At 46.4% G+C, this 115104-nt stretch overlaps 3 protein-coding genes and 1 pseudogene across 3 annotated transcripts in view; 2 read left to right on the forward strand and 2 right to left on the reverse strand.

Moving 5' to 3' along the window:
• The window catches only part of LOC146203276 (uncharacterized), a 1789-nt gene extending 1784 nt beyond the window's left edge, over positions 1–5 (forward strand). Inside the window, exon 3 of the mRNA XM_084585475.1 lies at positions 1–5. This exon is cut by the window's left edge and continues 408 nt beyond it. The gene's annotated coding sequence lies outside the window, so the exon portion shown is untranslated.
• Positions 6–22206: 22201 nt separating this feature from the next.
• LOC146203277 (cathepsin D-like) lies at positions 22207–35348 on the reverse strand. Its single transcript, XM_084585484.1, has 7 exons — positions 35281–35348; positions 32763–32856; positions 28859–28979; positions 28302–28743; positions 24550–24691; positions 22576–22674; positions 22207–22439 (listed from the first exon to the last, which is right to left on the reverse strand). Exons 1-7 carry the CDS (start codon positions 35343–35345, stop codon positions 22281–22283), a joined length of 1122 nt encoding a protein of 373 aa, XP_084441610.1. The 5' UTR covers positions 35346–35348; the 3' UTR covers positions 22207–22280.
• An 11626-nt stretch (positions 35349–46974) lies between these two features.
• On the forward strand, positions 46975–87206 carry LOC146203278 (lysosomal aspartic protease-like). Its single transcript, XM_084602988.1, has 7 exons — positions 46975–47632; positions 69776–69942; positions 71897–72020; positions 72841–73282; positions 83289–83430; positions 83511–83609; positions 87029–87206. Exons 1-7 carry the CDS (start codon positions 46975–46977, stop codon positions 87188–87190), a joined length of 1794 nt encoding a protein of 597 aa, XP_084459114.1. The 3' UTR covers positions 87191–87206.
• Positions 87207–89156: 1950 nt separating this feature from the next.
• On the reverse strand, positions 89157–97703 carry LOC146203279 (lysosomal aspartic protease-like; annotated as a pseudogene).
• Positions 97704–115104: the final 17401 nt, after the last annotated feature.

Genomic DNA, 115104 nt, shown 5'->3' on the forward strand with positions numbered 1-115104 from the left:
GCTGTAATGGGGCAAATAATTTCAAATGTTTATTAAACTAGTGAGCTTCACACCACTATTTTCGGATGCATCTCAAGAATGAAGCTACTTTTCCTGGCTTTGACCGATTCTAATGACCCTGCGAACGGGACAATGCAGGGAGTGGCATGACATTACACAGAGAAGACTGTCATGAGGCAAGTATCTTTGCTTCATGTGCCATCCCCTTAATTGTCATGCAAGCAGTCATGAGAACCTGCCAACAGAATTGTCTGGAGGAGGTCCTTGGAAAAAAGTGCTCGCAGCTTATTTGTGTATTCTTGCGCATCGTCGCTCTCAACACAGAGCCTGTCGACAAACAAGCGGACAGAATAAGCGACATTGAGCAACGAATGCAAGTGAACACATTCTGCATCGCCGCTCTCGCCACTGGCAGCTCGTCAAAGTACAGAGGAAGCGATGGGCCTTCATCCTTGATTTTTATCCTAGTATACATTAGAGAGTTTTAGAATAGGGGGCCCCAAGCTTTGGGGCCCCCAAGGAGCTTGGGGCGTCGAAATGCGCATGCGCAGAACGTAAGGCGCGCTTGGGGTCTTGGGTTAACGCTAGGGGCGGCCCCTATTTTTCGGAAATAGCGTTCGCCCCAAGCCGCCGTTGGGTCGCTTGGGTTACGGCAACATGGCGGCGACCGGCCAAACGGCGGCCGCTCGCCTCGGCACACATTCGTCGTCACCGCTCCATGGTGTCACGCGTTCATGGCAAACGAAAGGCCAACGAAGCTTATGCTATGTCTCATGATGCCCGCACCACGAAATTTTAGCAATAAAACGCCCTATATTTTCTGATTGCTTCCGGATTTACCGAGCCGCTAGGCCTAGCGAGTTCGCCTCGTTCGGTTGCTATGGGGACTAGACGGCGGAAAGCGCGGAAGGTTCAAATGAGTTTTCCCGGCCTCGGCCTGGATTGACAATTGGCCGATTTCGTCTTGTATGACAAAAACAGTTTATATAACTGGTAGTTTTAATATAGTTTTGTGTAATAGTAGCACTTTTTGATTAACAAAATAGCGTTGTTGGCTCTTATATATTTAAATGCTTTTTCTTGGTTTACCGTTGTGGCGCTGCAATCGACGAACGCAAGCCCGGCTCCGCTGCGTCGGGAAAACCCCTGTTCTAAAACTCGCCGCTCGGCTAGTACGTTGCGCCGCCGCACGCTATTTCCTTGGGGGCCCCAAGCCTTGGGTCCCCCTATTCTAAAACTCCCTAGTATTGCACATCACTGAAACAACCAATGGTCAGACAATTAAGTTACAGGGGTATTTTGTGCGGACTGTAGAAAAGTGACAAAAACGTGAATGTGCCTTTAGGCAAACCTGTGTATCGCAGAAGCACACATAGGCATCACTGACTACCAGCACGTCAAGTTGTGAACTGCGCTTGCTTCCAGAAAAAGCTGGCCAGACCATCTCGTACCACTTCGCCTTGCACATCACTCACGGTGGCAATGTGAGATGGTTGCCCATTGGCGGCATCATGTCCACTCGCTTCCTGCTTCCACTGCAGCTCAACACTCTCCTTCAATATTTCACAAATGTTGTGAAGCAAGCAGGCAGCCCGGATCTCTTGCTTTGCGTTATGTAGTCTACATTCCATTCTTTTCAGAACAAAACGTGAACGAGCTTTCAACCGTCCAGAAGCATTTTCTACAATTCTAATTTTGGAGAGGTTATATAGTTAAATGCTGCTTCAGGAGTGCCGTTTCATGCATTTGCATAGGGCTTAAGCAAGTTGGCTGTGAGTGGAAATGCCTGGTTACACAAGATTATTGGTTTCACAGGTGTGTTTCCTATCAGCCCCACAGGAGAACGAAACAGCTCCCCTTCAACCACTTTGCTGAACCGCGAGCGGCCGTACGCATGGGCGTCGTGGCACCTGCCCGGACTTCCGACATTTATGTAATGGAAGCGGTAGTGATGGTCAACCAGTGCCAGGAGGATAATACTGTGCCTGCATGGAAATAAAAAAAAAAATAAAATAAGCTTCACCGTGTAGTACACAGACATATTTTCTACAACTAAATCAATAACCATATGTTACAGAAAGAATTCTACATTTTGATGATGATGATGATCATCATCATCATCAGCCTGATTATACCCACTGCAGGGCGAAGGCCTCTCCCATATTTCTCCACTTAACCCAGTTCTGTGCTAGCTGCATCCACTTGACCCCTGCGAACTTCTTAATCTCATCCGCCCACCTAACTTTCTGCCGCCCCCTGCTACGTTTCCCTTCCCTTGCAATCCAGTTTGTTACCCTCAGCGACCATCGGTTATCCTCTCTTCGCACTACATGTCCTGCCCATGTCCATTTCTTCTTCTTAATTTCCACTAGAATGTCCGTAACTTGAGTTATTTCTCTGACCCACTCTGCACGCTTTCTATCTCTTAATGTTACCCCTACCATTTTTTCGTTCCATAGCCCTCTGGGTTGTCCTCAACCTAAGTAGAACTCTCTTGGTTAGCCTCCACGTTTCAGCCCCATAGGTGAGTACAGGTAAGATGCAACTGTTATATACTTTCCTCTTTAGCGATACCGGTAAGCTGCTAGTCATAATCTGTGAGTGCTTATTGCCAAATGCGCTCCATGCCAATCTTATTCTTCTTGTTATTTCCTTTCATGGTCCGGATCTGCGGTTACTACCTGTCCTAAGTAGACATATTCGCCTACTACTTCCAGTATTTCGCTACCTAATGTAAACTGCAGTTCCTTCCCGAGGCTGTTGAACATTACCTTAGTCTTCTGCATATTGATTTTCAAGCCTACCTTTCTACTTTTCCTGTCTAGGTCATCAATCATTATTTGTAGATCATCCCCCGAGTTGCTTAGCAAGGCAATGTCATCAGCAAATCGCAGATTACTGAGGTATTCTCCATCTACCCTTATCCCTAACTGCTCCCATTCCAAGTCTCTGAATACTTCCTCTAAACAAGCTGTGAATAGTACTGGGGAGATTGTGTCTCCTTGCCTAACACCTTTCTTTATGGGAATTTTGTTACTTTCTTTATGCAGAACTATGGTTGCTGTGCAGCCACTATATATACCTTCCAGCACTTTCACGTACGGCTCGTCTACTCCCTGATTTCGCAATGCCTGCATCACCGCCGAGGTTTCAACTGAGTCAAATGCTTTTTCGTAATCAATGAATGCTATGTATAGGGGCTGGTTATATTCCGAGCATTTTTCTATCACCTGATTGATGGTATGGATATGATCGATAGTAGAGTACCGTTTCCGAAACCCTGCTTGATTCTTTGCTTGATTGAAGTCTAAGGTTGTCCTGATTCTATTAGCGATTACCTTAGTAAATACCTTATACGTAACAGACAGTAAGCTGATTGGTCTGTAATTTTTAAGGTCCTTAGAGTCCCCTTTCTTGTGAATGAGGATAATGTTTGCATTCTTCCATGGTTCCGGTACCGTCGATGACACCAGACACTGCGTATACAGGGTGGCCAGTTTTTCTAGCACGATATCCCCCCGTCCTTCAGCAAATCTGTAGTTATCTGATCCTCTGCAGCTGATTTCCCTCTTTTAATAGTTTCTAGTGCTTTCTTGACCTCGTCCTTCGTCACTGGTGGAACGTCTGACTGTTTTTCCCTACCGCCAATCTCATTACGGGTCTGACTACTTTGGCTACTGTAGAGGTCTGTATAGAACTCCTCGGCTACTTTGACTATCTTTTTCATATTAGTGATGACGTTGCCCGCCTTGTCCCTTATCGCATACATCTGGTTTTTGCCTATGCCCAATTTCTTCTTTACCGCTTTAAGGCTTCCCCCGTTCTTTACAGAAATTTCGATAAAATAACTCCAGTTAGGGAATTGACTGCACAGGTAAAATTTCCTTTCAGAAGTTAAGAACCTCACACGAAAAATCATGCAACTGGCTCTTTTGTTATGTTTTTGAGGATCTAAATGGAAATGGTTTTAAATAAGGGATCTTAATTGAAAAAAAAAAAAACAAACTTGCCACCCCTTGTAGTTGAAGTAGTCGGCAGCATGCTCGTTTGGTGGCGATATCGCGAAGTGGCAGCCGTCAAGGGCGCCGACGGCGTGCGGGAAACCGTGGACAGCATGAAACTGTTGCACGTGCTCCGCCATCTCGTCGCGACGTACCAGGCGTAGCCATTTGGCCTCCAGATTCTCGAGGAGGACCTAGAAAAACTCCCTGTAGATCTCGTTTACGGTTGACCGGCCGAGAGCAAATAGATGCGCAATGGTTCTATCTTCTGCGGTTGACCCCAGACGGTACAGTCCTACGGCTACTCGCTTCTCGACTGAGATTGCAGCCCGCATGTTCGTGTCCTGTCGAGACAAGTCGCGCCTGCATGATTCCACCAAGTATTTGAAGGTCCTCTGCGACGCACGAAAGCACTGTTTGAAGTGGAATTCGCCTAAGTTGGGCAATGTTTCCTCGAACCACCTTTCGTTCCTCTCAAATGTCCATCGCTCCCTCCGTATTGTGGACGAGCTGCCAGCGGCGATGCAGAATGTGTTCACTTGCAGTTGTTGATAAATGTCGCTTATTCTGTCCGCTTGTTTGTCGATGGCTAACTGCAATGCTCTGTGTTGAGAGCGACGATGCGCACGAATACACAAATATGCCGCGAGCACTTTTTTTCCAATCAGGTTCTGCCTGTTGCGCAGAAACAGAAACATCGTCGTTGCGTGAAGCCATGATGCTTCAAAATGCCTTGATTTGCTTCTGGCTTGTCCCGTCTTGCGATGCCTTTTTGTAATCCCCAAAATTACACAAGCCTTGTTGATAATCGCAAATAGATAGTGCATATAATTTATAACAAGAAAATTGTATATCAAGGCGTTTAGATGCAGAAACTAATATTTTTTTGTTCCTTGCTTGAAGAGCCGTTGTCATCGCCATCACTTTCGAATGACACTTTATTTTGCCGTGTAGCAGCACGCCCCGAAAGTGACCTTTCATGAGGTTGAGTGCGCTCGCTGAAAGTGACACTAAACTTGCTCGTCTGACCGGGGTACTACTCCGTAAAGTGCTGAGCTATGCTACGTTCCATTATGGCTACAAGTTAGTCGCACTTTAGCGACCTCAGGATAGCCTTGAGGGGGCGTCGATCTCATAAAATCAGAGCAGGGCGGCAACTTGAGCGGCGGCGACACTTGAACCGGAGCTCGAGCAGAGCCAGCGACTTCGTCTTCGGTGCCACGCTGCTGACGGGCGCCGAGGCTCACACAGGACGTTACCCTTCATCATTCATGACTATACATGCCCTTGTACATGCACTAAGTAAGACATCGTACACCGCCTTAGTCACGTCAACTTAATTTCGAGCCAGTAGCGAGATTTATGGTAAGGAGACGCTACAGGTTAAGGGAATAGGGTAATAGCAGAGCGCAAGTGCGCACGCGCAAAATGCCGCGCTGAAAGGAGAGCGGTCTGCCTTTCATTCTGGCCATGCGCATCGTCGCCCCGCAATTTCCTTATTCCCCTAAAATCTCGCTATTGACGGTCAACAATAGTGGGAGGCTTTTGTGCTAATGGGACATGTGTTTTGGAATTAAAACGAATGACTGTTTATTTAAGCACAGGTACAAGGTTTCACAAATAAGCGTATCATCAAAAGCATAATCACTTTTCACAAATAAACGTATCATCAAAAGCATAATCACTAGTACCTGTGCACATAAAAATAAGAAAACTTTTTCCCAGAGTTTGTTAACATATGTTCTCTGCCGTTAGGCAGGTTACCTCGCAAGCCCACTGGAGAAATAAACGGATAACAGTTCTGGTATTACGGTCTTATAATGCGATAAATATTCACTGCAGTGCCCAATAAAAATTCCATGCAGTGAGCTGTGAAGAAAAAGCCGGACCGCCACAAAACACGAGCGCCAACATTATCCTGCATACAGAACGTCCGGTCACGCCAGTTCAACTGGGGTCCAAAATGGCGCCGTTGCCATGACAGCGCCAATTGTCAACACTGGTCTTTAGTGGATGGCATCAAGTGGTTGTGTCAAAGGATGTTAGGTTTGGTTTGATTTGTGGGGTTTAACGTCCCAAAGCGATTCAAGGTTATGAGAGACGCCGTAGTGGAAAGCTGCGGAAAGTTCGACTACCTAGGGTTCTTTAACTTGCACTGTCATCGCACAGCACACGAGCGCCTTACTTTTCGCCTCTCTCGAAAAGTGGCCACCGCGGCCGGGATTAGATTCCGCATCCTTGACCACAGTAGTCGAGTGACCTAACCACCACCACGAAGACTGGCGGTGGTTCGACATATAGGCTCCTGTCGTGACGCTGGGGCTAAGTCGACCCGGCCTTCACTTGGTAGCGTGCAGAGACTCGGGGTTGATGAAGGATTGAATCTTCGAAGTTGGTAAAATATATACAAGCAGGTTTAATGGTACTTTGAGAAAACTTATTTACATGATTATTTACATGAAAAGAAGGGTATATTAACAAAATGGCAAGCGTAAAGAGTTCATAGCGAGAAGCGTCTGGATGAGCCGTTTACCGAGGGCTCAGAGCGTCATTTCGTGCTCTGCAACGTCCTTAAAACCCCCTATGTCCAGCCCCTCTCTGAAGATGCTGACCAACCAGTTCCAGGCCACGCCCCTCAGATATCGGCATCCAATCGAACACATCACTGCACTGATGGTCTGATGCACTGACTGGTCCGGCATTGTTTCGTTGGGCGTGGTCACTTGTTGGCGGGAAGAGCTTGGGAACGGCGAGGAGGTACATTTCTATTCTTCAGCAAAGATTCGATATGCTGGTTCCGGTAAGTGGATTTCCTTCTCAGAAACTCAAGTGCACGTGCGCGCCGCATACTGCTCCCAGCATTGTCCCTTTCCAGCAATTGCAAATCTTTCCTGCATTCCCGGGAAATCCTCTAATGGCCGTAATCACCTTGCTCCTTTCTTGTCCTGTACGTCAGCGGACGTGTAACTCTGTCGTCTCCTCTGGACAGTAGGCATTCCTCACTGGACGATAGCGCTTCTCGACGGGAAGGGTGAACAATTGAACGAAAGCACTTCCGGCTATTTCCCGCAGGGGGACATTTCTTAGTATTTTTCTAGACGTTCCCTTGACAGGGCCAATGGACCCCTTGCAAAAATCGTTAAGTAGGCTTTCCCACGCTGCTTATTTTCCCAAACATGGCGTCACTGGCCGCCAGAAAAATGGCGATATAGACCTGAAATCGCATGTTGCTTCTACACAGATGCATGTAGTGGTAATAGAGCAATTATGCAAATATGTTCTGATGCATAAATGATATGAATTATGACCATAATATAATGTTTCAATACATTGCTGTTCCGCCATTAGAGGGGAATGCAGCATAGAGGTGAAGCTGACTTAACATTTATGAAAGGGGTCTATTTGGCATTTGCAGGGTCTCAACAAAGCAAAACAGGCTTACACAAAAGGATTCATGGAAACAGGCTCATTTAGTGTCCTTGTACCAACACCACATATCCATGCCCACAGGCGAACAATAGAGCGCGCCAGTGCGGACGATGCACGGTCATAACAGCCTCCTCCCCCGCCAGAAGAGTGACGGAGGGCAGCAGTCGCAGCTGCTGCATGAAGAGACGACTTAATCGCCTGCACATGAACGCTTGAAGCTCGCTGTTGCTTGTCGCGTTGTCTTGATTGTCGTAGGCCAAATTGCTCGAGCTGTCTGAAACTCAACCACATGTCTAAGCAAGCACTCGGCTCCCGTCTGAAGAGACCAGGTGAAAAGAAAACTGCCATTGTTGTCCGAGAAAAGCCCACACTCAAGTCGTTCAGGACCCACGTATGCCTAGAAAACCAAAGTGCTGCTTTACATAGTCACACATATACAAGCGCACGAAAAAAAAAAAAACCTGATTATCAATTTGGATACATGGTGAGGAACACCTCGGACCGCTTAGAAACAGCGGCTAAGCGCGTCCGCATTCCCATTTAACTTCCCCTTTTTGTATCTTATTTCAAAATTGTACTGCTGTAAAATCAAGCTCCACCTAAGAAGGCGACTGTTCTTCGATGTCGCAGTTTGCAGCCAAGCCAGGGGACAATGGTCCGTCTCTACGGTGAATTTGGCCCCTCCAAGATAGCACTGCAATTTTTGAATGGCCCATACAATGCAAGCGCACTCTTTCTCTGACGCGCAATAAGCTGTCTCTCTAGAACTCAGTTTTCTGCTCAGGTAGAGCACGGGGTGCTCATTACCGTCGTCATCTCTCTGGCAGAGAACAGCACCTAGCCCTCGATCACTTGCATCACACTGGACCGTGAATTCTCGGTCATAGTTTGGAGCTCGCAATACCGGACGGCTAATCAGCACAGCCTTCAGGTTTACGAAGGAGGCTTCCTTTTGTTCGTCCCAGACTACATTTGTCGGTTCTGTCTTGCGGAGAGCGTTGGTCAGAGGGCTAGCCAAAGCTGAATAGTGAGGGATGTAGTGATTGTAGTATGCAGTCAGACCCAGGAATGCTCGAATTTCCGTCTTCGTGCTCGGCCGCGGGTAGTCTGCTACAGCAGAAATCTTAATCTCGCTGGGTTTCCTGAAACCTTGACCTACATTGTGACCCAAGTAGTCCACGGTCGCCCTTGCCAGGCAACATTTCTCGGCCTTTACGGTTAGTCCAGCTTGACGCAAAAGGCTCAGTACAGCTCTTAGATGTACCATATGGTCCGTCCATGAGTCGGAAATAACCGCAATGTCATCTAAATAAGGCACCGCGAATGTTTCACACCCCTTTAAAACCCTATCCATGAGTCGGGAAAAACAAAATGGAGCATTTTTGAGCCCGAAACTCATCATTGTTGGCTGGTAGCTGCCCGTCGGAGTGACGAAAGCCGCGTATCTGCTGGCGCGTTCAGTGAGCGGTACTTGCCAGTATCCTCGAGTAAGGTCCAGCGTAGTCACATATGCCGCTCTACTGACCTGTTCTACTCTCTCCTCGATATTCGGAATAGGATACACTTGATCCCTGGTGAGAGAATTTAGCCTTCGGTAGTCTACCACAGGCCTAGGGTCTTTACCTGGAGCTTCTACTCAGATCACAGGCGAAGCATAATCGCTTTCCGAGGGTTGTATTACTCCCAATTCCAGCATGCGAGTTACTTCCCTATCCAGAATTTCTCTTTGCCTTGGAGAAAATCGGTAGCACCTTGATCGCACTGGCACGTCTGAAGTCAGCTCAATATCGTGCTCAGCCAAATCAGTCCTGCCTGGCCTGTACACGAAGCAGGCCTCAAACTCTGTTATTAGCTCCCCCAGATTGGACAGCTGAGATTTCTTTAGTTCTCCTATCTGCTCCGTCCTTTTGAGAAGCTCCTGTATCTTAGGATCATTGGCTTGCTCCATAGCCAAGTCCTCTCGGGTTTCACTTAAAAGTCTCGTGAGATTACTAGACACTGGCGGTAAGAGGTTACTCTCAAGAACGTCCTCATTCCGCGTCTCATCAAGCTCCCTTTCAAGTTGACTTATCTGAGATGCCTCGCTCTCAAAGTTTTCTGACCTGCTATCTTCCGCATCGACCACTGTTTTAACTGCCGTTTCCTCCGCTGTGGCTTTTTCTGGAATTAGCAGTGTAGCTAGTTCTCGCGCCTTTGAACGTGTTAAGGCTTGCACAACTCTGTCTCCGAAAAGGATGCCCCTCTTTCGCAGTAGCATGTCCGATTGGTTGGAAAACAAATACGGATAGCACTTAGGAAGCTTTCCTGAAACGGCAGCCTCGGTTGTTAACTCGCCGAAAGGGCCCTCGATGACCACGTTCGTGATTGGCAAGCACACACTCTGTTCCTCCACTACCTGGCGGATCCATGCACACTGTCCTGTATAGTCGGAAGGCGACACATACGCCGGATGGACAACATCCATCGTTGCGGCCGAATCGCGCAGTACCTTGCAAGGCTTCCCGTTGACTACTAGGTCATGCATGTAAGGTTCCAAAAGCTTAATGTTTTCATCGCAGTCACTGACATACGAGAAAGCAATCTTTTCTTTCCGGCAGTTGACGGCAATGTGACCCTGCTCATTACACATAAAGCATGTGAGCGGCTTCCTAGCCCCAAGCTTGTTCTTTGTGTTCTGCGCGTTGGTCACTACCCCACTTTTCTCACTGCCGTCCTTTCTAGGGCGTTTGCCTGAAGAAGCCTTCCTTTCTTCGTCTGCAAATCTAGCAAAGTGCCTTTTCTGACGGTTATTCACACTCAACTTGGGATTGCGGGGCCTATCCACTGCTGGGTTGCTGAATTGTCGGCGCGAAGCATACTCCTCAATGAGTTCGGCAGCTTCAGTTGCCCACTTAATGTCGCCTCGGTCCTGTAACCAATTTCTTTCATTTTCTGGGAGGCAGTTATAAAACTGCTCCAAACGAATTCGCTCGACTACAGCGTCCCTATCACTGTAGGAATCAGTGCTCTTAAGCCACTCGCCCAATTTGACTCTTAAATTGTACAGGAATTCAGGGTAACTCTCATCCCTGGACTTAGTAGCGTTCCGAAAACGTTGTCTGAACGCCTCGGCGCTAAGCCTATACTTTCTCAGAAGGCAAGCTTTGACCTTCTCGTAGTTGTCCGCGTCCTCCTTGCTTAGCCGCGCGACAACCTCCGCTGCCTCGCAGGGCAGAACCGTCAATAATCTCTGAGACCAAGTGTCTCGCTGGAAGGACAGTTTTTCGCAGGTTCGCTCAAAGTTAGCCAGATACAGACCGATATCTCCTGATATCACATATGGCTGCTTGTACTTTGACATCTTGAAATCTGCCTCCTTGTTGAGAAGAGGTACCGCTAGCTGGGGACAATTGCCCGACCTCTTGCTCAACTCTAGTTCTAATTTCCGGAGCTCAATTTCTAGCTCCAGCCTTTTTGCTTCTCTTTCGATTTCACGCTCCTTTTCCTCTTTTTCCCTCTCAAGTTCACGCTCACGCCTCTTTTCCTCTTTTTCCCGCTCTTTCTGCTGTCTGAGCTGCTCCTCCTTTTTTTGTCCGATGAGGTTCCATGCTTCACTGAGCTCCTCATCATCGGTTCCCAAATCAGTGATTGCCTTTATAATCAAGGGTTTTCGTGCCAAACCACTTGTATCAATTCCCAATTCCTCACACAATTGCAACAGTTCCGGTTTCTGCAGCTTTTGTAGGTCCATGATCGCTCCGAGTGTCGGCTACTTCCAAAACAACTGTGCAAACTACCAAACCTAAAGGCGTTTCAACACTCTTTACCAGTTCTAAAAGCTAATCCTGTTCTAGAACCTGGTCCACATAAGAAGAAAAGCCAAGCACTCACCCACACATGCGATCGATGTTCCAAACTGCTCTCTTGTTGGCCGATTGTTGCTACTGCTTGTTGCTTGAGATGCCACCTCCGATCACCAGATGTCGTGGCTTGTAGATTCTGATCCACCTCCAATCACCAGATGTTGTAGCTTGTAGATCCAGATCCTACCGTTGCCCCCAGTTGTCGTGACGCTGGGGCTAAGTCGACCCGGTCTTCACTTGGTAGCGTGCAGAGACTCGGGGTTGATGAAGGATTGAATCTTAGAAGTTGGTAAAATATATACAAGCAGGTTTAATGGCACTTTGAGAAAACTTATTTACATGATTATTTACATGAAAAGAAGGGTATATTAACAAAATGGCAAGCGTAAAGAGTTCATAGTGAGAAGCGTCTGGATGAGCCGTTTACCCAGGGCTCAGAGCGTCATTTCGTGCTCTGCAACGTCCTTAAAACCCCCTATGTCCAGCCCCTCTCTGAAGGTGCTGACCAACCAGTTCCAGGGCACGCCCCTCAGATATCGGCATCCAATCGAACACATCACTGCACTGATGGTCTGATGCACTGACTGGTCCGGCATTGTTTCGTTGGGCGTGGTCACTTGTTGGCGGGAACAGCTTGGGAACGGCGAGGAGGTACATTTCTATTCTTCAGCAAAGATTCGATATGCTGGTTCCGGTAAGTGAATTTCCTTCTCAGAAACTCAAGTGCACGTGCGCGCCGCATACTGCTCCCAGCATTGTCCCTTTCCAGCAATTGCAAATCTTTCCTGCATTCCCGGGAAATCCTCTAATGGCCGTAATCACCTTGCTCCTTTCTTATCCTGTACGTCAGCGGACGTGTCACTCTGTCGTCTCCTTTGGACAGTAGGCATTCCTCACTGGACGATAGCGCTTCTCGACGGGAAGGGTGAACAATTGAACGAAAGCACTTCTGGCTATTTCCCGCAGGGGGACATTTCTTAGTATTTTTCTAGACGTTCCCTTGACAGGGCCAATTTGGCATTTGCAGGGTCTCAACAAAGCAAAACAGGCTTACGCAAAAGGATTCATGGAAACAGGCTCACTTAGTGCCCTTGTACCAACACCACATATCCATGCCCACAGGCGAACAATAGAGCGCGCCAGTGCGGACGATGCACGGTCATAACACTCCGTACTGGATGGATGGATCAATGAATGGATTTGAAACGGGATGGTGGCAGTTTCCACCATGCTGGGCTTTTTTTCATATCCTGAATGTTGCTATAAATCCGTTAAATATTTCACCATTTCATACTAAGTTATTTCTACTTTTTCACCCTTATGCATCTTTCTGCTCTTCAGTCATTGATCTTCCAATCGCTTTTTGCTAACTTGCACTGCACATTGGTTCACCCGACCACTGGTGTCTCTGAAACCCAGCGCCTCATGAAGATTTACTGCGCCTGCATTGACATCCGGATGAATACCATCAGATCTGAGCATAAGATGTTCAATATTTTTCACGGATATATGACAAGCTGTACATGTGTCATCCTTTTGGCTATATTTCTTTTTGTAGCTGCGTGTTCTAAGGCACCCGCATATATCTTCAAAAAGTAGGGTTCTGCCTCTAGAGTTATCAATGAAAGATTCCTTCCTAATCTGCCTTTTCTAGTTATGATATATTTCTATACTCTGCTTCTTTTCCATAGAAGTTCCTCTTTATTTCTCCGTCCTTGTGCCCTGTATACTTACTGGTTAGTTATTAGTTCTTTTCCTTAATTATGAGTCAACGCTTTTTACGTACAGGTATTTAATACTTTAGCTGCCTATTACTGTCCATTTTCCTCAGGCGTTCCTAATATAATATTTTACTCTGAGCTTCACGTGTTTCAGGAGATGCCCAGCCCATATCACCTGTACCTCGATTGTGGTTTTGCCATGAGCACCTAGGGCTAATCGTCAAACTGTTCTCTGATTTATTTTTAATCTCGACTGTACCTCTGCCTTTAGGCCCAAAATCGCATTCCAGAAAGTAAGCCCTGGAACTATAATTCTTTTCCAAATGTCCCTCAGCACGTCATACCTGTTGTATCCCCACAATGTCCTATGTTTCATTATTCCTGCATCATTTTGTCCTTTTGTGATAACATACTTTTCGTGCTTCTTCGTGTATGTCAACTTTCGTTTACCCGTACACCGAGATATTTATATTCTATCACATTAGGAATTTCGTAGCACTTGATCGGTTAAACCATCGAAAATAATCATACCCGAATTAATTGCGTTACAACTGAAGCCTAGAGTGTTCCTTCATCTCCACAAGAATTAGCTAGTACAAGTCTTCCTGGCTATCTGCTAACTGTACAATATCGTCAGCATACATTAAACAGGGGAGGCGCTACTCTACGACGTTTCCGCCTAATCTATACGCCATATTAAAACCCATATTAGTCCCGCCGGGGAGGCGCAGTGGTTACGGCGCCCGACTACTGTGTCCAAGGTAGCGGGATCGAATCCCGGCCTCGGCGGCTGCGTTTTGATGGAGGCGAAACGGAGTAGCGTCCGTGTGCTGTGCGATGTCAGTGCATGTTAAAGAACCCCAGGTGGTCGAAATTTCCAGAGTCCTCCACTACGGCCTCTCTCATAGCCTGAGTCGGTTTAGGACGTTAAACCCCACAAACCAACCAAACTAACCAACCAAAACCCATATATTACACTCTTGCAGCCTTCTTTCCACATTTGCCATATAGAGCATGAGCCATGGACAGTAGTGGGGATAGAGGACAACCTTTTCTTAATACTCTGTATACATCGACAGTTCCCGTACCTCTTACCCATTCCCATGTAATTTCTACTTTATTATCCGTGCATGTTTCTGGCAGGGAATCTGCTACCTGATTACCTGGTACCTTCATCCTTTAGTATGTTCCACATGTTTACGTTGTCGCATGCCCCGTCTATCTCCAAGGAAGCAAAATAAAAAAGTCTGTTTACAGCCTTAACTATTTCTCTGCATTAGATAAGCACGATCTATCTATTATCTAAGCGCTTACCACTTGTAAACCCGTTCTGAACCCGTTTGGAAATTCTTCGAGTATCTTGTTACTTTCTACCCACGACTGTATTTTTAATTTCACCGCTTGTATGGCCAACCTGTATGTAACAGATGTTTTTGTAATCAGCCTGTTGGATTTGATGTGCATCTTATCTCTTTTCCCTTTTTAAATTAAATCCATCTTACTCTCACGTCAGCTCTCCGAAATTCGCTTTTTCGTTATGACGGTTTTCAAAGCTTTTAACAACGCTTCCTTGCCTCTTGGACCTACTTCATTAATGAGCTTGATTGGAATTGCGTCTACCCCTGTGGATGCGCATTTAGAAATATTTGCTTCTACCTTTTTCCAGTTCAGGTTGGTTAGTTTTCAACTGCTCTCTGTACTGCTGTCCCGTGTTTCTCCTTCATATGGGAGAGATTACCTTATCTTTGTTCCTAAATGACTCAGCTATAACTGATATAATGTAGTTCAAAGAGTCATCTCCCTCTACACATTTTGCCGTGGCATCTTGAATTATTTCTTGATTTTTTTATTCTTTTTACTTAGCCAGCCTATATGGTTCCAGAATTTTCTTTGCCTGCCTTCAGGTACATCGCGAATTTCAGCCATCCAGCGATCGGTGGACTGCAAACCAATTTATATTGTCACTGACACACTTAACGAGATTCTGGTTTTCATGCTTGCATTTGTCCCTTGTCTCCAAATAAACTAGCACTAGGCGTGTCGTTTTACCGGTAATTGTTCATGATACCCAAATATATTCTTTGCAAGATGATTTTATTTGTTGCCAATTTGTTCCTCGGAGTGACAACATACCTACACCATCCTTATTCTCTGTTGTTCTGTTAGACCTTTCCCAGGCGTAGCCATTATTTAAAGGTGGATCTTATTGATCCCTGAGATGTGCCTCACATCGAGCATACCCACCTATTGAGTCTTCCTGTATCCTCTGATCAATTTTTAGCCATTTCGATCTCTTTCTAACTCATTTACATGTCATCCTTATGTACTCGATCCTGGTGTCAATTTTTTTTTTTGCGGTTTTAGTTTCTTCCTGAACCTACTCTTTTGCATTTCATTGGGCTCAGCCTCCTTTATTACGCTTTCTTCTGCTTCACTGCAAACTACGCCTGTGCCCAGCGCCCTCGCGGACCCCCTAAAATAGTTACTGCCCGGCCCGCCAGGCGCCACACGATTTTCGCTCTCACCCTTGCGTTGAAGTGGATGCCATCTTGTTGAAAGTTTCTGCCAAAGCCTTCTGCACGCACTTCTTTGTTTATTTCTGCCAAATCGAAGCCTTTCTCCAGGCTTAACGATTTACCATCACCACGTCTTCTTCAACCTTCCCATTCTGTCCTAGAACTTCCGGCACTGTGCACACCACAATCTGTACTTGATGTGTTATCGACCTTTATACAACTTGTGCGGCGTCACCGTTGAGAACGTCGTCAAGTTCTGTTGCTACCATAACTAGATTGCGCACTGCGGAATTTTTCGACAGCCTTTTCTCGTAGTCTCCCGCAGTGCTTCCTAGAGTTACTATACAGGCTTTGCAAAGCCTATATAAAACCTTTAGTGGATGGGATAGATGGGATGAATGTTAAGAGCGTTCCCTTTGAAACGGAGTGGTGATTACATCACCATACTCAACCTTTCTTTTTTATACCCTTAGATAAGTCCAACTTTACCGACTTTACTTTTAGGTATAGATTATCTTCAAATACCCTTGTTTAATTTTGTTTTAGCTTCCCTGCTTCCGGTTTAGCAGCGTCACCTAACGGCCAATCGTAGAAATTTTATGAATAAAAATATAGCGCGCTTCCCACACCTTCCGGTTGAGGAGCGAGAGCTCGCGGCAAATGAGAGAAATCTATGAAAACAAAAGAGCGCACAAATAAACGAGTTGTTTAGCGACGGTTCGATGACGCAACATATTAGCTCTGTGTTTCTGAATGAGAAAAGGGGCTGTTCTGAAGCGCCTGTTCAGTTTTTTCTTCTTTTCTCTTTTCTTTTTTTCGTTACACAACTGGAAAATTTTCCAAAATTGCAACCAAATTTGGGGTACACTTATGCTTTGCCTTTAAGTGTAGGACACGATAGCATTGAGGGGTCCGTCAGTATTCCAACAATCCGATTCACCAGACTGTTCAAGACGTCTGTGTTCCGGATGGCCATGGCGGGAGACGAATAGAATCTTGCACCCCAAGCTATCCAGAGCCAACTGTGCTGGGTGGCCCCTACCTCACATTATAGCTGTAAACTGGCTACGTCGTAGCCAATGGTGACGCCGCGCAAGCCAGAAAGGGGGACTAATTTTCATTTTCACCCCGACACTTGACGTAAGACATAAAAAAATTTCAGCGAAAGGATGGTTATCATTTTGGTTTTACCACATTGCACTATGATTGCTCCACATTCCTGTGGCAACCCTTGTAACGTTTTGTAAAATGTAGTGAAATAGTTGTATCATTATAAAATACTACAAACGCTGGAATATTGTTTGCTTATAGAAATTTCATCGACCATTCAAATCGCTTTGTTTTGTTTTGTCAGTACTAGCCACATTCTGCCAAAATTCACTTTGAGACCCTGTGTTGGCAACCGCAATGACCCAAGTCTTTCTCGTGCTGCGTTTTGTGAGAACTGTTTACTTACACTGCGTAATTCACGTACAAATTTAAAAGCTGAATGACTAGCCTACCAAGATGTAGCGCCCCTCGTACATGCATGACCAGGAGTAAACCATGCATACTTTTTCGTTATAATTGGAATCACGTGCTCCCTAACAAAAATGAAAGAACATTATTTGACAATGAGAAAGCGCACTAGCATCTACAACTGTCCTGTAGATACCATAGCTCGCAATGTCAATAAGGCAAGCGTGAAAAACGTCTGAACCGCCTGCTCAATGTACTTTTATCTTCACCTATATGCCCCATCGAACGCTGTAGTTTGCTTAAAATAAACATTTCGTTAATAGCCAATGATTCGTCGACATAACGAGAACATAAGCTCCGAGCACTTCTTGATAAGCCTCCACTTGCACTTGGTGGATGCATAGGTCGAAATCAGCTTAACGCCCCGCCGCGGTGTCTCAGGGCTAAGCGAACGGCGCCTGCGTACTATGCGATATCAGTACACTCTAAAAAACCCCAGGTGGTCGAGATTTCCAGAGCCCTCCACTACGGCGTCTTTCATAGCTTGAGCTGCTTTGGGACGTTAAACCGTACTAACCAAACCTTTTTACAAACTAAGCTATCTCTCGGTCCCGGGGAACTCTGGCACCCCAAAGCAGGCGGACATTTATCGTGCTTTGGGACCAATTAAGCAGGAGTTCTCGCACTGCGAAAGCTTGTTTGGGAGTTTCGAATGCAGCGTTGCATGGAAAGTATAGTCTCAATAAAAAGCGAGGAGGCCGTTGCACTCGCTACAGGAACAGTGCGCGCCCTCGCACTGAGTGTGGGTCTAGATTTCTTACTTAGGTGTTGAGAAGCGTTGAAATTATTATATTCACGATTGCAGAATTTAAAAAGTTGCAACACGGCGTCATTATTAACCTTTGCTGTTCGAAAAGCAAGCGGTGACACAAGTGCTTCAGTGAAGGTGATAAGTGAAGGAAGCACTGAACGCCAGAAGTAGACTGTATGAGTCGTAGCATCACTAAAATGACGTGGCGATCGACCTCCCTGAACTGCCCGAAAGAACCTTTGATGAGCGTGAGTGCTAGAAGGAGCGTAGCCTGGGGCATCATGGCTGTGGCTAGGCATGTCTCGACCTTCGAGCCAGAAACTGAGTTTGCGAGCAGCGGCGGCGGCCCGCCACACCCGTTTAAGTACGCCGCTTTATCGACGTCCACCACAGCAGTGCAGACATCAGCGGTGTGTGTGCGTTCTCGAGGCGCTCGCTTTCTTGCAGACATTCGGCTCGACGGGACACGATACTGCGCTAGCTGTTGGTTTCGCCCAAACCGGTCCTTTCCCCAACTTATCTTGTTCTTTGTCTTCATTTCCGGTGTCAATATCATTTTTCCAACGTTTTATTTCCAAGAAATAAAAGGCAATGTTAACTATCGTGTGCGTACGTCGATCTTGCCTTTAAATGTGCGCAACAATGACATACATGATATATTTGCTGTCTTAAAGGCAAGGAGTAGGTAACGGTTGTAAGAGAGGCCGTATGATTTGTGTGTGGAGCACCAGAAGACAGTTCGCAGTTTGCGATTTTTTTAGGCAAAAGCGTTATACGCCAAAACCCAGCCTCCGGCGGCATCCATGGCACGGAAATAAGGAGCATGCTCATTAGCAGATGGATTGCAGGCCTAGCGGTGGTCACCTGCTAAGAACTTGCTCGTTAGGAGGAACGTGCAGAGAGACGCACAGGAAGACAGTGGCGTTTCAGAGGAGGTGAACTGCGGCCACCTACCTCAATAAATTGCCATATGCGAAAGCATCAGAAGCGCTGGTACAGGGGAAACCAGGCGCCTTTTGGAAAAGCCTCTCGCACATGGTAGTGGGCAGATGACATGGCCGGTTGTTCGCCGGTTTGTGTGGCGTCATGAGAGATCACATGCCATGGACTAATTTGCAGGAGCTCTCAACTGGGCAGAAAATTTGAGATGAGAATTAAACCGCTTAGGATCCATGGAGAGGTGCAGCGAAAAAAAAAACAAGACCTAGACAAGGACGACAAGATGTGTCTTGTAGTCATTGTTTCCTTTGCGCTGCATTTCTCCGTAAAGTAAAGAGTTTGTGCAAACATGCATAGTCATGACTTTGGTTCATGGTCAAGACGCATGACTCGTAGTCATTATGCGACGTAGCATGGCACAGAATTTCAGAAAGTAACGTAATACAAAGTAGCGGAAGCCTCTCGCCTTCTTAATTTTCTTTGCCGAAGCAACCAAGGCTAGCATACGGATGACACGGGAAAAACGCTCTAGCAGATTTAATTGGAGATGAAGACCTTCAGCACCCTAATTTGAGGCGCAGGGCAAAAGGTAAAAAAGCTACCCGTCCCTTCAATGCCATACGTGTCCTTGTTGCCGTGTTTACGTTCCACTGCCTCATTCCAGAATTCCAGTGATACTCAGTTGGTTGCTGCATTATGCTGCATATGTCTCCGTGGAAGAAAATGGCTTTTGTAAGAAATAAGGATTGTGTTGCCAGATTGCGAAAAATGTTTGCTTCTAGGGACCCCTCTTCATGCTCAAACCAATAATATGGCGTGATGCATACGGCGTGTAGTTATACGCTGCATGCGCTTTGTGTGCTGTGTGACTTAAGTGCGCTCAGGAGTGATACGTTCACGCTTCCAAACATAGCTCTTTCTGGTCATTGCGGAGCCATTGTTAGAACCATCCATGTGTAGTAGATTGAGTAACAATTGCAATGCTGCCGGATGTCTTCAGTTCAGAGAAACCAGCATGCACGCAATATATTCACGAAGGCAAGAACTCGCCATAAGGGCTCGCATAATGCCGTAAATATAGGCGAGTACCCGAAGAGGGACGAGGTCGCGTTAGGTAGGTTTTCCTTATAAGGTTATTATATAAAAACTAATGTTGGTTGACCATGGAAGGTTGGTTACGGGGCAGTATACGATGCCTGCTCTCTGCGAATGCGGCGTCGAGCTTCAGTTGTTTGTTCTTCTCCAAGTCCGCGCTCTATTGCTAACGATCAATCGGATTAGGTGCGTGAGGTTCCCGTAGTGTTTTTGGTAGGGTAAAACGTTCAAGTTTACGTTGTTTTGATGTGAGCTGAATCCACGCATTTTGCTTGAAACCTTCGGTATCTGTTTTCCTGGCAGGATGAGTTGTATCAGGGGATTTTCTTTTGGCAAGGTGTGTTCGATGAAGCATGTGGAGTAAAGGCTTAAATGCTGTAGTGTAGCTTCGTGCAAGTCACGCACTGAGCGTCTACTTTTTCCAGGACGGTTAGTCACGTCCGGCTTGGAGATCTGTTCTCGCACAATAAGGCAATGTATTCGACGTAGACGGTGTGAGGGGTCTGTGGACGCAAGCCTGTATAGTGATGTCATACGCACGCATATTGACGGGGTTTGAGATATCGGTCCTTGAGCTTTTCTTAGGATAAAGTTGACTGACTAATACACAGATGTTCTTGAAGCATGCTGTCCTGAATGTGTGACTTGAGGAATGTTGTGCTAGAAGTTGCTCAAGAATTCGACTTCAAAACTTTCGCAAAACAATGTAGTACATGTACTCAGGGTGGTTCACGTATGTCAGCGAATAATTTCTTCAAAAATAGGAGTTTTGGATTAAAAAGAAGGTTTCTTCGACGCAGTATGGTCGGCAGTGGTGTGCACTGCCATTCTGCTAAGACATGTTAACTACTAGAATGATTATTCGATGTATAATTATTTCTGCTAGACATCATTGTCAATCGTTTGGAGATTTTTAGCTCACCACAAATAATAAACATACCAGATTTTAGACATTTAGAAACGTTAGAAACGCGTTTGTCGTCGACACTACACCGAAAAGAATTTCGTGCCCGCCTACGGGCGAAACCGCAAGTATGCTGTCGTGGTTGCCGCTGAATACGCTCCCAGGCAGCGCAGTTTTGTTAGGCTGTTTTTCCGTTTATATAAAACCACATTGAGAAAAAAGGCTTTTATTTGCATCATCAAGACATAGTTCCTATGGCACAGTTAGCAGGCGGTCTCTTGTCATGGCAATAAATGCTGCCGCGACCGAACGCTGCGACAGGTTGCTGGAAATTTGCTATTAATTGGACGATTTCACAATTTGTCACGATTGACGTGTTAGGGACCCGCCATTTTGACGTCACGCTCACAAACTTGAGATCGAAATTCAGAGCTGTGCGTAATCCAGTCCCACGACTACAGCAACTAAACATGAAGTAATTTAACATGTATTTGCGTTTGCCATTGCCAGTTATTAACTGAAAATTCTGTTCATGCTAAGCGAAACCTCTATTTTTGTAGTGCATTTTCTAACCATAATTAACCAGAAGGCTTTTGGTTGTAGTCAACATGTACTGAACATGAATGTATTTATTAGCTGCCACTAAATAATTTATTTATAATTTTTTATTGTTAGATATCATTTCGATATCTTTTTTCTTGTTTGCGTATAACTCAGGACATCGCTTCGCAGTCCAGAGAGCGGTCGTCCGCATTGATGAAGTGCTATTAGTGGAACATATAGATGGGACTGACGGCGTTTAACCGCCTTGTATTCCAAAATACCGGTACAGTGAACCGCTATTATTGCGGCGCTCATGCTCAACACACGTCATAATCATATACGCTATGCAGCGGTAATGGCCAAAGCACGCCGTGAATACCAAGAACAGCGTGTCGCGTCTCTTCACCACTGGAACATTTGTAATCCCTTTGCATAAACAAAGGCAGAGAGTCAGCTGCTTACTGGTTGAAAGTAATAATGAAAGATTTGAATGGTTTCAGGGAACAGAGTATGCCCTCTGCGGTTTGGATACAGCTTTACTGGCCTATAATTTGGTAAAAATCTAAAATATAGCTACGTAACCAGTGAGTCCAATGCACTATGTAATGGCGTCAGGTTTCGCAACAGCATTGTGCGACGTAACACAAACGCCCATCAAAGCTTCCGCATGTCAAGGTGCATTTGCCGTTCCGTTATGCGTGCTGTACAAAAAGAAGGCCGCGAGGGGGGGGGGGGGGATGCTCCATGACGAACCACACAATTTTTAAACAGATCTCGGATGGTTGTTACACCTGTGGATTTGACAGTGGTGACGCCCACATCCAACCTTTGCAGGCAGAAAAGCATATTGGCAAAAGCTGCGTAACACTTATTGACCGCGTACGACAGAAGCAGGTTATCGCTTATAGAGGCACAGATGTATCACAAGTACAAATGTGCTTGTTGCAGACTTTTATTAGATTGGCCTCTTTACAATGAAGGGCCTTCCTCCATACACGTGAATGGCTTCGGATACTTGACACTACACAGCAGTGGCAAATCCCACACGGTTCTGGCCCCTGTCGAACACGGTGTAGAACTTCTGAATGAATACCGCACCCAGGATCCACGGGGGTGAACCGGAAGCTGCCGACTCGGAGATACGCGTGAAACACTGCTCGCCGCTGGGCTGGGTCGGGATCTGGGAGGAGGCGCCGGAGCATCAGCAAAGTTGTTTGGACGCGAACTTAGCAAGCCCACACCCATTATCTCCATCACTATTTTTTCCTACAAGAGGCCCCATTCTTGAGAATAAAGGAAGTGGGGCTTGTGCTTACCCTAATGGTGTAATAGTCCGATGTCAGAGGGTATGCCTTCCCGTTCAGAGTGAAGGTGATTGGTGGCAGGCTGGGAATGCCATTGCAGTCAACCTCGTACTGCAGGTAAAACGATCAGTGAACATGTTAGGAGCATAGTTTCGAAGAAACATGTTTACAAATCTGAACAGAACAGCTGAGCTCTTGGTTAATGATGGCTTGCCATGCGGCATGCATGGTCAGCTAGATTGGCTTGAAGTAATAGTGCAATGTTAAGGATACAAGCATGGTTTCTAAAGAGAGAGACAGTGGCTTGCCTCATCACAGAGAGTAGATTTAAGAAAACTGCTTTCTCTGTGGGTCCTACTCAGACACACTGGAGGCTGTTACTGTATAGACATCTGCTGTCACTGCGATGTCGCCCGCTGACATGACATCCGATCGGTAAACAACTTACGGTCATATCGGCCAGCCAAATAATTAGTTTAGGATGTGCTGCTATGAATGTTCCTCTCCGTCTCGAACGTGCAAGCACCAGCGCCGATCGAAGCGTATTTACATGCATCGTCACCTCGTTTGTTCTTTTTATGCGAGCGCTTTTCAACAAATGGACCAGTTATCTAACTTACTGTAGCCCTTGCACTAGGCTTTCTTAATCTTCCGCTAACAAGTTTTAAATCATGCAGTGCTGCTTCATGTTGTTATTTGTTCTTTTTTTCCTTTGTACATAGAGGTCCCAGTACATTGTCAAACTTTGGGACCTCTTTCTGCAACCTTCTGTATACTCAAATGATTTATTTATTTCTGAATAAACTTTGAACTTTGAAAGGTTACTTTGTTAAAGCGCCTTGCGCTTGTAGCAGCTTACTCAAAACGGGCGATCGAGCTTAGCAAAACACTTTTAAGCGAGAAGAGCGTAAACGTGAAATGACGTAAAAAGAGAACCGATGTGTGCGCCCCGTCTTCTTTCTTCTACGAATTCGTGTAATATAAACCATGTTACTTATAGTTTAAATAGCACAGCACAATATCTTCAGTGTGATAGCTTGTGCCGCTTATGTCGCGTGCTATGTGTATTGAGATTGTCCTGATGATGCGGTGTCACTAGATTTTCGGAGTACCGGTCTCTTTCCCGGTGGGAGTATAGAGCGAAACTTGCACCACATCTTTCGGATTCGACTGGTTTCCTTGAGGACTCTGACCCCTTGTAGAAATGCACTCTGCAAAAGCTGACTGGATCCTTCCTGATTCAAACACATCCACGACTTTAGAGTGCCAAAGCTGGGGAGTGCCACGGTCAGAAATCGCCTATCACCGTCTGCGAAACTTTAATTTCGCTTCTAGGAAAGACTGCTTCGCGCCAACAGCCCAGCGGTACTGGTTCACTTCTGGAACAAACCTCTTCTGTAATAGCTCACTATGATTCGAAGCAGCATGTCAGAGGTAGGATGGGGGAGGGGGGGGGGGAGGTAAAACAAGGGGCGAAAATATACGCGCCATCAGAGCGCTGAGAATCACATATACAACACAAAACATTTCATCTCTCTAAAGCATAATAGATCGGCTGTTTCACGTATGTAGAATATCCCTAACGAACGAAATAGAGTAGTCGGAGGGGTGCGTTTCCACAGGTATACTTGACGCCAGTATCTTTACACGTTGTTTAACAATGCGGGTGGCTGTACAATTTTTATTGCCTTCAGAGCATACACGTTTCACCGTCGCCTACAGGGCAATGCAGGTCACTTGCTTTATTAATCTTCCACACGAGCATATTACGACTGCTAAGAGATGCTGCCTTGAATTGACAGCTGTTTGGGAGACGAAAGCCAAGGTTAAGCACTCCTAACACTGATGCTCGATCGTTGCTCTGCCCACAACTCTCAGGAAACAAGGGCGCAAAAATAACTTTATACCTTGCAAAAATTCAAGGTGGGACAGTGTTTCATTAAGGTAAGCGAAATAAATAGTGACGAATTTGCTCAGCGTACGTACGTATCCCATGTTCGTGCGTGTTGCACCGATAGCCTTGTGCAGGGTTTCGACTTCTGATTTCGGGCCCGTGAGGAAAGAGTGTCCAGAATCGACGTAGGCGTCACATCCGCCGATGCAGACCTTGGTGCCTTTTACGTCTATGCTGCAAAAAAGGGCATAAAAAAGGAAGACGGTAACCAAATGGGCGTGCAGACAGATGTTCAGAGTTATTTTTCATGCATTACATATCATTAACCAGTAACATCTATTCTTTTGGCGCAAAGATGCTGATTTTGCTTTTGCTGAGCGTAAACATACGCCACTGGAATCGATTGAACCATGCACATAACACTTCAAACGACGTTTTCAGCAGTCAAGAGTGTATGAGAGAAGTTTTTCGTAGCCGTAGAGTGCCAAGGGATCATGTGAAAGCAGCATGTTCATCTACTGGCAAATCAATGCTCCATCAGAGGTCACGTCTTCCGAGTTTGTTGTAATTTTTTATGGAACTAAGCTATGCCTTCAGTGGCCCCCTCAGAGAGCCGGGAAGAGATCAAAAACGAGTTTAACAAGGAGCGCTGCTCTGGAAAAAGGAGAGAGAGTACAGGATTGGGTGGAGAAAGCATACATGAGAAAAAATAGAGGGTTATTTATTTATTTATTTATTTCCAATACTACCAGTCTCTAGTTGAGACCATAGCAGGTGGGCATTACATTCATAATATCGACAAAATGATGATGACAAGAATTAAAGCAGCTCTACAAAAATGCATTATTAGGCAATTCTTAAAGCACAAAAAACTGAAAATGTGTTATCAAATTCGCACACACAGCTCACAAATAAAGAACACATACAAGTTCAAAAACGAAACAATGGGATAACAGGCTGTCGACTGCGTCGAAGCGAACGAAAAAGAAAGCGAAATTTGTAACCGAATAATGTCAGCTCACACCGTGGCCTGTAGTTTGGAACAAAAACTTGAAAATTAATCAGCGTTAGTAACAGATGAGTGCAGACAATTGCATTCGCTTGCTGCCAACGGGAACAAAGAATGTTTAAATGCATCACTGTGACATGAAAATTCGGTTAGCGTGAACGCGTGATGGTTTCTTAACTTTCGCTTATGTGATAATGAAACAAACTGGGATAAGTCGATGTTAAAGGCGTTATGTAGTAGCTGATATAAAAATTTTAATCGCGCCAACTTTGCTCTTGCTGATAGCGTTTCGAGCCCGGATATTACAGCTAGTTCAGTTGGTAAATCTGTTCGCTTGTATTTGTTATAAATGAAACTTAGTGCTTTACGCTGTATCCTTTCAAGCCTCGAAATGTTAGTAAGAGACTGGGGAAACCAAACGGTTTTAGCATATTCTAGTACTGGTCTAATAAAAGTCTTATAAGCTAAAAGTTTAGTTTGTGTAGGGGCTAGGCGAATACATCTTCTAAGAAAAAATAACTTGCACAATGCTGTAGCAGTGATGCTACTAATTGTTCATTCCATCTAAGATCTGAAGTCAGTTTGACACCTAAATATTTGTGCTTGTTAACAAAGGTAAGTGGAATGTCATTCATTTTACACACGAAATTAGAAGGCTGTTTTTTCCTGGCTAATGCCATTGCTACGGATTTCTTTGTGTTGATTGACATCTGCCAGTTATTGCACCATTCAGCAATTTTTTCTAATGACCTGTTAAGAATGACATGATCTTCGTGGCTTTTTATTTCTCTGTATATTATGCAGTCGTCAGCAAAGAGTTTGATCTTACAATTAATATTGGCAGTAATATCGGTAATAAAGATAAGAAATAACAGGGGTCCCAGAACAGTGCCTTGAGGAACTCCGGATGTGACTGCTACCGATCTGGATTGCACGTGGTGGTAGAATACGAACTGTGACCGTTGATGCAAAAAGTACTCTATCCAAGCCAATATTTCGCTATCACCAATGAAGCCTCGCAACTTTGCGATTAGTTTCGAATGACACACGCAGTCAAATGCTTTAGCGAAATCGAGTATTATAATGTCAATTTGGCTGCAGTTATCAATATTTAAAGCGAGGTCGTGAACAACTTCCGTTAATTGAGTAATGGTAGATAGGCCGCGGCGAAACCCATGCTGATGACGTGATAATAAGTTAAAGCGTTCTAAGAACTCAGTTAGGTGTTTAGAAATTATATGTTCCAACAATTTACACGCAGTGCTAGTCAGTGATATTAAATATCTTTAAGCGCTCATGCGATAGGATTGCTGTACGAAAATTAAAGGTTGCTCCAAGTTAGGGCTTTAGTTAACAGCAGCATTTAGTAGCACTACTAGTTTGCAGTGCTCAGTTCTTGGGCTGAGTTAGAGAATAGGGCAAATTAGTGGCTTGAATTAGTAGTGAGATGTAGCAGAGGCAAGGAGTTTTTCTGTTCGTTAGTTCTAATTAGTAGGGTTAAATTCATCTAAGTGTAGCTATAAGTGCTGCAATGTGCAGTTGCTGTACATTTTAAGGTATAAGAGGCAACCACATAACGCCACAGAGCTATCATACTGAACGAACGCTCATCAGAGGGGCAGAGTTACCGCACACGGCTCGCAACCGAAAGGGCAGCAGTTCAATTGATGTCCGACCACTTTTTTTAGGCAGCACCTGGCAACGTTGTTTGAATGGTATCGCGACCTTGGACGTCATCACTCGTCTGCTCTTGATCTCTTTATTATTATTATTTTTTTTTTTCGTTCCGGCGCTAGTTTACCTTGTTTTATTTGCACCGCTCTTTTTCCCTCCATCTCGCGGCACATATGTGTGGAGCGGGAAGTCATCCTCTATCGCACTCACGTACAGTGGTGAGCAGCCTTGTCTAGGGCGCTCCGACGGCGGTCTGCGGAACACACCAGCGACATCTAACGTTAGGCTCTGGGTTTCAGGTAGGCGTCTCGTGCGCATGTGCGACAATTCAGAGGGATGCCTGCTCATCGCTTGCTTGTCCAGCCCCCGCCTTGCGAGTACCTTTCGTACCGCCAAGGCCACACTGCCTGCAATTGTGAGGCTGTGACGGTTGCTAGAGCGTTGCGATGCCACCGCGTTTCTCGAGTGTAACGAGACGGCCAGCAAAGCAAGCGCGAGTGATAGCGGATTAATGCGCGTTCCTGCATGCGCACCACTTGCCACCCCTGTCCTTTATCGTTGAGGAAGTCAAGTTCCTTGATTTGTATGGATGCTAAATGCTGTGTCCCTAATGGCTGATAACCCGGTCCAAAAACACGCCACCAAACAATATGCCTGCAACGCATGGTGCGCGGTCGTATCCTTATACGGACAGGACAAACCAGACACCAAACAATCAACAAAGCCCCATTCTCTCACCTGTCTGATGATTCTTTGAAACACGCGATCATCCGCCATCACATGCAGTCACTTTTCAACCGAGCGATCACCCAGTATCACATTGTACTTGCCTAGCCACTTCGCGATTCGCGCGAAACGCATTGATTTTCCAGCGCTGTTACATATCACTAAGCGCGTACCTGGTGGCATGAAGCGTAAGCACTGGGCGGAAATGAGGCTGAGAACAAACTAGCGGGCACTGCTTTATTTTGGGCGCGCATGCGCATAGGACACATAACTCAAACCCAGAACCTAACGTTAGGCGGCGCTGACTTGCAGCGCGGAGCACCGTCGGCGCGCTCTATAGACAAGGCTGCTCACCACTGTACTGTGTGTTGACCCAATCGAGGAATTTCGTTATTCCCATGGAGTTTTCAGCGAAAATGTGCTTACAGGACTTACTTGTCCATCCTGATCTGCCAGTAACCGGTCTGGGTAACCGGCACGTAACCGATGCTTCCCGTGTAGCGCTGCGAGTTGATGCCACCGAAGTAGATCTCCCCGCCATTCTGATCGCTAGGTACCTTGGTCAGGTATAGCGAGAAGATGGGCTGACGCACGACGCCCTGCTTCGCCATGGAGTCGAACAGCGGCACCTGGCTGTTCTGAGAGATGCTCGGGTAGGCCAAGCCGAAAATGCCATCGAACTTTGCGTCCCTGTACAGCTTGCCATCCGAGTGCGTCATCTCACCAAACTTGTACTGCGTCACAATGCCCGACCCAATGCCCACGTTGTCGATGCTGGTGATTCCACGCACCACTCCGTTACCGTAGCGGATCCTGATGGAGCGCCCGTTGGCGGTGTACGTGCTGGACTTGCTGCTGTCGTACTTTGCGTGATTATCTGCGATCGAAAGGAGCGCCGGTTAGGAGATCATCATGAATGTCCCGAGTTGATGAATCACGTGCTTTCAAGAACAAACAATGTGTGTTGTTCCGCTGCGCATGCGCATACTTACTGCACTGCATTGTGGGATCGCAGTTTATAGACGGCACCCAAAAGTTACTGGAGCCCGTGTCCATGAGAAGCTTGAATGACTGGGGCGGTGTGCCAACGGTCAGGACTCCGTAGTACTGCATCTGTCGGGTGGGGAGTTGAAAGGACAAAATTATGGCCTAACTCGACGATGGAGTAATGCCATGCATGAAATGGCCAGTTTCGGACGAATAACGCGCGGACATTGCATGGTCCGCAGTGAACACCAATGAAGTAGACGTGCTGGTCTCCTTAGTAGCATAAATGCCATGCAGTGTTCGTTTGTGTCGCATATTGACGAACGTCTTGCGTCACTGTCATCATTGTAACTCTACGGTTTATCGCTGCCGCTAATGAAGGTTCCGAGACTGCGCATGAGACTGGAAAGCAGCTTGGGTTTAAAATTGGGGTCTGTTTATAGCGTTTGAACGCACTTAGCAGCATGGCCACAAAGCTATTGCATTATGACAACATTTTGCCCATATCTTTTGTAGATATGAAGGAAGAAATATGAGGGCACTGAATTATCATTATGTTTGACAACGCGACAGTATTGCGCCTCTGTGAGATTTTTAATGGGTGGACGCTTTCCACAGGGCGCGAAGCTTTGGCATCATAGTTAAGCGCCAACGGATAGATTGACACGTGTGCACGCGGCTCAGCGCAGCTTCCGACTGCTGCTCTTCCGCCACGGAACCCAACGAAACCGCCTCCGCGCTCCATCCATCGCACAATGCGTGACCTCAAACCCTGGTCCCTCCATTTAGTGCCTTCAGCTCCCTTGGTGCATCGGCAGCTGCGCACACTCGTCACGCCACTTAGATTGTGACGGCACAATCCAACAAAGGGGCATTCCTTGACTGACAAAGCTGGATGCTGTATTCTTGCTCCAACGCGGATTCTGTGCATTTGAATAAAACGGGGAATTCTTCACTATAAATTCCAGGGGCACTGAAAGCGAGTTCACACGGGGAAGAAAGACTCATGATACCGATAGGCATTGAATCGCCTCTCATCCACCCGGAAACTTTTTGTTTTCGCTCTGCCGTTCATACGCCAGACCGAGCGAGAAGAACAACGATTACAGTCCGGTATCGAGCTCTACTGAGGCAAGCGTCATCTGTTTGCTGCGCTCGGCTTATTTACTTTTTTTTTTTTTTGCCGTTTACACCCTACCCACCCATAGACAACAGAGGGGAGAGTGCCGGTCTCTTGTAGGGCTGGTTGAGCACCCTGCCTTCATTGTTCCGGGACTGGCAAAGCAATGGCAATACTCCCCTGTTGACGTCAAGTGCGCTAAAAGATGACACGTGCCAGGATTCGGGCGAAAGCCCGGCGACCACCATGATTCACGAAAGTTGGACATTTTTAAAAAGGTCCTCGCTTTCGAAGTCTCGTACGCGGCTTGAACGCTCAGTGTCTGTATACAACATAACAAAAGCATTTAGTATCATCCTTGCGAACTGCATTTAGTCACCCTTTCGAGATCCCTGCTTGTTGTCACTATGCCGCGTCCCTATGGCTCTCCAGTGTGAAAAGTCGTGCTTTTTGCCATAGCTTAGTGTATAGGTAACGGATTGAATTTCCTTTCGCACAGTTTGGATTTTGGGTGACCTCCCGTACACTTCAAAGAGACCGGCTTTTATTTTGATAGAGTAGCGCTCAACGATGATAAGAAGAGAGAAACATGCAGAGGGGAGCCGACAGTAATTGACACCATGGAAAGCGTAGTTGAACATTTGGGGAGTGTTGATAAATGTGAACTAATACCGTAATCATGGAGATAAAAATATGAAAAGAGAAGAAAGAGCAACCACATGCTGCCTGTGGAATCAGGTGGTTTAAGAGGGTTGTCACAGAGCTTCCACTCTTCCTGTTACGTCACGTCTTACGCGACAGTCGCGGTAACTCAGGGCATTTCACTTCCGTCGCTGTGGACGAGATTGGCGCTAGCGAACACTCTCAAGGGTAGGTTACACATAACTTAAATACCCCAAAAAAGTGGAAGAATAAACAGCCGCCACCGTAGTTCAGTGTGTGGAGCACCGGACGCGAGCTCGAGGTCCTGGCTTCGGATCCCACCGGCGGCATGTGGTGGTGTTGTGAGATTATGATATAAGTGTAGAATATTACAGAAAAGGAGCACTCGAATACCCAAGAGAACAGTTTTATAATTTTATTTGGGTGAAGAGAATAGCATAAGCAAATGTTTTATTTTAGTTTACGCTTTCTCCAGCCAGCCCTTCACGGAAAAGTAACTCTCCCTTCGCACTCACATGCCGCGCACGCACCGATCGAGGCGGCCGTGATTCAGACGATGTGCTTTTAGGTTTTGTCGTTAGATGACGCCGCACGTTTTTTGCAATTCTTGGGCAATCGGGAACCGTCTGTGATGAATATGCTTCAGTGCTCAAAATAACGGCTTGAGGGGCTAGTTGGTGCTGCATAGAATTCAGAAATGTGGCGCAACAAACACAAACACAAGAGAAGAGTGTGTTGTGTGTCTTCTCTTGTGTTTGTGTTTGTAGCGCCACATTTCTGAATTCTATGCTTCAGTGCCATAACAACTTTGAGGGTGGAAACTGAAACTGATGATACTCTGCGCTAAAGAAAACATGTTTAATTACTAACTGGAGAGTCAGATTTAATATAAGTTTTTGGTTCATCACTCTTGTTGACAGATTTAGTACAGCGTCTAGCGAGTGCATTTCGCTTCGTAAAGTGACACTGTGGCGACGCGGGGCTCCATCTGGAAGAAACTTCAATTGGAAATGTAAGCATGCTCGTTATTGCTTCGTTTTGTGAAGTGAAGACACCGTGTCTGTGGTCCACGAAAGGCGCTGAAATGCTCCGCTATCGTCCTTGAGTGAAGGATTAAGCATCAATTAAGCAACAACGAGGCAGGTTTGTCACAGATGAGGAATGCGTATTGACTCTGGCCAGACGACGCTGACACTTCCAGGAACGTTTTAGCAAAAGAGGGGTCTCGCCGATCACTGTACAGAAAGTTTTGTTTGACAAGCGTATAGCTAGTCGTGTTGACTGAATTTGCTGGAAGCGAAAGTTTTGCAGTTAATCTCGGTGACGAAAATATATACATACATATATATATATAAGCAGATAAATGGAGGGGAAGTGAGGGTGCTCGTTATAATACATGAAGGAAAGAAGCCAACAGTCGGCGAGGCCAAGGAAAGCACTGGGGATTGTACTTTGTCTTATTTTTCTTTTAATTTTTACTTCGATAATCACATATATTAGTAATGTAATCTGTAACAGTAATGTAACAGATTACATTACTAATTTATGTGATTATCGAAGTAAAAATTAAAAAAAAATAAGACAAAGTACAATCCCCAATGCTTTCCTTGGCCTCGCCGACTGTTGGCTTCTTTCCTTCATATATATATATATATATATATATATATATATATATATATATATATATATATATATATATATATATATACATATTTGAGGCTAGCACTCTGATACCCCTCGTAGAACACATCTCGTTCTCGAAACCCAGAATGTTGAAAGGTTAGTGCTCGAAAACATCCCAGTGCGAGTGCAATTTGCTCCTCGCTGCGTCAATGAGCGATCTTGTCATCCTGCTATTCTCATTGTCTCCCATCATATCCTATCTCTCCCACTATTCGCCTCCACCGGGGCAAACTAGCAGGGTAGATAATCATAACAAGGACTCTGTCATAACTGAGGCCAATGTTTTCGTCCTCATATGTGACTAAACGTCAGTATAGTCAGCAAACATCAGCTACACCTTCAAGAGTCGCTAATGACTGACCAAGAACAAAATATTTTTCAGCTGGTCATAAGCATGCCGTAAAAGAGGTATAACGTGCACTGCCTTTGCATCATATGCTTACATTCAGATGGTTGGCGAGAATTATAGGGATAGGGTCGCCAGGAGCACGGGCGAGACTTTCGGTTTCATTCGTTATCTTCCATCCGAGTTGGATACTGAAACGAAAAAGCACGAATCGAAGACGGTAATCCGCTAGGTATTGCTAGGCATTCGTACCGTTAACGTCAATCTGATTTATCGTTAAGTTTCGTAAGACTCCTTGATACTCTTGTCAACAAAAGAAAAGTCTTTGGCAAGGTGGGGACTACAAATGAATAATTTACCCAGAATGGATTGGTTGGAATTATCTTCTTTGGGTTAATCGTATAAAATATTCTCGCAACGAGGGAGGGGGGGGGGGGAGCAGCACGAGGTACTTAATTCGTACGCACTTTACAAGTGCGACGCCTACTCTTAAAGACATCAGCGTTTGCAGCATATCTTTGAAAGCGAAGTTCGAAGCCGCTATGACGTAAGCATGCTATGACGTCAGCTACCCTTGATGACGTTTTAGTTGCCAATGATTGCTCAGAATAAAATAATACTACTTGAACGCACTGCTTCATCCAATGAAGCTTAGCGATTGAATGATGGGACTATAGAAACGCTGACCGTGTGTTTGATAAAACCGGACTGAAGGAAATACGTGTTATGTCTATACGCTCTGAAAAAAAAAAAAAAGAAAAAAAAAAACTTGCTCCAAGAACCAGTTATATATTTTTTTTTTGGCCCAAGTGCATACAGAAATGGTGTGACTAACGGTAATATGCAATAGACTGCGCATAGTTTTGTAACATTTCTAAGATTTACTACAATGCTAGCATTAAAAAAAAAAAAACGTCGCGTTTATAATAATCACTCCCGATGAATTTCGCAACATTATAAGAATCGAAAACACGATAGATTCACATCTGCACATAAATTGTCGCGCTATTCTGTATCATTACTCTTCTGTATCTTTCTGCATTTCAATGCTGTCACTGTCACAGCTGCTTAAGCCGAGCAATGGAGCCTGATGAAAGGAGGGGTAGGAATCCTCTTGCGGGTTTGCGAGTTATAGACCTCAGCAGAAGACTGCTCGACCTTGCGGACAATATGCTATTCCCGTAACCATTTCATGCTTACATCTACTTTCAACGACGAGAGCCCCAATTCTTTAAATCAGGGTTCGTGCCCTAATCAAATCATGTCCGCAGCTACCCTTTAAGATGTCGAGCGAAGGCGATCGGATGAGGGAAATATAATAGATGACATTTTTTTTTTTTTTTTTTTGGGGGGGGGGGGGCAGTAAAAGTAATTTTTCGAACTTTTTTGACTACAAATAAGGTGGATTAGCGTGGGTGAACATTAGAAAATGCTTAATTGGGAAAGAACTTTCCGTACTGGTGTCTCCTGACCCCGAATGGTTTTCCTATCAAATGCGCTAATTCTGAACGAAGACTCAAATGTGCTCATGGAAAAAGCAGTCCTCGGTCTGCTACTTGAGCAAAACATGTTGCGAGGTTAGTTGGCTAATGACTCAGGAAACGAATACCGCGCATTGGAAGAGGACATGTCCCATCGACTACCTTCCGTGTCATCTCTCGCTGAGCTTATTTCTTTCAAATGTTGAACTGCATATCTCTTTTTTTTTTGTAGCGCTTCCTGCATTTCTACCTTCTCTAGAGAGGTGAGAGACGTGCTTTCTAATCACTAGTAAAATAGAAGTGAGCACGAACGAAGCGTTTCGATGCCAATTTCAATGACGCGAAGGGTTTGAAGGAGGCTGCGTCTGACAATGCCTTCATGCTCATCTGTCTTATAACTTGAATAGCTGACAGAGGCGCGTTCATCATTCACACGATGTTTGCTCAATACCAGCAGAAGTTGCCACGTTGCATCCATACCCATCGAAAACCAAAGTGTGACGAAGGCAAAAGTTCTTGCGACGCCACATGCTCCAATGACAATACATAGTCCCGCAGTCTTTCGCGGGCATGCCTGGTCTTTTTGCACTATAGGCTTGCACAGGTACAGTGCTCACGCCGTGCAGCCTATCTTTCTGAAGGGACAATTGAGGGCGCCGCCTGACCCCAGAGTGAGGCGGTAGCAGAGTTTTCATGGCCGCTCGTAGATTTCGCGGTGTACGAGACTGCTGCTGCCCCAATGGCAAGGAGCCCACTTTGGGACAGCCGCAGAAGCCCCGGTGCCAGGTGGCCAGCCAGTAGCTACAAAGAAGTACACGTGGTTCGTGGCAAAGACCAGCAGTGTCCTACGAACACTAAGTCGCTGTGGCATTCGTCACATGGGATAAGCATGCAGGGGCACTTCTCGAATATCTGACAGCGTTTGTCTCGTCCTATAACCACGCATTTAGGTCGCCTCTCGCAGACATATGCAGCCTTCTGTATGTCAGAGAGTCTCAATGATCTCACAATCTCACTCACTTTAAGAAGTTTCTAATTAGTAATAATTGGTTGATCCTAGGTAAATAAATAATCGAACGCAGAGAGTTGCTTTGGCGGCAGGTAACAACCTGACGGGTGTTAAACTTGACCTACCTGAACTGTCCAAGGGAACCGCTGATCAAAGAGATAGCTAGAAAAAGCGAACCCTGGAACGCCATGCTGGTAGCCTGATCAGCTCCGACCTTCCTGTCAGAGCGTCGCCTTCTGCTGCTTGGGCCGCAGCGGCCCTCTGCTAAGTACTCTTGAGAACGCTGCTTATCGGTCAGCGGCGCTTGCTTTCTTGCAGACTTGTAACCTTAGCTAACAGAACATGGAGCGATTCCTTGTTTTCGTCTTTCGTTGCCGTCAGTATCAACAGGTCCGCTTGCACGTTTTGCCCAAGGAAAAAAAAAAAGTTATTGAAGAAGCACGTGTTTCGATATGTCTTTCATAATCATGGGAGAGCGTACACTGTCAGGCAGGAATAGGAATTCGTAAATTTTCTTAAAGATGCATGGTCAGTTGTTGCAGGAGAAGGCAGACCTTTGTGCATAAGACCTCGATTTCCTTGTTGATTTGTATATGCTTCTTGTGCACACCTGGAAAAAAAGCTACCGTTCCATGGTTTTCGCGGTAAACAGAAAGAGTCGAATTTGTGCTCCACTTGAAGGTCGTCGTGTTGTGCTTCGCTGGTCAGCTCAAATTAGGATGTGAGTCTGGATTCCGGTATTTACGCCAGATGCTCGACGACATTCAGTGTTTTTTTTTTTTTTTTTTTATGCGAAAACCATGGGCTAGGAAGTTCCTTTTTTTCGATATTTATTGCCTCGGGGTATAAAAGGAATGTTATGAAGGATGAAGGGTATGGTCAAATAAATGAAAAAAGGTTGGCTGTTGTAATGAAGTCCAGGAGTGAGCGATGATGCGGTACCTGCGTCTAAGAGGCATATGGCGACGGATTAGGGGGGAGAGGCCAGCTGCCACCAGGTGCTGGATCCGCGTTGACTTCAGCGCTGAAAATTTCCACAACAGGTAGTGGATATCGGCTTCAGCACCTCGGAACTTACAGACGGGGCACTCAGGGTGGGGATACAAATCTCGAAACAGAGGCCACTTTCGAGTCACTGTAGGTGTTAGGACCACCCCAAATCGAATCTTCCGAAGTGCCACCACCTCTGCACGGGTTAGATCACGAGGGAGACTTTCCGTACACAGAAGTATGAAATTATGTGCACGGCTGCTCCTTTATTGTTAAAAGGAGGGCAGCATCATCCAATTTTATGAGTTTTTCTTTTAGCTGCAAAAGCGCCATAGCAGCAGCCGCTAAGCTAGAATTCCCGCGGGAGAAAGCTTTTCCAAAAGCTAGAAAGCGTGGTATCCCCAATTCATTTTGTTTTGGATAAGCCTAGTAAATAAGTGGTTCTTGAGGGCAGGAAGTCTAATGTGTCTACTCTATATAGGCACCTCCCTCCCATTTCCTCCAGACTTTCGGCACCTTTTCAACAGTACTGAACGCTATCAGGTTATCAGGGGCCTGCTGCAGTGCAATTCAATCATTCCTTGCAAGAACATCTTTTATGGATACTGACAGGCTAAATCGTTCTCGCTGATAGCAAGGTGCAGTATGCTGCGTCATGGCGCTCATATAAAGCGCGACATTACCACTTACGCCTAGTAACTGCGTTCAGAAAAACTTAATGGGGGAGGTGGTAAGCTTATCCTACGGCTTTAAGAGTAGAACATGATAACGGTTACAGGTTCTGTTCTCTATACAACGTACTCAACGCTCACGTCACAACGACTTGCTTCTCTTCGTACACACGTCTCTTCATTTCACACAACGCCTTGTTTCTCGTTCTATTCCCTTTCCGTTCCGCACTAACCCTTAGGGGCCTCCACGGGCCCTGCAGAGGAAGCCTTTCACTCCTCTCTCAGTGACGAGTGCACAGGTGTCTGAGGGCTCTACCGAGTATTGAGATTGTTACTGTGCCTTTTATTACCTAAAATGTAATTTTAATTTATTTGCAGCGTCTATGGGTGACCATACGGCGGGCTTTGTTGGTCTTAAAAAAGACGATGACATGACAGATCATAGCGCCTTTCGCGTTGTGATCCATGTTTGCCTTTCTCGCGTATTATCTAAATCCTTGTTTGCATACCGTAATTACTCATGAATGCATGAGTGCGCGTTTCTAAAATAATGCTTTAGATCAAAGACCAAATCGCAATTCACTAGGTTCACATTTATCCAGCTAAAACTAACGATAAATTGCGGCCTAGGACCGAGTGCCCGTCTCGCAAATACGAGGTCCTGGGTTCGCGTCCTCCCCAGTTCAACTCAACCTATTTCTTCTAAGGCGAAGGCCTTTCTGGGCTCATGAATCGAAATCCCATGCGCGAAAGTTGTGCGAGAGTTGTGCGCGGGATCTGTGCGTCGGATCTATGCACTGATGTGTCAGTTGTCAATAACCCTGATGACGTCATCAGAAAAATAAATATCCTGTCTCCGCCGCGAATCGAACCTCCATCCCTTGGACCCCCACCGAGCGCTTTGACCAACTGCGCTCCGCCCGGGATCGTTGAGACGCACATCATAATTCTCCTTGTCTACCGTGAGGATGAGAGTAGCGCTGATAATGACGTGACAATTAGTGATAATGACAATGATGGCAGTAGCAATGATAATGACGGTGCATTTAGTTGATAATGAGAGCAAACTTGATGCACAGTGTGCAACAGCAACGCTCCGGCTTTCTCATTCCTGCAGTGTAGATTCCACAGTGCTCTCGGATTTTTTTTTATTTCAGCTGAGCTATACGTTTATTTGTTAGCTATAAATTTTAGCGCTAGTCAGGGCATCATCTGGTCCATTCCTTTTCTCTCAGGGCCATCGGCACTGACACCGACGATGACGACGCCGGGTCTTCTGCGACACGGGGTACTTACCGCCATCTTATTAGTACCTATTGTCTAACGTGTTGTTTTATTGTGTCGCTTCGCGGTTCTTTTCAGTGCTTCATATATGCGACAAATCGAATGTCCATTGTAGTGTTGCAGTGCGCATGTTTGCATTTTTTGTGTGTTTCTGATGTTTTGAATTTTGTATAACGGCCCCATTAGTTCGCCCACTCCTGTAAGAGCCTAGCAAGGCTTGGTATGCTTAAATAAATAAATAAAATAAAAACCTTACACTTCCGCGCAGTAAACAATGTCAAGTTTTCGCTGAATGGGATGGTAATTTAAGCGCTGGACAGATTATCGCAGCCTGTCCCCAAACGTGCGTAGAGTAGGGATCGTGTTATTGTCGTTGAAGCTTTTGAGTAGAGAAAACCTGGCGAGCATACTATCTGTTCACCCTGGAAACCACGAATTTGTTGTCTCGCGTAATAGACAAGCCCGCGGAGTACTCGCAGAACAACCACGTCGCGCAGATGCTCTACCAGAGAGCCTACATTCAGCCCTTCAAACCTCTGACAGATAGTTCGGATTGCTGGCCAGGTTCAGTAAAATGCGCGATTCAGTGAGTTTCGGTGAATACTAACTTAGTGGACACAATTTACACATTAGTGACAAAGTTCATACGCAGTGCAGCCTAATATGATGACTCATCATTTTCCAGTTTGGCCAGGACTATGCCCCCCAAAAAAACTTTTGTTAACTGATCTTTGCTGGATTTTTATAACTGCGTTGACAACGTGTACCACTGCGTCTATCTCTACTGAGTACGGACCTAACCAGGTCACGCATTACGTACAAATAAGAAGTCCATAGAAACGAAAGGGGTGAGCAGTTTGACTGCACCAGCGACAAACTAAACAGCGTTGTACGTGTTACAAAACGTTGACCACAACACTACCATACGAAAAATAAGGGGAAGCGTTAACAGTTTTCGATGTCAGGATTGATTTGATATCTAGAGTGTGAAAGAATAGGAAATACTGAGTGTGAGACCTGAGCTCCTATTCTTCTCTTCGACAATGCAGGAGGTAGGACATGAACGTGAACCAAACACGAGAGAACTGGATTTCGCATGAGTAAGCTACGGTTTATCCACGATTCCTCATCTTTACACTCTATAAGCACCATACACACTCAGGGCAATCAAATGTCTTTTCGGTAAAGCGGGACCATGATTGAAAAGTTTGGCAAAATGGAGTTTAGTTAGGTTTATGCTGTCTTAGGTTCTGGGATCTATGTGTAGTTCGAAGGTTTGGTCTGTCGTGCCTTGCCTGACGATAAGGGCAATATCCTCCTTGCCACACTCAACACATGTGCGATCAATATTTTTCTCGTTTCTACTCACATGAAAATTCGAAATTATCTGGAGCCACCGCGGCAGGGATACTAAACTCTTCGATCCGCCCTGATCGAAAGTTTTATTCTCTGAAGTAGGGAGACTGGACCATTAGCAACTAGAAAATGAATAAAGAAGCCTCCTTTAAGAACAACGATTTACTGAAGCGAAAAACGAAAGTACCGCTTTTGATGGGCCGAGGCCGCTCTGTAGCTCAATACTTGCTTGTCACGCCACGTAGCGCGAAATAATTATTGCAGTTTAGGAGCTTACTGTTCCGTGCAAGTTGAAATCATTCGTTATGCTACGCAATGATTTTTCGGCACCTAATCACCCGTTAGAAACCATTTAAAAAATCACGTAATTGAACTCGGTTGATATTTTTTTTCTTCAATGACGCTGCAGTAAGCGCTTTATGATGCATTTTGCTTAGGCACAGGGTTGGGCTGCGATGTTTACGGCCAGTTTATAAACTCGCTGCATATTCGAGAAGTGGTAGCCTGCTGATAATATGTCGCGAGGTGCAGCTTACATTATGCATTAAAAAAAAATCAAGAATATTGACATGGCGTGGTCATGAATCGTTTGTACCAAAAATTACCCAGTCAATGGGGTTTGTTTTGTGGCCGTGGTGTCGAGCACTTATTGCACCTTTTAAGCTCTACGCGTGTGTAACGCAAATGAGAACACTTAGCCACACCTTTAGACACCTATTGCTGTCTTCAGGGCACCGTAATGAAGCCATACACTACGTGGCTGAGAAGCAAACCACGTTGCTTGGTTATTTTTATCGAAGACGGTACATATTTTTTCCCGCTAACTTGCGATAAGGCATGCTATGAAAGTCATGTAAGAAGCCGTTTTCTGCCTGAAACTGGAGAAGGCTTTCGCTTTTAGTGCTGTCTGTTTCCCACTTGAAGAAATCCTTCTCCCTCGTCACCGACAGTCCCACTTCCTGGAGAATGCGTGTTCTTAACGACCTCGTCCCGGCACAAGTCCACAGAAGGTGTGGAACATCCACCTCTGCAGCCGGTGTTGAATATTTCGAGCAGATGGTCGGTCCTATATCTTGGAAGTCCCACCGACACTTGACTGACAGGGTAAAGGCCACCCCAGCCCTTAGCCCTCTAAGGGATACCTCCTCCAGTCTACTTAAGTTATTCATGGGGCGGGGGGATGGGGGGGGGGTAAGTACACGACGGGATGGGGGCACGTTTACTTTTCTGCAAAGAGGATGTTAGGATGGGGACAATGGAGCGGGCATCAAAAGGTAGCTAGTGGGGGGTGCATTAGTGTTTGGTATGTGGTGTATGAGGTTGTCAACTTTTCTCTGCTCAGCGTTCTCAGCAATATCTTGTGTCCAGTGTATCTGGAAGTGTAATTAAGTGCATGGATTTCCTGGGTTACACATAGTGTCTTTGTCACTCTTTTCAGTTGCTAAGCAGTCTGTATAGATGTGGGCTTCTGTTATGGACTCCATTTTAAGGCGAAAGCCTTTATAGCCTCATTGTTGTCGTCAGCAAGTGTCACGCTTTTGCGGCGGTGGCTCTGTTTGGTCGAGACGAGATGACGTCATGGAGGACTAGACCAATCACAGAGCACCACCACAGTATGCGCGAATGCACGCATTATATCGCCATATGCCAATCAATAATGAATTACTAATTAATAACTAGTTAATTAATAATCACTTATTAGTGGTAGTTGCACAATAAATTTTTTATAATTGCTTAATTACTCAACACTGATTACTAATTAGTTCTTAGTGATTACTTCTTAATTACAAATTAATGTCGCGCACCCCAGACTACAGTATGAAAATATGTGCCTTATAAGGTGAGATGGCAGTCTATGCTTAATTACCAATTAATGACTATAATCAAATAATTACTTACTACTAATTAATAATAATTTGTTCATTTCTAATTAGTAATATATAATTAATGGCTAAATGAATGACTGATATTTGATGACAAATCAATTAACAATTACTAATTTCTGAGTGTTGCGTAATGAATTAATTATTAATTATTGCCGCCTTATGCGGCCATATGGCAAGCAATAAACAATTACTAATTAATGACTAAATAATTAATATCTAATTATATGGCAACTGTGAAATGACAAATTTATTAACACTTACAAATAAGTGACAATTGCGTAAGTAATTATAAATTAACATTTAGTGCCGCGTTAAACGGCCATATGGCTGTCAATAACCACTTACTAATTAATCACTAATGAACCAATGTCGATTTGAATAATTACTCATTAGTTAAATAATAATGACTAATGAGTCGCCGTTGCGCAATGACTAATTAAAGCCAATTAATGCCGCGCACCCGGTAAAATCGCGTAGCAGAATGCAGCACTCAGGCTTTCGCCTTTCATCACTTTAGTTGCCAAAGTGTCCTCGAGTTTTTTATTTATAGCCTTCATTACATTGCGGACTGCATAAAGTTTCATCACAAGTGGGCCCGGATGTTCTGTTTCCTATTCATTATGTACTTTGTTAAAAATAAAACAGCGTGAAACACGAGGACGAAAGAAGAGAATAACATGCACATTCTCTTCTTTCGTCTTCGTGTTTCGTGCCGTTTTATTTTTTAACTATGTGTCACCAACTCGCCCGCTTGGCTATTTTGTTACCTTATGTACCTCTGTCTCCTCGCGAAGGAAAGAAGCCAACAGTCGGCGAGGCCAAGGAAAGCATTGGGGGTGGTACTTTATGTCTTTTTTTATTTTTACTTGGATAATCACAGAAATTAGTAATGTAATCTGTTTAGGGGAAAGATAATTAAACACAAAGTTTCTTCTACTTTGTGTTTAATTATCTTCCCCCTAAACAGATTACATTACTAATTTCTGTGATTATCCAAGTAAAAATAAAAAAAAAAGACATAAAGTACCACCCCCAATGCTTTCCTTGGCCTCGCCGACTGTTGGCTTCTTTCCTTCATGTATTATAACGAGCACCCTCATTTCCCCTTAATTGATCTGTCTCCTCGCGTGAGTCGAGCAGGTAGGTGCTGTTCTGTCGCCATTTTCTATAATCGACGCGTCTGTATATGCAATACAGGTTCCTGGGAGTACATTAACCAGAGGGCGAGACACCGGCTTATCTTTACGACCTAGCTTAGTCGTTTTGTTTGTCGTAATGGTCGTGAACTCCCATGAAGGAGTTTCAGCCGTTGTCTGTGTTTCCTTGTCACCGAATTGGTCAAGGATGCCATAGGGATAACATGTTCGTTTCATATTTCTTGTTGCATCTCTCTGTTCAATGAGCTGTGTCAGTGTGTTGATCTGCGCATATTCCTGAAGAATAGGGATGAGGGCATGTTTCGGTAAGGGCAGTGATTGTGCGCATAGCGTTCCTATTTATCGTTGCTAACTCTGTCCACTGTCGCCTCGTGAGTCTTTGAAACTTGGCCTGCAGTATCCTGGACTGAAGCACCGATTTTACAAGATGTCTTGCCAGCTCCGTTCGGGCTCCTCCTCCCCTTGACGAAATACTTTTTTTGTCAAGTGCAAGGAAGTGGCAGCTGCTTTTTTCCTCCTATGGAGTCATTGTGTTCCTTTGCCGGATTTATGAATATCTAGGCCAAGAACTCTCAGCTCGTCCACCTCTTGTAATGCCGGATTTTCAATCTTTAGCGTAACTCTTTTCGCTGCCAAATGTTTTCGTCCATTATTATTTGCAACATGAATGTAGCTGCACTATTGGGATGACAGCTCCAGACCTACATCTCGTTCGTACTCATCTAGTGTATTTAGGGCCTCTTGCAAATAAGGATTTTGTGTCCCAAGGCGTTTATGAGTAGACCATATTGTGACATCATCTGCGTAAATAATGAACTGCACCTCCGGTATTTCAGCTAATTTCCACGCCAAAGGAATGAATGCGATATTAAAGAACAAAGGCGCTAAAACTGACCCTTGCGGCACGCCTCTGTTCGAGGTGTAGTTGCCTCGTATAAACGGGTCCCTGCTATAGTTTAGCTTGAGCAGTTTACAGACTGTGCTGTGGAGCTTATCGGGCGCTTCTGGCAGACAGAACGTGCAGAATAGAAGCGGAACGGTCCCTCGCATATTTTTGAAACACACAGCAGCAACGACGTCTCTAGAACTCGAATTGAGCGTCCAGACACTTCGTCGCCAGCGGGGAGCTGTATGCATACTTTGTACAAAGGGCAGTGTCTGAGATTTTCTGGGCAGCTCATGCCTTGCGCGCAGTATAAGGAGCCTGCAGAGTTTGACTCCCTTGACGACGCAGTGAGGAGTGTGCAGTGAAAGGCATTGCCTTTCGCTCAGAAAGCCTTTCCATCGGAAGCCGAAGCTCGAAGCAGCGATATGTATTATCGGCAGGAAATGTTTACGGGATGCGTGTTCCCGGGGAAAAAAAGTTTAGTTGGTTTCCCTTGCGATCCAGACTAGTAGAATTGTTACCGGGGGATAGAGCATGCATTTTGCTTCATACCTTTACACATTTCAGGCTACCGAATGGCTTGACTGTAACGGAATTTGCAGTCTTCCAGACATTCCCCGCAAGCATTTTCTGCAATAGTGCACTCGGCCAAGAAACAGTATCACGCAAATATCGAACAAATGGCTGTACAGCGCTCTTACCCGTTTCCCAAACTCGCTTTGTCATATGCCGCTGTAGTGTTGTTCGTCCCATACTCTCATGACTGTTATAGAACGGGCCAGGTTGCGTCGCACAGTCCGTGAAATGGTTTTTTATGCATGAGACTTCGTATCTGTGGCCTTGCAAATATTGGGTTTCCTTTAATATTCGTTGCAGACTGCCGCTGTAGAATGTGTTCGTGCAGATCGCTCCTGCGTGCAGCGGGCTACAAAGATGCATGATCAAACGAATCGTCCAGAAGTGAGGATGCAGACCGCCAATCAGAAGGGGCATGCTGTGCTTGTAGTGCTGAACATCGAAGCCCAATAGTACTTGTCATCATACTTTCTTGTGTGTCTTCTATGTACAACCTTAGCGGTATTCGCGTGGCCGTTTATTGCGTTCCCTACAATAAAATTTAACAACCGACTCCTTTCGCGCTTTGCTGACCTATAGGGCACTCACGTAAATCAGGTGGTAACTGTATTGCCTCGCGGTGATTGTGCGCTATTTTAATACCGTGGCATGCTTGCTGTTCATGTGAAGCTGCACATTTACAGTCCTTTCCTGGACATGCAAAATATTTGACATTAGTTTGAGGTGAAACTGCCCTAAAGGACATGTGCATAGCGCTATATTTAAACAAAAAAAGGGCATCAGTTGTTTTTACAGAACGTAATACGATCAGTATTCTATGCGTTACAACTACCGTCTTCTGCACCAAATAAACCTGTGAAATTACCGCTATCAAAACTACCTCAAAAGTACCGGAAAATAGTTTGGTGCGGCGCTGTCGAACAAATCATACATTTAAGTCATTAATGTACTTGATACCAATGATTTTATATAAACTAGATGAACAAAACCCGAATATGCCATGCTTACACATGCTAAATTCCTCGAACTTGAGCTAAATGCCTGTGGTTGTATGAATTTTCCTGTAATATGCGTCCTTTCGTATGTTCATTACTTATGTAATTTTTTTATTGAGTCGGTGTTATGTGCCGGTATGCGCTGTTCTCAGCTCAGAAAGCGGCTCTCTGGCCTCCTTTAAAGTGTCCTCGAGGAGTTTTGCTTGACGCAGCGCCAAAATTGTGGCAAATGCTGGAGGAAAACGTTTTATTTAATTGCAATTTACATTTACTATAGTTGCAGCGGTGGCGTAGCGTTAGAACATCCGCCTCGAATCCAAGAGGACCGGGGTTCAAATCCCGGTGCCGCGCGATTCTCCACTGGATTTAAAAAAAAAAGAAAAAAATCCGCGGGTCGATGGAATGGCATAAACAGGTTTGGGGTGCGATCTGATGCCGGTGAACACCTCCGGCAACGCATTCCCTCACCAGAACAGGAGTTCGCTACCCTGGTGCAGCAATTGGCCGCACCCTCCCTTGATAAGCTCCATAAAACCTCGGCCCTCAGTCACCAGCGGCTGCGGAACAACTGACCACGGCGGCGGTCAGACCTGTGACGCAGCAGGGGGTGCTAAGAATTCCTGGCTCCGCTGGACAGGCCGCCATTGGAAACTGACCCTGGCAACGTTTAACGCTAGAACCCTAGATAGTGAAGCTGGTTTAGCAGTGCTGTTAGAGGAACTAGAGGGTATGAAATGGGATATCATAGGGCTTAGTGAGGTTAGGAGGCCAAATGAGGCATATACTGCACTGAAGGATGGGCATGTATTGTGTTATCGAGGTTTACCAGAGAGGCGACAACTAGGAGTACGTCTCCTTGTCAATAAGCATATAGCGGGCATAATAGATGAATTCTATAGTATTAATGAGAGGGTGGCAGGCATCGTAATTAGTCTTAATAAGCGATATAAACTGAAAGTTGTACAGGCCTATGCACCTACATGTAGTTATGATGACCAGGCAGTCGAAAGCTTCTACGAAGATGTAGAATCGGCAATGCGAAACGTAAAGTACATGGGCGACTTCAATGCCAAGGTAGGAAAAAAGCAGGCAGGAGATCAGGCAGTAGGTGACTATGGCGTTGGCTCTAGGAATAGCAGGTGGGAGTTACTAGTTGAGTTTGCAGAGCGCAATAACTTACGAATCATGAATACCTTCTTCAGCAAACGGAAGAACTGGAAATGGACATGGAAAAGTGTTAACGGGGAAACTAAAAATGAAATTGGCTTCATAATGTGTTCAACCCCCGCCATTATGTAAGATGGAAAGGTAATCGGGAAAGTGCGATGCAGCGACCACAGGAGGGTGAGGTTCCGAATTGGCCTAAATCTGAAGAAGGAACGCAACAGATTAGTAAGTGTGATAACGTGATAACATGCCGAGGCCGATGTTCCGTGTTGCTGCCAAGTGCCGATAAGATCACCCAGTGTTATCACGTGATGTTCGACGCCCTTCCTACGTGACTAAATATGTGCCGTGTCTTGTACGCTTGTGGAAAATAAATGTTTGCCTCCGGATGCGACGCAGCCTGCTCGATCATTACAGTGGCGACGAGGATGGGATAACCCTGCGGGGGAAGGACGGACGTGGTTGGCGAGATGGCTTTCGGCAGTCGCGTGGGCGAGTTCAATCTCAACGGAAATTCTTCATGGGAAGAATACGTGGAGCGCATCGAGTTGTGCAGCGCAGCGAACAAGCTGAAGAGTGACGCCGACAAGAAGGCAGCTTTACTCAGCTGTTGTGGGGAGACAACGTACTCCTTGATAGCAACCCTCGTGAAACCTCAACGACGGCCAAATGTCGAGTACCAAGTCATCGTCGACGCCGTGAAGGACCACGTCAACCCGAAGCTGACGTGGAAACATTTTATTTGTGGAAAATAAATGTTTGCCTCCGGATGCGACGCAGCCTGCTCGATCATTACAGTGGCGACGAGGATGGGATAACCCTGCGGGGGAAGGACGGACGTGGTTGGCGAGATGGCTTTCGGCAGTCGCGTGGGCGAGTTCAATCTCAACGGAAATTCTTCATGGGAAGAATACGTGGAGCGCATCGAGTTGTGCTGCGCAGCGAACAAGCTGACGAGTGACGCCGACAAGAAGGCAGCTTTACTCAGCTGTTGTGGGGAGACAACGTACTCCTTGATAGCAACCCTCGTGAAACCTCAACGACGGCCAAATGTCGAGTACCAAGTCATCGTCGACGCCGTGAAGGACCACGTCAACCCGAAGCCTTCAGAGTTATATTCAAGGTACGGTTTTTCGAAGCGAGACCAGCACTACGATGAATCTGTAGCTGACTACGTTACATCCTTACGCAAGCTAGCTGAGAACTGCGGCTTTGGCGACAAACAGCTGCCCTTTGATGTAATGCTGCGTGACCGCCTGGTGTTCGGTTTGAGGGACAGCGTTGTGCAGCAGCGACTGTTGATAGAAAAAAACTTGACGTTCAAGAGTGCTTACGATCTTGCAGTGACCGCGCAAATAGCCACTAAAGAGCAACGCGTAATGAACCAGCATAAGCAGGAAGCTGTAGACGTGACAGCAAAAGTGAGCACGCCCCCTAAAAACGAGCAGGAGGAAGAGAACCGCGTCGGAGCGTCGAGTCATGTTCCGGACGAAAGGTGTTTCCGATATGGTGGGAAGCACAAAGCTTATCGCTGCAAGTTCAAAAACGCTATGTGTTTCAACTGCTCTAAAAAAGGGCATCTAGCCAAGGCGTGTCGAGGAAAAAAAATGCAAGTGCAGCATCAGCTGGAGGCTGCATCCACGCTGGCGCATACTGAGTACGACGCTTTACTGAGCATCAGTCAGGTAACGAACTGTCCCAAATTTGTTGTCACCGTCAGCATTGGTGGGCAGGACGTACAGATGGAAGTCGACTCCGGAGCAGCTAGGTCAATCATGAGCCGCAAGGAATACAAAAAACTGCAAGTCGCTAAAAATATCGACCCGGAAGTATCAGATGCTCAACTCGTCACCTGGACGGACATTGTCGGAAAAGCCAGGGTTCCCGTAGAATTCAAAGGGCTAATTTGCGAGCTGCCGCTACTGGTAGTGAGAAATGAGGGCAACACACTTCTAGGTCGTGACTGGTTCAAGGCTTTAAACATAGAGCTAACCGGTCTTCACACCTTGAGCAGCAGGCAAGAAGCTATCCTGTCGAGGTATGCAGATATTTTTAGCGAGTAATTTGCAGGCGCTACACTGCCGCCGATTCACATTGAGCTAAAGCAGGATGCCCAGCCAAAGTTCCTGAAATGTCGCAGCATTCCGTTCGCGTTTAAGGACGATGTGATAGCCGAGTTATACAGATTGGAGAGACAAGGAATTCTACAAGCAACGCAGTATTCAGAATGGGCTACCCCTGTAGTCGTTGTTCGAAAAAAGAAGGGTCGCTCCGAATCTGCGGTGACTACCGAAGCACAGTCAACCAAGCGTTGAGGAGCAACGGTTATCCTTTGCCTACGAGCAAAGAATTATTCGCAAAGTTGGGCAAAGGCCGTGTCTTTTCGAAGTTGGACTTGACGCAGGCGTACTAACAACTGGTAGTTGATGACTCTACAGCGCAGGTTCTCACGATAAACACCGTAAAAGGATTGTACAACGCGCGACGTTTGCCGTACGGCGTGTCGGTAGCTCCCGGTTTGTTCCAACGCGTAATGGACACAGTACTCGCGGGTCTACCGCAAGTAGCTGTATACCTGGACGACATTCTGGTGGCCAGCGAAACAGCCGAAGAGCACAGCCAAATGCTCGCCGAGGTCTGCGAACGAATTGCAAGAACGGGACTGCGGGTCCAGTCGGCAAAGTGCGAATTTTTCAAAGAGAGCCTGCAATTATTGGGCCACCGGATAGACTCGCGTGGTGTCTACCCATCGAAAGCTAAGGTAGAAGCCATTCATCACGTGCCTGTACCGAAAACCAAGAAAGAGCTGCAAGCATTTCTTGGTATGGTGAACTTTTATAATCGTTTCTTGAAAGGCCGCTCCGAGGCCGCAGAAGTTTTGTATCGTCTACTGGAGACTAACGTCGCGTGGGTGTGACGAGCAGAACACCAGGAAGCGTTCGAAAGCCTGAAGCAGCTTCTAACGTCCGATTCGCTGCTGGTGCCTTTTGATCCCAGCGCGCCTCTAGTTCTGTCATGCAATGCTTCACCGGTGGGAGTAGGAGCAGTCCTAGCGCACCAAGACCCTGAAGGACGAGATTCATCGCGTATGCGTCAAGAACGTTAACAAAGATCGAGCGGAATTATGCCCAGATAGATCGAGAGGCTTTAGCCATCGTTTTTGGCGTCCGGCATTTCCATCAGTATCTTTGTGGAAGGAAATTCTTTATTCTCACTGATCACAAACCGCTGCTCGGCATATTTCGACAAAAGAAGCAAATTCCAGTTGTATTGTCACCACGCATACTCCGTTGGACGTTGATGCTGTCGTCTTATGAATACCACCTTGACTATAGGAAAACGCAAGATCATGCCAATGCTGACTGATTAAGCAGATTACCAGCAAAGGAGGCGCGAGGTGAAACCAAGCCGCCGGGCGACGTTCTTCTGTTAGAAGCAATGTATCCCCCAGTGACTGCACAAGTGGCACTACCAGGGATGACCCTCAACTACTTCAAGTAAAGTCTTGGATTATCGACGGCTGGCCTGAGCACAAGGTGCCACCAGAATATTGTGCCTACCATGACAGGCGATATGAGCTATCGGTCGATCGCGACTGCATCCTTTTGGGAAACCGAGTAGTGCTGCCGGAACGACTGCGAAAGCGAATTCTTGGCATGCTACATGCAAATCATCCAGGCATTACGGTTATGAAAGCTCTCGCGGGGTCCTATGTTTGGTGGCCCAGAATTGACGCGCAAATCGAAGATTTCGTTCGGCACTGCAAACCTTGTCACGAGAACAGACAGTGATCCCAAGACACCTACACATTTCTGGACGAAACCCGAATGACCTTGGGGCAGGGTTCACATCGATTTTGCGGGGCCAGTCGAAGGCGTTTGTTTTCTTGTGGCAGTGGATGCGTTTTCGAACTGGGCTGAGATCGAGATAATGCCGTCTCTTCAATGCTCTTCAGTGATGGAAAAGTTGCGTAGAATTTTCGCATCGTACAGTCTACCAGATCTTATCGTGTCTGATAATGGGACTGCTTTCTCAAGCAAGGAATTTCGGGAATTTCTAAAGCTAAACGGCATCCAGGTTATGTACACAGCGCCGTATCATCCTTCGAGCAATGGAAAAGCAGAAAGGATGGTTCGCGAGCTCAAGTGTGCACTCAGGAAGCAGAGACAAGGCACAGTGGCCTGTAAAGTTTCTCGCTTCTTGTTCAAGCAGCACTCTACCCCTCATGCTGAGACCGGAAAGGCACCAGCAGAGCTCATGTTGGGACGGAATTTCCGCTCTGCCCTGTCAAGACTTCACGCCGACATGGAAAGCGCGGACTTGTGTCAACGTGTGCCGTCAAAGGTTTTCGAGTGTGGGGATGCTGTGCACGTGAGAAATTTCAGCCGAGGGCCTACATGGCTGGCCGCTCGGGTGTTATGCCGTCTGGGCCACGTCATCTACGAAGTTCAGACGTCTGAACGAAATTTGCATAGACGGCATCGGGACCATCTGCGAAAGGCATGGGTGTCGGAACCGGCAACACCAGCTAATGCAACCGGTGATTTCTTCAGATTCCTACCGCCTCCAAGCACAGAACCCGAACTACCCAAGGATGAGGCACCAGTGGTTCTTAGACGGTCTACTCGTGAACGGCGACCTGTGCAGCGCTACGGCATTAGCTGAGGGGGAAGGGGTGTGATAACGTGATAACATGCCGAAGCCGATGTTCCGTGTTGCTGCCAAGTGCCGATAAGATCACCCAGTGTTATCACGTGATGTTCGACGCCTTTCCTACGTGACTATATATGTGCCTTGTCTTGTACGCTTGTGGAAAATAAATGTTTGCCTCCGGATGCGACGCAGCCTGCTCGATCATTACAGTAAGAATTAGCGGTGAGAGGGAGGGCAGAAGAGTTCAGGATCTCGCTACAGAATAGATATTCAGCTCTAAACGAGGATGGCGACATTACCCTAGAAGCAATGAACAATAATTTCAGAGATATCATTGCTGAATGTGCGGTAGAAGTAGGCGGTAGGATAGTTAGAGAGGATACCGGTAAGCTGTTTAAGGAGACGAAAGCTTTGATCAAGAAACGCCAGAGTATGAAAGCTTCCAATCCAACAGACCAGATTGAATTGGCCAAGATATCAAAACAAGGTGGCTAATATAAGGAAGTATAACATGGAGAAAATTGAGCATGCTGTAAAGAACGGGGGAAGCCTTAAAGCGGTAAAGAAGAAATTGGGCATAGGCAAAAACCAGATGTATGCGATAAGGGACAAGGCGGGAAACGTCATCACGAATATGGACAAGCTAGTCAAAGTAGCCGAGCAGTTCTATACAGATCTCTACAGTAGCCAAAGAAGTCAGGACCGTAACGAGATTGGTGGTAGAGAAAAACAGTCAGAACGTCCACCAGTGACAAAGGATGAGGTCAAGAAAGCATTAGAAACTATGAAATGGGGGAAATCAGCTGGAGAGGATCAGATAACTACAGATTTGCGGAAGGACGGGGAAGATATCGTGTTAGAAAAACTGGCCACCCTGTATACGCAGTGCCTGGTGTCATCACGGTACCGGAACCATGGAATAATGCAAACATTATCCTCATTTATAAGAAAGGGGACTCTAAGGACATTAAAAATTACAGACCAATCAGCTTACTGTCTGTTACGTATAAGGTATTTACTAAGGTAATCGCTAATAGAATCAGGACAACCTTAGACTGCAATCAAGCAAAGGATCAAGCAGGTTTTCGGAAACGGTATTCTACTATCGATCATATCCATACCATCAATCAGGTGATAGAAAAATGCTCGGAATATAACCAGCCCTTATACATAGCATTCATTGATTATGAAAAAGCATTTGAGTTGAAACATCGGCGGTGATGCAGGCATTGCGAAGTCAGAGGGTAGACGAGCCGTACGTGAAAGTGCTGGAAGATATATATAGTGGCTGCACAGCAACCATAGTTCTGCATAAAAAAAGTAACAAAATTCCCATAAAGAAAGGTGTTAGGTGAGGAGACACAATCTCCCCAGTACTATTCACAGCTTGCTTAGAGGAAGTATTCAGAGACTTGAAATGGGAGCAGTTAGGGATAAGGGTAGATGGGGAATACCTCAGTAATCTGCGATTTGTTGATGACATTGCCTTGCTAAGCAGCTCGGGGGATGAACTAAAAATAATGATTGGTGACCTAGACAGGCAAAGTAGAAAGGTAGGCTTGAAAATCAATGTGCAGAAGACTAAGGTAATGTTCAACAGCCTCAGGAAGGAACAGCAGTTTACATTAGGTAGCGAAGTACTGGAAGTAGTCGGCGAATATGTCTACTTAGGACAGGTAGTAACCGCAGATCCGGACCATGAAAAGGAAATAACAAGAAGAATAAGATTGGCATGGAGCGCATTTGGCAAGCACTCGCAGATTATGACTAGCAGCTTACCGGTATCGCTAAAGAGGAAAGTATATAACAGTTGCATCTTACCTGTACTCACCTATGGGGCTGAAACGTGGAGGCTAACCAAGAGAGTTCTACTTAGGTTGAGGACAACTCAGAGGGCTATGGAACGAAAAATGGTAGGGGTAACATTAAGAGATAGGAAGCGTGCAGAGTGGGTCAGAGAAATAACTGATGTTACTGACATTCTAGTGGAAATTAAGAAGAGGAAATTAGCATGGGCAGGACATGTAGGGCGAAGAGAGGATAACCGATGGTCGCTTATAGGGTAACAAACTGGATTCCAAGGGAAGGAAAGCGTAGCAGGAGGCGGCAGAACGTTAGGTGGGCGGATGAGGTTAAGAAGTTCGCAGGGGTAAAGTGGATGCAGCTAGCACAGAACCGGGTTAAGTGGAGAAATATGGGAGAGGCCTTCGCCCTGCAGTGAGTATAGTCAGGCTGATGATGATGATGATGATGATGATGATGATGATGATGAACAGATATTACTTTGGGAGTTTTAATAGGACTACATTATCATTTGTGCGGAGAGTATAGCAACTCAGTTCTATACTCTAGTGAAGTCAAACGGCTACAAAGGAAGGCTCCGCATCCTCCTCAGAACTGGTAAATAGAACGAAGCCATAGCGCAAGAGAGAGCGCAAAGGCGAGCACACAGGAACACGATAACTATATATACTGCGCGCACTCTCTTATATATTGTCTTGGGTTTCCGCTGTTTAGCACCATAAATCAATGAAGTAGCGAAATAATAAGCTTAATTTATTGCACAGTGATACTCATGTGAAGGTTCGAACTTGGATGTTTCGAGAACTGGGGGCTACCAATGAAAATACGTCGACCTGCGGTTCATGCATTTGCCGTCATTTTTTTTTTTTTTTTTTTTTTTGGTGCCCTCGCATATTGCTGCGTGAAGCTCTGGCTTATCCGCGAACAGCTATCTTAGGTCGCGCCGGGGACCGAGGGCCTGTGTGGAGAGAGGGGCGCTGAGTGCGCCGTTCGGTCTCAGCCTCTGAGGCAAGGAAGACAGATGTGGCAATCCACTTGTCCGTCTGCCCCCACCCGCGCCTGCTGGGACCATTCCGCAACAATATCGTCAGGTCGCCCGAGCAGTCAGCCGAAGCACCGCTCTGCGGGGCTACCTTCCGATTCCCAATGATGGGGCGACGATACGAAGCTGTTTTGCTGGTCGCGCTGTCAGCGTCAGCGCTGGCGCAAGTCAGGTGAGAGTGCTTGCCTTTCGCTTCCCACAGCGTCGCGATTGTAAACACTTCAAACCGACGTATGCCGGCGCTGTGTCGTTGTCACTTTGCCGCGAGTTTCCATTCAGCCTTGATTGTTGTGATACTACACGTTTAAGTGAGGAAGTTTCACTGGCGATATTAAATCCCAGATTAAATAAAGGCCATGTGTGTGGCTCTGGCCTAGTTTGAGAGAAAACGAGGCGGATTAGAGCAAGAGAAGCTCGCGTTAGAACAAAGACTCATATAAATTTAAGAACCAAAATAACATCCTGATCTGCCCTTTTCCGGGATGTAATCGCGTGTTGACAATGTAAGAGCTGCTAGTGGAAGGTATTTTGCCTTTCTCCGCTTTCTTTCCGAACCCGAGCGCGTAAAGAGCACCAGAAGGGCTCGACACGAGAGGCACAGCGACAATTATGTTTCCGCAATGGCCAGAGCGTCACGATCTCACCGCAGCCATAACTTAGCACACCATTAGGCTATATATTAGAATAAGTAACATTTCTGTTCACCCACGTGCAACAAAAAATTGTATTCAACTTGAGGTCTTGCAGTCGGAGTGTCGGAGCATCTGAACCACCGCCGCACCCGCGGCTTTTGGTTTCTTTGCTTCCACGGGGAGTGTCATACGAAGTGGATCTGTTGGTGACAGGCAATCGCTTGCGTGCCCTATAGCTATAAGATGATTAAATATGTAGGCGGTTCAGGGTGGCGGTCGTGAATTACTTCAGGGGGGAGACGAGGTAGGCACACTTTCCCAAAACGAAAGTAAAATTTTCAAAGGACTTTGGGGGCCCCATGCGCGCTTAGTTTCCGATTGGCAGCGGTGCAAGTCTATGAATTGTGGTCGGAAAACCCAAAATTAAACAAACTGTGTTAGCCATACATAGTTGTTATAGTCAAAACTTCCATTGTAACAAGGACGTCAGAGCCCGCAATCTTTTTGTTTGTTTAAGGTTTTGTGTAAAGTATGAAGTGTATAAGGAGGCTATTTGTTTCTATAATGTCATCTCAGTTGACAAAATGTCGGACAGGGGAAGGCTTCTTGTATAAATTAAGACCCCTCTTGAGGACATACTTCGAAAAACTGAAATAAACCGGTAATTTAAAACATTGCTTCGTGTTGAGCTGAGCACCTACTTTACGACTTACCTTTCGCATAATATGTCCAAGAACAAGGAGCATCACGAGTTTGGCACGTGGTTCAAGGCACACAAAGTTGTAAATAGACGCAGAAGCAGCAGACTGGGCTGCGAGCAAAACCTCGGCGACGCCAAGTGTGCAGGGCAAGCTTCAAGTCACCTTTGAAACGTTGATTGGTTTGATTTCTAAGGTATAACATCTCAAAGCGACTCTGGTTGTGAGGGTCGCCGTAGTAGAGGGCGCCTGAAATTTCGACCTCCTTAGGGTCTCTAACGTGCACTCATATTGCACAGTATATGAGTGCAACGCTTCCTTTCACCTCCACTTTTGAAACATGCCCTGGAGCGGAATAGGCGCGAAGCAACAAAAGCGCGCAGAAAACGTTCGCTTTTATTGCTTGATGAAGCTAAGGCGTGTTAAACGTCGTCGCGCTCTGTGATTAGCCGTTGTGACTGAGCTCTATAGTGGGACAAGGGCGTGTGGCGCGTTTATTCAAGCAAGTAGCATACTGCGCGGGGAATGATGAACGTGACGTCATCCCTCACAGTTTCGTCACTGGGAACAGCGAACAATGACAGAGGACCGAATAAAAAGGAAAATGAAATGGCATGAAGCGTAGCAAAATAAGGTGTCAACTATGTGACCAGTGATGCAAACCTTAAATGATGTAATTGCCATGAAATATTTTATAAAGGGAAATTTGGTTTTGAGAAGGCGTGTGCGGACCAAATACGAATATTGTAGCCAAATACAGAATCAAATACGAATTAAATAGTGGTAGAACCGATTCGAATATGGATCTAACATGTCCAGTTGCATTAGCTACTTTTGCGATTATTCGCAAAACCGACCACCGATGCGTTGGCGTAAAACCGAGCGAACGATATGACGGAGGCGCAGAATGTGCCCGTGGAGCACTCCGAACATCTCGAAAGCAATATTCAGGAATTTGGCGGTGATGCTGGTCTAACAAGAAGGGGGTGGTGCAGCATGTTGCGGTGACGGGCAGGGAAAACTTGCAGATTCTAGCAACATTGAATGTGGCGGCCACTGCGAAGCCACTGACGGTAACAACCCTGTCGTAAGCAGCGACATCTAGCTCCACGAACAATGATTCCAAAGAGTCGCCCGTTATGGCCTTTGAGATGGACAGCACTTTCAAATTCCTGAAAGACAAAAATTAGGAGGCCCGAAGCCAATAACAGCTTTAAGGCCCTGAATTCAGAGTGAGTTATTAGCGTTTGAAATGGCGTTCTGAGCCCCACCAATACGTAATACGTTATCTGTGGTATCGACCGCAGGGAACAAAAAGGCCTTAAAGGGATACTGCAGCGGTTTTTAAATGTACCAATACTATAGGCTTTTGAAGTAGATTATTTGTTGCTCATGCCTGTGAAGTTATTTTTTCGATTATGCATAAAACACCTGCGCAATCGTCGACTGAAAGCGCGCAATTCAAGTTTCCCGCGCCCCGCGCGGTGGGAGGAGGAAAGCGGTGGGAGAAACTTCGCTTCTCCGTCCATCGTGACGTCACTCTGAGAAGCCGGAGGCATTCAGAGCCAACTGAGGGGGTTTTCGGCGTGCGCTGTTCCCCGTTTTGCGTGCGTTGCGGACGTACAAAACACGTCAACTTAGGGTTGTGCACCTGCCACAACACAGCTCTGCATGTGTTCGGATGCACGAACAGCTGTGGACGCGACCATGTAATCCTCCATTGTATTAAAAGCTCGCGGCGCAATGCGGCTTTGCTGAGAACAGAGATAAATTCAAGCCGACCAAAGGAAACATTCTACTCGAAGCATTTTCGTAATTGTGACTACATGCAATTTGTTCCTACTGCGACATCTATAGGGCTTTGACAAAAAGGCATGGCTGAACCATGACGCGGTTCCTTCTGTTTCCTTGTACAAAACAGTCGGGACAGTCATGAGCGAATCCCTTCATGGACTGAAATTTCATGAAGAGGCGGTCAGACAGCATCGGCGCATGGTTGCATTCGCATATCTCGTTTTTCTTTTTTCGCACAAGCTTCGCGCAACGGCTTCTGTGCTAAACATGGACAATTGATTATTAGCACGCGCTGATGATTTTTGCGAACTAGCAGATGATTAAGAAGAGTCCACTGCTGTGTCGAAGCTAGGTTGTGAAGACTGCGATATCTTTTCCAGCACGGCACGTGCCTGATATGTTCGTGGAACCCTTACGGGAGCATTATTAGAAGATAAGGAGTGTACCGCCTTGCTGGGTATAGGCGCATTCAGGTAAAGAACGCAAGAGCGAGGTTTCCTTCGGTGCGTCCAAGCAATATCATCGAAGTTGTTCAAACATGGCTTTGCGATTTTGCACCCGTTGCTGCCTCGTAATTTTACATAGTCCTGTCTTATTTGGGGATGCACATTAAGTTAGAAATGAAAACGACGAAGCTCTTGTAACACATTTCGGAACACGGTTTTCTCATGAAGGTATGGGTGCGGAGGTGCTGCATCTTGGCTTTCAACATGCGTCAGCCATCAAATCACTAAACATGTATTGTGACAGTAAGATAAACACAAAAGGCTTTCAATGTCTGCTAAATGTCGTATCACTCAAGCAGCATTCTGCGCGCATTTGACTTGCTCTCCAGCACAATGGCCCCGTCAATGCCTCGTATGACTTGCAGAGCTCCGCAACCGCGCTTCGCTTATTGTTAATTTGTCTGGTGGCAGCTGCGTACTGCTTCACCCTTTCTATAAAATTCTTCGTTTCCCCAAGTTAGGACGGCTGGCACTCAAAGCAGATTTTGGTACACCAAGCTTTGGGTTCATTTTTCACAACAATGACCTTTAGGGAGAGGCCTGAGAGGGAGGTAGTCGGCTAAGGCATTGTTCGCTGCCCTTCCTTCCCAGGAATATGCGGCCCGAGGTTTCGCTGAGAGCCATGTAGTTTCTGCTAATAATGGCACACACTACTTTTCGAAATGCCTCACTGTAAGCAAAGCAAGTTTTCGGGCCAAATCTACGCTCCCCACAACGGAAGTGCTGCATCGTTTGTGGACGTATTTGGTACGTATACATGCGGTAAAAATCCCGATGGTCATCCGTGTGGAAATGGCATGCCATAATGACATTCACAAAGCCGCAGAGAGCTGCGATCAACGCAGCGCAGCGAAGGAGCCGCATCGGCAGCTTCCCCGGTCCTCAGAATGTCGTCACGCGACGCCTTGGCCAATCACGGGCAGCGGCGCGACCCGCTGTGAGCCCCGTCGTGCGGGCTGCGTATTTCTGCTGAAAAAAGGCTATTTCTGCTTTCTTCTGCCTAATTTTAAACTGATATTCGAGTTCGCAGCATGAAAAACTATGACTTTCTGCTGAAAGCCCAACTTTTTCAAAAAGTGCTCAAGTGTCCACTTCAGAGCAGGCTGGTGGCTGTTGTGCAAGGACTGCTAACCTTCCGCTCTTGCGCATCGCAGGCCTTCCTGACGAGACACAGATACTGACAGCAGGCTAAGGCAGCGGCGAAAAAAAAAGGGCTCATCGACTGCACGCACGCGCACTACCCCCGACTTTTCAGCACGTGCCGAGATCATCGATCACGGGATACCTGCGCAACTGGGGGCGTTTCTGACGCGTATAGAAACTGCACGGACACCGACGGACCACACTTCAGAGCAGGCTGGTGGCTGTTGTGCAAGGACTGCTAACCTTCCGCTCTTGCGCATCGCAAGTGGGCTATTGAGACATTTTGTCATGATATACCTATTTTCGTAGCTACCAGTCTGCTCTGAACGAGGTCCAAAATTTGTAATTTATTCCTTGTTTGCATCCTCTTGTCGAACCGAATTTCCACACTATGGATGAGTTAAAGGATTTTGCAAGATCCATGTCTGAAAAGGCACCAAATTCCATTAAGGAACTAGCCAAACTATTCATTGAAATGACAGCGAAGTTTATTGAAGCCATAGGCGGGCTTAGGACTGACGTTATGGCTATGATAGAATCAGTTGTTCAACAGTGACAGCTTCTATGAGTTCAAGAGCGAAATTCGGAATCTACGCCAAAAGCTCACGGAGCTGAAGAAACGAAGTCAAGATAGCGAAGGAGACTTCAGTTGCTAAGGAATGACCTGGGGAACCTAAAAAAAGAGCTCGTTGAATTGAAGCAGTGCGGTAGGCGCAACAACATTGAACTAAAAGGAGTACCAGAGACAGAGAATGAGAACATAGATGATACAGTCCAGAAGGGGGCCAAGTGCCTGAAAGTAGAGCTCTCTGCTTCTGATATAGATGTCGCGCATCGAGTTCCAACTAAAAGATCAGAGCTGCCAAATTTAATCGTGAAGTTCAACTCAAGGTGTGTGAGGGACAAATTATTGCAAGCAGCAAAAAAAAAAAAAAAAAAAAAAGAAAAAAAAACTGGTTGAACACAAGGATGCTTGGTTTTGAGGAAAACGACCCAATTTTTGTGAATGACCACCTCTGCCCTGAAAATAAGATCCTGCTAGACAAGGCCATCCAACTGAAAAAAGAAAAAGGCTGGAAATTTGCCTTTGTCTCTAATGGGAAAATCATGGCGAGGAAAGCAGACAACTCGAAATTCGTACATGTGACATGTGAAGATGATCTTGCGAAAATTGTCTAGTAGCTGATTCCTAGCCACGGCTACCCCAGTGCAGAGACATGGCATTCATGACGAATGACAACAGTAGCTTGCACATATTCCACAGCAATATACGTAGTATAAGAAGGAACTTAAATTCGCTTCTTGCTTATCTTTGTCAGCACAAAAAACACTACGATGTCATTGCAATATCAGAAACTTGGCTCGAAAAAGGTGAAGATGTTGTTATTCCTGATTATCTCACAATTCCTTATCCGCGTGATTCCCTTTCACGTGGTGGTGGTGTAGCCCTTTTTGTTCACAACAGTCGCGCCTATTCAGCATTGCCCAACCTTTCTTGCAGCACACCAGATATTGAAGCATTATTTATCAGACTGGACAACTCTGTTATCGTAGGTGTCGTGTACCGGCCCCCTAATTCACCTGCAGCTTTATTTCTTCAAAACCTTGAATCTATATTTTTCACTCTAGTATCAGGACACAAGGGTCCGGTTGTAATTAGTGGGGACATTAACATAGACACCTGTCACGCAAACCATAGTGACTACACGTATCTGCTGGAGTCCTTTAATTTTCAAAATTTGATCACTATTCCAACTAGAATTACAAGTACATCTGCAACAGTCATTGATCATGTTTTAACGAATATAGCCTCGGAAATTATTGCAGGGGTATACAGCCAACCCATTTCAGATCATCTCCCTACCTATGTAACGGTCAGAAACATCCCCAAACCAAAATTAAAGCACACCAAAGTAAGTTCAAGGATTGACTACGAATTACTGAGATCGAACATCCAGTCAATTGACACTAGTACCTTATACCACGACGACGTTGACACCGAATTCTCCAATCTAATTGACACTTTGACCCGCGCAAAAATTAACAGTAGTAGTAAAAAATCCGTTCGCTCATATAGGGCACCCGTATCGCCCTGGATGACGAGGCAGATTTTAGCAGTATTGCAGCAGAAGGACTTTTGGTATCACAAATGTAAACAGCATAAGGATAATAGCTATTACCTTGGTCAGTATACAAAAATGCGCAATCAATCAGTGGCACTCATGCGTAAACGGAAAAAAGGATACTACACACATTTAATCGAACAGAGCTCCGGTAACTCTAAAAAACTGTGGGAAATAGTGAACAGTGTTATAGGCAAACCACACAAACAGACGTTTCCTGACGTGGTTGATCAGAATGTTGTAAACAGCTTTAATTCATATTTTACTACCGTTGGATTTCTTCAGGTACCAGTGTAAATGACACAGATATAAATTCTTTCTTACCGAACCCACTCCCAAATTCCTTTTTTTATGAATGACATTGAACTTGACGAAATACGTTAAACGTTGGTATCTATGGATAGTAATAAAGCTGCAGGTATGGATGAAATTACAGTACGTATGTTAAAAGAAAACATCTATATCCTCGGTCCTATATTGTGCCATGTCCTCAACCACTCACTGCAAACCGCCAAATACCCAACGTCGCTAAAAACAGCCCGAGTTGTCCCGATATACAAGGACGGTGATCGCTCAAACCCTTCTAGTTATCGACCAATATCTGTGCTCAGTGCCATTAATATACTTTTCGAGAAAATACTTGCAAACAGAATTAATAGATTTATAGAGAAATACAACATAATTTGCCAACAGCAACACGGTTTTCGGCCGAATCATTCAGCATCATCAGCTGTGCAGTCATTAGCCCAGATTATAAACAGTGCTTTACATAATAACAAACTTTTGGCTGTAGTCTTTCTAGATTTAAAAAAGGCTTTTGATACGGTCGACCATTCCATCCTTCTGTACAAGCTAAAGCACTATGGTTTTAGGGAACGGATTTTCGAGTTGCTTTCAAGTTACTTTAATGAACGTCATCAGGTAGTTGTCATGAATAATGTCTCATCGTCACCACAACCTATACGTACAGGCGTGCCACAAGGGTCTGTTCTGGGCCTAATGCTTTTTTCTGTATATGTTTCCGACCTTCCACGTGCCTTAAAATTCGGAGGAATGCTGATGTATGCAGATGACACCGCTATAATAATCACAGGCAATAGCATCGAGGAAACGTCGATTTGGCAAACATTTCTGAATGGTTTTCAGCTAACAAGCTTTCGTTAATGTCAAGAAAACAAAATATACTATATTTCACTCTCGTAGTAAACAAGTAGATACCAACTCTTTTAGGGGGGGGGGGGGGGGGGAGTTAATACAAGACAGTGGCTCTAACAAGCAGACTTTGTATTCGTCTACTGCTAGCAATATATTACATATCATAGCAAGTATATTTGTATTAGTGCTTTTCTAACTCGATTGAATTAAGCCACAGTTTTAAAATGCCAGGTACTTGTCTACAACACACAGAAACAGGAATAATGCCAGCGAGGGTTATGATCACCACTCCCAAAATTTGCCAGGCCACAGAAAAGTCTCAATTTACTCAGACCCGGGCAATTAAGAAGGGCATTTTATGCTAGCTAATTGCCTGAATGAGGCACCCTCATTGGAGGCTCACTACGCTTTGTTGGCTTTTTTTTTATCATCATGTACCCAATATTCTAGTCCCCCCTTATCAACTCCTGCTCACCTGTGCCACCCGCCATGAATGGCACCATCTTTTTTTAGCATTAGCATTAACAACTCCGTACTAGAATATACACCTTATTTTAAATATCTTGGTGTAATCTTTGATAGGCATCTGCACTGGCAAAATCATTTATTAGCAATGGAGGCGAAGGTGGCATCCGGGTGCTCTGCAAGCACGTGACTTCTTTGACACAAATACACTGCGTATTTTATATTTCTCCTTTATCCACAGTCATTTCTCATACTATCTGGAATCATGGGGGTGGACGTACGACAGCTATATCGAGCCGATCAGAAAATTGCAGAAACGATCGTTACGAATCATAACACATTCTAAACTGGATCACCCCAGCAAACCATTATTCCGCGACCTACAGATACTACCCTTCGATTCACTGCGCCAGCTAAAAACTGCAACTGTAGTTAACAGCATCGTAAGATATAACCACCCCTGCCATATATCCCTTTTTTATGCATCGTCACGTACTACCAGAAATGCAACATTAGGAAACTTTAATCTACAGCCTACCTATTATTTGTATGGAGAGCGACGAATGTCTTTCATAGGTGCTAAGATATGGAACACTCTACCACAAGAAATAAAATACGCTCGAACTTTCGCGTCTGCAGCTAAAACATTTTTTTTCAGCGCATGCATCATATGTGATACTAATACTGTGCACCGTTGGCATCTGATATATTACTGTAATTTAGCACGCACGATGTTTTTCTCCTTTTTTTTTTTTAAATGAATGCGATTGTTCCTTGTTCTGCTTGCTTTTTAGAATTTGTATTGATGTACACATCCTACTCCCCGCTGTTCCTAGTTTGTATTATGCATGTGACGAAGTGTCTGCATCATTGTATTTCATTTCTTGGACCCATAACTAGCCTATGGCTACGGGTACAAGCAGTGTTGGACACATCTTTATTGTATTTTCAAGAAAAATAAAAGGAAAAAAAAAAGTCGTGACACCTTAGTGAAACATTCTATGAACTCTGAGCGCAGGAGTTTTGTCGTGAGCAGTACAATGACTCTGCTAGAGGCCGTCTACTCGAAAGGAGAGGAGGCTGTGGCACGAAACAGTCGTCGACAAGACCGCTGCCACTGCGAAAGCGCCCGGGAAGCGCGGAAGGTGCTCGTTTCTCATTGTTAGAACAATAGCTTATCTGGAGGATGGATTATCTTGCAATAGCCATAAGTAGATGGTGTGCTGGTGGTTCGATGACATAAAGACGATTGCAAAACACAAGGGGTGCATTGCGCCGGCTCCCGCGGCACAGGAGTGTAACGCGTGGTGTGGCTTGGGGCCATCGTCCGCTGAGAGCAGTGTGTCTTCGGCCGACTACCACATAAGCGTCGAACATGCACGAACCTGGCTGTACAGGGACGCGTTTTGTCTGTCGCTGAACGCGTGATGTGCATTGTTTTCTTTGATACACAAATGCGTGCAATTATTCACCTTGGAATAAAGCCTGAAGGAGTGAGCTGCCTTTGCTACCAATCCTCTCTTCCCGGTGACGGCTGACTCACGGACCGAGGACAGTAGGACAGAGGGCCTAACAGAAAGCTCCAACGATTGTGCTGCAGTGCGGGGTTGAACTTATGGGTTTGAAGTTATAGCTAGTAAAGGACTGCATCACTTAGAGGTTGCAAAACACAGTCAGTATATATAAATATAAATGTATGACCGTCAAACTATACGTATAGAAAAAATATCTTGTTTTTCATGAATTATCAGGATAATCTAGAGCCGCACTTCAGGAAATGAAACAGATGACAGCTATGGATGAGCCATGGCCTCCGAGACCCGTTTACCGTTCTGAGACCGAGGCTGTTTGCTGAACCAAAATATAGGAGCCGCTTGTGCTCGGCTTCTCTGGATTTGATGGCCGGGGATGTGGCCAGGTGCTGTTACCCTTTCCGCCGTGCCTCTCGTGCTTTCGCTCCCGATGATGCAAGCAGCCGCTGTTGCCGCTTGCGTTCGGCCTCGCGTGCTTTCGCATCCGGTGACATGTTCAACCGGCGTACACACATCCGCTCATTCTTCTTTTGACGTTGTGTGTTGGGGGAATCAGGCGTCCGTCGCCGCTTCTCTGCACCGCGGCGCGGTTAACGCACGCGCGCGCGCACGTCGGCCTCCGCGACGTTACGTCGGCGAAAAACCGAGGCCTTTACTCCAACGTCACGGCGTGATGGACGTAGCGAGCGTGAGCCGACGCAGCCCAACGTCGCCGACGCGCAAATAGAATCTCGCCTATTTCTCGCCGACCGCGTCAGCCACGCATCCCAGCATTCCTCACGCGCAGTGAAGATGGCGGCTTGCATGTAGACAGCGACCGCGCGCGCATTTCAGACACTGTTGCGGAAAAACTGCTAGAAGGCATTCGAGGGCAGCCCTGCGTCTATGATACCAAGCGGATTGACTTCAGAGACGTTCAGAGGAAAGAAAAATGCCTGGGATGCAAACTGTCAGTAGTGCGGCCGGGCACAGCTGTGAGTTCTTCGCTGCGGTGCGTGTGCCATACTCGTTTTAATGCATTGCTATAGGAGGTGTAACGATGGTGTTTCACTTATCTGCAGTACATTCAGTGGAAGAATACCAAAATCTGTGGAAGCGACTTCGCATAGAGTTGTGACTCTGTAATCTCTAACTCTTCTGTAGTCATACAGATACTTAAATTATGATTAGTTTCCAGTAAAACACGTCGACGCAGGCTCAGGCCGTTCCTGGGCTGGACGTCTCCACGGCTGGCTGTAAATGCTTTATGCCATTTGAACATTCGCAGTAAACACATCGCATCATTGCCTTGATCACAATAGTAATTAGTGCCTCGATAACCAGTTCGTCCCTGTAGGTGCCCTGTCGTCTGCTAGAAAATGCACATCGAAAACATACCAGCCCTCGAGGGCGTCTTGTGCGCATGCGCGCTGCGGCACCGGGCACGCCAGCCACGCCAGTCTGCAGAAGCGGCAGTTTTTTGATGCGCCCGTCGTAGCCGACGTGCCGTGGCCTACGTCGCCGACTCAGCCAGTCGCATCGAAAACGTCGGACTATAAGCGGCTTCGTCTTATGCACTCGACTGCACTCTGACATCTATCGAAGGAGCGTCGGCGTCGCCGCATCTGCTGCCGCCGCCGACGCGCGCGTTCGCCCCGCCCACCGCCACGTGACGTCATGGTTACTACGTACAGTGCACCCCCACCGGCGCAGGTGGTTGCTATGAAGAGAGGAGGAGATCGTCATGTGCGGGGGAGAGGTCACAGCTGGCACCGTTCCAAGGCACGGACGGACGGACGCCGCGAGTATGAGTCATTAAAAGACTATTAACATCCGTTACATTTCGCCTCGGCAGAAAACGATGAAGAGGAGGGAAGCCAGAGCTGGTGTAGGACAGGGAGAGAGCCCAGCGCACTGTTTCCATACTGATAAAAGCAAGAGTGGTGGAGTGGAGGATCAGGGTTGGGTTGGGTTGTGGGGTTTAACGTCCCAAAGCGACTCAAGTATGAGAGACGCCGTAGTGGAGGACTCCAGAAATTTCGACCACATGGGCTTTTTTAACGTGCACTGACATCGCGCAGCACATGGGCGCCTTGCTTTTCGCCTCCATCGAAAAGCGGCCGTCGAGGCCGGGATTCGATCCCGCGCCCTTGGGAATAGTAGTCGAGCGCCGTAACTGCGCCACCCCGGCGGGGCAGAGAGGAGGATCGTTGGACAGGGTGGTTGAAGCATATGAGAGAAAAGGAGCGCATTCACGTGTTTGACATGACGTCACACATTCGCAGAAGCGATTTGCAGCCGGAGCAAAGAGCGCTGGTGGCCTATTTGTATGTGTGTCTATGTTGGCTCGTCGCATGCATAAAAGTCTATAAACTACTTCCACCAGTGCTATTGTCCTCGTTGCTTAAATCAGCCAGACATACCTTAACGGCAGGGAATGGGATTGAACCAATGACCGCCAGCGGGACAAGGCCGAGTATGCACATTATCATAGATACGCCAAAACGAGCGTGTGAGTTGTCCAAACAGGCATTCCCCTATAAGTCTAGAAACATGGCAGCCGCCTGAAAAACACCAGAATGGGACAGCCACTTCAGATCTTTCAGTCGGTAATGCCAACCAGCCTTCGCTGATTAGTGCGCTAAGCCCTTGTAGTTGTCTCTACTAAATCTTCTTAGAAGAGCCATTGATTAAAAATGCAGTGAGCCTTATGAAGACCTCGTGCCGATTTTCGAAAAGTATTCAAACAGTTGAGAATATATTTAAATAATCTGGAATAAATTTGTAAACGCACACTTTGATTCGTTTGATTAATCGAATAGCGGAATATTCTATTCTAAATTTTCGTATAGGGCTCCGTATAATGCCGCCAGCTAGTTCCCTTAAAGTGCACTGGCTTCGTACAGAACCAAGTGACCCAGTGACCGCTGTCAGTGACCCCGGTCCTATGTCATGTGTCATGTCCCCGCAAAACTTTTCAGTCGTATCCGCCACATAAGTTTAAGGAGGCTTAGGAATAAATTTGTAAATGCACGCTTTGATTCGTTCGAGTAATCGAACAGCGGAATATTCTATTTTAAATTTTCGTATAGGGCTCCGTATAATGCCGCCAGCTAGTTCCCTTGAAGTGCACTGGCTTCGCACAGAACCAAGTGACCCAGTGACAGCTGTCAGTGACCCCGGTACTATGTCATGTGTCTTGTCCCCGCAAAACTTTTCAGTCGTATCCGCCACATAAGTTTAGGAGGCTTAGGAATAAATTTGTAAATGCACGCTTTGATTCGTTCGAGTAATCGAACAGCGGAATATTCTATTCTAAATTTTCGTATAGGGCTCCGTATAATGCCGCCAGCTAGTTCCCTTGAAGTGCACTGGCTTCGCACAGAACCAAGTGACCCAGTGACCGCTGTCAGTGACCCCGGTACTATGTCATGTTTCTTGTCCCCGCAAAACTTTTCTGTCGTATCCGCCACATAAGTTTAGGAGGCTTAGGAATAAATTTGTAAATACACGCTTTGATTCGTTCGAGTAATCGAACAGCGGAATATTCTATTCTAAATTTTCGTATAGGGCTCCGTATAATGCCGCTAGCTAGTTCCCTTGAAGTGCACTGGCTTTGCACAGAACCAAGTGACCCAGTGACCGCTGTCAGTGACCCCGGTACTATGTCATGTGTCTTGTCCCCGCAAAACTTTTCAGTCGTATCCGCCACATAAGTTTAGGAGGCTTAGGAATAAATTTGTAAATACACGCTTTGATTCGTTCGAGTAATCGAACAGCGGAATATTCTATTCTAAATTTTCGTATAGGGCTCCGTATAATGCCGCCAGCTAGTTCCCTTGAAGTGCACTGGTTTCGCACAGAACCAAGTGACCCAGTGACCGCTGTCAGTGACCCCGGTACTATGTCATGTGTCTTGTCCCCGCAAAACTTTTCAGTCGTATCCGCCACATAAGTTTAGGAGGCTTAGGAATAAATTTGTAAATGCACGCTTTGATTCGTTCGAGTAATCGAACAGCGGAATATTCTATTCTAAATTTTCGTATAGGGCTCCGTATAATGCCGCCAGCTAGTTCCCTTGAAGTGCACTGGCTTCGCACAGAACCAAGTGACCCAGTGACCGCTGTCAGTGACCCCGGTACTATGTCATGTGTCTTGTCCCCGCAAAACTTTTCAGTCGTATCCGCCACATAAGTTTAGGAGGCTTAGGAATAAATTTGTAAATGCACGCTTTGATTCGTTCGAGTAATCGAACAGCGGAATATTCTATTCTAAATTTTCGTATAGGGCTCCGTATAATGCCGCCAGCTAGTTCCCTTGAAGTGCACTGGCTTCGCACAGAACCAAGTGACCCAGTGACCGCTGTCAGTGACCCCGGTACTATGTCATGTGTCTTGTCCCCGCAAAACTTTTCAGTCGTATCCGCCACATAAGTTTAGGAGGCTTAGGAATAAATTTGTAAATGCACGCTTTGATTCGTTCGAGTAATCGAACAGCGGAATATTCTATTCTAAATTTTCGTATAGGGCTCCGTATAATGCCGCCAGCTAGTTCCCTTGAAGTGCACTGGCTTCGCACAGAACCAAGTGACCCAGTGACCGCTGTCAGTGACCTCGGTCCTATGTCATGTGTCATGTCCCCGCAAAACGTTTCAGTCGTATCCGCCACATAATTTTAAGGAGGCTTAAGAGAGCACTGAACACACTAGGTAACGAAGTGAAGGATCAGTACCGTTGCAGGTACGATCCATCGACGAACAACTGCGTACCATCCCCAGACCAATGGCCTTACGGAGCGCCTGAATAAAACTATTGCGGACATGATCGCCATGTACGTCGACGCTGAACAGAATACCTGGGACGCCATCTTGCCGTACGTGATCGCGTATAACACGGCAGTCCAGGAGACGACCAGAGCGCCTCCGTTTAAGCTGGTGTACGGCAGGGAGCCCACGACGACGCTCGACGCAATGCTGCCGCACGTAACCAGCGAGGACAACCTTGACGCCGCCGCCTACCTGCAGCGTGCAGAGGAAGCCCGACGACTCGCACGGCTGCGTATTAAAGACCAACAGCGCACCGACAGCCGACGATACAATATACGACGACGCCACGCAGAGTACAATCCAGGAGACCAAGTGTGGGTTTGGACACCAATTCGCCGTCGCGGATTAAGTGAAAAGTTGTTGCGTCGATACTTTGGGCCGTACAGAATCATTCGCCGCGTCGGACCACTATACTAAGAAGTCATTCCCGACGGAACGTCAGCATCACAACGGCGACGCGAATGCCCATAAATTGTACATGTTGTACGACTGAAGCCATATTACGCGCGTTAAAGAATCTGTGGTGTTTAAACTTTGCAGTGTTTATGTTTAAGTTCTTTGTTTTGGAACATCGAGGCGATGTTTTTTTAAGGGGGGAGTAATGCCGCGAAACCTTCAAAACAGTATTTGTTGTTTTTTAACAGCCGCCGGCATACAGGCTTATCACTCTGATTCTGGACCGCGTATCAGTTCCGTAATCTTTGTTTGGTTTGTTAATGCTCGATGTCGCGAGTCACAGCTTTATCAGTTTCGTTGTAGCGCAAGATGCACCGAGATCTATCTCGAAGATTCCGGCCACTCGGGTATCTCTCCACAATGTTCCAGCCCGTGCTGGTAGCTGTTTGCGACGTTATCTAGATTGTTCTGTGCAGCCTTTAAATTGAGCGTTGACGAGTGTGATGGGCATTCTTTGTTCGACGATCGACGAGCACGTTTGTTTCTATCGCCGTCGCCGAGTTGCTTAGTTCTTTTGCGGGCGCAAGTCAGCCCAAATAAAGAGTTTCTTTAGTGCAATCATCGACCCCTTCATTTGTGTCGTCGACCTCGTCACCACTACGTGACATCTACGTGACAATATGACCTACAATGCGGCTTCTACTGAAAGACATCATGCGGTGTTCGAATATGCGAAGGTTTAATTATGCTGACGTTCCCGTGCTATATGCTTACAGAACGGCCATTGCGGCCTCTACGGTGGGCCACAAAAAACGAGACTTCAGACTACCGAATGTCACGCGCTTCGACGCCATATATAGACCCCAGACATGCTTCGTAGGCTCGGGAGTTGCCTTACATGTACAGTTGTATTTTTGTTTCTCATTTACAGGGTACCCCTGCGGCGAATGAGGTCTATCCGAGAAACATATGATGAAGTTGGGGCGCCCATGACCTTTTTGGAAAGCCATGAACCCCTTGGAAGGTCACAGGATGGTGAAGTTGTCGTAGAGCCTTTGATAAACTATGTGGATGTAAGTATAGTCGATACTGTCCTTGTGATTACGACTCTTTTTCTGTTCGTGTACTTCGATCGAGGCGTTCTAAATCGGTAAATTTCTTTTTTATTTTCTTTCGTGCTTGCATACTGCGATTTCAGTTTATGTTCAGTAGGCACATCTGACTTTTTTTACCTATTTCCTTTTCTCTATTCTGATAAATTATATGCTCACGGGATTTTTTTCTTGATCTACATATGCATGAAAAACAAATGGAATCAGCCTCTTTTTCTGTGAGATGTATTACATGCACACCCTCAATAATATTACACTTCAATTCTGTCAGTGTTGCCTCTCGGTCTTCCTTTTGTTTTGCCAGATATACTAAGTACAATCTTGTTTTCTGTTCTTTTTTTTAAATTCATGCTACCGGTTCAGTTTTGCTCAGAACAAAGTTACTATTAGCATATTTATTGATGATAATCGCTTTGGTTTAGTTTATGGGGTTTAATGTCCCAACGTGACTCAGGTTATGAGAGACGCCGTAGTGGAGAGCTCCGGAAATTTGGACCACCTGGGGTTCTTCAACGCGCACTGACATCCCACAGCACATGGCTGCCTTGCTTTTCGCCTCCATCGAAAAGAGGCCGCCACTGCCGGGAAAAGTTCCAGTTATAAGAGGAACTTTCACTTTAAGAGGAACCTTTCAAGTGAAGGTTCCATTTATAACTGGAACATTTTTGACCTGTATGTGGAACCAGATTAAGAGTGTACAGCAGTCGGGCACCTTAACCACTGCAACGCCGCAGCGGGGCGACGATAATCGATAGAGTTGTAGCCACTACTTCTACAGTGTCGCAGCTATACTGCACATGGGTGTCACTATCTCTAGCATGGAGTACATATAATCACACATTAAGGGCACTGCATTCATGTAGGTTTGTACATTCTTAGTTTATTTCACATGTGGTATTTCAAAACATTGAAGTCAGTCTTGTTCTGATTTGTTTAACACGAAGAAATCTGTACAGGCATAACGCACCCAGAGTGATTCGTGAATAAGTTCCACTGCCTGTGCTGCGTGTTTTAACGCGATAAGTTAAAGGCCTCGTTACTCGGAACATTTAGCGTCGGTGTTTTCAGCGTTGTGAGCGAAACATCGCGGGTATACCTCAGGCGGGTGGTAGTTGGCCGGTGAAATGGCCGTGCAGTGACTCGTCGTCGGATTGTGTGATGTCACGAGACCACGTGACACGAGCGAATGGTAGGCGCGGACAACTCTGGCTTCACCCCTGAGATGGAAGGATCAGAATGCAGCTTTCCAGGACCCTTGGATCCCGAGCTGGCCGCACTAGCCGTAGGCCACGTGCGCACGTTCCTACCGATTGGTTAACACGGATCTTTATAACTATGTCAGATGGCCACCCGTATAACGTGCTAGATTCTAAGTGCATGATGTGTGGGATAATAGAGGCAGAAATATAAGCATAAGCGATATGCGAGTAGTAAAGTGCACGTACTTGAACTAGAATCTGTAAGTGGAGCCGGCAAGCGGAATCCGATAACGCTATGCCCCCTCCCCCTTCCTCCTTTCGTTTTTCACTGTTTCTGTGTGGTGCGACTCACGAGTCATGCACCGTATCCAAATGATTTGCATGAAGCTGTAGCGGCGATCGAGTGCTCGTTTCGGGCTTCTTTTTCATCTTCACCTGTTCGTGCTGTGCTGATCGCAAAGGCGGGTAATCGCAGGTTGCTATGCTTGTCCCTTCGAATAAAGGCTAAAGTAAACTGCCCTTATTCTAGAGCGATTCTTTGCACCCAATTAATTCGTAGAAAAAATACGAAATCGATGCCAAAAGGTAAAAAAAAAAAACTGCTAAGACACTAAGCCACCGGGTCTTAGCGCGTTTTAGGAGGTTATCGAGAGCATGCTAAATTATAGCGAGATTTACTTTCAGATTTCATTTATCATTAACTGGTGGGGTTGCAGGCGCAGTACTATGGTGACATCACAATCGGCACGCCGCCTCAACGCTTCCGTGTGCTTTTTGACACCGGCTCGTCGGATCTCTGGGTTCCAACTAACAGCTGCTCAGAAGGGGACCACTTTTGCGGTGAGATATACTAAGAAATTCTAATCGTTTGCTTATTTTCCAGCAAAATCGTTTCGTCCCAGCGTTTTTGCGACTGACACCGCTGCTTTCCCTGGCAAATTTCTCTGATGACGAGGGCCGTGCGTGGGAATCTTCCTGTAGCAGTTCAGTGCAGGTAGTTACGAACAATACGTAAAATACATAGTTTATGGTTGCTTGAACGGTATTTGCATCAGTGTCTCAAATGTGCTGTAACTTGGACTCCGCTAAAGTAATGCGCAAGCCTACTGTAGGAACTGTCGGCCGACTTTGAAGACCTCTTCCGACGCTCGCTGTCTTTGCTATTAACATTGTACATACTAGGCTTTACCCTGAATCGAAGAGAGCGTAGGTATACATGACCTCAGTTGAAGTTGATAAATGCGTCCTGATAGCTGGTGGCGTAATTTAAATAAGATAATGAGGTAAAAGTTTGACAGCAGTTGAGCAACTAAATTTATGGAGTTAAGGGTGAAATGTACCGGCGCCAAGGAACCTTTTTAGGAAGTTTTTCTAGTTCCCGCAAATGGAGTTCCCTTAAGTCATAAAAGCACGTTTCAAGCTAAATTATCGCTCTGTGCTGATGGATGCAGCTGCACAGGCTGATATATAGGAGTGCTGCAATTACCTTGCCGGGGATGCTGTTGGCCTTTTGCCGTTCTTGATTGAGGGGAAGACATCTCTTGAAGGTGGACACCCATCACGTAGAAGTTGTGTCAGGTGGTACGGGTAGATTTTCTTGCATCTCTTTTTGGAAGTCCGATGATATCGTTGTCTATAAACTTTGTGCTTCACCTCGCAGCGTTGCACCAGCGCTACGATGCGTCCCAGTCGACCACGTACTCCCGCAACGGGTCGCGTGTGCGACTGGGCTATGGCAGCGGGCCCGTGCAAGGGGAGTTGTGCGTTGACGTGATCTCCATTGGGCAGCACCCGGTTCGCGGCCAGGCCTTCGTTCAAGTAGAAAACCGCCGCGACCGGGCCTTCGCCGCCGCCCAGTTCGACGGCATCCTGGGGCTCGCCTACCCGGCGTATTCGGTGATGGCCACCACGCCCGTATTCGACAACATGATCGCCCAAGGCATCGTCAGCCGGCCCCTGTTTTCGGTGTTTCTGAGCCGAGGCAGCTCGTCTGGTGATGGAGGGGAGGTCTACTTTGGCGGCATTGACAAGGACCACTACTCCGGAGAGCTGTTTTATGCTCCCGTGTCCAAAAAGGGCTACTGGCAGCTTTCGGCTGACAGGTATGCGCTCGTCAGTTTACCGTCAGAATGCAAGAAGACTGCCAAAAAGCGGATCTCAGGTCTGCAGAACATGCACGTAAATCAACGAGAACACGCTGTTGATTATAAACCCGGTGGTTTAATATTTTAACGATGGAAAGGTCTTCCAAGTCTGCATCGAATGACATCAGTATAGTGTCACGTGGCTGAAGGCGATTTCTCCCAGCGACGGACGCCTGAGGTCAGTAAATTAGCGGATGATATCCCTGGCATGGTCACTCATGAAGAACTTTCGGTTTTTTTGTCGCGCTGGCCTGATCCTTGGATTCTAGCCGTCGAAGTTAAAAAATGAAAGGAATTCTAATTTCTTTTATTTTGCCTAAAATTATGACTGCTGGGGAAGACGGACCGCTTATGATGAGCGTTTAGTAGTTGGGAATCGCACGCACAATGAAGAACTGCTCTACAAGAATGTACTCAGTTCCGTTCAGTCGTGTCCGACTCTTCGTGACCCTATGGACCATATCATGCCACGCTTTCCGGTCTCTCACTATCTTCCTAACATCAAATAACTTCATCTGCAGCGCCTCGAGGATGTCATCTAACCATCGCGTTCGCTGCCTACCCCTTATCCGGTGACCCTCAACCTTTCCTAACATCAAATCGTTCTCCAGAGACTCCTCTCTTCTCATCAGATGACCAAAGTAGCTGAGCTTTAACTTTAGAATTTGACCCTGCAATGAGCAGTCAGGGTTTATGGTTGACAATATCGACTGATTTGATCTTCTGGCAGTCCAAGGAACTCTCAAGAGTCTCCGTCAGCACCACAATTCAAACGCGTCAATTCTTCGGTGGTCAGCCTTCTTCACTGTCCAACTCTCGCATCCATACATCACAACTGGAAATACCATAGCACGAGTTATACGGATCTTGGTTGGCAGTGTAATGCCTCTGCTCTTTACTAGGCGGTCAAGGCTAGCCATGGCTCTCTTTCCCAGAAGCAAGCGTCTCCTAATTTCATGGCTGCAGTCTCCTTCCGAGGTAATCTTGGAGCCCGAGAACAGAAAATCTGTCACAGCTTCCACTTCTTGTCCATTGATGCTCCAGGACTTGATAGGGCAAGACGCCATAATCTTCGTCTTTTTAATGTTCCGTTTAAGCCCAAACTTCTCACTCTGTTCTTGTACGCGCATCAGAAGTCTCTTGAAATCCACTTCACTTTCTGCCATTAAAGTGGTATCATCCGCATATCTAAGGTTGTTGATACGTTTTCCAATAATCTTCACTCCAGCTGAAGACTCATCCAGGCCGGCCATCCTCATAATGCACTCAGCATATAGGTTAAATAGGCAGGGCGACAGTATGCAGCCTTGTCTCACTCCTTTCTCAATCGGAAACCAATCAGTAAGACCATGCCCCGTTCTGACTGTGGCCTCTTGCCCTTCATACAGGTTCCTGAGGAGACAGATGAGGTGAATTGGAACTCCCATCTCTTGGAGAGCTTGCCACAATCTACTGTGATCTACGCAGTCAAACGCTTTCGCATAATCAATAAAGTAGAAGTAGATTGGTTTCTGGAACTTTCTTGCCTTTTTCATGATCCAGCAAAGGTTGGCAATCTGGTCTCTAGTTCCTCTGCCGTTGCGAAACCCAGCTTGCACGTCCGGAAGCTCCCGATCTACATACCGCTGCAGCCTACCTAGGAGGATTTTCAACATCACCTTGCTAGCATGCGAAATAAGCGCGATCGTGCGGTAGTTGGAACAATCTTCGGCACTTCCTTTCTTTGGAATGTGGATGTAAACTGACCTCCTCCAATCCTGTGGCCACTGCAAGGTTGTCCAAAGTTGCTGATATAATGTATACAGAACGTTAACAGCGTCATGGTTGAGGTTTTGAAGCAACTCAGCTGGAATGCCATCAATTCCGCTAGCTTTGTTCTTAGCAAGGCTGGCTAAGGCCCATTCAACTTCACTCTTCAGGATACCCGGCTAGACATCAGTAATCACAACCGTCTTATGTTGGGTTCGCACATCCGGGTCCTTCTTGTACAGTTCTTCTGTGTATTCCTGCCACCTCTTCTTTATCTCTGAGGCTTTAGTGAGGTCCCTGACTCATTTGTCCTTTATCACGCCAGCTTAGCACAGAAGCTTCCTTTGATATCTTTGAATTTCTTATACAGAGCTCTTGTGTTCCTCAATTGGCTGTTGTCCTCAACTGCTTGGCACTGTATGGTCAGGAAGGCATTTTTATCTCTCCTTGCTATTTTCTGAAAATCCGCATTGAGAACCTTGTATCTTTCTCTTTCCCCCATAACTTTTGCCATCCTCCTTTCCTCAGCTATTTGCAAAGCCTCTTCAGATAACCAGTTTGCTTTCTTGCATTTCTTTTGCTTTGGAACTACATTAGTAGGAACTTCTTGTATTATATCACGAACATTAGTCCACATCTCTTCATGTTCTCTGTCTTCTGGATATAATTCTTGAAATCGATTCCTGACTTCCACAGCATATTCTGATGGAATTTGATCCAGATCATACCTGAAAGTCCTTCTAGTTTTCTGCGTTTTCCTCAATCGAAGCTTAAATGTGGCAACAAGAAGCTGATGATCGGTGCCACAATCGGCCCCAGGCCTTATTTTTACTGCTTGTATAGCACTTCTCCATCTCTGCCGGCAAAGCATATAATCGATGTGATTCCTTTACAGACCGTCCGGTCAAGTCCATATGTAAAGGCGCCTCTTGTGCTGTTGAAAAGGAGTATTTCTTTGTTGTTTTCTTGACAAAACTCTGCTAGCCTCTGCCCAGCTTCATTTGGCTCAGCAGGACCGAACTTGCCTGTAATTCCGGATATTTCTTCACTCCCCACCTTAGCATTCCAGTCTCCTATTAGAAAAAGGACGTCTGATGATGGAGTGCGGTCTAAAAGGTATTGCAGGTCAGCATAAAATCTCTCAATGTCAGCTTCTTCAGCAGCAGTGGTTGGTGCATAGACTTGGATAACTGTTATGTTGAACGGGTGACCTTGGATCCGAAGTGAAATCATTCGGTCGTTTTTAGGGTTGTACCCTAGCACTGCTTTGCCCATTCTTCTGTTTACTATGAGACCGACCCCTTTCCTTCTGCTGGATTCATGCCCACAATAAAAGACATAATGGTCACCGGAATTAAATTCGCCCATTCCGGTCCACTTGAGCTCGCTGATACCTAAGATATCAATGTTTAATCTGTTCATTTCTCGCCTGACGACATCCAGTTTACCTTGCGTCATAGATCTTACACTCTATGTTGCTATGTGATATATCTCCTTGCAACATCGGACTTTCCGGTCGCTTCCCGACACATCCACAACTGAGCTTTAGCCCAGCCGCTTCATTCGTCTTGGAGCTACTAGGAATCGCCCTTTGTTCATCCCCAGTAACATGTGTGACGCCTTCCAACCTGGGGGGCTCATCTTCCGGCGCCATATCATTAATGGTATTGTGACTGGCCATAGGGTTTTCTTGGCTGGAAATACTGGAGGGGGTTGCCATTACCTTCTCCAGTGAATCGCATTTTGTCAGAACTCTCTGCCGTGACCTGTCTATCTTGGGTGGCCCTACACAGCAGAGCTCACGACTTCATCGAGTTTCGCAAGCCCCTCCGCCACGACAAGAATGTACTACTTGCAGTTAACAACGGCCGTCGATGCGGGATGGTTCGGTAGGCTTGCTTGTCCGCTCGCTTCGCTCCTGAAGGTTTCGCTGAAGCTACCAGATTTTGGTATGCGATTATTGCGTCGGTGGTAAAGATCTCTCGAGTATATACTTCGGGACAAAACACCATCCACTGCCGCTCTGTAGCGAAGCCAGCTAGGCCTAGAGATCGATGCACAGTGAGCAACGTTGGGGTCGTCGCTGTCGCTTAAGGCGTCGGTTCGAGGATGACACCATTGCCGTGAGTTAGACGCTTGTATAGACACACTTCAGGGTCACGAAGAGTTGTACACTACTGAACGACTGAACTGAACGGATATACACACTTCCAATGATAGATCCTAAGTCCTTGTCCACGAGTCAGGCCTGAATGTCAAAGGATGCACGGAACATCTGACGTCGTGGTTGCTGTCGATGCAACCAGTGCACGGCGTTCATTTTCTCCTTCTGGCCCGCCGGCTCCGTGTCAAAGGTGTTATTGCCGTCAGTGCAGTGCACCTTCTGACCTATAAACACATTCTTTGTTGTTAAATGTTTGACAAATGTTTGCAATGATAAGAACGGAGCGGCTCTCGTTTAGCCATTTGAGAGCCGGTTGCACGATGCTTCTTCATTTGAAGCAGTTAGTCGTGTGCGTATCTCATCTGAAGTATGGAAGTACATACCTTTGCATCGACAAGCGGCGGTCATGATTTTTTTTCTTATGAGAGCACGGGGTATAGATTTACCAGAGATGATTTGCCCTGATTCCCCAATGGAAAGCAGAGCAATAAATTTAAAGGCAACCTCTACCATCCTAGTTATTCATCCTAGTGATGGACCCTTAGGTTACCATCCTATAGTGATATACTTGTACAGAGCACAAGTGTCGCGAATGTTGTTGACGTGAGAAGGAAAGAGGGTGAGATGGATCTGTGTTATATAGTGGGTGATTATTTTTAACAGTTTACAAGCTTCTATTTTAAAAACTACGGGAGATACATATTTGTGCCTTTCTCAAGGGAGCTTTCCAGTAAGGGGGACGCAATGTACGCGGTAGACCTGAATGATTAGACGACTTTTAACTAGAAGGGAATTTCAAGGAGAAATATTGTATAGAGAAATTGAAGACCGTCAAACGAAAAGGAGAGCTCCGTTTTAAGAGTTTCCTAATCCGCAGCGTGGTTGGAACTGCCGAAAGTAAAAAATTGGCAGTGGCTTAGCTTGGTTAAGTCTGGTAATTGCGAAAGCAATAGCTATGGCTACGCCTAGGTTCAGCTGGTGGTGTAGCTGGTTGTGGTGCTTGTGGTTATGCTTATGGTTATGCAGTGATTCACTCTGGCCACGACATATGGCTCAACTATTGTTTATTGCGGGGTGCTACCTGGTTATTCTATGTATAACTAGTAGCGAGGCAAGGAGTGCCGTGGCTGCAACGATATACTTGGTTGTCGGTGAGGTTAAGGCAGAATGTACAACTGCCGATCCGTCCACCTGTCGTCTTGTCCACAAAGGCTTTACCGAGCAGGAGATCGATCTCGAACTTAATCTATCTTATTCGTATGTGATGGTGACAGCCCTCCCCCTGCGTCGTACTGATTCAACCGTACACATCTTAAATATATACTGCCTCCCTAAACTTAAGAACATTACGTTCTCGGACATCATAGCAAGGCGCTACAGGTAGCAGGTCGCGATCCCCTTCTGCTTGTAGGGGATTTCAACGCCCTCAGACGGTTATGGGGCTATCGCAAGGAAGAGTTGCGTGGCAGAAAGCTTACGAACTAATCTCCACGCTGGGCATTACTCTTCATACTGACCCCGTCCATCCAACACCTGTGGGTAACTCCGTAACCAGGGACACCTGTCCCGATCTTATCCTCACCCGCAACATAAGACACGCAGACTGGATCAACACAGAAGACACCCTTGGCATTGATCATTTACACTCGTCCCCTACACCGCACCATAACACAGGCCCTCCTGCCAGATTGGACGGCTTTCCGTAAATCCCCGACAGCCTCCAGTATGCCCGGAGACGACTATTCTGCCTGGGCCCAGAGCCTCATCCAAACACTACACAAACTAAACTACGCTACACTACACTACACTCCCTAACGTCTTGCGCAGCCAAGCTCATGGAGGCCATGGTTCGAGATCGCCTCTCTGAATATCTGGAGGCCCGCAATACTTTCGCAGACACGATTTTCGGATTCCGACCTCAGAAGTCAGCACAGGACATTCTGCTTCAATTCAGCCATGAGGTACTCACGCCTGTCGAACACCCTCACAATGACAAGGTGGTTCTCGCCTTGAATTTGAAGGGTGTCTTCGACAACGTGAAACAGTGCCATCCTAGCTCACCTCAGCGAGACACAATGCGGACGCAACACGTTTAACTACGTAAAACAGTTCTTAACGGACCGCGGAGCCTTTATCCGCATTCAGGACAAGGAGCACGGTCCTTATACTATGGGTACGCGGGGCACGCCACAAGGCGCAGCTCTGTCCCCACTCTCTTTAATTTGGCAATGCTTCATCTCCCTGCCCAACTAGGTGAGGTTCAAGGCATGCAGCATGCGCTATATTCCGACGACATCAACGTTTGGGCTACAAAGGGCAACATTGGTCAACTGGAGGACTGCCTGCAGACAGCGGCGGGCATAGTGGATCGCTATGCTACGTACGCTGCGTGAAGCATCAGCGGCACCCAAACCGTTCGTACTGGCGTGTCTTGAAGACCATCACAGCGCGGCAGCCTCTGTGTAGTCCTCCTGCAGGCTTTCGTCGGAGCCATAGGACTATAGTGCGCTCACTGTCCACTCTGTTTTGTCCACTAGGTGCCGCCACGCTGGTTTCGGCCAACGCACACACTCCACCCCATCCACGCGCGCACGCCAGAGGGCATGCAACGCAAGCACTATCACAATGTCTCGAAGCTCTGGAAAATCACAAGGCGCGTCGAGACACAAGAGCCCTGGCCATGTGACTTCCAAATCCGTGGCGAAACATCCCCGTACTTCGTCCCAGAAGATGTGCGTCGTGTTGCATTCCATAAAGACATGTTGAGCGGTCTCCCGCCGGCCATACAGGAGGAGACAGCTTGCACCCCATGGTAGGAAGAAACCCCGCTCTTCCTGACGAGCTTTCACGGGCAAAACTCCTGTGTGGAAACGGAAGAAGAAATCCTTGGAGCCTGTTGGAACGGGCAGCTTCCTGACTCGCTTGAGGACATCAGTCTTGCCCACCCCTATGGGAGGTTGCCGATATACTGAAGGTTGCAGAAGTTGTGCGAGCAAGTCCCAGTAAAGCTTTCTCGGTTTTACTGCGAGCAGGTACTCCCACGAAAAAAGCCATTGCAGCAGCGCCAGGGACTGCGCTACCTTCTTGTAGAAGGCTGTGGCTCTCATGCCGTGACCTATTGGCTTAGTTGTCGCCAACCAAGGGGCTAAGTGCGCCAAGCCTAGATACTGAGTGGCCGCGCGAAGAAAATTATCCTTTTGGCTTCGAAAGAAAATGAGCCTTTGGATTACAAGTTTAGGTTCTATGTTCACTAAGCCCAGTCCGCCTCGCTCCATGCTCCAGAAGAGATTGCTTCGGCGCATGAGCTCTGCCGTAGAGCGCCAAACGAAGACTGCCCATGATCTGTGTAGCCTGCCCGCGGAGCCCCTGTTAATTGTGGTTACTCTGGCTGAGTATAGTACCGCCGGGTAAACCACCGCGTTGCATACATAGGCTCTCGTGAACATGGCTATGTGTCTCGGCCGCCATGGGTCTGCTTCCTTTCAGCGGCAGCTAGTTTGGGTTGTCCCCTGTTCATGATTGCTTTGCTAATATCTAGATTAACGCCTAGGTATTTGTCAATTTTTTCGGTCGATTCTACTACAAAGAGTTGGCGGGGCTTCCCTCTCCAGTCTCCCAACCAGGCGCCTTGCGATCTTTCTAAATTTAGTTCGGCTCGGGTTATGGTTACGGTGATTACTATTCAGTACATGTAACTAATTTTCTTCTTTCGTACTTCGTAATTTTCTTGGCTGTAGAAAGTGTGGCCGTAATTCACCGATCACCCTTTAAACACGCTGAATCTTTTTCAAGGCTATCACGAGGGTTTACAAATGCCCCGTATTTTTGTAATGCGTCGCTTTATTGCAGGCAAACCTCGAAATATCATAATTTACTAGTGCTGATGTGTTTTTCATCGTCTATGAACGCTTGTAAGTTTTTCTACATACAGAGATATCCGGTGCACTGATACTTGTAATACTGGGCGTTTTAGCTTCACGTGCTACCAGCGGAACCGCGACGTCGATGAATACACTTCCGATTGAGCGGTCTCCATATGTAAGCATTCGAGAACGCGTCGCCCGGTGTGCGGCAATCTGCGCATAATTCGATGGTCAGCGATGTTTGTTTAATTTTTCTCGAGCAGTTTTTGTCATCGCTAGCGAAACGATACGCTCGTGCTTCCACTTTCGCGTTGAAGGCGGCAGATCTTCAGTTGCAGATATGAAGACACACCGCAAGCTCGTACGAGTTGCAGCGACTGTTGCACGCCCAAAAAGCGACGCGACGCGCGTATATGGTTCCTAGCGCGCACTTCAACGGCTTTGTATTTTCGAGGAATTTGTGAAACGAAGCGTGCTCTTTATATACAGAATAGTTGTATAATATGTTTGGTATCATGCTTATTTAGTGCGCTGGCGTGTCCGGCATGGTCATTCTGGTTGAGCTTCATCGATCGGCCCGGCTTCTGTTCAGAAGCGCAAATACTCTGTTCGGTATCAGTTCTAGAAATGATGCGTTCGTCCGATTTCAGGTTAATTGATACAGGCTGAACCGAAATGAAACCGCGCGGAGCTCTCATTTCGGAAATTCCTGTATGGCTCAAGGCCCTTGTTTCAGAAAAAAAGAACCGAATGCCAGGCTGGAAAAAGCATGCAGAGCTATAAAATAACGCGACTACATTTGAAACAGAAAAAGAAAAAAAAAGAAAAAGAAAGAAAAAGAGAAATAGAAATGAAAAAAACTTACATGTGATTCGAACTTCGGTATTTACGACCAGCAAGCACGCACTTCAACCACTGCACCACGGCAGGATATCATAACAGCGGTTATATTTCAGCTTATGTAGTCGACCTCGCTCTTTCGTAGTTTGTGTGTTTTTGTAGGGTGTAGAATTCTGGTCGTAATTGAAGATCGCCCGTTAAGCACGCTGTATCTTTTTCCTGGCTATCACGAAGGGTTATCCGTGTTCCGCATCTTTACAATGTGTCGCTTTCTTTTAGACAAACCTCAGAATGTCACAATTTACTAGTGCTGAAGTGTTTTGTCATCGTCTTCGAATGCATGCAATTTTTGCTACATATAGATATATGCGGTGCACCAACACTTGTAATACTTTGCCCACCCTGTGATGCGTGGGCAAAGCTTATAAAGCTTGTGTTGCCCACGCATCACTGGGTGTGCCGGCGGGGGTTGCAGCAAAAAACACGTGTCGCCCTATGTGAACTGTGCAGTGGGAGTGATTTACCGAATCCCCCTCTCTTGTGGTGCCTCATATGTTGGCCAAACTGGCCGCTGTGTCAATGACCGGTTGAGGGAGCATGCTCGAAACGTTGAAATTAAAGATGAAAACGCCAACCTTGTGCGGCACATTGCTTCTTGTAAGTGTAGGGCAGGATTTGGGAAGACCACGATTTTGGGCAAAAGTGGGAATTATAAGGCAAGACTTCTATTAGAGGCATATCATGTAGATAAGCTATCCGATCGTTGTGTTAGCGACACATCTGTACACATGTACTCGGCGGAATGTGCCTTTCTAGACATGTTTTTGTGTTGACTGCTACTGTTTTATCTGCCCCCTTTTGCGCATGCTCGATTTTTTTATTTATAAGCTGTGTACTTCGGCTTGAATAAAGAGTTGGTAGTTAGCGCTCGTCAAACGTCTTATGTGTTCTTCTTTGTCCTTTGTGTTCTTTTTTTTGTGCTAAATGTTTTACTTAATGGATCACCAACTAGCCCGGCAACATGCTCTCCTCAACTGCATGTGTGATGTTTAAAAAACAACAACAACAACAACAACAAAAAAACAATGTACGCGTTCTTAGAGATTCCAGCGTGTGAGCACTGGAATAGGCACAGGATTGGCAGTCGGCGCTGTATAGGTGCAATGTGAAGAGGCTCCTGTGGCCTTTTGTGGTCGTGTTCTTGCTTTCGCAATATCACATTTAAGCAGTCTTAAATGTCTTTACTGAGTTTTTCTTACACCAGGAATGAATTTGTAATTGCTCTTTATTTAAGCGCGAACGGATGCCAACATAAACGAACGTGTTTTACTTTTTCCTCGCCGTTCAGCATCGCTCTCGGTGACACCGAGTTCTGCAGCAAGGGTTGCGAAGTGATGGTGGACACCGGCTGCTCGACGATTACTGGGCCTTCGGAGGACGTCGAGAGGCTCCTGAATATGATGGGTGGTACGCGCTATTCCGCAGGCCTGGTGCGCCATGTTCAGTTATTCTGAGGTGATATTTTTGTCCAGTATTACGCGCACAATGGCACTGATTTTCTTACGTGCAGAGTCAAGTGGACTGTAGAAATGTGAGCTACCTGCCTGAATTTGCCATCGCAATCGGAGGGAAGTCCTTCGTGCTGGAACCAAAAGACTACATTGTGAAGGTAGACTTGTTTCATTTTTTAATGTGATAGTCTTATAGGCGTCACTATGCAGAGTATCTGGTGTTTTCTACGCTAGCATTATTGGTGTCGTGGGCGAGAATTCACGAGCATGGCTCTGAGAGATGACTGTTGACGTGTGCCATAGTGGGGCACTGATTGGCTGCCGACCTCGTGGCCGAAGCTGCCAATTCAGGCAGCTCCTTTGAGAAGGGAATCGAGCCCCGGGGGGCCCTTGGATCCCGGGTCGTACACGCTACATCTACATGGTTTAGCTAAAAAGGGGCTTTATATCGATGTCGGGCGGTATGTTACATAATGTGTTAGCTTGCGACTGTATACGCTGATGCATATATTTGTGTTAACAGAGGCACAAATTAAGGGATTAGGGAAAAAGAGTCGCAAAGTGCATGTATGCGAACGAGGATTTTAAAGGGAATCCGCACACGGAGGTCATTAAAGTTGTGGCGTCATGCCGTCAACGTCGGAACCTAAGTGTCCTCTCGCCTTTGTCAACCGGGATGGTAGGAAGGAAGAAGAGAAATATGTGCTATGGAATTTAGGCTCGTAATCTGTGCCATGAAATTAGGAGACGCCTGCTTCTGGGAAAGAGAGCAATGGTTAGCCTTGACCGCCTAGTAAAGAGCAGAGACATTAGTCTGCCAACCAAGATCCGTATAACTCGTGCTATGGTCTTTCCAGTTGTGATGTATGGATGCGAGAGTTGGACTGTGAAAAAGGCTGACCGCCGAAGGATTGACGCGTTTGAATGGTGGTGCTGGCGAAGACTCTCGAGAGTTCCTTGGACTGCCAGAAGATCAAATCAGTCGATATTGTCGACCATAAACCCTGACTGCTCATTGGAGGGTCAAATTCTAAAGTTAAAGCTCCGCTACTTTGGTCATCTGATGAGAAGAGAGGAGTTGCTGGAGAAAGATTTGATGTTGGGAAAGGTTGAGGGTCGCCGGAGAGGGGGTAGGCAGCGAACGCGATGGTTAGATGGCATCCTCGAGGCACTGCAGATGAAGTTATGTGATGTTAGGAAGATAGTGAGAGACCGGAAAGCGTGGCGTGACATGATCCATAGGGTCACGAAGAGTCGGACACGACTGAACGACTGAACTGACTGAGTGAATCTCGTAATACAAGGATATCTAGCACTGCTGCTCTAATGGTTTGTATATATATATATATATATATATATATATATATATATATATATATATATATATATATATATATTCAAACCATACTTCGTGTTTATTTATCTTTCCCCTAAACCCATTACATTACGAATTTATGGGATTATCAAGTAATAATAAAAAAAAAGACAAAGTACAATCCCCAATGCTTTCCTTGGCCTCGCCGACTGTTGGCTTCTTTCCTTCACATATATATATATATATATATATATATATATATATATATATATATATATATATGTATATATATATATATGTATCCACCCGTATACTGGATGGCGGTTATTGTCCCGTAATATTACGCGAAGCATGTGCAACTCGTTCTGTTGTTCTGTTCAAATGTGCAGAGAGCTGGGCTATAGCTGGTTCTGCATACAGTTACGAATCATCATTCCACCACAAAAAAAATAAAAAGACGCGGAAGAAGGGTGGGTGGACACAGACGCCGGCGTCTGTGCATGCGTCCACACTCCCTTTATGTTTTTTTTTTTTTTTTTTCAAGGAGGGGGAGTGGATAATGTTTTATAATTCGGTCGAGAAGCCGTCGCAGTTTGGGATCGGGTGTTAAGAAGTATTGAGAATGTGACAGGGAAAATCGAGGCCTGTAGTTGATGGATAAGTGCTAGGTGTTTGATGGGAAGTGGGATGGGTGGTTAACACTAAAGCCATAATTGATTAATTATTGACGACAAGAACAAATAAAACAATATACTTCAGGAGGCATTCTTAGCTCTAAAAATACACACGCACACGAGAGAAAAGGGACATGGGACAGGCGCTGTCCCGTGTCCTTCCTTTTCTCTCGTGTGCGTGTGTATTTTTAGAGCTAAGAATGCCTCCTGAAGCTCAAAACCATTTAGCCCATCTACAAGTTCTTTTAAAACAATATACAGACATAAAAATTCAAATAGAAAATAAAACTATCAAATGAGATAAAAAGTGATGAGTCATTACGTCGCCTACCATTGTAGGCAAAAATCAAAAACAATGATGTGACTTCATACCGTAGTCTGTCAGAACTAAAAATGTGAAAATGATTATCATTATGGCACAATTCCTCGTACTAAACTTCCGAGTCAAAGTGTCGTCGTCTTTTGTAGCCTAAAAGTAAATAAAGCAAACGATCGAAAGAACGCTACCGCGTCTACTCTTAAAGCAAAGCTTATGTGCATTACATACTTTTATTGTTGTAATTATATCACTGCTCTAATGCACCTAGGAGGAAACAAAGAAACATCACGAATAAAAAAGAAACCCTGGCGATTACGATACTCGGCAAGGAAAAATATGAGCGCGGCTCTTTACATCGCAGGAAACCTGGCGACTTCGTCGTGATCGGCTTCAGCGGCGTGAGCGAGAAACATGCATCCGTTCTGTCGACGGTATAGTCCCGCAGTCCCACACTATTTCCGGTTCAGCAGCGTCACGTAGCGGCCAATCGGAAAAATTTTGTGAAGACGAATTATAGCGCGATTTCCACAGCTTCCTAGGGTGACTCGATAACTTCGGTCGACCAGCAATAGCTAACGGTAAACGGGATAAATTTTGCATAAACGAAGAACAGCGCAATTAAACACGCTATTAATCGATGGTTCTGTGGCGCTATGCATTAGCACCGCGTTTTCAACGCGTGAAGAGATAATTCAAATGGACTTGTTCGGGATTTTTCTTTCTCTCTTGTTGTTTTGCGTTGCTTGACCGGATATCTTTGTGAATGCGCAAGAAAATCTGGGGGCACACTTATGCTTCGCCTTTAGGCGTAGGATGCGATAGCGTTGAGGGGCGTCTCGGGATCCCAACGCCGTATTTTAACAGACTGCCGGAGATGTCTGTGCTCCGGACGACCATGGCAGGCTGCGGGAGGTCGAGCAGAACGTTGGGCCCCAAGCTGGCCAGTATCAACTCTGATAGAGTCGCCCTCTTTGTCCACCGATTAAGCAAACATCGACGTCGGCGGCGACGCTGCTCAGGCCAGTAATATCGCACCGTTCCAGAAAACGAATGGTGTAGAAAGCCAAAAGAAACAAAAGATATATACAAAGACATTGGTAAAACAGCACAGGAGAAAAAAATTAAGTTATTGTGTAGGCATTGTACGATAAGGAGTACAATGTTTAGCATGCGATAGATAGGTGCCGGCGGGAAAGGGCTTTGCATTATCGAAAGAATATCTACTAATGGGAGTTGATAAAACGCATTCTTTTTCTCGATCTTTTTTAGGTAAAGCGCGGCGAAAAGATTTCGTGCGTCGTCTACATAAAAGGCTACGACTTTGGCTCCGGCCGAGGGCCGCTCTGGAACCTCGGCGACCCGTTCCTTGGCCGTTACTTCACAGTGTACGACCGGGAAAAGGACCAGGTCGGATTCGCCAATGCACGCTGAGGGTTTGCTGACAATAAAAGGGCTGCCACGCGCAGGCAGCCACCCACTCAATATTGTCATGTGAAATTTTCGTGGACCTTCCTTACTGTGTAAACAAAAAATTGTTATGTCCAATTAAGAGCGATGAAGGATGTCTTCGTTATTAACGCTCGTTAGATAGGTACGATGTATAAGCACATGCTGTGGATATGTTAACTGAGGAGAGTGATACAAACCTTAAGTTCGACACCACCCATGCAGGCGCATAGATGATAGTGCAATTGTTTCTCCGGTTGCTTTGCAGGTTACGGATAGACTCTAGTTATCTGTCTTCTGTGTAACTCCGATTCCTGCAAAAGGCTAGGCTAATCATCTGAGTGTTTTCTGAGAGAAGGCTTGCGCCTAAATAAAACATAAACAAAAGCACTGGTGCTGCAGGGGACCAAAAAACCGAAAAGGAGACGAACAAGATGAGTGCAAACTTTCAACTCTTAGTATCTTTTATAAGCAATGAATTTATAAGCCATAAATCGACATGCTATCACATTTGTGATCATGATTTATTGCTTAGAAAGGAGAGCTCTTAATCGCTCAGGTAGAAAGGGGGAAGGCTGAGGCATGCGCGTCCTGATGTCTTCTCAGGTTCAATGCTTTCTCTCGCCATTCTATTTTTGCTCCTTCCTATCACATGTGGCTCGTTTGAAGCCTCGAAGTTCCTTGACTTACACACAAGAATGTGGGCGGCATGCAATTCTCATCGCTCGTTCTTAATTTTGCGAGCTTGCTTCGTTAGTAGATCATTCAGGCACCTTCCAGTGTGGCCAATAGAGCGACTAATGCAACATGCTCGCTACATCATGCAACAGACGAGGTGGATGGCTTGTAGGTGGATGGCACATTTTGCATGCAAGTCAAGGAATAGAAACCCTTTCCTGCACGAATGGGCTGTGACAAGAAGGGGCGAAAATAGAATGACAAGGGAATTATAGAAGCCTAGCATATTCTTAGATCAGGACGTACGTGTGTAATCAGTCCTTCCGCATTTCTGACCGGTAAATAACTCGCCTTCCTAAGCGCCTAACCATGGTCGCAAATGGAATAACGTGGATATCCTCTTTGAAAAATAAAAGTTGCTGAAAAACTAGCTCTTGTGGGGTTTATCGCCCTGTTTGTGCCCTCATCCTCTTCTGCTCTGCAGTTTGTTTATCAATTTTGCACCAACAGGACAAACAGGCTACGCTGTTCTCATTGAAAGCCACGCCCAGAGATTTCCGGGCTTCAGGAATCGCTCTAGCTACACCCTGAATAAAGCATACCTGCCTGTTGAGGACGGGTAGCTAGAAGTGGATAGTTTTTTTTTAAATCTTAATTCGCTCTCTTAAAGACAAGCGTTGGAAGAAATACTTTAAACTGAACACCAAAATTCCAAGTGTGCATGCAGCCTTCCACGCGTAAGCATGCCAAATTTTAGGGGTGGGCCATATAAATTTGGAGGTCACCACCGAGTTGTGCAAAGTCAAATTAGGTTTGGTGCAATTCGGACGAAGTGAAATTTTGCGGGATTTGTTGGGCCCAATTTCAAGGATGAGGGGGACTGAACTGGGGAACTGAATTTGGAAGTCACCACTAAGTTGGCCCTAGCGAAATTAGGTTGGACACCAATTTTGCTGAACCTCGAAAGAAATCAAATTTTGGGGGCCTAGGGACCAAGTTTTCAGGGTATCCCACCCAAATTCGGATTTCATCATTCCATTACCATACTCGAATTAGGTTGAACATTAATTTTACTTTAACTTTAACGTTTGCTGCAACTTGTGCCCACTCATGCGCAGTGCACAGAAGGAAGTGTGTACATGTGAATTGTGGCAACAAGAATAAAGTGCAGCATTTGCTCCATGACTTCCTTTACACTATGGGGCTCAGTTCTACAGGCTCTGTAAAGCTACATGTCATTGTATACAGGCAGCAGGCAGCGAAGTCTATATGTCTATACGGCAGGGGCGAACCCGACGCGGGTCTGGCTCCTGTCGAACACTGTGTAGTAGTTCTGCGCGAACAGTGCTCCGAGGATCCACAGGGGCTGACTCGGTCTCTGCTCCTGGGATATGCGCGTGTAGCACTCCACGTCTCCCGCATGGACAGGGATCTGGTTGGAGGTGAAGCAAAATCAGTATGGTATTGGCATGAAAACGAGACTGGTTTCCATCTGTAGCTTGCAAGCTCGAAAGTGAAACTTCTTTTTATTTCAAAAACCGTTCGTCAGATTAAGAAAACTGTGATGCAGAGAATCTTACCTTAAAGGTGTATTCCTCTCCTTTCAGAGGATAGGCTTCACCATTTAGGTTGAAGGTGATTGCTGGCAGCTCGTGGATTTTCTTGCAATCGACCTCATACTGCAAGGTTAGAAAGCGCAGTGTTAAATGCTATAGAGGATTAATTTTCGAAACTTAACCTATGCCCGCATGTAGCAGCATGAGACCTTTATGAGAAGCTGTGAATTGCTATAGGAATTCCACATCGCAAATACTAAAGACACGATAACTTCGATTAATATACAGGACACAAGTGCGGACGATTTGGGGTAGGTTTGCGCTGCACGTACCGTCTTTGCCAAAAGTAACCAGGCTGCATGTTTTGCTTCTCGCTTGAATTCTAAAGTCAACATAGAATCCCACTGCATGTTTTGCTTCTCGCTTGAATTCTAAAGTCAACATAGAATCCCACAGTATAAAAACTTGTCAGAAATTGAGGATAGGAGCTACCCTTTACTTTGCATATGTTTAGAGCTTCAGACGTTGTACGAAGTCTCTAGTACTAGACTGAGAAGCGGAGCACGCCGCCTGGTTACTTTTGGCAAATACGGTACGTGTCCAGGACCCGTCCGCTTAGCCCCGATAGTCCTGTGCAGGGTTTCCACTTCTTCTTTAGGGCCCGTGAGGAAAGATGTTCCAGAATCGACCACAGCGTCACAGCCACCAATGCATATATTTGTACCTTTACGTCTATGCTGCAAAGGGAAAACAAAAAAGGACTATAAGAAAGAACAAAGAGCGAAGAACAAAACTAAAAATGCGTGCGTGCATGGTTGGTAAAAAAAAAAAAAAAGCGACGGGGAAGAGGGGAAGGGGGCATAGTCTACAGTCCCTAAATGAAACGTAAAAAAGGATATATCGCTGGTTGTGTAAAAACAATGCCGTAAAGTCCGCTTCATTATTATATTGCATTTATTTTGGTATTATGACATCTTGCAAATTCAGTATGCGTAAATATCTGCAGTCTGTATTTTTGGCTTTGTATGATTCCTGTTCTAAGTAATTTGGGGCAAAGATGACGTCAGACGTGCTACGCAGATTTAGTGCAATTTAAGAGCACGCCTGTACGTAGTGCAAAATTTAGGTGTGTTTTTCAAATCAGCTAGCAGCTATACCTACGCGACCGCTTATTAATTGCATAAGAATTTTGCTCCTTAAAAAAGTTAGCCCTCTTTATGACCATCCAGACGCTCCTGTTTTTTCGTTGTTGGGAGAACTGGTAGACATAACTACCAAACATGATTGATAACAAGAAACGAAACGGGCACAAGTGCGTAACACAAATCCTTGAGCATTGACGCGAGCTGCGATAGGAAAGAATGTTTGGCAGACATGTCCTTTTCTTTTTCTCGCAAAGTCAGACCACCGGTGTGATTCCGGACCGGCCGATCGAGAACTGCAGTGCTAAACTTCTGACAATTAACCCTACGCCAGTGCCCTTGCTTTGTCTGGTGGCGAATTTCTGCCACCTCATACAGCCGAGGCGTTCGGCCAAACCAGTAGCCCGCCGTAGCCTTCTCTCATTCTCCCCCTCTCCTTCACCTGACGTAAATGGGGAGATGGAATTTCCTCTCTCCAACTTCTCCTAGCAGAAGGATGCTGACGAAGGCGCGAAGCTCAGGAACAAAGATTATATAAAAAGATCTAATGCTTAAGAAATGAATCCCTCCGGGACACACCCCAAATAGCAAAGTGAGCAGACATGACTTGAGAGTTATTTACGTAGGTTGTTGCGCATTAGGACTTCTCAACTGCTTCTAGTGTCTTTAGTCATTACTTAATTATTTCAAAATAAAAGAACATTAGCTCGAGGGAGCAGCCCATCGTTTATACTGTACATGGCTTAATGCTAGTTTATGAAAATCCGTATGGCGTTTAGTACGTTGCTTTATTTGTTTATGACTATCAAACAAAGTCCAGCTGACTGCACAGCTCTCTATATTCTTTCAAATATCTTCAGTGCTTGTCTGCTACCAGAACTTTCCTCTACAGTGAAGATTATTATTCCGCCGGCGTAGTCGTAATAAAGTTCATCACGCTCTTTTCGGGGGAACGCTGGCCCATTAGCAGGTGGTGAGTGAGCGTGGATATCCAACGTGTTGGGATTTATTTCTGCTTGTCTCATCCCCCATTGATATTCGGCCCCTAGGACTGGCTAGCCCAGTGAGTGTCTTTACGCTCCCATGAATGCGAGACTTCGAAGATCGATAAGCTTTGACCTGGTAATGTTTCTGAACAACAAAGCTGACTCAGCTTTTCAAATTGTTTTGGCAGCGCCTTATTAGACATGTTGTGGAGATCTGGCTCACAACAGATCTCAGCAGGCATTTATATAGAAGTGTTCATCGGTTTGTTTATCAGCTTCCTTCTTAACAGCGGTGCCGGTAGCTTTGGACAGTGTTCCTGCAGACCTGACAACTTCATTAGACAGGCTGTTGGAGCGACTTCAATGAAACGAAATGCTTGAAAAGCCACCCTTGAACTAAGCTCATGGCCTCACTTCGGTAAATCAGCAAATAGGAGTGTTTGGGGAGCCAAGTATATGTGAAAATTGAATGCGCATGAACAAAAAATATCCTCAAAATATTTTTTTTTGTCAACCTCCGAGTGTATCCGACATTAAATATTATATGCATACTTGTTTAAATAACTATTCTAGTGTTTAAATATTTAGGAGAAAGCTTGCTTGTTTGCTTGGCTTAATATTTCAGCTTCATAATGAAAAAAAGTTACACCGATAAGGGGGGGGGGGGGGGGCAGCAGATGAACTTGCAGCGAGATTATGTAGTATTAACGCTTCTGAGTAAAACATAAACGCCGAGTATTTATTTTGGAATATGCGTAGTTACAATAGTAGTTGTTTTTAGATATCAATAAAGAGGCTTACTTTTCAGTGGGTAGAAGAATATGGGGATGAAATATAAGCTTAAAAACATGATATCACTCAGCGGTACCGATTTTTTTTTTCTGAAGTGAAGGACAGGATTTCGGATGGGTAGCACAGCATCTCCATTACAATACCGCGAAAGAAGCCATTAAAAAGCTTTAAAGCGCACTTTTAAGATAGACGGAAATGAATACTTTTTTTGTATCGAAATTTCAAATGCATGCAAGCTCGGTGACGGAGCTCCTGCACTTTATATTCCAGGTCAGATTTCTGGCATTCTGTTTCTTTAAAACACCTTTATTTTTCTGCACGTAATCTGCTTCGTCAGAAAATTCTTACACAGCAGCGTCGCTCTGAAATTTTGTTTTCAGTGACCACGTTACATAGGGAGAGAGGATAGCACTCCAGTCTGGATACACTGCTATTAGTTTTTCTCGCACCCTCATTTCGTCCTCCCCTGCTTTTGTCTTCTCACGACGCGGTTCTGTGTCCATCTTGAGGGAGGAAGTTATGTTATCTACTTCCGAATAATAATTATAATTATTAAGAATGCAGATGGAGCATCTTCGCTGCTTGCAGGCCGCTTCACGATTAAGGTATAGGCGTTACAGCACTGACGTCTGTGCCACTGACGGCGCTAGCTAAGGCAGGCGAGGGTCTTACCTTCAAGGTTATCATTTCTATGTACCTACTTGGGCGAAAAAGCAGATGCCTGAATTTTTATAGGCACCAGCTAGCCATCTGTGTCATCATACTTCTGTTGCAGCGCTACTGACAGGCATACACAAAGAAGTGACACAAGTGAAATCGTTCATCAAACCGTACTTGTCTATCCTGATCTGCCATGAGCGGCCTTGCTGACTGACATCTGACATCTCCCGTGTGGCGACTTGGTTTGACACCGCTACCCGCCGAAGTAAATCTCTCCCCCGTTGTGCTCACTGGGCTGCCTGGACAGGTAGAGCGAGAATACGGTCTGGGGAAGGAGGCGCTCCTTCACCATGGCGTCGAAGAGAGGCAGCTGGCTGTTCGGCGAGATGCTCGGGAAGGCCAAGCCGAAAATGCCGTCGTACTTGGCGTTCCTGAACAGCCTGCCGTCAACGTGCGTCGTCTCGGCGAACTTGTACTGGGTCACTGTGCCCGGTCCAATGCCCACGTTGTCGATGCTTATGATGCCTCGCGCCACACCAGCGCTATAGCGGATCCTGATGGAGCGTTCGTTGGCGGTGTAAGTGCTGGACTGGGTACTGTCGTACTTTGAGTGATGATATGCGACCAGTAGAGGTGTTTACGAAGAGGGCAAATGAAAATTCAGAGATAATGAAAAATGTTGCTAAGTCACATTTGCACATTTACAACTGTTGCGGAAATGAATTTTCGTACATTTCCAAAAGAGCCCAGCTATTTTATGAAGCCATCTTCTGCATTTTTACTTTTACCTCATGGCAGAACAGGCGTCCCGAGGTAGCGGACGCTGTCGCCTCCCATTGGGAATTCTCAGATTATGAATGTCTAGAGCTCCTTGGCAGTGGGCTGTTCGGAACAACCCGGCCACCAGCCAGGCTGCAGAGAAAAACCGCTTGGTTCTGGGAGCGAAATGCCGAGAGCGATGTGCGCTTTCTCGCTAGTGTGAGCACGGCCTATCGCCTAGACACGGGAACAAAAAAGTGGAAAGATTCAGCTGCGAGCATTAGTGCGACCAATGGGGGGTCGGTGAACGCGAGAAATCTTCAGGTGATTTGACCGTGCTGGTTGATGGCGTTTTGAGGACGTACGATCCCATTTCTTTAAGGATGTTCCGGCTGTAATAGTTGACGCTGTATAACGAAATGAATGAAGAAGTAAAGAGATAGTCACCGCATTCCATGCTGGAATCGCATTTTGCCGACGGCACCCAGAAGTTGCTCCAACCCGTGTCGATGAGTAGCTGGAAAGACTGCGGTGGAGTACCAATAGTGACGACGGCCTGGTACTGCATCTGTATGGGACAGAGAGTGGACAGTGAACATACCGGCGTTCCTAATGTCAATGCTTTAGGCTGAAAAGCGTCCAGAACTACTTGCATGAGCATTCGGACAGTTGCAGCTGCTCAGCTATTCTTATCACCGTAACAAGATGAGTGAGAAAAAAAAAATAAAAATTTCGGAGCTGGATGAGGGCAGAAGATACCTCTCAACTATTCCTAAGTGGACGATAAAGCTGTTTTTCTAATCATTGCGCACTCCACATGGATTGGATCTTTCTTCGTTGAGTCATCTTGGAGAGTTTTCTGCGTTGGGCAACTCGCAGCCGGGTCATAAAATGCTTGTTTGAGTGTCAAAGACTTGCTGAACGTAAAGCATCACTGTACGACCCCTTGAACATGGCGGGTGAACAGATTTGAGGAATAGAGTGCACCGCAGGGCTCTTCTCGCTCAGGCATGGAGAGTTCCATGAGAGATGCATGAATAATCACAAGTAGTGCACAGATATGTTTCTTTTTTTTTTTCTTACAGCTGCTGCATGGCCATTAACATAAAGTTCAGAGGAGCGGGAGTAGGGGCACTGTTGCCATCCGCCACTAATATAGTTGCGAAGCCTTAGTACCCTAAACTTAGCAACAAAGCGACTTGTGAACACCCCCATCCAATGTTTGGTGATAAGGCAGTCTTTTAGCAGCCAGCCATTACTGTCAGGACAACATATACAGAACGCACTAATTTGACCATGAAACTACAACATCATAAATTACATTTCTGGAACGCTTTTACCGTTGGTCTGCTTTGAAGTAAATCATATTTAAACCGGATTGAGCATTTACTCAAGCATCATCATCGTGTCTTTCTAGATGATCGAATATTCCTGGAAGTACCATGAAGGTGCAGCACCGGGTGGACATAACCTCTTCTCGGTGTTTTATCTGCGTTCTTTTGACCGCACAGCAGCCTCGCCGCAAAGGCTGCCGCTCATGGCCAGCTTAGTGGAGGCTGCCAGGCCTCCAGAGGCATGCCGACAGGAGGCGGCTTTGGTAACAGGCGGCGCAATGCTTCTGGTGTAATGAGGAAGAGCGATTTCTTGTGGGTGAGCAGGACTAAAAACAGGCCTTCCCCGTTTACTTCTTGTTTTCATTCCATTGGCTGACATTAGGAAAACTAGTCGGTATGACGCCACTCATGATGAGCCCTACGTTTTTCAAGGTGTTTCTCGCCAGCGAGAAAAATAAGTGCTTCTGGAAACCTTCGGGTACCGTGGGCGACAGGGAGCTAATACTAATTGTGCATTACTTAATGACAATCGTATGACTGCTGGCAGACAGTGAACTATTAAAATACATAATAAGGAGGTAGTGTCGCATTCGTCTTACATTCTCGAAGTTCGTGAGGTCCACGGGGATGGGGTCGCTATAAAAGGCCGATGCGTAAGCCGCGGCGCTGTCTCATTGGGAACAGTCCATCCAAGTTGGATACTGAAAAGGGTAGAATAGAAAGAAAAATATTTATCATGCATGCACGAAGATCGCTAACAGTACTTTACGCCTGTAGAGCGGGCCAAGCTACAGGGAACGGCCAGAGGACTCTTGGACTAAGGGGCCTTCCTGGGAGTGTCTGACTTAATTTTCATTAAATTTTTTCTCCTCCTCCTCCTACTTAACGCTATTTGCCAAAAATGAACTAATACGTTTGTAGGCTGGAAGCACGACCGCATTTGCACGGTTAAATGTATTGTTTCATGAAAACAGCAAATGTCAAACCATGCTCCTTTAAAGGTCTGTTTGTTGTCGCAGAAACGGAGTACGGATTATCGGGGTTCCGCTGACATCCAGAGAAAAATGTAAAAAGCCCTGCGGGCTTTCATGCGAAAGCCACACCGTGCAATACCTCGAAACAAAAAATTAGTGACTTGTAAGAACCTATATGGTATTCACTCTTTGATTCTTCAGAGCCTTTAAAATGTGTGATTTTTGAACTTGTGTTCCCAACAGCGTGCAGCAGAATACTTCCTTTTGTCCACCTCGGCCTAGCTTGCTACTCAGGCTAAGTTCCAAAAGCCCCTGACACCTTAGGCAGGCCAGTTTGGTTGTTATTATTATTATTATTATTATTATTATTATTATTATTATTATTATTATTATTATTATTATTATTATTATTATTATTATTATTATTATTATTATTATTATTATTATTATTATTATTATTATTATTATGCGAAAGAATTAGAAGCCGCATCTGGAAGAAAATATTGTGTCGCTGAAGAAGGAGCCCGTCAGAGAACCACCTGCCAATATAATTTTATTGATCAATTGCAGTCGATTGCAAGGGGATTAAATTAATTAAAATTCAAACAAGCTGTCAACAGTGACCTGACGCAATAATTTATTGATGTAAATGAAGTAATATAACTTAGATAATCATGAACATGCTACTACCCGGCACGGCTGGCAGGTGGTTTAGGGGAGAAAAGAAAATTCTCCTTAACTTGGACTACACAGATAATGGGCGTCTGACATACAGCAGCTTTGAGATAATTATCGTGAGACAGAAGGGACCGTTGGGATAAAAGAAGATTTTAATATCCCGGTTCATTAAAGCTCTTGCATTATCAATTGATAAGGTACTCTAGGAAGGCCCAGTAAGCTTTAATTAGTTCAATATTCAGTTATTTTCATCACTTATTAAAAATTAATTCCCATAAGGCATCAGAAAGCAAACACAAATTTTTAAACGTAGTGCACTGCCGTCTGGGTTAATGAAAGCGATTCTATGTAAGGACATGGTAAAATGTAGCAATAAAACGCCTGCACAAACGTGGAGCGAGATAGAGTGACTGCCAAATTGCTTAAGTTCCCTTTCAGTTCACTTTCATATCCAGGCTGTGTTCAGTTTGCGTTCGCCTCCCTTTTGCGAATATTACACAATTATTGAACGTTGGGCTCCTGAACATAGAGCGGCCTCGTGACTGCTGCTTGTAGCTGCGTCCATGCTATGAGTGAGTGTCTACCTTATAAGTGACCAACTGCCGTTTAGTCCGTTAACGTTGTTGCCCTGGAAACCTAATACCTTATTTGGCTAACATAAATGCGGCAGCTATGGAAATACATAGGCAGGTGTTCCGAATGTGTCACACTGTATTTCCGTATCCCATAGTCAATAAATAAAGAACGTTTGTCAAAAAAAAAAAAAAAAACAATTTCTCTAACGTTTCAAGAACGTATCGTTTTATCAACAGTTGAGTCACTGACAAAAAAAAAGAAGAAAATATGCCAGGCTCAGCGCCCTCATGGGTGTTTATAGACTGAAGCTTGCGAACCACCGACCAGAGCGAGCACTAGAAGAACCGTAGCCTGGAGCCCCATGGCGATGGCTGTTATTTCGGTTATCTGCCTCCAGAGGACACTTAACTGCCCTGGGGCTGTGGTTTTTAATCCCGCGCTAATGCTCTCCATATCAGAGTGTGTCACCAATGGCAAAGACGCGGGGACTATTGTTTTTCTTTTTTGTTGAGGCGGCGTTTTGTGCGGATACGCAAACTTCGCGTTCACAATAATATGAGCTTGTTGTTGTTTTCGTCCTCTCAGACTCGAATCAATGTCATTGTTGTAATTTGCATCGCGAAGCGTCTGCCATGATATGAGGGCATATCTTACAGCTAGTGGTAAAGGTGCGTAGCAACAAATGTAAGCTTCCAGGGAAAGAGGAATGTCTATACTGTGGTCGCAACGTATAATCTGCGTGACAGGAAGACCATGATTATAGGTATGTTTCGAGAAATAGTGTCACCGTAGAGTCAAATCAGCTTGAGTCTTCTTATAATAACGGCGAAAACATTTTCCGAATATAATAAGCGTTTTCAAGCAAATGTGGCCATCGTTCTGTAATTTCAGAGCTTAACCTCGTGCATAACTGGAGATGACATGCATGTTTATCACCAGACTGCTTTCAAACTATGCATTAAGTGCTGAGGTGCAGAACCGCGTTGTTAATCCGGGGGTGAAGAAAACCCGGAGGACACGCTCAAAAAGGACAGTACTTTTGACATTAGGTCCATTTAAACACACGGAGGATGCCTGCGCTCGACTATGTACAGTCTTTGTCAAAAGTGTATAGCTCGGAGGTTCTGTTTCTGAGCCACTACTGCGGCTTAAGGCATTTCCAGTGCTCCGAATCTCTTTAAAATAAGATTTTTGTCCTATATCCTCTCCAGTGGGAAGCACCTACACTAGTGTTAATCAGCGCCACTACACCGCTGAGAAGCAGTCTCCCTGGTCTCTACACTTTTGACAAAGGCTGCATCTGTATATTCGGTTTCAGAGAGCACATCTTAGGCGCCCGTTCATGGCTCGAGCGGCGTTGACTGCGGCGTAACCGGGGGAAAGCTGTAGGGTGGCCCAGAAGCCACCTGATCGCATCTGGCAATGACAAACCTGGGTCGCAAAATTCTGCTCGGCTTCCTGCAACCTTCCAATGTAATTTGGCACACATACGACTCGGACAGGCTTGCAGAGTTGGGATGCCGAGGGACCTAGTTTGATTTGTAGGGCTTAAAGCCCCAAATCGACTCTCTATGAGACAGGCCCTGAGGTGAGGGGCCTCGAGATGCTATCGCGTCCTGCACGTAAAGGTGAAGCTTAAATGCAGGGGCTGGAGGTCCCACGTGTCCACTCCATTGCAAGCATTGCGACTAACGGCAAGCGTTATGAACGATACTGCTAAGATGCTTGGAGGCTGAAGTGGGTAGCTGCGAGAAAAGAAGAAGATGGAAGTTGGTAAGCGGAGAGAAAAAGGCAGATGGGTGGGCGCTTTGAGCGAAAATCACGAGAATGGTTTTTGCATGCGGGGAGTTGGCAGGCCACATGGCTCGCTGGCATAGAGATCAGGCGAGATCCCTTGTGTATTGGCTGAGACAGCGTTTAAAACGCAGTCTCCTTATCAGCGGGCTACAGAACGTGGCTAGAGGGCCGCAGAATTTGATAAGATACGGTACTTAGACGACGCATGAACTCCTCCCGAACGGCAATATACTTTTATGCCTGGCATTGATATGTGCCTGCGCGATATCTGTTAGCTCCAGAAAATTTTTCTTTTTTTTATTCCTTTGCTTGGCGTTACTGTACTCAGGCGCTGTACATGTCTAGGCTTTTGGGACGCGTGCTATTCTAATGTACAGCTATGAACATGCTGATGCGAAGAATGGGAGCTTGCTATTCTTGGCAACATTTTTCTTTTGAAGCTTTCCTGCTCTCGCAGCGAATAACTGTCATAAAAACGGTCGTCTGCACTTTGATAATAATAATGATGGAACTGTGGAATATAGTCCCTTTTCGTCAACATATTGGTATGATTGGTTTAAGCTTCCGATACGTAGCAAGGTATTGCTTCTGGTGTTAGTCCTGCGTTCACATTGACTTTTCATAAAAGCCAATGCGAAGCATTTGTAAAAATCTAAGCAAACTGTGAAAAATTGTGAGATGTACATTTAGCAACTTATTGATAGAAATGGTCTAAACGTTTGAAGGGTACCAAAATTTTGCCTCCAAACTTTGGCCTGCGCCTACAAAAAGAAAAGTCAGACTGTCAGACTGCCAACGAAGGCCAATAGGACGTGTTTTTGAAAGTTAATAGCAAAATAACTAGAAGTTGGCGAAGGAAGCTTTACGGATATATTTATCGTTACTGTGGTATTACATAATATTCGGAAAAATCATGTTCAAAAACTCTTCGAAAGAGTGGACCTTACGTTAGCTATTAAGTGAAAATTGTCCACTGAGGTTAATACGGACACAAAGGCAAACGATTTTTTTTCTTCTAAGATGTGCAGACAGCCGGTTATTTACATTTGATTTGTTTAACAATTTTATTCATATGCTGGACAGTTCCTACCGGACAAACGTGAAGGCTAAGCTGGCCATCAGTGCAACGTATCTCACATGTTAAGTGCGTGATGGCTGATCTAGCGAACCATATAGCGGTCCGTTTTTTAAAGACACACTCAGGGGCGTAAATTCTTCAGTAGATGGCGTTTTATGTGTTCCAGCAATCCTCGATGTTTGCTCTGATGGCGCTTAAGTGGTCAAATAATGTCTTTTTTTTTTGTTTTGTTTTTCTAAACTAGGAGATGGCGACACGAGATGGCAACATAAAGCATCAGATGGTGCTTTCATCCGGGCTGTTTAACGCAAATGGATCAGTGGTAAATTTTTGTCACGCATTGCTCACGTTAAGTTATATGTGAAAAGTTTTCAGTTTGTAGTGCTTTTAAGTTTTTCATTGCCTTGAGGTTGGGTTGCCAACGGCTCTTGCATAGTAGCCATGTGTTGTTGCGTTTTCTTCTCTTTTATTTTCGCATAAAGCTGAAGTTCACAGCCAGCATTCGCTCTGGCATTCCTTTCACCTTTATCCATGATCGCGCTGTGCTGCCAGAAAGGTTCCTAATTGCACTGCAAACATCAATCAATTCATTGCCGTTTCTGCGCGTGTGATTCCAAATAACCGGCGAAGGCAAACCGCGAAGTATCAAGAGCGGTGCTTTGCGCCCAGTTCACTGGCGGCTAAGGCTTAAAAAGTGAGGCCGAAGGTAAAAAAAAATATATATATATATCAATGGCACTAAACGACTTCTCTTAGTACGTTTCTCAAAAACAGCGCAAGCTGGACAAAGTACAAGTCAGAGTAGGCATCATAGGCGCTGTCTGGCAACTAAGCGTTTATTCACAAAACGCAGAACATATATTGACAGGCATACACTAAAAAAAACAAAACAAAATTATCATTCAAGCCGGCCCGTCTAGATACGAAAGTTCCTTTGATGCAGGACAACTGATGATCCACTGGCATACGTGGGCTCATTCCTGCTGATATAATAGGCCTCTGTAACTCTCTTTATTCAATTGATTAGGATGCAGGAACAAAATTGTACTTTCATCAAGTAAAATAGGCTTACCTAAAAGTAAAAGGCTTACACCTAAGACATTGCATACAGTGCTTGGAAAGGTTCGATGGAAGCGGTTTTCCTAAAGGCAGGTTGTATTCCTGTAAGCGAACATTCCTGCAACGGAAAGTTTGACCAATATGGTACGGCAAGAGGGGAGCGGATTATGGTACACCACTCTTTTTTCACGTTTGAGATACCGGTTTACGTGGTTCACAGAGCACATCATCTCCTTACCATAGACGGAAGAACAAGAGCCGCGGTCCTACCCTGGTACACAGACTGAACCCACGTGTCTTGGGGTCGAAAATAAAACATACATACCATATCTTTTACCCTCGTTTTTTAGTTAATGTGAAAAGCTGCTGACATACGGAAGACTTGCTACCTTCTTTTTCTTTCTGTATCAATTACCAAGATGCTGTACACAAGCTCAAAACCGGTGCGTGGCCAGGCCTTCATGCAGGAGGAGAACAGCCGCCACCGGGCCTTCTCCGACGCCCGCTTCGCCGGCCTCCTATAGCGCTCGCCTGCTGGGCCGATATGGTGAGGGGCACTGCGCCCGTCTTGCAAAATATTGTCGCTCAGGGCTTCATGCAACGGCCTGTGTTCTTGGTGTTAGGACAGCTCTTGCTGTGACAGAAATGAGGTCTGCTTTGCCGATTTTGACATCGATCACTACTCAGGAGAGGTGTTCAAAATGCTCAGGTGCTGCAGGAGGGTTTCAAAATGTGCTCCTGACAGCTTTAGACTAACGGTTAAAAGGTGCACAATTTTCCGTCATAATAGAACAAGACCGAAAACGCTTAGGACTACAGAACATGTGCGGAAAACGATGCGATTTGAAGGGTAACTGGTTGCAACGATGGTGCTTTGGCCGATTTTTAACGACAAATGGCCCTCCATGTTTGCGCCAAATGGGCCGAATATTAGAGCGAAAGCTCTATTGCACCAGGTTTCGCCAAGGTCATCGGGTGAGACAATTTGACCTTGAAGCCAGGAACTTTCAGCTGGTTTAACAATTCAGTAAGTCGCTTAAATTTGCTTTGACCAATTAACCTAACGACCCGGACTTATGATCCTTGACCTTTGACATGGAAGCTTGACAGCAAGCGTAAAGGCCGACCCACATGGAACGATTTTCCCGCGGTAAACCTTGCGAACTGCCGCCCGGCGGCCGTTTGCCGCCGATCACGCCGGACCAGATAGAGAAATTTAGTTTACCGCCGCCGCTTACCGCGGCCGTTTACTGCTACCGCGCACCCGGTCAGCACAGCACGCGCTGATTGGTCCCTGCGTGCGGAGTCCGGCGGAATTTGACACCGCGGCGGTGGCACCCTGAGAAGGGTCAAACTCGAGGACAAGATGTACCCCGCGGGGGTATGCATGCAGCAACACCTTTCTTCTGGAGCACGAATTTGATTGTCTGCTGCAATATCGCCGAACTCCGTGCTCCACACAGACCGTTCTAGAAATTTAAGCAGCAATAATAACAGAACGAAGCATTATTCGGAATCAGCAATGTCTGGGAGAACTGAATGAAGTGCGGTCTAAGTATGCTGCTACACAGTCGATTATGGCATGGAATGTACTTTCTGCTTTGCCAAATATGACGGCGACGGCTTATTTACTTTTGTTTCCCGCATACCATAAATTCAGTCGTTACGCACACAGTCGTGGTTACTCAAAAACAAGAAATGAAAGGACGTGTTCTTCAGACGTCTTATGTGGGTAAGGGCACCGCGGAGGTTAAAAACATGACGTGACATGGTCACGTTGTACCAGACGTTGCTGCTCACCCAGAAATACTTTCGGAATTGCATATAATTCACACATTTCACGTCTCAAAGGCATGTGACGCAAGTACGTTACACGCTTGACGCGTCAAAGGCTCTGCACACTGCGTGCTATGCGAACCGTAAACAGACACTCGCTATCGTTGAGGCGGTATATTATTGGCCCGATGAAAAGCTGGTCGACTTTCGGGCGTTCACCGTGTTTACGCTGTGTGCGGTCGATTGTCATACCGTCTTCTTAACCAGACAAACTTGGCAGCAGTTTATCGATTGCGGCAACCATCCGTGCTATTTTTCTCCATCGCGTCAGTCTGCGTGCTGACGCGAGCACATCGAGCCGGGCAAGCAGGCTTCCCTGCAGCGCGCGTCCCGCAGTGCTTGCCGGGATTGCACCCCTGCCAACCACCGATTTTCTGGGTGCGTGACGGGGCATGAAAAACTGCCCCGGCCAGGTGCGCTTCCAGTGATCGAGGACAGCGGGTGCGCACCGGTGCGGTTGATCGAGGATAGATGGTGCGCGCCAGGGTGCCCGGTGCACACTTATGCGGGTGATCTAGGATGCTATAAAAGTCGCTCCTGAGCGCGTCCATCGTGCGATGGCAGCACTTGCTACCACTCCGCGTCGGCTGCAGATGCATGCGCGCCGATGATACGAAAAACTTCAGAAAATTGTGCAAAATTTTGTTGTTCCCTTAAATAATAAGCCGAATGTCAAAACTGAATCCTTCTTGAGGATCGCTGAGCGGGTCGGGTCGCTGGTATAAGAGCGACAGCTACGATGCATGCAAGAACTTTCTGCTGACAGCCTGCAGCTGCCGCCGTTGTGACGCGGCTGCTCCGCGTCCGCTTGCATGCGACCTCCGCTAAGAAGTGCAGCCGAAATCAATATATTAATATTAGAGAATTGAATTGGGAGCTAGGTAGTGCTATGAGTAGAGCATTTATTATAGCACGAAGGAATTTCCCAGCGCCGTTTCTTATACCATCGATGTGGAAAAAAATAGGCCTAGCGACGACTAGGGAGTAGAGCACTGCGTCCGCCGGGCGGCACTGCTTTGGTAAGGTCGCGTCATAAGGTGCTGTGAGCGTTGTGATTTTGATTTTGCCTACTTTGAGGATGCAGCTGAAGCGGGACCTTTTTCGACGTTCCGTTCAACAACACTCGCTCAAACCCTGCTTCAGAGAGACGCGCAGAGAGACGCGATAGGGACGCAGTACGCTGTTGCTGCGGCGTCGGACGTACTCGGAGGTTGTGTATAAACGCTGTCGGGCGCCATTTTAGACGCTGCCTATTTGCATTTAAAAGGTCATTTCGTGTGAAATGTGCGTTGTTGAAGCGGACCAACTTGTGCATTTTCTCACTGAGGCGCCGACGCCGCTAGCCGCCAGTTTTTCGCTGCATGTGGACGGCACAGCGACGGTGCGTCGGCGTTCCGCCACGTCGCATGAAGTTCGCAGAGAAAGTTCGCTCCTCGATGGCTTTTAACCAAGGCAACCAGAGCTCTCACGCCGTATTTAGCTTTAGAAGAGTTAAACCTTCAAAATTTTCGTCGGTGCCTTATCCCTCCGGCCAACCTCAGCGGGTGGTAACAACGCTATGATAAATGAGTAGGTACTCCTGGTTTCTTGTACCAATTGCTTGCTCCCCCGGATTCCAGGCGAAGAATAAAAGAAGGAGCTCTACCTTATTCCTTAATTATTGTAGACCTAAGAAAAAAAAAGCTCAGACGATCAATGAGATTCATGCGGCATGCACGCGAGAGCGTTACTCTTCTACAGCATGCTCCACGATTATTTTGTCGCATATGTAGAGAAATGACAGATAGGTACACTAGTGCTCGCTCCAAAAGTTTTATTGTGCGTTTGCAATTTCCTTTCAGGTGACATGGAGAGCGCGGAGTGTCTTCTAGCAGTCAACACTCCTCTGAAGGGAAAGTCTCAAGGTTAATGGGATCATCACAGTCGTGTGTTCAGAGAAGTGGACACTTCCATGCCACTTCCTAGAGGCTTGTTCGCGATGTTTCGTGACCGGGAGAATTCAGGTTAAAGCTTTACTTCAGATGGTGTGAGCAAGTTGTTTCGTGTGTTTGATTCCCATCTCACCCTTCCATATGCAAGGAGCTGCTCAAGTTGGTAGCCCCTTCCAACTCGACCATGCTAGCTGGTATCATGACGTCACATATCCCACCGACCAATCACTTGTCCGGCGGCTTCCATGAGCAGAAGAGAAATGTGTACCGGCTCGTCATTGATCTCTCAGCCTACCAACACCCAGCAGTGTCATCTATCATCTTCACCTAACTTTCCGAACTAGCAAGGCTTCAAACCAGCTGACCGATATGGTTACTGACATAAAAGCTATCAAGGCCAGTAAGAAAAATATTGAAGTAAAGGCATGAAAGGTAAAACGAACATCCTCGAATAAATTGACTACGACATAGCAACCATCCAAACCTTAGTGCAAACCTTCAATTCATCCTTCTCGCACTCACATTTAACCAAGCTTGAAGATCATTCAAGGAGCTGCAAATTTATTTTCTACAGGATATAATAATTTGCAAAGTTGTGGGCACACTAAGAATAAAAATAAAAGCCGTTTTAGGCACGTGCTTGACATCCTAATAGAATGAGCCTTCGAACGTGCACCTCGCCTAGGTCAGTATTCACAAGGCAAACAGCGCCCAATCACTGTGAAACAGTTGAATATCAACATAAAAGAGATAGTCATTTGTGTCAGCAAAACACTAAAATGTAACGACGTCACAGTAAATGAAGATTTTTCACCCCCCACACGTTACGCTCGAAAGAAGTTAACCGAGTTTTGCAATGGAAAATCCCATCACGGACCATTACAGCTGTGATGCAGCAAATTGCCAATGAATAAAAAATGCTACGGACATGATCCTGATGCTGGCTCGGTTAAAGAGCGTGCGAAGCAAGAAATAAGTGTGGTTGTCTCAGCTCCGCCATCGACACCTGCGGCGTTGATATTGTAGTACTAACCGAGACCTGGCTGCGCTCAGATATGCGCACGAGCTTCTGCTTGTCGCAAATAGCGTCTCTGTCTACCGATGTGATAGCGTCGGCCGACAAGAAGAAGTTCTGCTCCCAATGAAGAAATGTTCGCCTCACAATCCATCCACGTTGGCACCCTTACAGATACTGTCTGGGTATGCTTCGTTTTAAACCACAAGAAAATTATTATTGACGCCTGTTACCGGCTCCTTAACTAAAGCGCCGTGTTATTGCCCAACAAGTCGATGACATGCTCCAACGCGGAATAATTAGAGAATCCTGTAGCCCATGGTCGTCTCCTGTGTCCTAGTTAAAAAGAAGGATGGCTCCATACGATTTTGTGTTGATTATCGCCGTCTCAACAAAATCACTCGTCGTGATGTGTACCCCCTCCCACGAATCGACGATGCCCTAGACTGCTTGCAAGGCGCAGAATTCTTTTCCTCACTCGATTTACGCTCCGGGTATTGGCAGGTGCCCATGGCAGAGGCGGATCGTCCTAAGACCGCCTTTATTACTCCAGACGGACTATACGAATTTAATGTTATGCCATTCGGACTCTGTAACGCCCCAGCCACATTTGAAAGAATGATGGACACTGTACTGCGCGGCCTGAAATGGAACATCTGTTTATGCTACCTTGATGATATCGTCGTCTTTTCAACCGACTTCCCGACCCACCTGACTCGACTTCGCCAGGTCTTCACCTGCCTAACCCGCGCCGGTCTTCAACTGAACCTCAAAAAGTGCCGCTTTGGTGCCCGCCAGCTCACAATACTCGGACATGTTGTGTGTAAAGATGGAGTTCTGCCTGATCCTGAGAAGCTGCGCGCCGTCGCTGACTTTCTGAAACCGACCACTTTGAAACAACTGCGAAGCTTCGTGGGCCTCTGCTCGTACTTTCGTCGTTTTGTTCGGAATTTCGCAACCATCATAGCCCCCCTTACACAGCTCTTGAAAGGCACCCCTAACCTCGCCTCTTGGTCGCCAGCCTGCGATGATGCATTCGCGACACTGCGCAATGTTCTAACGTCACCGCCAATCCTTCGCCATTACGACCCTACTGCACCTACAGAACTTCACACCGATGCCAGTGGTGTCGGCCTCGGCGCCGTCCTCGCCCAGCGCAAGCCTGGCTTCTCCGAATACGTTGTCGCCTACGCCAGCCGTGCTCTCACCAAAGCCGAGTCCAACTACTCCGTTACCGAAAAGGAGTGCTTAGCAATCGTGTGGGCTGTAACGAAGTTCCGCCCTTACTTATACGGCCACTCCTTCGAGGTAGTTACAGATCATCACGCTCTCTGCTGGCTCGCGTCTCTCAAGGATCCGTCTGGCCGTCTCGGGCGCTGGGCTCTCAGGCTTCAGGAATACGACATCCGTGTAGTGTACCGCTCTGGCCGCAAGCACTCTGACGCCGACGCTCTTTCTCGGTCACCGGTGTGCTCGCCTAACTCATCGTCCCCTCCTCAAACACTCTTGTCAGCACTCACCATTGAGGATATGCCTTTCGAGCAACGACAAGATCCTTGGGTTTCTAACCTGCTAGATATCCTTGGCACTACTTCCGCGGCTACGCATCCTCGGGCACTCCGCCGACAGGCCTCCCATTTCGCCATTCGGGAAGGCCTTCTCTACCGAAGGAACTACAACTCAGACGGCAGAACGTGGCTTCTTGTCATTCCGCGCCACCTCCGCTCCGAGGTTTGTGCCCACCATCATAGTGACCCGCAAAGCGCTCATGCCGGCGTCCTCAAAACATATGATCGAATTCGTCAAAGGTACTACTGGCGGGGAATGTACAATTTCGTACGTCGCTACATTCGCTCTTGTACCGCCTGTCAACAACGCAAGATTTCTCGCCACCCTGCTGGCCCTCTTCAGCCTTTACCGTGTCCAGCTCGCCCGTTTGATCGCGTGGGAATCGACCTCTATGGTCCGCTACCATGCAGTGCCGCTGGTAATCGATGGGTCATCGTCGCCGTCGACCACCTGACTCGTTACGCCGAGACTGCTGCACTTCCCGCGGCGACAGCTCGAGAGGTAGCCCATTTTCTTCTGCACCACTTCATTCTTCGACACGGCGCCCCCCGCGAGCTACTGAGTGATAGAGGTCGTGTCTTTCTTTCCGAAGTAGTCCAAGAGCTCCTGTCGTCTTGTAAATCGATACATCGAGCTACAACTGCGTACCACCCGCAAACAAATGGCCTCACGGAGCGCTTCAACCGTACGCTTGGGGACATGCTCGCAATGTATGTTACATCTGAATCTGGAAGCTCGAACTGGGGCCAAGTACTGCCATTCGTAACGTTCGCGTACAACACTGCCACCCAAGCAACAACTGGTTTTTCGCCCTTCTTCCTCTTATACGGCCGTGAACCATCATGTACTCTGGACACAATTTTGCCATACCATCCAGATGCCTCTGAGTACAGTGCTTTGTCAGACATTGTACAGAAGGCCGAGGAATGCCGTCAGCTAGCTCGCACGTTTACCTCCAACACTCAAGGCTATCGCAAAGATCAGCATGATACCGATACTCCTGCTCCCACGTTCCAGGCCGACAGCTTCGTTTGGCTATGCGTTCCTGCCACCAACAAACTAGACACCAAATACCACGGACCTTATCGCGTCTTGGAACGCACATCCCCTGTGAACTACGTCATCGAGCCAGTCACCCCTTCTTCCGACCACCGCCGTCGCGGCCGCGAGATTGTCCACGTTAGCCGCCTCAAGCCATATTACAACCCTCTGGTCGTCTCTTCTCCCTGAGTCGCCAGGATGGCGACTTCTTCACGTGGGGGAAATGTAAAGAAGACAAAGAACGGAAAATGCTGCGGCATCGCCATCACCATCGCTTGGCTCCGGCGCCCATCTCTCGTGCTGAAGCTGTGCCCTGCGGCTGGCAATTCGACCCTGCTCTGCCCGAATTACTGGCAGCGCTAGACGTTCAAACGAACTATTAAATCCACATCGCACACAGAACTTCGTTTATAGATATCATGATATAACTGCCATCGTTGTTTTGTAATCTAAACTGCCCATCACCTTTGCTCGGAAACTTTAACCTGCCAAGCATATCCTGGTCCAGCTCTGTCCCTACCGTGCATCTGTACTTCAAACTGGCCAAAGAATGCATAGAAGTGTCTCTTTCTTTTCCCCTCGAATAGCTTGTCACGGAGCCGATCAGAAGCAAACACTGAGTTGCTAACGCTCATGACTTCGTACCTAGTTTCGAACATATTTCACGTGTCCGCAATAAGAGACCACTCAGTTACTTTCCTTTCGCTTAAATCCCGCTTTACTTTAATACTTCAGATTATCTGTTCTACCTGTAGTTGCAATAACGCAGACTTTGGAGCAATTATTATGAATTATATTCCTTTCTCCTCACTTTTCTTGACGAACTTGGCAGTCAGTAGAAACGAATTGAGATATGTTCGTAAAAATGTTGTTTACCTATTAAACAAGTACATTCCTATCCGGGATCACCTTAGATTTCGATAAGAATGGACCTTCAAAATGAGAAGATTGGACATGCGCCGTCGTCCAGCAGCCGTCGTCGAGCAGCGGAAGCGCCATGCGGAGGTGATTGGTTCGGACTTCATTGGTGGCATCCGCTTGTCTTAGCTAACCAATTACCTTTCAAGTAAGAATTTGTTACACTACCAACTTACCATTGAAAACACCACCAGTAAAAAGAAAAAAGAAAAAAAAAATTGGAGGACGCTTAAGCTTCGCCTTCAAGTGTGGAACGCGATAGCGTTATTGCACCTCGTCGAGAAAACTTATTAAACGCAAGGGTATTGGGGCATCCTCGCACCGGTACCCACGCGGCCCGAAGGGGAGAAGCGGGTGAGCGAAGATAGTGATCAAAAGAAAGGAAAGACGCTTGATTCTACAACCCGTGAAGGTGCACGGCGAAACGTCAGGGTCGAGTGGCGCGCCACGTGTCGGGGCAGCGCCGCACATTGCGAGGAGGGGTTCTTCTGTGTTTGCCGCAAGATGGCTTGGCATGTGCGCAGAGCGCAGAAGAAATGTAGCGGAAACGTACTTCGCTACTCGTGTAACTGCGACTTCTGTAAGTAACATGCTCATAATTACCGATACACACCGCAGTATAACGTTCTACGGCACGTTTCAAAGGCAACACCGCATTCACTAGAAGCGCTTTTGTACCGCTTTCAAGCATCGAACTCGTGGCTGAGTGGTAGCGTCTCCGTCTCACACTCCGGAGACCCTGGTTCGATTCAAACCCAGCCCATCTTGGAAGTTGCTTTTTATTTATGAAGTGCATGCCGGGATTTATCGCTCACGGCCAACGCCGCCGACGACACCGGCTTTTCTGCGACACGAGCTCCTTAACGCTACCGCGTTAAAATGTTATTCGAGGCTTTCTGTTGATTATCCTAGTATGCGTTCCAGGTGAGTGCGTTTGTTAGCACCGGCTCTGCAGTCTGTCGATGGCGACATTATCTTTCCTGGTTGATAAATTACGATGCGCGCTTGATTAAATTTGTGTCCACGCCGAGTATCGCGCACCTCGGCACTCAGCTCTGTAAGCTCTACCTTTGAAGTCCGCTGGCTAGCCTTACTGGCCAGATCAGCAAGGCAAAGCCCCTCAAGGGGGTTCCCGCGCCTTGCCACCTACAGCAAATGTCAAGGCGCGTGATTCTTGTTTCATGGTCTCATTAGGTTATTTAATATTTACCCATGTTAGAGCGCAGCTCTTTGGCGTCCGTCCCTGGGTTTCGCGTCGGCGTCGGCCTCGTAACCAGCTCCGCCCCCCTTTCATCCCCCCAGCGCTAGCAGCGACCGACTGATACCGCTGGATGCCGCTGACGCCGCTAGAGAGTCAAGATAACGTGAGTGCATAGAACACCGTCGCCGCCATGCAGAAAGAGAAGGGGAGGGTCCCCCCCCCCCCCCCTGTTCCTGTGTGGCGGATAGGGTGCTCTTCAGTTGCCGAGCCCCGCCGGGGTGGTGCAGTGGTAAGACGCCCGACTACTGTGCCGGAGTTCCCGGGTTCGAACCCGACCTCGGCGGCTGCGTTTCGATGGAGGCGAAACGAAGAGGCGTCCGTGTGCTGTGCGATGTCAGCGCACGTTAAAGATCCCCAGGTGGTCGAAATTACTCCGTAGCCCTCCACTACGGCTCCTCTTTCTCTCTTTCCACTTTCTCTCCCACCTTCCTCCTTTCCCTTACGGCGCGATTGCGGTGTCCACAGAAAACAAGTGAGACAGTTACCGCGCCTTTCCCTTCCTATAAATCAATCAATCTTCAGTTGCCGACGCGCCGGTAATTTCACGTAGGCCCCGGCACGTCGACGACTACGTGACCACCTTCCCACGGCTAGACCTGGTTCTTGGCGCTGCGGAAGCGAGGGTATCATATTGTTTGCGTCGGCATCGGCGGCGTTGTCCCTGAAACCAACTCCGCAGCTGGGGTTGACTCACTATCGGCGTCAGCAGCATCAGTCAGTCGCTGCTATCTCTTCCCTCCTCCCTTTATCGCGTTGTCCGCTTGCTGCGCGCGCTTCTGCCCCCATCGTTTGCCGCTGGGTGTACACGCCCCCCCCCCCCCCCCCCCGCCTCTTTCTGTGAGTCTCCGGTTGTCAAAGCGCCGGCTCGAAATTAATTCCTTTCTTCGCTCCTCCTCCAATGCAACCCCTGTGCGGTGGCAATCAGAGAGCCAGATCGGTGGCGGCGGATCTGTATATGTGCACCGCCCGAGCCGAAATTGCCGCTGCCGTTCGCCACTGCGAAATTATCTGCCAGTTCTTTCTGAGCCATGAGCGAGACGACCGGTGGAAGTCCTCCGTCTGCTGCTGCTGCTGCTGCTAAACGAGCTGCCAGAGCAGAGGCCCAGCGCCATCGCCGCCAGAATCCAGAGGTGCGTGCCGCCGAAGCAGAAGCTTACAGTCGCCGCCGTCGAGATGATCCAGGAGTACGCGTCGCCGAAGCAGAGGCTAAGCGCCGCCACCGAGAAGACCCTGCCGTTCGCGCCGCCGAAGCGGAGGCGCATCGCCGCCGTCGAGAGCAACCAGCAGTAAGCGAGGCTGAAGCAGAAGCTCAAGCTTATTTGCTGCGCTCAAATTTCGCATTAGGAAGTAACGTAAACGTCGGTAATTTTTTTTTCATTGCGTCAGTGGCTGTGGTGTCTTTATATGTGCCTCATAAAGAAGCCTCTCATCTTCCCTACATGTGTTTGTAAATCTTGTCAATGATATGGTTACGTTGCAGTGCTCGCACTAAAGAAGACACGTGTCACATAATGATGCGCGCTCTATTTCCGATCCGCTGAGGCTGCATCGCCATTCCTAAACCCATTTGCCACGTGCTGTAACGTACTACATTACTGGATATAAGTAAAATACCACTTGAACTAACTTCATTTAAACGAAGTATTCAGTTGTACGAACTTCTTTTAAACCCCCCACCGTACGCCATTGAGCCCAGTGCAAACGCCCTTCAGTTTAACGAAATTCAGTGCAGTGCGCATTTCAGATCTACGAAAAGATTTTGAGGCGCCATCCCATGTCTCCTAGGTCATACTGAGCACTTCAAAAAAAGTACAACCTGCCCAATTTGCCACAATTTTTTACGTTGAGTGCCGCGCCGACCGCGCTCCATTACCGCGTTGCGAAAAGTGGCCATTTAGCTTTGAACTGGATTGGCTACCTAAGTAAGTCCATAGCCAGCCGAAGCCATTGCTGGCCTTTTTTCCATGTTTAGTGCATTTAGTTGGCTCCACAGCCATAGCTAGCCATAGCCACAGCCAGTCATAGCCACAGCTTCAGCCCTACTAGGCCTTGTCGTCCTAGCCTCGGGGAAGCGTGAGCGTGCTGGTCAACCATGAGCGGCAGATGAAAGCGCCTGACTATCGACGAAAAACGGGACATTTTGAGTAGGTTGGACTCCGGGCAGCGTCAAGTTGACATTGCGAAGGCATTTCGGATCCTTCTATCGTCGTTGTCTACGATTAAAAGCCAGCGCCAAGTAATTGCAGCCACATAGGAAAGTGTGCCGCTCGGCCTCTCCCGCAAAAGACTGTGCCCTGGGTATTTCACGAAAGTCGACGACGCCGTTGCCACATGGGTAAAGGATTTACGATCCAGGAACATTCCGGTTTGAGACCCATGATTCAAGAGAAGGCCATCGAATTCGCCGCGCTCTTCGGCATCAGTGGCTTTGACGCAAACAGTGGATGGCTGAATCGCTTTTGGGCGCGCTACAGAATCGCATGAGCGCTCTGACACAATGACTGAGTTCACAACTGCTGCAGTCTTAAGTGTAAAAGTAGAGCAGAAGATTACAACGCTCTTTGCAAGGTGCTAGTTAGAGGAACCTGATCAGAGTAACAAATAAGTGGGTTATATACAATTTGACCACCCGATATTTTTTACCTAATGGTAATAAGCTGTACACACTTATTTCAGTTGAGTGAACTTTCACTTTAACAAACTTTTTGCTAAGGTTCCTTGAAGTTCGTTCAAGTGAAGTTTCACTATTGGTATCCGACTCACCCTATAGTTCCAGCGGGTAACGTCGTGGGCGTCCTTACGACATTTTTGACCTGTCTACAGACAAATATACACACTGTTTATAGCATACCAGGTTCCTGAGTTATCGCGACGACAACGTTCTCAGTAAGTTTGGTAGTTTATTTCGCCCCCGTTTTGTCAGCGCCTTCTGCTTTCTGTGCAGAAGCCATGGCGTTGCAACTGCGCGGTGGGCGCTGCATTCATCGAATCAGCTGCAGGAACCGTCGCTTTCGAGCTTCTAAAGAGAGGACTACGAATCAGTTGATCGTACCAGCGACCCTAAAAATCGATGCTCGAGCACGTTCAACTTTTGCCACATATAGCTTGAGTTAAGGACATGCATTCTTTAAAACAAAAAATGTTTTTGATTTTAAAAATGCATTCGTTTTTAACTCTGGCTATGTGGTAAAAAATTTAACGCGGTCGAGCATGTTTTTGACGGGACAATTTCTGCGATATCGTAGAATGGCATGACACGTTTAATATACCGGGTGCCCCAGCTAACTTGAACCAAGGGTTACAAAATATCGTATATGAGATAGGTCAGTGAAACCAGTTGCATGCAACTGCCAGCCTCCTTGTGCACCACAGGCAATTTTTTGTTTTGCAATTACTTAATTACGTTAATTTTCTAACTTACTAAATATTCACTTTAGACTAAAAATGTGAATTGGAAAGTTGTAGAGCACCTTCATAAACCGCCATTCCATTAATTGCGATAAAGAGAGCCTCACATGTATCTTTTTTTCCAGGTAGAAAAGAAAGCCCGCGAGATACAAATAACACGTGACCAGCGCATTTGAGCGTCACGATTGCGGTGCTCTCAGTCGTGGTTTGAGCGAACGAAATCAGCTGCGGCTGTGACCCGATGGTCCCGTTGCAGCGGCAGGCTGAAATGTTGGCGATGGTTGGAGCGAGCTCGAGCTCGCCCGTCGCCACCGTGATCTTGGCAAAGCCTGCGCACCCCAGCAGCCTGTCACGATGAAGTACCAGCAAATTAAGGTGCGAGCGCGAATCTGAGTCGACTCAGACGATGCCTTCTTGCCTCTTTACCCAAGTCTATACGCGCAGATTCAGTGGCTGATACCTTATCGCTCATCCGCTTGTCGTGACGTTCGCTAATGGGAGAGAAGGTGACCCGAAGGCCTTGTTAGAATGTCGGTGGTGTCGGCTCGCCGCGCTCGCTGCTACTTCCACCGTGACGTGGGCAGGCTCTCTGACGCAGGCGAAGAAGCCATCTCAGGCATATCGGCCTGCCGCTTTAGCGGGCTGAGGAGACATGGCCGCAGCTGATTTTGTTCACTCTAACCCCGACCACCACGACTGAGAGCACCACAATCGTGTCGCGCGAATGGGCTAGTCACGTGGTTTTATTTGTATTTCGCGGGCTTTCTTCTTAGCCCGGAAAAAAAGATATACGTGATGCTTTCGTTATCTCAATCTCTGGAATAGGGGTTTCTGAAGGCGCACTCCACTTT

The sequence above is a fragment of the Amblyomma maculatum genome, chromosome 1 (genome assembly GCF_055883805.1).
Source record: "Amblyomma maculatum isolate TAMU_Amacu chromosome 1, ASM5588380v1, whole genome shotgun sequence".
NCBI classification, from domain to species: Eukaryota; Metazoa; Arthropoda; class Arachnida; order Ixodida; family Ixodidae; genus Amblyomma; species Amblyomma maculatum.

What these genes read in the sequence shown, in the direction of transcription:
- LOC146203277 (XM_084585484.1), bottom strand. Translation starts at nt 35,345, where the DNA reads ATGGCGTTCCAGGGTTCGCTTTTTCTAGCTATCTCTTTGATCAGCGGT. An exon ending in GGTTCCCTTGGACAGTTCAG is followed by an intron (nt 32,857 to 35,280) that starts GTAGGTCAAGTT and finishes TTTTCGTTTCAG; the next exon opens with TATCCAACTCGGATGGAAGA. An exon ending in CACGCACGAACATGGGATAC is followed by an intron (nt 22,675 to 24,549) that starts GTACGTACGCTG and finishes TTTTACCTGCAG; the next exon opens with TACGAGGTTGACTGCAATGG.
- LOC146203278 (XM_084602988.1), top strand. Translation starts at nt 46,975, where the DNA reads ATGGCTTTCGGCAGTCGCGTGGGCGAGTTCAATCTCAACGGAAATTCT. An exon ending in CTTTGATAAACTATGTGGAT is followed by an intron (nt 69,943 to 71,896) that starts GTAAGTATAGTC and finishes GTGGGGTTGCAG; the next exon opens with GCGCAGTACTATGGTGACAT. An exon ending in AGAAGGGGACCACTTTTGCG is followed by an intron (nt 72,021 to 72,840) that starts GTGAGATATACT and finishes TTCACCTCGCAG; the next exon opens with CGTTGCACCAGCGCTACGAT.